General features: G+C 48.6%; 2 protein-coding genes and 1 long non-coding RNA gene across 3 annotated transcripts in view; 2 read left to right on the top strand and 1 right to left on the bottom strand.

The window, feature by feature from the left end:
- The window catches only part of LOC103101598 (oxysterol-binding protein-related protein 10-like), a 58,907-nt gene extending 1,034 nt beyond the window's left edge, over positions 1-57,873 (top strand). The window contains exons 2-8 of the mRNA XM_056800379.1: positions 5,076-5,200; positions 19,604-19,750; positions 27,757-28,327; positions 46,772-46,958; positions 53,937-54,119; positions 55,697-55,850; positions 57,479-57,873. Coding sequence (XP_056656357.1) covers positions 19,736-19,750; positions 27,757-28,327; positions 46,772-46,958; positions 53,937-54,119; positions 55,697-55,850; positions 57,479-57,523 — 1,155 coding nt within the window. The 5' untranslated portion in view covers positions 5,076-5,200; positions 19,604-19,735 and the 3' untranslated portion in view covers positions 57,524-57,873. The remainder of the gene's footprint in view (positions 1-5,075; positions 5,201-19,603; positions 19,751-27,756; positions 28,328-46,771; positions 46,959-53,936; positions 54,120-55,696; positions 55,851-57,478) is intronic.
- Positions 57,874-62,792: 4,919 nt separating this feature from the next.
- STT3B (STT3 oligosaccharyltransferase complex catalytic subunit B) lies at positions 62,793-120,755 on the bottom strand. The gene is made up of 16 exons (XM_056800378.1): positions 120,361-120,755; positions 95,086-95,194; positions 90,052-90,339; positions 84,898-84,963; positions 84,477-84,576; positions 70,909-71,007; positions 70,376-70,522; positions 68,385-68,433; positions 67,211-67,365; positions 66,366-66,577; positions 66,075-66,262; positions 65,531-65,702; positions 65,238-65,411; positions 64,841-64,954; positions 64,459-64,671; positions 62,793-64,242 (listed from the first exon to the last, which is right to left on the bottom strand). Exons 1-16 carry the CDS (start codon positions 120,606-120,608, stop codon positions 64,162-64,164), a joined length of 2,415 nt encoding a protein of 804 aa, XP_056656356.1. The 5' UTR covers positions 120,609-120,755; the 3' UTR covers positions 62,793-64,161.
- Positions 120,756-140,990: 20,235 nt separating this feature from the next.
- Positions 140,991-142,117, top strand: part of LOC130454672 (uncharacterized) — a 145,621-nt gene continuing 144,494 nt past the window's right edge. Inside the window, exon 1 of the long non-coding RNA XR_008912502.1 lies at positions 140,991-142,117. This exon is cut by the window's right edge and continues 98 nt beyond it. This is a non-coding gene — a long non-coding RNA (uncharacterized LOC130454672).

Genomic DNA, 142,117 nt, shown 5'->3' with positions numbered 1-142,117 from the left:
AACCCACCCTTGCCTAGCCCTGACCGCTCTTCTCCTTGGAACGGATACCGTATTGATTCTATAATGCAAGTAAGAGTTATTAAAAAACTTAAAAGAGAGGCACCACAATAAACAAAAACAATGATGAATATCATCAGGGAACAGTATAAGTTGGTGTATGCTAACACAATAAAAAAATCTGAGTGAGACAGATGGTTATTGACAAAAGTCCAAATTAAGAAAGCAATCATTTTAGATAATTTCAAAGGAAAAATAGGCCAGGTTTCTAGTGAATTATCACACGCACACACACACCCTAGAGGGATTCTTAGGTAAATTCTTTCATATCTTCTGGGACCCATAATCGCTTTACTATGTAGATCATGCGTAAATATAGCGCAAGATGAAATGATAGCCAATACCTTTCATGTAGCACATATGAAATGATCTAGTTTTGCAAAACCTGGCAAAGATAACATCAAATCGAAAATTCTAGATTGATTTTTTTAATTGAATGTAGATACAAGGGCCAACGGGGTGGCTCAGTGTATAGAGAGTCAGACCTTAAGATGGGACATCCTGGGTTCAAATGCAGCCTCAAACCCTTCCTAGCTCTGTGACCCTGGGCAAGTCACTTAACTTGACCCCCATTGCCTAGCCCATACTGCTCTTCTGCCTTGGAACCAATACCTAGTAATGATTCTAAGGTAGAAGGTAAGGGTTAAAGGGAAAAAAAAGAATGTAGATGCAAAAATACTAAATAAAGTCCTAGCTAATACTTGCCCATAGCAGTGCTTTAAAAACGATTGATCTTAGGTAATTGGAACTTATACCATAATTGCCTGCGTTGCACCAGCATAGAAATAACCCCCCCAAAATTGGGTCATACAGATGCAGTAAAAGCCTTTGATAAAATTCATTTTTCCTTTATGATGTTAAAAAATACTAAAAAGAATAGCAATAAAGGAGTATTTCCTCAACAAAACAAAAAAGGATCGACCTTAAAACAGGAGCCAAAATAATGTGCAATGGAGAAATCTTAGAAACAACTCCACTAAAAACTGGTGTAAAGCACGGGGCTCGCTTGTATTCAGTGCCATTTTGATGGTGTGCATTGACAAGCCGCAGCTTAGTTGGGTGGTGGAGGAAGAGGAGACATGTGGTCAAGGAGTGAGTTGGGTTCTTGCTAGGGGGCACCCAAGCCTCTGTTGTCCAGCTGATAACAGGAAGAAAGGCCGGCTGTCACCCCATCACGGATCACCGAGACATAACGGAGGACCTCCCAAGGCTCGTCTTTGACCTCTCGTATCTCCCTCCGGGGACTCGTGGAGAGGCAGAAGATATTGACAGAAGGCTCTAGAAAGCATTGACCAGAGTATCTGAGTCTTGAGCAGAAGCTTGAAGACCTCAGAGGCGTAGCTGGCCATTTGGTTCTTGTGAACCCAGGGCAGTCAAGGAAACACTCTTAAGGCTCTTAAGTTGCAGAGAGCCTCTTCCCACCTGGGAGCTCCTCATGCCAGTGAAATCGGAGCGCTTGTCCCTCTCCCCCATCTTATTTGCGAATTGGGGATGATCATGATCATGACTGGTAGTGTGACAAGGAAATCACTTTAAAAGACTGATATATATTAATTTAAGGTCACCAAGGAATTCAGCTATGTAATTCCTAAATGAAAACTCAAGTCAGCAGTCAACCTTTTATGGAGTTTAATTACAAACAGGAGGAAGAAAGGTATTAGAGAGAGAGAGAGAGAGAGAGAGAGAGAGAGAGAGAGAGAGAGCGATAGAGAGAGAGAGAGAGAAAGGGGAGAGAAGGGAATAGGGCTTAAATACCCCCTCTGTTTAGGCTGGGCCAAATGGCCCAAGCCCTTAGATAGCTGAGGCAAAGAAAAGAGATCAGTCCCTATCACTCACGTGACCAAAATGGAGAAACAGTCTCAGCGGCCTCCACCTCCAGCCTCCTTCAGAGCAAAACTTCTCAGAGCACAACCTCTCAGAGCAAAAACCTCTTGAACTCCCCTAGTCCTCAGACCCCGCTATCTTTAAGGAAACCATCCAAGTTCCCTCCCCTCAGTTCTCACATCTCAATCACTGTCCATGTCTTCCCTGTGCCAATGGTGGCTCTAGCTTAACCCAGGACCGCCCAGAGGTCTGTGGCTTTGCACATGTCTGTTGAAGGTCATATTCTCAAATAATTAAATCTTGATCCTTGCTGCAGCCCTTCCTAAATCCTTTTACTCTGAGTAGGGTGGAGATTGTAGTTTCAAGACCTGGTTCCGTCATTCCAAGTATCTCTATTGTATCAATTCTAAAATCAATCATGACTCAAAGAACTTCCTGTTCTATGCTTAAGCATAGGTCAAAGCCCTTTCCATTGTTTAGCAAAAGGTTTCTGTCCTAAAGTAGTCTTAGGTAGGGAGGAGAAGGATCCTCCCATGCCAAGGGGGTTCACATTCCAATAGAGTTCTTACTATCAGTAGGAAATTTTTTCCAGTATGAGATTTCCCAATGGGGAAATTTCCAACATTCATAAGTCTAAGAAATTTTAAGGTTTAGTAGATTTAGATCAGTGCCTCACACCACATAGATGAGTGAATCTAGTTAGGCAAGGCAGTGCATAGAGGATAGAATGCTCAACTTAGAAGCTGCGAGACCTGGGTTCAAATTCTGTCTTACACCCTTGGGAAGTCACTTAACCTTTCTAAGCCTCAGTGTCATCTGCTTAAAAAAGGTGGGTGGTAGGTGGCATTGGATTCAATGATTGCTGTCTTTTCCCATTAAAAATCTATGACCCTTCCGTTCTAGATGGCAGTCTGAACTATTTTAAAATTATGGATGAAAGTCAGTAGCTAGGTGGTTCAGTGGATTGAGAACCAGCCGTCAAGATGGGAGGACATGTGTTCAGATTTGGCCTCAGATATATATCTTAGTTATGTGTCTCTGGGCAAGTCACTTAATCCCCATTGCCTTGCCCTTACTGCTCTTTTGCTTTGGAACCAGAATTCAGTGTTGATTCCAAGACAGAAGGTAAGGATTTAAAAAAAAATGATGAATGAAAATATAATAATATATTTATCTCTATTGTGGAAGAAAGAGAGATTTTTAGCAAAAGAAATTATTAGGGAGAGGTGTATTTGGTTACATAAAAATAGAAAACATTTAAAATAAGCAATATGGTAAAAATAAACAAATACTAGATGGAGAAAATGTGTCAAATGACAGACGAGCATTTGGCAGGTAGGATATATAAGGATTGTTCAAATATTCAGAGGCACCTCCAATTCTCCAGTAAATGGCTAAAAGGTATGTATGAGCAGTTTAGAAAACAAGAAACAAAAATTATTAGTAATTGCTTTGGAAAATGTTCAACCCCACTAACAGTCTAAGAAATGCAAACAAAATAACTCTGAGGCACTTCTCGCCCCCCAAACTGGCAAAAATAACACAAAGCACTTGAACTCGGTGATGATGCTACTTTGGGGAAAAAAGGCTCATTTATCGTTGGGAAAATTGCAAAGTTAGGAGTATCTTTCTGCTAAGCATCTGTAACAGATCCAACACAAGTGACTAAAATAATCATGTTATTTGGCTGAACAATTCCATTTTGAAATATTTGCCCTGAAAGTATATTCTCACAGAAAAAAAAAAAAGATCTCTGTGCAGAAATATTTAGAGCACCATTATTTGCAATTGTGGAAAATGGCAGATATTCTAAATGACAGCAGAATGGCTAAATAAATTAGACTACATTAACATGATGCCATATTATAATGCAATTAAAATGGATCCAGGTGAGAAATAAAGGAAATCCAGAAAGGGCTTTGTTATTCCGAAATTGTGCAAAATAAAAATGGAACTCTGACTATATAAAATGAAAATTAAACAGGAATGGATGAACAGAGATGCCGGTGGCATGGACTGAGAAGTTAAGCTGTTTTATGGGTTCAAATTAATTTGTTTAAATATAGTTATAGACATTATACACAGAGGCACAATCAAATCAGCAATGCAATTATCTAGGACAATTCTGAGGGACTTAATGAGAAAGAACTGTGGGAGTGGAAACCCAGAAGAAAAACAACTGTCTGATCATATGGGTCAATGGGGATATGATTGGGGATGTAGACTTTAAAACGATCACCCTGGTGCAAATATCAATAATGTGGAAATAGGTCTTGATCAATGACACGTGTAAAACCTATGGAATTGCTTGTTGGCTACTGGGGGCGGGGGGGAAGAGGGGAGGGAAAAAACATGAATCATGTAACCATGGAAAAATATTCTTAACCAGGGAAAAATGTTGTAAATTGACTAATTAAATAAAATTTAAAAAAATATAAATTAACTAATAAAAATAAATATAGTTATAGGGCCAGTCATTGGATGCTTGAGATAAAACATAATTGAATAAAAAAGTATTCTCATTTAAAATATCAAATTCAATTTTATATTTATATCACTCTATTTATCGAGATGACACCTGTATAGAGTTCCCATTAATTACACTCCTGCATGATCTAGTGATGTGAAGCCCCAAATCTGGCCCCTAATTGGTTCCGGAGAACAGATCCTGGTTAGAAGAGTGAGGTACTTCATTGAATTTGGGATGCCTTTTCATGCCTAAACCGATTCCATAATGGCTAAAAGCTGCCAAACAATCGATTCTCCATCCAGACGGATGCCCCTGGTACCATTTACTTCTCTCACGACTCGGCGCCGAGCGAATGCAAAAAACAAGAAGGAAGTGGGACAGGGATGGACTGGGACACTTCCGTGCCACGATGATGGACAGAGATGACAAGGAAAGAACAGGGTTTTCCACCACCGCGCCCAGCCCTCCAGGACCTCGTGTTTTAGGGGGTCAACGTGTACTCAGAGAAGCCAACCCTGAATGCAGGAGTCATTTGGGGGAGTAAAGGAGGCGCTGAGGCTGTCTGGAAGGACCTTCGCTGAGGGGGGACCCTTCTGCCGAGGCTTTCTGGCCGCGCACACGTCCCCCCATGCTGACTCTCGCATCCTCTTAGCCCCGCTGCGTGCTGGTTATTAGACCTCTCCGTAGTCCCCTCCCCTTAACAGTCCTCTTCTTTGACGTTTAGGAGACTCAGCTCTTGAATCCAGAGGGGCTGGAAGGGACCTCGGAAAACAGCGACCCCGGCCCCTTCATCTTCAAGGTGAGGAAACTGACACCTTCCCAGAGGAAGTGACTTGTTCCAGATCCCAGGTAGTGAGTGTCGCGTCCGTCGTTGCCTTCTTGGCTGGGGAGGCCAGCCCTGCTCTCCCCCGAGCCGGGCACCCCCTCCTCGCCGTCCTCGAGCTGTCCCTTGGCCACGAGTCTGGATGAGGATGCGAGGTGGTCAGTGGCTGCCATTCTCTCGCCTCCTGGGGGGCCCGTTCTGGCTTTTCGATTGACTCACTTGCTCCTGCCACCTAGACGCCTCCTTCCTCATTCAGTCAGCCCTGGTCCATTGGCAGTGTCGCCCCTTCCCTTCCCTTCCCTTCCCTTCCTGGCTGGAACATAGGGAGTTAGCAGGGGTCAGGCCTCTGCCTGGCATCTTGGCTGTGATCCCAAGCATCAGTATCCTGGCGTTGCTATAGAAACGACACACGCTGAGGTCACCCTTTGCTGCTGGCTGCATCCTGTAAGCAGGTGGAAAGGTGGGCTCTGGGCGTCTTGGCAGCTGCCCTGCCTGGTCTCTCAGGACTAGTGGACGGCCTCCACGTTTCATTAGCTCTTCCCGTTTGGTGGCACTCGAGAGAAGGCTTGTTTTAAGCTGGTGCTCCCAGAGGGACCCCATCTCAAACCAGGCCATCACCTGGAAGGGTTTGACTGTCCCGGTGACGAGTGATCTAGCCCGAGGCTTGGCTAGCTCACCTGAATCTAGTGAGGATCATTGGCTCTTTTTTTAAACCCTCCCTTCCATCTTAGGATCCGTACTGCTTACAGGTTCCAAGGCAGAAGAGCAGTAAGGGCTAGGCTATGGGGGTTAAGTGACTTGCCCAGGGTCATCCAGCTGGGAAGTGGCTGAGGTCAGCTTTGAACCCAGGACCTCCTGCCTCCAATCCTGGCTCTCCATCCACTGAGCCACCCAGCTACCCCCAGTCATTGATGTTTGTGGACCATCATTCCTGGAGTTGTGAAAACATAAGCCATTGATAACAAGAAATAAAAAAATTTCCAAAACACATAAACACAAAAGAGCCTCTTAATGAAGAGGAAAAGACAAAAATTCTCTCCTTCCTTAAACTGTTGGGATGACTTTGAGTGTTTGGGTTTGTCAGAGGGTTTATTTGATCAGAATAAAACTTTAGGGGGTCCTTTCTGCAGGGACACTCTCTGAGCATCTCCCCTGCCAGGCCATGGCCCCAGGGAGGATGGTCCTCTTCCCTGAAGGGCCACCTCTGTGAGCTGAATGTGTCCCCCCTTGCTGAGGAAACCCCAGAGAAAAGTGTTTGCGCCATTGAGTGGATTGGAGAGTAAGTGTGGCTGGTTAGTAGGAAGGAGCAGGAAAGGAAGAAGGGAGGGCAGGAGCAGCTTCCAGGTGAGTCGATTGCAGATTTAGTTTGGTTTTGGAATAAACGCATCCCTAGGGTGGAGCTAACAAGGCTATTATAAATACCACCTGACATCAGACGCCTTCTCGGAATAACTAATAAGATTTCTGCGACTTGTCCGGAGGATTCTGCCGTCAGGGAATCCCCAAACCTCTCATTCTGTAGAGTCAGAATGGAGCCTTCAGGAAATTTGGCCAAGGGACTAACTCTCCCTCTAGTGATGATTGGATTGGTTTGGAGAGCAGAGATGTTTGTGAGTGGCAGAACGTTTTATAAAAAACCTTTACCTTCCATCTTAGAGTCCATACTGTGTATTGGTCCTAAGGCAGAGGAGCAGTAAGTGACTTAGTGACTTACCCAGGGTCACACAGCTAGGATGTATCTGAGGTCAAATAGGAACCCAGGACCTCCTGTCTCCAAGCCTGGCTCTCAATTTACTGAGCCACCCAGTTGGACTTTAAAAATGAATTTGATATCTGTCAGATGGATCTCCATTAAGCCCATAGCCACCCTTCCCCTGTTGAGTCAACGCCAGAGACTCCCTCTTATTCCAGGAACAAATATGAAATCCTCTTTTGACCTTTAAAGTCCTAAAGAACGTGCCCCCCCTCCTGCCTTTCCAGCCTTCTTACACTGTCCTCCCCTACGTGCTCTCCGATCCAGCGACCCTGGCCTCTCCGCTTGCTGTTCCTCACATGAGATGCTCCATCTTGGCATTTTCCCTGGCTGTCCCCCTTGCTTGGAATTCTCCTTCTCTTCTTCCTCCTCACCTCCACCCTTTAGCTATCCCCTCTTCCTTCGAGAATCCGCTGATGTCCCACCTTCTGCAAGATACCTTTTCCAGGCACCTTAACACCAGCGCCCCACCCTCACCCCGAGACCGTCTGTCTCCAGTTGAACCTGGCTCTACCTTGTTTGGCCATCATTGTTTGCATGTGGTCTCTCTGGAGCCCCTCGTGGCAGGGCCTGCCTTTTGCTTTTCTTCATCCCCACTGCCCAGATCAGAGTTAAGGCTTGTGGACTTAGTGGATTCTCATGGCAAGCAAGGCATCCGTGGGCATGGATGGCTTGTTGCCACCCTGAGATAGTCTCGATTCCTTTGTCTGCTCCCCTGTGTTTTCTTTGTTCCTTCTGAGATCCTTTCTCCACCTTCCTTTCTTTGAAAATGGGCAGCCTACAGATTTTAGTGGATTCCAGGCAGATCTGCACACATAGGAAAAAAGGATCAGTATGGATTTTTCTTGCAAAAACTCCCTGGAAGCAATGGTTTAAACACTCGTCCGTTGGATCCTGCCATCCTAATTGTGCTCCTCTTTGTCCTGGCTGATGAGACACGCATGTCTTCTTTGTTTTTTGTCTCTCTCCTCATCCCTTGTCCTCCAGTCACCTTGCGTTTGCTCTGGATCCGCTCATCTGGGCCCCAGTTTTCTTTATAGCGCTAGAATGTAAGCCCCTAGAGGGCAGGGGTTGTTTTGCTTTTCACTTTGTGTCCCCAGTGCTTAGTCTAGTGCCCAGCTCAAAGTAGGCACTGAGTAAAATGCTTGTCGATTGATTTCTTTAGAAGTGATTTCTCTTATCTTTCAGGGTGTGTTTTTATTGAAAATTCACCTTTCTGCAGGTCGAAGCTTTTACTCAGGAAGATCCCCTGGCATACCAGTCTATGAGAGCCAAGTGTGGAAAGTGTGTGTGTATGTGTGGGTAGAGCAAGAAAACCAGTCCTGTTCACGGCTGCCTGGAGAAGGAGGACGATGACAGCAGCGATATACTGAGCAACCACTTGCAAGATGGCGGCCAAGTCCGTCCTGCTGTATGGAAATGGAACTTGGATTTATCAAAAAGAGAGCCTCTGGCCCCTCTGTCAAGTCTTGTCTGCCACCATGTCTGTGTTTGATGTCCTGAGATGGGACAGTGTCACTACACTGGGGGTGGAGGGGGGCTGACATACCGGGAGCTCCATGCTCAGGACCTTCACTGTTGGGTTGGATGCATGTTGGCCCATGGGCTGCTGTGGTTGCTGTCCACTGAAGCAGTGCTGAATGAGCTGCTGAATGAGCTGAAAGGCAGCTGGGAGGACCAGCCATAGCATCCTGCACCCTGGTACCACTGTTTATTGTGGGCACACTGTGATCAGAGACGCTGTGCTTTGCTTAAGGCCAAGGCAAAAATCACCCTGCAGAAGGCCTGTGGGCATCATAAATGGCCCTTTCAGATCAGATGGCAAAAAATGTGTCTGCCTTTTATTCATGGGGATATTTTTAAAATAGCTACATAATGGAAAGCAGAAGTTCAGGTTATGGGTTCCCTCTCTAGCCCAGGATGCCCTTTGGAGATTCTGTTTATGGCCTTTTGTGTGCAGGGTCAGACCACCCTCCCCTGGCTACCTCTTCTTGGCCTTCGAGGCCATTTGGATAAAAATCTAGACACTGGATGTGGCCACGGCCAATGGGATGCCCACATAGGCCTGCTGTTAACCTAAAGATTTACTCTGAGGATTAATTATTGATAGTGGAATCCTGAAAAACAACATAAAAAAACAAGAGAAGCAAGTGGGGTGATAATGGCAAGGAGCCATTCAGCAATTCCAAATATTTGATGATGCTCCCATGACATATTACTACATCGTCAAATGTGGTCAGTCGTCATTTCCTCATGTAGGCTTCCGTCATCCTGGGTTGACTGACTTGCCTTTATCATCTCTCTTTTGTCCCTTAAATTCATTGCCTTCCCCCTCTCCCCATCACCTGTGCCTTTAGCCCCTTCGACAGCATTATTGGTTCAGATTTGGATCTGAGGTTTCATGGGTGTAGAGAGCTCTTGAGGCTGCCTTGTGTTGTCCCACCCTCGAGGCTGGCTCTGTTTCCTAGGTTACTCTGTCTCTCCTTTCATATATACCCCCAGTTTTTTTCCCAGTAAACGTCTCTCCCCATTGTTTTGTTTTTTTTTCCTTTCTCTTATCTGCGTTCTTTGGGTCTGGGCTCCCAGTAGTAAGCAAGGAAGGGAAAGTGAGAACTACACATCCCAAGCCCAGATGTCTCTGTGCTGTGGATCCATGCTTTGGACAGTATCCTGGAAACTTAGAGCTTCCTAGAAGACAAGCTTTTCTTTCTCAGCTCCTCTTCCTTGGTCCAGAAGAAGGGTAGTTTGTTCTAGTGCTATTGGCAAACCAACCTCTGCAAATAGAATCCCAGAATCTGAAGACTGAAGAGGACCTACCTCATGGGCCATCTAGTCTAGCCCATTGCCGAAAAATCAGTCCTGTGACATCTACCCAATGGATGGTCATCCTTAGCTTGTTGCATGTGTTTGGGATTGTAGAATTGAGAAGCAGGATGAGTCACAGAGGATGGTGGCCTCATCTCTGACCCGCTCTCAGCCCAGCCCTGTCACCAGAAAGCACTTTCCTCACCTGCATGCTTGCCCTTAATTGTTCTGACGGGGCCAGTCTTGTGCCTGCTGCTCTGCGTTCCTTGGAGACCCAGCCTTTGCCTAAATAACAAAGCCTTATTTTCTCCAGGACATCAGGACGGGAAGGAGGACCAGCCTCCTTTCATCAGGCCACTCAATGCTGCATCCTTTTGCCAAACCCAGACCACCTCCACATTGGCCAAAGCCAGAGTTTTCCGAAAAAGTTGCCTAGCTATAGACATGATGGCAGCCACCAGAAGAAAGCATCCTGTTTGCTCCATGGCTTTTGGGAATAGGTTTAGGCAGGAGTCCCTCATGAGGATTTTTAGAGAGGTTCCTTTCACTTCGTGGTTCTTGGTTCTGGGTCTAAAGAATGTTTCCTCCATGGAACATTTTTGAAAGAACAAACGTGGACACTTTTGAAAGCCTGTATGGGGCCACCCTGAACCCCAATATATTATGATTTGAGTAAGAAAGGTTCTTTCCATAGATCTGTCTCCCCACCTTCAACCATTTCCTTAACCCATCTGCCACATTGTCAGAAATTCCACCTTTTGAAATGAATTCTTTTGGCTTGTCCCCCTTTTAAAATAAAAATATAGCTGGCATTAGTGATCCATTAGATCCTCAGCCATTACTCCCACGGGGCTCATTCATTTATCAGGTTGTTCTCCTCGCTGATAGCTAGTGCATTCCTTGCAGGAGTGGAAGTCTTGACCAGCAGGAGGAAGGAGAGGTTATTTGGAAGCAAGAAGAAGACAGGCTCTGGGGGTTCCCCATTGGGTTAGGGCTACTCCTGACTACCAAGGGAGACATGAAAACACGATCTCTGGGGGAAGGAAGTTCGGAAGACAAATTTTATTTTTACTGACTATAAAATGCATGTGTGCATCTTGAATAAACTGATTAGAATTGGGTCTTTGCTTGTAAGTTTGAATACATATCAAAGAATTAATTTAAGTTTCCAACCACGAAATAAGAAAACTGGATTTTGGGGAGAAAACAATCACTTTCTCCAGACTACTGAGGAACATTTTGAATTTCTCAAAACTTAATAAATAATATAAACCTAATAAATAAATGAAATAGCTAGACATTATTGTAATTCTGAATATTAATATCTCTAAATGCTGACTAATAAAGACAACATGGCGTATTGGGAAAGTATGCTTAGGTTTGGAATCATAGGACCTGGATTCAAATCCACCTTGGTCACTTATTGACTGTGATCTTTGGCAAGTAAGCGTCAACAAGAAGAGATGTGAAGGTAGATCCAAGGTGACATACAGTGAGTGAGAAGACTGGGGAATGGAGCCCATGACATCTGACCCCTCATTAAAAAAACAACCATCACTCTTCATGGAGATTTTTGCTTTTAGTTTTGGTATATGTTTCACAGACCAAAGGCATTTTACTTTGCAATCATTCAAAACACAAGACACAAGACCTCTACTACCCACCCAATCCAGGTGCTAACTTGAGGTCATCTTCAAATAGATATCCTCATTAATATGGCAGCCACACAGTTGGGACTTAGAGCTTCTCCTTGAAGATTTTACTCATCGTACCAGTTGTCTGAGTTCTCTCCATCTTTTGCATCTACTTCTTATTTACTTATCTGGATGTTTGTATCCCCCAGTCAAATGTAAGCTCCTTGAGGACAGGGACTATTTAACTTTAATTTTTGGATTTTTAGCACCTAGTTAAATCAAGCATTTATGAATCACCTTCTGTTTACCAAACACCAGGCTAAGTCCCAGATGCCTAGCATAGAACCTGGCATGTAGAGGGTTAGTAAATATTGAATTGAAGCAAATTTATTTTATGCCCAATAGTTTCTGTTGCCTCAAACCATTGAATAAAACCTTCATCTAAGCAACTCTGACTGGAAAGCTGAGTGTCAGGAAGAGAAGCACTTTTCTTCATCTCTAATAATAATCCTAGGTAGCATTTATATAGTGCTTTAATGTGGCAAACATTAATCTCATTTGATCTTCCTAGCAGCTCTGAGAGCTGTAAGATTTAAATTAATGTCCAATACTTCCCAAGTATTCTATTTCATAAAGTTTATTATCTAACAAAATAGAACCACATGACTAAGTTTTTTCTACCTGCTCAGAGGTAGGCACTACTATTATCCTTATCTTATAGTTGATGAAAAGGAGGCAGGCAGAGGTTAAGTGACTTGCCCAGGGTCACTATAGCTACCATATATCCAAAGCAAGATTTGAACTCAGATCTTCTTGGCTCCAGGTCTAGCACTATCCACTGTAATGCTTCCTGCCACATCTGTAAAATGGGGGCATAATATTGTATCTCCCTCTCAGATTTGTGGGGAGGACCATTGGGAGGTTGTGTGTATTGAAAGGACTTTATAAACCTGAAGAAGATAATTTTTAGTCTTAGAAAGTTTCTTGAGGCACTGGGACATGGAGACTTACCCAGGGTCTCACACATATGTATGTATAGCCAGGGTATGTCATAGAGAAGAGGCAGCCCAGGTCTTCCACACTAAGGCTGTGAGGTGAGCCAGCCTCCCACAGGGGATGGGTTCTTGGAGATGGGACGGTGTTGGCGGAATGATGGATGACCTTTACATTCAACCTGCAGCACAGGTTTCACAGGATAAACTGTTCCACCTTGGCTGAGGCCTGGCTTTATTTTATATACCCTCATGATCACGTATCTACTTGGCACACAGTTTCATTCTCAACATGCATGTTTCCATGGAACCTAACAACAGATAGAAAGCCTAGGGAGATAGTCAATGAAACATTGTTGCTAAGTGCAGGATCAGAGGGTAGAAGAGAGAGAGAGAAAAGCATGGCATCCTGGAGTAAGGTGTGATAGTCCTGTACTAGGTTCTGATCAGGTTATAACTGGAATATTGTGTTTGGTTCTGAGTGCTACATTTTAGTGAGTCAGTCAGCAAAACATTTATTAAGCACCTACTGTGTGCCAGGCACTGTGCTAAATAAGAGCTGGGGATAGGAAGAAAGACAAAAGAGTCCCTGCCCTCAGGGAGCTTCCATCTTGTATGTCTAAGGACACCTAGAGGGCAGCCATGCTTGTGAAAAGACTTGAGGAAATGCTAGTTGAAGGCATTGCAGAGAAGATACTTCCATGGGTGGGTGCTGGGGACAGGTGAGATGTGATTGCCCTCCTCAAGTATCTGGAGAGACTTCAAAAAGAAGACAAATTCCCTTTGCTCAGCTTGGCCCCAGAGAATGGGACTGGGCATACCTGGTGGAAATTGGAGAGAGGCAAATTTAGGGTTGATGGACAGGCGGTTGACTTCTCCAGGAATGAGGGCTCTCCAAAAGCAGAGTAGGCTGGCTTGGGAGCTGGTGGGTTCCTCCTTGCTGGAGGTCTTCAAGCAGACACTGCATGATCATTTACAAAGTTCCATGTTGTCCTATGAGTAAAATCTGCAAACCAATTTGCAAAGCTTTAGGCTAACAGGTTGCCTGGTCTCAGAGTCACAGAAAAACTGCTGGCTGGACTTTTTTTTTTTCCTCTCTGGGGATGGGCTGAGCACAGGTCCATCCCAAGGGACAGCCCTTGGATGACAGGGAAGATGGATTGATTTTGCTCCTGCTGGGGATTTTCAGATGCCTGCCTTCTCTGTCAGAACCACAATCAGGGTGAATAATTATGCAAACATACTAGCATGTGGTGCTGATTCAAAGTGGGAGGAACTGGGAGATCAGTATTAACATTAACGTATTTACTTGCTGTTCTCTAGAAGACTTCTCCCTGATGGAGTCAAAGACAAATTGGGTTTAATTTTTGAATAAGCAAGAAAGTAGGAGGAAGCCAATTGCATAAACACTGGTCATGCAGAGCTTTTCCGAGAAGGGGAAAGGGGGATTCTCTCAGTCTACTACTTTCCTCAGGGAAAGGTTCATCAGAAATAAATCTGGAAAACTCGGACATCTTTGAGAAGATTGGCCTAAATCTGATGATTTATTTCCCTCTTTCTCAGGGGAAATGCTTGTACTTAAAATTGAGTAACTTTTTTATCTGGGAATTCTTTAAAAAGAAATACTCCCTTTTGTGTATTTCTTTTTTTAAGGAATGGAGTAACAGTGCTGGGGAGATATAATGCCCTTCTTCTGGGGAACAAAAATGAAGATGTATGCTTAGAAAGTTCCAGGGGCTCCCTCATGCCTCTGGGATGAAACTTAGATACTCTATTTGGCTTTGAAAGCCCTTCACAAGAAGGACTTCAGCCCACTTTTCCAGACTGATTGTTACAAATCAATGTCTATGGAATTTTTTTCTTCCCCTACTTTCTTTTAAAATTTTTAAAATTTTCTTTATTTCTATTTTTTATTCTTCCCTTCCCTCCCTTTTCCCCTCCCAACCCCTCATGAGAGAAGGTCACTATTTGACTAAGTTCTCTATGTATAACTATATAATACCTAGTTGCATATATCAGTTTTTTCTCTGGAGGTGAATAGTATCTTCCTTGAAAGGTCCTTCATAGTTAATGTGAATATTCAGAATGCTTTATTCATTCACTACCCTGATGGTACTATGTCTTGTAAAATGAGATGAAGAATAGCTCTTACTTCATAATAATACCACCTAGATGCCTGGCATATGCTAGATGTTTAATAACTGCTTATTATGTATTGGATGAACATTATGGTTACTTACCCCTGGGCTTGGAGAAATTCGCTTATAATACAGATAACCCCCCACCAATCCATTGAGTCATTCTTCAGGAAACAGTAACAGTAGCACCTGTTTTTAAAATCTTAATTGATACCTCTTTAAAAAAAACAAAAAAACCTCCCTTCATCTTAGAATTAATACTACGTATTGGTTCCAAGGCAGAAGAATGGTAAGGATCAGCAGATGGGATTAAGTGATTTGCTCAGTCACACAGCTAGGCACCTCTTAAATAATATCGTTTTCTCTAGAAACAGATAAGGAAGGAATGCATTCAGGCTTCAAGAATGTGAGAGTAGAAAAAGTGGTGGTAATGAATGTAGATGGCTTTTCTTCAGGAGTTTGGTTAAGAAAGGGAGGAGAGCTATGGGGGTGGTAGAGCCAAGGGAGGCTTCAGTTTAGACATATTTTCTTTGATCCTTCTTCGTCTTCAGATCCCTCAAATCAATAAGTAGACTGCAGATCCTTACAAAATGGATAACAATCTCTTCTTTCAAACTCTCCTAAAATGAGATCTCAGGAATAGAGATAGGATGGGAAGAGGCAAAAAGAAATTGGGGGTTAGAGGATAGGGGGTGGAAGTAAAGGTCTCATCTCAGTATTACCAATCAATTCTGGAAGAACTTTCTGGCAAGACTAACATTGTGGCAATAAAGAATGTGCTTTATCAGAGACCAAAGAGTTTCTCTAGAAACTGAACTTATTGGGATCTCCCACTTCTCTTCTTCCCTGAGCTACCCAGTGTTAAAATTCAGCATTGTGTAAGGGGTTCTATTTCCCGTCTTTCATTTTGAGATTATTTCGGTTTTGCCATATCACTGGATTGTGGTGTACTAGAAAGAATATGGGCTCTGGAATCAAAAGATACAGGTTCAAATCTCACTTCTCTTATTTACTATCCAGATGACCATGGGCAGGTTGTTTTTCTTCTATGGGATCTGGTTTCCTAATCTGTAAAAGAAATGCCCTCCCTAAGGTCTCTCACAGTTTTCGTTCCTATGATTCTATGAACCTACTAAAGGAAACTTCCTCAATTGTTTTCGAACAGAATCATAGATAGGATCCAGAGCTGGAAGGGACCTTAGAGACCGTCTAGTCCAACTCCCTCATTTTACGGAGGAGAAAACTGAGGCCCCTCAAGGTGGCACGACTTGCTCAAAGAACAGGTAAATGAGTAAACTCAAGCCCAGGGCAAGTGCTCTTTCTCCTTCCCATGGGTCTGGATGGGACAGTATGGGTGTGAGGGTCAGAAAAATGGTTGGCTGAGAGCCAGACCTTTCAGTGAGAACCAACTGTGAAGGGTTCCTCCTTTCCTCTAGGCTTCTTCCTCAGTCCTTTCATCTAAGCTCAGTTTTGCTTCCATCCCTCCTCTGTCCACTTGGCTCCAGACTTCTCTGTGGATGTGCAGGAGACTATCAACTCCCTCAAAGAGAGTGACTGGCTTTCATCTCTACATCCCCAGCTTCTAGCTTTGTGGATGTGTAATCAATCCTTGTTGAAGCCAGTTGAAACCTAGGCTGTTAAAACAGATGATTGATTATGTTCTGACCACTCTGACTAAATTGTTATAAATGATGGAAGGAAATTAAGCTTAGGAATTTCGTATGGGGGAATGGAGCTTGAATTGAGAAGGAATGGATCACCTCTCAAGCTGTCAAAGACAGGCAGGTAGGTGGCTCCATGGATTGAGATCCAGGCCCAGAGATGGGGAGGTCCTGGGTTCAAATTTGGCCTCAGACCCTTCCTAGCTGTATGACCCTGGGCAAGTCATTTAACCCCCGTTGCCTAGCCCTGACCACTCTTCTGCCTTGGAACCAGTACACAGTTTTGATTCTAAGGCAAAGTAAAGGTTCAAAAAACCCTGTATGAATCACACTTCCTAGCTGTGTGAGCCTGGACAAGTCACTTAATCCTCATTGTCTAGTCCTTACCACTTGGGACCAGTTCACCATTTTGATTCTAAGATGGAATTTAGGGTTTAAAGAAAAAAAGTCTCCTGAGGCGAGGAGCAGCTGGCTAGCACTGTGTTAGGGGTTTTCTCCTCAAGAATATAATAAGTAAGGACAGCCACAGGTATCTCGCCTAGTGTCAAAAGCATCTTTGTTGGGAAAATGCCTGCTGGTTGATGAAATGACTCCGATAAAATCTGATGTGTTGGCAGCCTCTGGGTGTTTGTAATTTATTTTGCAGAAGGACAAAACTGTCTGTCCGGTAGCCCTACGTAGACAGCGCCCAGCTGGAGAAGGCTCCCTGCGGGTCTCCCTCGGCCCACCCAGTGCCCAGCGTCTCTCGGCTCGCCTTGGCTTCTCCCAGGACCCCTTGGCCTTTGTGATCGTGATTCCTATTTTGATCATCTTCCCTCATATCCCGAGTGTCCAGTGGCTTGGTGGTGGGCTGGACACGTTGCAGCCCCTGCAACATGGCCGAGGGTGGCAGAACCACACTATGACATCTACAACCAAATCAATGAAAACAGCAGAACGTAGGGGTGTCAGCCTGAACCCCGCCAGGGATTTCGGTCCCCCTGGAGGCCGGGCACCGGGGCACAGTTCACTGTCGTGGCCACAGAACCTAGACGGCGGCTGCTTGTGACGGTACCTAATCCATGGCTGCTGAACCTTCTAACCGTCTGCCTCCACAATGGGAAATGATTAAAATGGTACCTTGGGGCAGCTCGGCGATGCAGTGGCCAGGGCGCTGAGCTCTGGGATCGGGAAGACCTGAGTTCCAATGTGGCCTCTCACACTTCCTACTTAAGTGACCCTGGGCAAGTCATTTAACCCCGTTTGTCTCAGTTTCCTCAACTGTAAAATGAGTTGGAGAAGGACATGGTAAACCACTCTAGAATCTTTGCCAAGAAAAACCCAAATGGGGTCCTAAAGAGCTGGATATGACTTGAATGGCTGAACACCAATAAAAATAGTTACTTTGCTAAGATGGCAGGGATTGATCCATCAACACACAAATAGGATACACCCAATAAGTGCCAGCCATTATGTGAGGATTTGGGATACAAAGAAAAGCAAAATAAACCCTGCTTTCTAATAGGGGAGACAATAGCACATGAAGACTTATAGAGGGGGCAGCTGGGTGGCTCAGTGGATGGAGAGCCAGATTCAGAGATGGAAGGTCCTGGGTTCAAATCTGGATTCAGGCACTTCCTAGCTTGGGCAACCCTGGGCAAGTCACTTGACCCCCATGGCCTAGCCCTTACCACTCTTCTGCCTTGGAACTAATACATAGTATTGATTCTAAGATGGAAGGGTTTTAAATAAAATTATATACGTAGTTGCTACCAAATGCATAGATTTGGAAGAGGCCATAGAGTGCGTTGATGCCAATTCCCCACATTTTATAAATAAAGGAAATAAAGAACTAGAGAAGAAAAGTGACTTGCCTAAGGTCATCCAGATAACATGACCTTGTTGGGATTTGAACCCAGGTCCTCTGATATGAAATCCAGCGCAATTTCTTACTCATCTTAGAACTTCTGAGCATCAGCATGGCATGACTTTAGCCTGAGTGTTGCTTCTGCCTGTGGGTTCACAAACATAATCCTCCCATCTTTTGAGCCCACAAAAGAGTGAAGTGTTTGGCTGGGCTCGATGAGTGAGGAGTCGAGGATTTCCCCGTTGGGGCCGTCTTGCTGTGGAGGCTCCTGGGCGCTGAGAGCTCTCTCCCCCCAGAAAAGGGTTATTAGATCTGGGGCTGATTCTGTACCCCATCCAGGATGTACAGCTTTGAGCTGGGAGTGTTTTTGAAAGGCTCCTCCCTGTGGCACGTTCTCTTAACATTCCCCGTGTTTGCCGGACCCGGATAGCCAGGCTGCCTGAAGAGCTAGGATTTATTCAGGATGGAAATGCCCTCCAGTGGCACAGATGGAAACTCCTTCGGCCCTTTCATAAGTTCTTAAGGGGGACACCCATTGTGAGTGAGGGGGGGGGAAGGCAAGGGCGGGACCTTCTTCAAAATTCTCTGGTTTTGAGCAAATATCCATTAATACCTAATTTTTAAAAATCCTTCCCTACCCTCTTGGAATCAATACTAAATATCAGTGGGGGCAGCTTAATGGCTCAGTGGATGGAGAGCCAGGCCTAGAGATGAGAAGTCCTGGGTTCAAGTCTGGCCTCAGACACTTCCTAGCTGTGTGACCCTGGGCAAGTCACTCAACCCCCATTGCGTAGTCCTTAACATTCTTCTGCCTTGGAACCAAGACATGGTATTGATTCTAAGATGGAAGGTGAGGGTTTATTTTTATGTTATTTTAAATACTAAGTATCAGTTCCAAAGCCAAAGAGCAGTAAGGACTAGACAATGGGAGTTAAATCACTTGCCCAGAGTCACACGGCTAGGAAGTGTCCAAAGCTGGATTTGAACCCAGGACCTCCCATCTCTAGGCCTCTCTATTCACTGTCTAGCTCTTAGTGCTCTTCTGCTTTGGAACTGACATATTATATTAATTCTAAGACAAAGTAAAGGTTATTAAAAATAAATTATATTACATATATAATAAAATGTTAAAGACTATAAAAATTAACTAGGTTTGTTTTCTCTGAGGAATAGTTGGGGTGGTGTGGGAAGCAATAAAAAGAAAATGAGGCTATTATGATCAGGATTTTTTTTAATGTGACATATACAGAGGATCATATATTTAGAGCTGGAAGGTTCTTTAGTGGCGATCGAGGACAAGCCCTTCTCTTTATAGAAGAAGAATCTGAGGTCCATGGAGGGGAAGTGACTTGCCAAAGGTCCCAGAAGGCTCCTCTGAATCCTGTGTTCTTTTCCCTGCATCATACTGACCAAAGAGCCTCATGCCCCATGGACAGACACCCAGCTACAGGCCCAGTCAGTGGCGGGCTTGTCTTGTCTCCCCATGGGGAATACTCTTCCATTCCACCCGCCATCTTGGTTCGGCCTGCAGGAAGGCACAGAAGGCATGTTTTCGCTCTTCTTGTCTAGATGGTAAGATCTGTTGATGTCTTTGTTCTAGGAAGCAGATTCACTAGAAGGCCTATCAGATGAGGAGACAACTGATACTGAGGATCATGGGGATGATGGGGAATCGGAATCATCTGATCACCGGAGTGTTATCCTGCACCTAATCTCCCAACTTAGATTCGGAATGGACCTCACCAAAGTACGTAGGCCCTCCCCTTCACCCCGGGGTGGGCTTCCTTTCTGGCTGTAGCCAATTGGACTATTGAGGGTGGGTTTGGGGAAAGAGGCCAGAGAATAGGACAGGCATTTCTCACCTCTTATTTATTTTAATGCAAAAATATTTTATTTTCCCAAGTACGTGTCATCATTTTCAATGTATATTTTCCCAAACTCTAAGATCTCAACTATTTCCCTTCCTTTTCTCCCTCCACTCGGAGATGGTGGGCCATACATGTATTATCATGCAAAACACGCCTGTACACGGATCGCTGTTGTAAAAGCACGCGCACACCAAAACCATCTCCAAGTACAGCTGCCAATGCGGTGATGTGGAAGGTAGTGAGTGCCCTTTGCTCTGCCTCCATCCGACTCTCTGGAGGGGGGGAGCATTCCTCATCGCAAGCCCTTCAGAGCTGTCCCAGATCGGGGCACCGCTGAGAGGAGCCAAGGGTTCCCATCAAACAATGTTCCTGTCGCTGTGTCCGGCATCAGGTCCTGCGGGCCTTTTCAGCCCTTTCTTTCAGCGTCCTGTTCGTCGCTCCTGATGGCCCAAGAGTATTCCATCCCCATCCTGGCCACACTTTGGTCAGCCGTTCCCCAGTGGATGGGCCGCCCTTCGGTTCCCAGTTCTTCGCCACCACACTAAGAGCAGCTAGAAACATGTTTGTCCAGGCAGGTCCTTTTCCTGTTTTGATTCTCTCTGGGGCAGACCCCGTCGCGGCATTCTCGGATTAGAGGGGAGGCACAGTCTTGTGGCTTCTCGCCTCATTGGGAAGGCGTTGCATTCCTCACAGGCCACTGCTCCGCAGAGCCAAGGGGGAGGCTCTGGTCAGGAGGCCCGAGCCTTCATTTTCAGATGGAATTTCTCTGTTGGAGAATTGGCTTCTCAGGGGAGAAGGGAGACTAAAACCATCCTCAGAAGCTCAGCCTGACATTGGATAAACTACTCTTTCTTCTTGGGGCTCAGTTTTCTTATCAGTTAAATGAGTGCATGTATGGGGTCATTATTAAGGCTCCTCCTTGGTCAAGCACTTGAAGTTCAGTACTTAAGTAGTTGAGATCAAGTATGTGAGTTTAAATACTTGGTTAAGAACTTGAAGTTAGGTATTTAAGGACTTGAGTATAAGTACTTGGCCTTAAATACTTAAGTGCCTCAACTTAAGTGCTTGAAATGAGATACTTAAGTATTTGAGTTTGAGTACTTGGTTAAATGTTTGATGTTAAGTACTTAAGAACTTGAACTTAAGTACTTGGTTCAGACTTCAATCATCTGTCTGCTCCAAGCCACCATGTCTTGGCTCCTGTTTCATGGAATGTCCCCCCCCCCCCCTACAAACATCCAGAGCATCGGGCCCCGCCCTCAGGCATGCGTCGGAGCCTGGCCTAGTCCATCCCTGATTGTAAGCGCCCCCTCCTCCGCCTTCTCAGGGCCCTCACGTGGCCCTCCAGCTCCCAGCCTTCCAGGGGTCCCAGGGCTTGGAAGGGGCATGCGGGGCTCCGGCAGCCTGTTGGAGGGGGAAGGGAAGGCTTCCCGGGTCAAGTCTTTCTACAAATAGTTTCTCATTGCATCCTCCCGGGGCCCTGAGAGGTCGGTGCTGTTATTATTCACGTTTTACGACGAGGGGACGAGACAATCGGAGGTGTAAGTGACTTGCCCAGGATCGAACAAGCCCATAAACCCGCGGCCAGAATCTGAACCCAAATCCTTGGGCTCCAAAGCTGATATCCCTTTAAAAACCGTGACTATCCTTGTAAGTAAGGCCTGCCTGGCGCTGGGTAAAGGAAGCCCCCAAAGGCCTTTGTGCTCTGTGGAAGGAGCGACGCGCTTCAGGTCATCTCTCTCTGCACATACCTTGGCTCTCAGAAACCGCCCGGGAGAGTGTAGGCAGGGCAGGACCTCTGTGAGCCCCTCCCACGTGATGCGCATGATCCGTGCAAGCACCCATACACGCATGCGTCTGCCTCTCCGGGAGATTCTCCCCTGGTGGGAAGAGAGATGTCACGCCTTGGCGCGTTTGGGAGGGGCGGAACTTCGGTCATGCGGCTTCCGGCCTCGAAGCCCCTGTGGGCCTCAGCCGGGCACCAGCGACTCCCTCGTGTGCATGCGTGTGCCTTCCGTCTCCTCTTGGTTTCAAGGGAAGGTGCTGCCCTTCTGTGGGCCCAAGGGGAGGGGATTCTCCGAGACACGAGGGCTCCAGAGCTGGCGGGGGAGGCGCTGGAGAACGTGCTCCGTCCAGGACGAGCTTCGCGTGCCTCAGTCTCCTGCGCGTGGCTCCGGGAGGCGCTGAAGGCCCCAATTCCTTCCCTGAGCAGCCGGGCGCCCCAGAGCCTAGGTCGCTGGGCTGAAGGCCACGTGAGCCCTGGAGGGGCGCCTGGGGACCGGCACCTCCCTCCAAAAGTGTTTCTTGAGGCCGAAGGAGAGGGCATCTGTGGAGCTCTCTAGGGGCGGAGCGCGTGTCAGTGGGGGGGAGGGGCCACCTCGAGGGTCCGGGCTTGGCCCTGCCGGAGTCCACAGGTAGTGGCATTTGTGGAACATCTCTAGGGGCGGAGCTCGTGTCAGTGGGGGGGAGGGGCCAGCCTTGGCCCTGCGGGTGTTCACAGGAGCATTTGTGGAGGTCTCTAGGGGCGGAGCTCGGATCGGTGGGGGAGGGGCCGCCTCGAGGGTCTGGGCTTGGCCCTGGGGGAGAGTCAGGGAGCAGCTCCCGGGAGAGCAGAAACTGGCCGAAGTAAGCGGTGTCCTGGACCTAGACAGGACCAGCCCCGCACACGAGGGCCCCAGAACAGTGTCCCAGGGTCGGGGCAGACGCCCACCCTGCGCCCAACACCTTCCAACCCGAGGTCCGCTCGCGGAGCTGCCAAGGTAACGCATCAGACGGTCAGGTCCTTGGACTCCTCGTGTGAAGGCGGAACAGAGACCAGTGCTGCGGGCAGATGCCTTTGGCTTTGTATAAAGAACTTTCTCCAGCGGAAGGTGGACCGAAGAGCCTTCCAGGTGAGGCCGAGCCAGCAAAGTCCCGGCTCCCTTCCACCTCGTGGCTCCTTCTCCAGGGGACGGCCAGGAGGGTGCGGCAGTGTTGTAGGAAGGTGGCTGGAGGACCTGGGGCGCTAACGCGGGGAGAAGGCCTGGAAACCCATCCGCGCCCCTCTAGAAACGTTTGCCTGGGAGTTTCTGGCTGGTCTCAACCCCTCAGCACTGAGAGTTGACGCCCGTCGCTGCTCCCGTTCCTCGTGGCCTTTCCGGATGGGCAGCTGAGGGAGGGACCCTCCTGTGGACGGAGGGAACTCACTTTCTAGTTAATTCACTGCCTGCGGGGCTCCGCCAAAGCCCCTCTTTTCATTTCCTTTTTTCATTTCCTCGGAAAAGCCGAGGCTGATTCTGGTCATAATTTTAATGGGAGAAAAGGCCCGTGTTACGGTTAGCCCAATAAATCTGAGCCGGTCGTTTGGGCTCCTCATTACTCATCTGCCAGGGCTCAGGCAGACAGTCCAATTAGTGCCCTCTCCCCGGCCATGCCCCGGTGCTCGGGCCCAGATGCCCAGGAAGCGCATGATGAAGTGGCTTAATACTTCGTAGGAACAGTAATAGTAACAATAATAATAAGGCCACAAGAAAGCCTCCGAAGGGGCCAGGAAGAGCCTTTTTACAAAAATGAAAAGGAAGAAGCCATGAGTTCCTCTTGCCCTGAGATTTTCCCTCCTGGAGGGAGATGCCCTCAAGGACTCAAAGGGCTTCCCTGTCCCACAGATGAAGGAGGAGTCTTGTTCTGCCAGAGTCCTCTTAGGCAGAAGCAGGAGGGAGATGGGAGGAAGACAATTTAGGGTCAATAAGACTAGCTAACGGTTCTAGATGGTTTAAGATCCACTTATCGGATTCCTTTGGAACAGTGACTCTGAAGTAGGTGCTGTAACCAGGGTACCCATTTTACAGATGGAGGAATTGAGTGAGAGTGGAGCCATACATACATGCTCAGTAGGTGATGGAGGAGGGACTTCATCCCAGCTGCCTCCCCCAAATTCAGAGCTCTGTCCTCCTTCCCCTATGATGCTGCTGCTTGAGGACAAGCCCATCAGAATTTTTATTTGAATCCAAACATCAGATCTCAAAGCGCTTTGTTTGTCTCATACACATTCATCATTCTCTAATACGAAAGTGGCCAAGAGGGCAAGGGTTGGGCTTAGATAGTCTAGAGCCCTGGGCCTGTACTCAGGAAACTTGGGTTCAAAATGACCCAGACATGCGTGGTCCTGGGCAAGTCATTTTATCTTCATCTGCCTCAGTTTTGTCCACCATAAAATGGGGTTGATAGTAACACCTACCTCCCAGTGTTCTTGTAGGAATCAAATGACATAATGTATACAAATTGCTTTACAAATGAGGCATTATAATTGCTATCATCATCATCATTGGTTTGTTATACATGGTAGACATTTATCTCCTTTTGTACCTAGCATTTTGTAAATAGTAGGCATTTAACTTTTTTTTTTAAGCCTTACCTTCTATTTTAGTATCAGTTCTAAGATAGAAGAGCAGCAGGTGCTAGGGAATTGGAATTAAGTGACTTTCCCAGGGTCTTACACAGCTAGGAAGTGTCTGAAGCCAGATTCGAACTCATTTTCTCCCAATTCCAGGCCTGGTGCTCTATCCACTGCGCTCCCTAGATGCCCTTTATTAACCATGATTAGTGATTAACAATATCCATGGTTGACTCTCCATGACCCCCTTTGGGGTTTTCTTGGCAAAGATCGTAGAGTGGATTGCCACTTCCTTCTCTAGCTCATTTGACAGATGAGGACCTAAGGTAGTTGTTCTCTGTCTATAGGATTTTTCTTTAAATTTGTTAAGGAGAGTTGGTTAGTCTCTTCTATACATACAGTTTTCTACCATTTAGTAGCAAATGCTTTTCTAATTGAATGTTTTGGTGATGAATGAAGAACTGCACTGGGAAAGAAAGGATGAGCCATCCACCCAATGTGTGTGTTCTAATGAGCTGGATTGAAGGTCATTGGCAGTCATGGCAAGTGGCTGAGGGCTCAAGAAGGTTGGAGAGGGCAGAGCTGCCAGTGGCCAGCGCTGGGGCTTCCTAGGTTGGGTCTTCCTTCCTCAGGGGCAGGGCAGCCTGTGGGGTGGAGCACCAGAGATGGTGTCCTAGCTTTCCCTTTTTCTGCACAGAACATCCTTCTCTGCCATATTGGTGATGGTTCATTGTTCCATTTTCATTTTCTAGGGTTTTAGAGCAGTGATTGATTTATGACATGATTTATGATAGCTAAGCTGTGGGATTTTGGAACTCAAATGCCCTCCTTGAATATTCCCTAGCTGCTACTTCTCCTTTTCTTTCTCCTATTTCTTCTTTCTCCTCTTCCCCCTTCTATTTCTTCTATTCTCCTACTATTTCTTCTTCCTCCTCTTTCATCTCTTCTTCCTCCTGCTCCTTCCCTTTTCCTCTTTCCCCTTCTATTTCTTCTTCCTCCTTTCTCCTCTTCCTCCTATTTGTTCTTTTCTCTTCTTCCTCCTCCTATTTCTCCTTCTGTTTCTTTTTTCTCCTCCTGTTTCTTCTGTTTCTACTCTTCCTCCTCAACCTCCTCCTTCTTTTTCTTCTTTCTCCTCCTCCTCTTCCTCTTTCTTTTATATTTTCTTTTCCTCTTTCTCTTTCTTCTCTTCCCCCCCCCCCCTTTCTTTCTTAGAATTGATCAGCTAGACAATGGGAGTTAAATTACTTTCCTGGGGTCACACAGCTAGGCAATATCAGAGATCATATTTGAACCCAGGACTTCCTGTTTTCAGACCTAGTTCTCTATCCATGGAACCACTTAGCTGCCCCTTCTCCAGCTTCTTAATGACCTTCAGATGTAGCACCCAGAAGCTAGCAGTATTCCAGATGTAGTCTGACCAGAGTGAAGTGTCACTGTCCTCTGACCTCCTCAGTCCTGGACATGATTCCTTTCCCAATGCAAAGAGGCAAAGGATGGAGAAAAAAGAAGAAAGGGTCTGACTCTCCCCGTGTCTGATTTGGTGGATTTATCAGGTCTAAGCACGTGGCCGTAGCCGATTCCACACAACGTCTCTCCGTAAATTGCTGAGAGCACAGGGGCTGCTCACCCCTCCACAGAGGCAGCCACAGCTCATTAGATAAGGGACCTCAAGGCTCAAGAAATGCAACATTAGCAAAAAAGAAGAACAAAGGTACCATTAGGCTTGTTCATGGCCAGAATTTCTTATTTAACTCTTAATGGTCCCGAGCCAGACTCCCAACTCAAAAGAATGTCAGAATAAATGAAGCCAGGGCAAGAAACATTTATCGAGCATTTTGTGTGTGTCACTGTGTCAAGTGGGGCTGTTGGTGGGGGGGGGGGAGAGAAAAATGACCCCAAATGGCAAAGATGTGCCTTAAAGTTGGAGTCAGTGCCATTTGGAATGTATGTCATTCCTTATACTTTGGTGTGTTGCCAAGTACACTAAAATGGTTCAGTGGGCAACTAGTAGGAGAATAGATTACATTGAGCAGGGGAGAGGGAAATGAATTTGTAATATTTTTTAATCCTTGCTTTCTGTCCTAGTAACAATTCTTAAGACACAAGGACAAAGGCTAGGCATTGGGGGTTAAATGACTTGTCCAGGGCCACAGAGCTAGGAAGTATCTCAGATCAGATTTGAACCCAGGACCTCCTGATTCCAAGCCTGGCACTCCATCCACTGAGCCACCCTGTTCCCCCTGAATGAATTTTTAAAAGTTAGGTTGATCGATCTTAACCTGAAAGTTACAGTTTCCAAAGGACTCTAAAGGAGGGGAGGAGAGAGGAGTCCATTCCCTAAATGAGGGATCCTAATTCTTGCCTTGAAACTTTGGGATTTGATAACTAAGATCACAGGGATAAAGTCTTACAGAGCCCCTGACATCCAGGATCAGTGCCCATCCATCCATTTGCTGATTCAGTTTCCATTCTTTGGGGCTGGGAGGGGAAGCATGACAGTGTCTGTCAGACTTGGACCCACATAGAGTTAGATGGGAGCAAAGACAGAGTGGGTCCAGTGTCATCCCCGTGCCTTGATTCCTTTGTATCTGGAGCCACCTGGGTCACTCTCTCAGGGGAAGGGAATCTTCTCTGGCAGGGACTATACCGTTAAGAAAAATATTCTTGAGAAACTTAGTGGTGAGCCTACCGTAGGCTGAATGGCATCAGTCAGCATCCCTGCCTCATACATTGCTCCGCCGCTCCCCAGGTGTGTCCCATATCTTGTGCTTCTCTCTGAAATCTCCTCAGTCCTTTTGGCATCAGGAAAACGTTCCCAATCCATTTGCTTGTGACTGATGTTAGGAAAGAGGTGACAACAGACTTCTCTTGGCTATTTTGGGGGGTGGATTTCTTCCCATCTATAAATAATAAAGGCTTGAGGGTGGGACAAGAGAAGCATGTATGTTCAGGGAAACAGCAGTTGGGGGAGAGAGAATCTTTTTGACAGTGAAAGGAAAGGAGTATGGGGAGAGATAATGGGGGTAGTAAGAAAATCCCTGGATAGCATCCGAGAACCTGGGTTCAGATTCTGACTTGGATACTTTTATGCCCTTGGACAAGTTAAATTGCTTCCTGGACCTGTTTCCTGACATCTGTAAAGGGAGGAGTTTGGGCTAAATTGTACTCTTGAGGTTCCTTTTAGATACAAAGCTATGGTCTAATGACTCTAGTTGTTGAGCTCCTGTCTTTTGCTTATTATTGGGAAGACCTTGGAGCAGCCTTAGTTGCCTCATCTGTAAAATGAAGAGGTTGGACTTGATAGGATTACTTCCTTGGGAGTTGAGGACAACCAGGCTTAGGAAATTGTGACACTAATTTTTGCCTCAGTTTACTTGCCTGCAAAGTGGAGATAATGATACTTGTGGAGCTGTCCTTGAGTGGCTCAGAGGTTCTAATGGAATGTTGTCTGTAAAGTGGCTTGAGATGGTGATGAGGCCATCCCAGTAATTTCCTGTCTGCTTCTGACCATAGGTTGTGTTTCCCACCTTCATCCTGGAGAAGAGGTCCCTCCTGGAAATGTTTGCTAACTTCATGGCCCATCCAGATCTGCTCTTGTCCATAGGGTCCGGGACGACTCCCGAGGACAGAGCCATCTCTTTTGTGGAGTATTACCTGACGTCTTTCCACGAGGGCCGCAAAGGCTCAGTGGCCAAGAAGCCCTACAACCCCATCATAGGGGAGACGTTTCTCTGCTCCTGGGACGTCCCCCAGGACTGCATCAGGCCCTTACAAAGAGAGAAAATCAGGGTGGAACCTGAGGCTGAGGCCAGGGCCAAGGCTGTGGTTGAGGCTGAGACCAAGGCTAAAGCTGAGGCTGAAGACTTGAGAGTAAAATCAAGTGAAAAAAGGACTTCTCCCCATAAAGACTTTCACAAGCCAAAACTGTACAAGTTGAGGTTTGTGGCTGAGCAGGTGTCCCATCATCCCCCAGTATCCTGTTTTTACTGTGAGTGCAAGGAGAAAGGATTATTTGTGAATACCCACGTATGGACCAAAAGCAAGTTCATGGGCATGTCTGTAGGGGTGTCCTTGATTGGGGAAGGTAAGAAATGGATCCAGTTGGGTTTGGGGGTGGCATTTAAAATATACAGAGAAGTTTTCATAGCCCACTGAGATTGGGGCTAAAGATTTTCCTCCCTCCCCTCCCTCCCTCCCTCCCTCCCTCCCTCCCTCTCTTCCTCCCTCCCTCCCTTCCTCCTTCCTTCTCTTCCTCCCTCCCTCCCTCCCTTCCTCCCTCCCTCCCTCCTTCCCTCCCTTCCTCCCTCCCTCCCTCCCTTTCTCCCTTCCTCCCTTCCTCCCTTTCTTCCTTCCAAAAAAAGATTTTACCTTTGTAATAGACCTTTTTCTCAAGAGAAGCCTCTAGGACTATAGTAGCGTCATTCTAGAGCTGATGGTCTTGGAGTCAAAGCCCTTCTTTTGGCAGCGGAGGAAAGGAGAGGGAAGGAAGGGACTTGACACATAGCACGCATTAGAGGAAGATCTGAGACAGGACTCTAAATTGAGAGCCACAAGGGGACCTTAGTAATCCTCTAGTGTAGCCCCCTCGCTTTACAGTTAAGGAAACGGAGGCCCGTGGCGATGAAGTCACATGCCCCAGGCTGCTTGGGTAGTGAGGAATTGCTGTATCCAATGGCTTTGCTTAATTTTGCCCCTCCGCAGCCTCTGGGCGCTCCTCACTGCCCGTCACTCTTCATCTTGGAGCTCCTCTCCATAGGTTCTGGGCTCTGCTTTCTCTTGGTTCTTCTGCCCATCGGACTGCTCCTTCCCAGCCGTTGCTGGGTCCTCCTCCCGGGCCCCCTGGCAAGCCAAGGAGCCCCCAAGCCCGAGCCTGTGCCGGCCCCTCTTCTCTGCTGTCTCGCAGAGTCAGCGACCGTCTGTGCTGCCGATTCTCAGATCCGTTTATCCGCCGAAGCATCTCGCCGGCGTCCGCACTCCAACACGGAGCCCGTCATCTGCCCCCCCCCCCCACCTCCTCGGATGCCATTTTTACCTCGTTCTCATTCCCCCTCCCCAGTGGGTACCCCTGAGGGCTGCCCCCTGCTTCCCTCCCTTTCCTCCTGACACAGCCCCGGGCTGTTCCTCAGACAAGAGGAACCCCTCCCCTCATGCCTGGGCGGCTCTCCCTGGACTCCTTGGGTCCCAGCTCCCGCCTCCCCCCTCCAGGAAGCCCCCCCGGGGGGGTCCCTCCCACTCCTTTCCTCTGGAGCCTGTCAGAGGCAGACACTCTGGTGCGTAGGAGGCGCTGGATGGGTGTGAGCTGTCCAGGGGGCCGAGGAGGGACCTCGCAGGTCCAGAGACGTCCCAGAATCTCCGGGGTTGGGGCCGAGGTCTGGCCGAGGTCCGGCCGAGGCCAGCCTCCCCGTCAGGACGACTCGGGACCTCCAGCCTCCCCGCCAGGCTCTCCGAGTGTCGGCCCTCCAGCCGCCCTCTTCACCCACGCGGGCGGGACTTGCCCTCAGAAGATGGCTGGCACCGTGCTAGGCACGAAGGGGTCGCAGGCCCGGACTGTCGCTGCTGCTCTGGGGAGCCCTGCCGCCTTGGGGCTCTGGCCAGAAGTCATGGAGACGCTCTCAGACACTTGGCTGGAAGGTGCCCCTGTGGATCCGGGGGGAGTCTGGACCCCACTGAGGCCTCCGAGGCAGGAGGCCGGGCCTGGGGGAGGCCGTGTCTGGGACCCGCACCAGGAGCGGCCTAGCAGCGGCCTCAGCCTTCCCTTTTCCCTCAGAGCATTTAGGGTGGGAGGATGGCTGGGGCTTAGCATCGCCAGCAGCCCGGCTGGGCCCCCCTCTAGGCACAGGCGCTCCCCGCAGGCTCTCCCCGGGCTGCCTCGGAAGCTGGACCTCTTGGGCAGACGCCGCCCTCGTCCAGCTGCGGAGCTCCTCGTGGGCTGACCCGAAGGATCTCTGGCTGTCAGCGCCCGAGGGGGCAGCAGAGCCTTCGGCTTCCTCCGACGGGGGGGCGGGGGGAGGACACGGGGGGCCTCAGACACTTCCCGGCCGGGTGACCCTGGGCCGGTCACTGGGCTCCGCCGCCTCGGCCTCGCCCTCGTCTGTCTCGGACCCGGCGCAGGCCTGACTCCGTGGCGGGAGAGAAGCAGGAACATGGTGGGAGCTCTTTGGGGGGGCCAATGAAGCTCCACAGCGTGCAGGCCCGTCACGAGGCGGATTTCTGGGCCCCCCGCTGGAGTCTGAGGCCTGGCAGATGAGCCTGCGGGAAGGGCGGGGCCTGGGGGGGACCTTCGCCCTCCGGGTGGGTTTTGTCTCGGGCTTCGGCCTGGGGGTCACCCGGGCTCTAAGCCGGTACCAGAGGACTCCCCGAAGCCCCCAGCTGGGCCCCGATCCGCTGATCGCCTCCATCGCGGCGCCCAGAGACACCCGAGAAGACCGTCTTCTGAAGGAGAGGCCGGCTCGGACGTCCAAGCCCTCTCCAAAGGCAGCAGCCCCCGGAGCGAGTGAGGCCTCCAGGCGAGAGGTCAGCCTCCGGCCCAGGACTCGGCCTTGCTCCGTACCGCCCGGAGGCTGAACATCGGGCACCAAACGAGCAAACCAAAGGTCTCTCCGGTCTCGGGTTCAGGGGAATCCCTATGGGTTCTGTTGGAAGAGCACCAGGACGCTCCTCCCGGCGGGTCCACGAGCGCCTGGCTCCGGTCCTAGTGTAGGAGGTCCGGCCGGCCGCTGTCCTGGGCTGTGCCAGTGCGGCTTTACCTCTCCGTCCACCTGCCGTATGCCGGGGCCAGGGCCTTCACAAACGGCCTCTCGGCTCCCTCTCCGGGGCCCCAGGCCCGCCTCCCTCCCCGTGGGGTCTCGTCTCCGGTCCGGGTGACCAGAGGGACGTCCGAGTGCTCCATGGCGGACCTGCCGGCTTCATGGCAGGCAACCAGGGAAGCGCCGGGGAAACCTGCTTTTGAGGAAGCTTCGTGCTTGCTCGAGTGACCAGGCAGCCGTGAGCAGACCCGGCGGCCTCCCATTCGGCCAGACTGGACGCTGCTCTAGCCAGTCCAGGCCGGTCCCTCTTCCAGGAGGCTCCTCTCAGCATCCTTCGAGGCTCTGCTCCCGCACTGTCTGTCTGTCTGTCTGTCTGACGTGTGTCCCTGCAAGGAGGGGCTCAGCCTTGACGTTGGGACCCCCAGCATGTGGGACAGCATTTGGTAGCCTGGAAGCGCTTGAGCATTAGATATTATTGTGCTTTATAGTATTATAGTTAATATACTTTATCATGTACAACAGAAGAGAACAGATAATGAGTTTATACAGAAGTAATTACCACAATGACTCATGGCGGAGAGCCTGGAGGAGAGAACCTTTAGCCAGAGGGGAGGGCGGCCAACAGTGTCAGAGGCTCCAGGAAAGGACGACCTTTGAATTATTCTTGGTGATTCAGAGATCTGAATATTGAGAGCCAGAAGGGACCTCAGGCGGCTTCTAAACCAACCTTCTCCTTTTACAAATGAGGAAACTGAGCTTGTGAGGGGTGACTTGTCCAAGCTCATGCAGAAAGAGAACAGGTAGAACTTGAACCCAAGTCCTGAGGCTCTAAATTCTGTGCTGCTTTTCATACCATAACCGTTTTCCTCACTGGTGGACAGAGCCATTTCACTGTACTGATGGGGGAGAAGATCAGATGGCAAAGAGTTAACAATGAGTGACCTGTAAAGGGGGGCAGGTTTGGGATTACAGAGAATTTTCCCAAAAAGTTATTGGAGGCTTAGCATCATGCCTGGCACATAGTAGGCACTTAATAAATGTTGATTAATTGATTAACTGAGTGAGATGAGAAAACTGGGCCTGTAAGAGTAGGAAAGTTCAAGGGAAGATTAAACACTTTTATTTTATTTTCTTTAAGATTAGGGAGACAGGAATATGCTTTGAAGGCACATGGGAAGGTTCAGAATGATGATATAGGAGAGAGAAGGGTGATTTTCAACACGTTTCCTCAAATTATAATTTCAGAATAATATAATTTCAGGATTGTCCCCTTCTCTACCCCCTGTCAGAGATGGTAAGCAATACGATCTGGGTTATATATTGATGTATTATCATGTAGAACATACTTGTATACAACCAAAATTTGAAAGTAAAGCTTTAAACAAATTAATGTGAAGGAGAAAATGAATTGATCTGCATTCTGGCTCCAGCAGTTCTTTCTGTGGTGGTAGGAAGCATCCTTTGCCATAAGTCCCTCAGAATTGTCCCAGATCCATGCATTGCTGAGAGGAGCCACATCTCTCACAGTTGATCATTCCAAATATTGCTGTTACTGTGGACAAAGTTCTCCTGGTTCTGCTTATTTCACTCTGCATCCGTTCACGCAAGTCCAACTTTTTCTGTAATCATTGTTTCTTATAGCACAACAGTATTCCATCATCACCATCTACCACAATTGTTCAACCATTCCCCAATGGATGGGTATCCCCTCAATTTCCAATTCTTTGCCACCACAAAAAAAGCAGCTATAAATATTTTTGTATATGTAGTCCTTCCCCCCCCCCCTTTTTTTTTAATCTCTTTGGGATATAGACCTATGTTGGATCAAAGGATAGTCATAGTTGTATTGTATAGCTCTTTGGGCATAGTTCCAAATTGCCCTCCAGAATAATTGACTCATTTTACAATTCCACCAACAATGCATTAGCACACCCCAATTTTTGCCACATTCCCCTGTAGCATTTATCACTTTCCTTTACTGTGATATTGATCAATCTGATAGGTGTGAGGTGGTACCTCAGAGTTGATTTAATTTACATTTCTTTAATTAAGAGAGATTTAGAAAATTTTAATATGATTATTGATAGGTTTGATGTCTTCATCTGAAAACTGTTAGTTCATATACTTTGACCATTTGTCAGTTGGAAGATTGCTTGTATTCTTATAAATTTGACTTTGTTCTCTATAAATCTGAGAAATCAGACCTTTTTTAGAGAAATTTGTTGTACATTTTTTCTCAGTTGTTTCTCTTTTAATCTTGGTTACATTGTTCTATTTTGTTTTTTGTTCTTTTCAATTTAATATAATCAAAATTATTTATGTTACATCTTGTAATATTCTATATCTGTTGTTTGGTCATAAATTCTTCTCTTCTCCATAGATCTGACAGCTAAACTATTCTATGTTCCCCTTATGTATTAGTCTTGATATCTAAATCATATACCCATTTTGATCTTATCTTGGTATGGAGTGTGAGAATATTGGTCTATAGTTTCTACCATACTGTTTTCCAGTTTTCCCAGCAGTTTTTTGTCAAATAGCAAGTTTTTACCCTAAAAGCTGAGGTCTTTGGGTTTATCAAACACTAGGTTGCTAAAGTCATTTTACTATGTTGCCAATCCGGTTGCACAAAAAACACTTTCTTGTTTCTCTCTGGCCTCTTTGTTGTTGATAAGAGGGTCTAGAGTATGTTTTTATGGTTTGTAAATTCTTGATTTTTTTTTGCTTTAAAAATTCCTCAGTATGGTGTAACTTTTGTTTTAATTCTTCCTTTTCCCATTCTTGCTCCCTTTGATTATCAAATAAATAAGTTGCAGTGTCCTTCAGCTCTGTAATCGAGATAGTATCATACCTTGGGAAAAAGTTTCTAAAAAATTCCTTAACTGCATATTACATCCACATAAAAATTGTCTCCTTATGTGTGCTACAGATTCTTGTGAATCCTGATTTATGCCCATGATAGACTCAATGCTTTCAGACAATCTTATCGATACATGTAGCCAGGTGTTCATCTTTTTCTTGTGTCATTTTGTCAAATTTGTTCCGTGCATTGGGCTTGGAACAAAAAGATTTGATAGCTTGCAGAAGGTCTTCTCTGCATTTCCTCAGATAAGAAAAACTTGCTGGGCTAGCAAAATCAAAGTCCTCATTCATTTGCCTTGGGCCAGTTTGTCAAATTAGCATCCTGTCTCGTCTTCTCTATGAACTGCCGGTGTTCATGGGGGCTAAATACTTCTGATAATATTATATCTGTATCATCAAAGTCAGGCTCAAAGATTTTGAAGGCCTGTTTCACTTCTTTTAGACACTTGTAGGGTTCATAGAGAAATTTTGGAAACTGACGTTTCAGAGAGTCCAAGTCCTGAGTGGAAAAAGATTTATGGACTTTTGAATGTAGTGTCCCATCCCCATCAGTGATTTTAGCTATGTCTCTTAAAGGTAGGATTTTCTGAGCATCTGTGACCTCATCAGATGTTATATTCTGTTTGTTGTTTTCCTCTGCCTTAGTATTAACTTTGTCCTTTGCCCTTGTCTCATTTGCTTTGTTTGTATCTTTCTTCATATCTTTTCCATTAGTCACTTCATCCTCTACCATTTCTTCCTTTATTTCTGTCCCTTCCTTATCGGTCCCTTTTTTCCTTGCTTGCTAGATATTCAGAACACATTCTTTGAACCATCTGTTCTAATTTGTCATCAAGTACTAATAGTTGAGCTGCTTTCTTGGGTGTAATTAGTCTCAAAACATTTCTCAGATAGGAGAGGGTCTGAATCGTGGCCATAAGAATAACATAATTTGTGTAACCACTTGCCACATCACATTTTTAGAAATTGGTATCATTATTAAAAAGGAAGTCGAGTTTGCTATGTAATTTACAGTATCAATCATAACTCCAGTCATTGCATTATAGATGAAACTATATCCAATAAATAGCCACAGCCCCTATTACAGATGCCCAAAATAGCAATTGAAGCATCATGTTGTTCTTTGTTGTTTCTTTCCCAATACACCTGTATATTCTTTTTTCAATAGCCTGGGTTGGATTCAAGTTTTCTTGGTAGGGTTGCCAAAATTGTAATAGTGGGATTGATAGAAGGGGACCTCAAAATGCTGGGAACAGGAAAACAGCTGCTGGAGGGGACTGATTTAAATGTAGCCCCACTAAGCTTAATGGAGTCTGGACCTGACCAAGAGGGAGTCAACCTCTGCCAACTTTCTTCTGTATGAACTTTGACAATCTTCTCTCCTATTACAAACTTCACAAACAGTCTTTTGTATACTAAATGGCTGATTTATTCTTGAGAAAGAAAGATTAAAAAGGGGAAAGGGTAGGACAGAGGGATTGAGGAGACCCTACCCCTATCCATTCTATAGCTATATTTGATGGGAGATCAAATTATCTTTCAAGAGAAAATTGATGATTCAGGATGATTTTCAACAACAAAGCAGAAACCCTTCAGCAACAGCCAGGTAGGAAAAGATATATGGAAAACCAACTCTGCTCCCTAGCTCTGGTCAGAGTCTCTGGTGAGAGGGAGTGAGTCAGTCAGAGAAGTGAAAAGAGTGACCAGACCTAGTTCTGGCCAACAGTTTTTATCCTTTTGAATCTTCTTTGGAATTCCATTGGATTCTTCCCCTGCTGTCTCATGTTTGTTCCATCTGCTTCTCATGGGTCCATTTTCATTACCTTTCATATTTTCCCTGCTTTTTGACCATTTCTCTTGACTACACTCTGTATATTGTGTATCTAATCTATTCCATTGATCCATCATTCTATTTTTCAGTCAGAACGAGACTGTTTTGATGATTACTTCTTTATTATACAATTTTATATCTGGTACTACTAGCCCATTTTCCTTCACATTTTTTTCATTAGTCCCCTTAATATTCTTGATCTCTTTTGATTTCATTATTATTTTTTCTAGTTCTCGAAATTATTTGGTAGTTTGATTGGTATGACACTGAGTAAGTAAACTAATTTAGTTAGAATTGTCATTTTATTTTATTTGCTCTGCTTATGTAGCCATGAGCAATAAATATTTTTCCAGTTGTTTAGGTCTGACTATTATTTGTATGAAAAGTGCTTTGTAATTGTGTTCATATATTTCTTGGGTTTATTTTAGCAAGTAGATTTTCAAGGATTTTATATTGTCTAGAGTTATTTTAAGGGGAATTTCTTTTTCTACCTCTTGTTGCTGAAATTTGTTAGTGATATATAGAAATGCTGATGATTTGTGAGTTTTTTTGTATCTGCAATTTTGTTAAAGTTATTATTTCAGCTGTTTTTAGTTGATTATTTAGGATTCTATAAATATATCATCATACCATCTACAAAGAATGACAGTTTAACCTCCTCATTGCCTATTTTGATTCCTTCAATTTCTTTTTTTTATTGTTGTCAAAGCTAGCATTTGTTAAATTTTATTGTGGTTGGACTTGAATATTTAACTTGTGGTCACCAGGGATTTAATTTCTAAATCCCAAAATGAATTATACTCAAGTAAATGGAATTATGGTAGTTTATTTTACAATAGAGGGAAGATATTAAGGAAGAGAGAAAAGGGGAGAGAGAGAGAGAAAGCTTCTGTTTCCTCTGAACCAGTTAGAAATTCTAAGGTACCAGTCAGGGGAAAGGAGTCTTAAGACAATGGGTCTTTCTCAAAGGTTCACACCTCCAGAAAGGACAAGGAACTAAGTCAGCCTTTCACTCACCACAGTGACTGTCTAAAAAGAAAGGAGTCTGAGGTCTCCTGCACGAGCTCCTCCAGGGGTCCAGTTCCACAGCCAAGTGTCTTCACTCCAAGCCTGAGTGTCTGTCTTCCAATCTCTCCTCAAGTGTCTGTCTTCCAGTCTCTCCTCAGAGTTACTCTTCTTCATTCTTGATTGACCCTTGTGTGCCTCTGTTTCCTCTATTTAAAGACATTTTTCTCTTGTGTCAAGTCCCCTAAATTTTTACATCTACCAATCACAGCAGACACTCCTCTCCACTCCATTGCCCACTCAATATATGAAATGGGTGTTCACATCTTTTGTGGTTAGCTAACACCTTTTTTGTAGTTAGTTAACACTTTTTTGTATTTAAAATGGGTAGATCTACTTTAAATACTGAGTTAATACTTTGGGGATTGAAATCTAAAAATAGAGGATTACAATTCAATCTTCCCAATAAAGGAAGAGCTAAGTACTTTCATTGTTACAATCAGGAGATAGCCAAATCCAATCTTCACACAATTCTAGTACAATATTAAATAATACTGGTGATAATAGGCATTCTTACTTTACCCCAGAGCTTTTTGGAAGGCTTCTAACATCCTTATTGCAAATGATACTTGCTTTTTGTTTTTGGTAGATACTACTTATTTTAAGGAATAACCCATTCATTCCTGTGCTTTCTAGTGCTTTTAATAGGAATAGGTGTTGTATTTTGTCAAAGGATTTTTCTGCATCTATTGAGACAATCATGACTTCTGTTAGTTTGGTTATTGGTGTGATTAAATATGCTTATAGTTTTACCAGTTTTAAACCAATCCTACATTCCTGGTATAAATCCTATTTGTCATAGTGAATGATCCTTATGATATATCTTTTGCTACTATTTTATTTTAAATTTTATTTTAAAATTTTGCAACAATATTCATTAATGAAATTGGTCTGTACATTTCTTTCTCTGTCTTTGCTCTTCCTAGCTTAAGTATCAGCACCATATTTGTGTCATAAAAATTGGTAGAATTTATTCTCTATTTTTCAGATAGCTTGTATAATATCAGAATTAATTGTTCTTTAAATATTTGATAGAATTCACATGTGAATCCTGGAATTTTTTTCTCAGTAAGTTCATTGATAGATTGTTCAATTTCTTTTTCTGGGGTGGGTTTATTTTAGTATTCTATTTCCTCTTTTGTTAATTTAGGCAATAAGTTTTTATGCCCAATTACATGGTCAATTTTTGTCTATGTACCACATGTACTGTTGAAAAGAAGGTATATTCATTTTAATTTCCATTTTTCTCCAGAGATCTACTTGTTCTAACTTTTCTAAAATTTCACTCACTTCCTTCACTTCTTTCTTGTTTATTTTTTAGTTAGTTAGTTAGATAGATAGATAGATAGATAGATAGATAGATCTGAAAAGGGGAAGTTTTCTACTGAAACTCTTTTAATTTCTCCTTAAAAATTTTGGAGGTTATACCATGTGGTGCATATATATTTAGTATTGAAATGACTTCATTGTCTATGATACCTTTTAGCAAGATGTAATTTCCTTCCTTATCTCTCTTTTTTTAAAAAACCCTTACCTTCCGTCTTGGAATCAATACTATGTAGTGGTTCCAAGGCAGAAGAGTGGTAAGGGTTAGTTAATGGGGGTCAAGTGACTTGCCTAGTCAAGTGACAGCTGGGAAGTATCTGAGACCAGATTTGAACCTAGGACCTCCCGTCTCTAGGCCTGGCTCTCAATCCACTGAGATACCCAGCTGCCCCCCTTCCTTATCTCTTTTAATTAGGCCTATTTTTGCTTTAGCTTTGTCTGAGATCATAATTGATTCTCTTGCTTTTTTTTTTCCTTCAGGTGATGCACAATAAATTCTGCTCCAACTCTTTACCATTACTCTATGTGCATGTCTTCCTGCTTCAAATGTGTTTGTTGTAAATAACATATGATAGGATTCTGGTTTTTAATCCACTCTTCTATCTGCTTCCATTTTATGGGTGAGTTTATCCCATTCACAGTTATGATTACCAACTGTATATTTCCCTTTATCTTCTCTATCCATGTAGGAATATAAACAATTTGACCTTATTGAATTCTTTAAATTTTCTTTCTTATTTACCTTTTTCAAGCTTCTCTTGAGGCTTGTCTTTGAGCATCACCATTCTGTTTAGGGCTGATCTTTTCATCAGGAATGCTTGGGAATCTTCTGTCTTATTCAATCACTTTTTCCTCCTGAAAGAATATACTCAATTTTGCTAGACAGGTAATTTTGGGTTATAAACCAACATTTTTGCCTTCAAGAATATCATATTCCACACAGTCTGATCCTTTAACGTGGAGCCTAGTAAGTCCTATGAAGTCTTGACGGGAGCTCCATGGTATTTGAATTTATTCTTTCTGGCTGCTTGCAGTATTTTCTCCTTGACTTGGGGCTCTTGAATTTAGCTATAATATTCCTGGGAGTTGTCAATTGGGGATTTATTTCTGGAGGTGATCTGTGGATTTTTTTTCAATTTCTATTTTACCCTCTTGTTCAAGAATATCAGAATAATTTTCTTTGATTGTTTCTTGTAATATGATATCCAGACTTATTTTTTTAAAATTATGGCTTTCAGGGAGTCAAATAACTTTTAAATTGTCTCTCCTGGATCTATTTTCCAGGTTATTTGTTTTTTATGAGATATTTCACATTTTCTTCAATTTTTTTCATTCTTTTAATTTTGTTTTATTATTTCTTTACATCTCATTAAATCATTAGCTTCTAGTTGCCCAATTCTACTTTTTAAGAAAGTATTTTCTTATTGGATTTTTGTGCCTCTTTTTTGTTTTGGTCATATCTGCATTTTAAGCTGTGATTTTCTTCTTGCATTGCTTTTCTCTTCTTCATTTTTCCTCTGCCTCTCTTAGCTGATTTTTAACATTCTTTTTGAGCTCTTCCAGAACCTGAGACCAATTTATGTTTTTCTTTGAAGTTTTGTATTTTTTGTTTTGTTCTCACTGTCCCCTTCTGAGCCCTTCTTTGTCGCCATTAAAATTTCTAGGATTACTTTTTTTTTACTCATTTTCACAAACTTTTTCTTGACTTTAACTTTTATCTTAAAGTTCTTAAAGGCTCTGTTTGCAGGGTACAGTGGGAATTCTTTTGGACTTCAGTTTTTTTCTTGCTGCTACCCTCAGCTCTTATTCTGGATTTCTATAAGTTCTAGGTCTTCCAAGGTGGTATGATGCTTTGTGGGCTGAGAGCTCCAAAAGCCACTTCCCACTGCTGATTCAGTCTCCCAGGGACTGCTGATGGCTTGCATGGCTCATAGCACTGTGAACTGTCCTGTGCTGAGGCTCAGGATCTAGCCTCAGGCTTGGGCAGGGGCTTTTGGAGTCTCACTCTGGGCCTGATCAGGTCTAGCATCTTGTGAACTGCCTTGCCCTGGGAGCTTGAAACATCATCTTGAGCATGGGTAGGGGCTCTGGTCCTTGCTCAGGGCTTATACAAGCCAGTAGTACCCCAGTAGGCATGGGCTGGGGCTGTATAGTGTTCTCTCCGGGTTCTGCTTATTTCATTCTGCTTCAGTTCATGTAAATCTTTCCAGACTTTTCTGAGCTCCTCCTGCTTGTCATTTCTTATACCACAGTAATACTCCCAACCATATAGTCTTACTTTATTCTCATACATTTGACTCATATTTTTTATGTATTTGAGAAATAAGACCTTTATTAGAGATATTTGTAAAAAATGTTGCACCATTTTGATTGCAGTGCATTAATCTCCATACGATTTCCTCTTGTTTAGTTTCTGACCATAACCTTCCCCAATATGCTCTGTTTTCTATCAGCCCCACCCCCTTTTTATACTCTTTCCCTCCTACTCTCTGGTAGGGTAAGATAAAGTTCTATACCCTATTGATTGTGTATGTTCTTCTCTCATTGAGCCAATTCCAATAAAAGTAAGGTTCACAGATTCCTTTCCCTACCTCCCTCATCTTCCCCTCCCCTGTAAAAGCCCTTTCATGCCTCTTTAATGAGAAATAATTTCCCCCCGTTTTCCTCTTCTTCTTGTTCCAATTCATTCCTCTTTGTCATGCCTTAATTTTATTTTTTTATATCATCCCATCATATTCTACTTACACTCTTGCCCTCTGACTACATAAGCTTCCTTCTAACTGACCTAATAAGTTCTTAGGAATATGAGAATCACCTTCCCATGTAGGTATGTAAAGAGTTTAAAGTTATTGAATGTCTTTTTATTTTCCCTTTCTGCTTACCTTTTTATTTTTTTCTTGAGTCTGGCATCTGAGAGTTAAATTATCCATTCAGAAGTGATCTTTTCATCAGGAATGTTCAAAAATCCTTTATTTCATTGAATTATTCATCTTTTCTCCTCAAGGATTATGCTCAGTTTTGCTGAGTGATTCTTTGTTGAAATCTTAGTTCCTTTGTCCTCTGGAATATCATATTTTAGGTACTCTGATCCTTTAATGTAGAAGTTGCTAAATCTTATGTTATTCTGACTGTGGCTCAAATTGTTTTTTCTTGGCTGTTTGCAATATTTTTATCCCTTACTGGGGAGTTCTGGAATTTAGCTTTAATATTCCTGGGAGTTATCCTTTTGGGATCTCATTCAGGAGGTGATTGGTGGATTCTATTTCTAGATATTCTATCATCTTTCAAGAAATTATCAAGGAAAATTTGAAAGATGATATCCAAGTTCTTTTTTTTGCTGATGGATTTCAGGCAGTCTAGTAATTCTTAGATTTTTCTATATCTTTTGGTTTTATTTTCTAGGTCAGTTGCCTTTCCCATGAGAACATTTTACATTTTCTCCCATTTTTTCATTCTTTTGACTTTGATTGTTTCTTTATATCTCCATTGTGTCATGAGCTTCCACTTGTCCAATTCTGATTTTAAGAGTTTGATTCTCTTGAGTGGGCTTTTGTACTTACTTTTTCCATTTGGCCAATTCTGCCTTTTAAAGAGTTCTTTTCTTCAGTGAATTTTTTGTACCTCTTATTCCATTTGGCTAACTGTTTTTTAAGAAGTTCTCTTCTTTGGATTTGTGTGCCTCTTTTACCAATTGGCATATTCTGTTTTTTAAGATATTAATTTCTTTAGTATTTTTTGTATCTCCTTTACCAAGCTGTGATCTTTCCCCCTCATGGATTTTCCTGTATCGCTCTCATTTCCTTTCCTATTTTTTCTACTTCTCTTATTTGATTTTTGAAAATAATTTTTAATTTCTTCCTTTCATTCTTCTTGGGCTTTTAACATTCATGTTTTTCTCTGAGGCTTTGCATGCAACAATATTGATTTTGTTGTCATCTTCTGAGTTTGTGTTTTGGTCTTCCCTATTACTAAAATAACTTTCTATGTTGTTTCATTTTTTGTTCTTTGATCATTTTCCTGCCTTTTTATTTTAATTTTAAAAATTGTTCATTGGACTCTGTAATTGTGGTGAAGGGAGCCCTGTTCCAAGTTTCAGGTATTTTTGTGCAGCTGCCTTCAGAGTTGGCTCTGGGAATCTATCTGCTTTCAGTTCTGCTAAGGTGGAATGATGTAAGGATTGGTGTGTTTGCCTGTGATTATCTGTGAGTAAACTCTAGCACTCTTTTCTGCCTTGAAACAGTGACCAGGGTCCCCCTGTTTCCATGTGGCCACAGAACTCCTTTCCCTGAAACTGTGTCCTGGGACTGCCACCTGGGTCTGTGTATGAGCAATGCAACAAGAGTCTTGCCCCCAGAGCCAGCAAAGGGGGACCTCTATAATCTGATTCTAAGCAGGTATTTAACCTTTTTTACTATCAGTGTCTGAGAGCTCCAGAAGCCTTTGTTGCTGCTTCAGATGCTCCAAAGGTCTGTTGCCCTGGTGGGGCTGCTGCTCTTTTCTCCACATCCATCCCAGGGCTACAGATCTTTTATGCTGGCTTTCTAAGTTGTTTGGGTTGGAAATTTATTTTGCCCTGTCTCTTTCTGGGTTATGCTGATCCAGAGTTTACTTTGAGGCACTATGTCATAGCTTTTGGAGAGTAATTTGGAGAGAACAGGTAGATCTGTGCACCTTCCCTGTCATCTTGGCTCAGTCCTCCCCTTCCCTTTAATATAAGAAACTAGTATTCTGGGGGCTCAGCCAGCCTTAGTTAAATTTATTGCTTGCTCTGATTTTTAAATAGGAGTCGGGTCCCTTTAAGATGGAATTTCCTAGTGTTCTAGAGAAGGTGGAAAGTTTAGGCAATTTCTAACCCACCACTGAGATGAGCGCTACTACAGGTGCCACTACCAGAGGAGTGCCTATATGTGAAAAGGGGGGGTGTTTTCCTGAAGGGTTTAGCTCCTTCGGTCTAAGGGCAACAACAAAACGGCCCACAGAAAAAGAGTCTTTGGGTGTATAGATATTCCCCATCCTAAAGTCCTGTGACTGTGACTGATTGTTTGAACATAAATACAGTTCTTTCCCTTTCATTTAGAATATGTTACGGGGTTGATGGTCTGTTTTTTTTCTTTTTTTTTATCAATGGTGTTGCTCCCTGCCATGGTGCCCATCACAATCCATCCACTCCTTATCCTCTGGGATTCTCATCCATAATTCCATAGGGATTCACCCAACATTCTTGAGGCCTTCTCACTGAGAGGAGGTACAGAGGAGAGAGCACTGGACCGAGAGTCAGAAAGATCTGAATTCAAATCCCACTGCAGTGACTTAGTTTGCTGCCTCAGTTTCTTCATCTGTAAAATGGTGAAAATAAAAGGACTTACTGGTGTTGTGAAGATGAGATCTTTGTAAAAAGCTCTGAAAACCTTAAAGTATGATGTAAATGTTACTACTATGATTAATGATTTCTCTAGGCCTTTCTGATTATTGTTGACTTTGGATCCTGAAGAGTTCATGTCCATTTAATTGCACATGCTAACATTTGTAGTATATGTTTAAATCCCATATAAAATGTTTCTATGTGAGTCGAGTGGTGCTGAGGGGCAGGATCCTCTCCTGTTTACACAGTGATGGAAAACCTATCCCTGGGGCATCGTTCTTGCCCCATGTTCTGGGCATTGCCTGAGTGTTCTTCCGTACTCCTGAGAGTCCCCCTCTGGGGATGCTCGCCCATGAAGCTGCTCCTTGAACCTCTTTGATGGCCTCGAACCTTTATTCCCATCAGGGAGGCCTCCATCCCCTTGACTGATCCGGTGGGGGGGGGGGAACAAGAGGAATAGAGTTAACCCTGCTGAAAGGAAAGGCTGGGGACACCCAAGAGGCTCAGTGAATGGAGAGCCCAGCCTAGAGATGAGAGGCTCCAATCTGGCCTCAGACACTTCCCAGCTGGGTGAGCCGGACAAGTCCCTTCACCCCCAGTGCCTAGCCCTGACTGCTCTTCCGCCTTAGAACAAGATATGGTATTGGCTCTAAGACAGAAGGGAAGCATTTATTTTAAAAATGATAATAAATAAAGGGAGAGGCCATATCCATCCTCAGCACTCTCACCGGTCCTCCCTTAGGAACCTAACGTCAGTCAGGCCCTGTGCTCGGCGGATCCAATGAAAATTCATCCCTTTCTGCTTTCGGGGAGCTTCTACATTACTTTGGGGACAGGATCCTCATGTCCCTGATGCACACACTATGTCCATTGGCGTAGCCGTATGGAAAGGAATGTTGGGGGGATCGGGAAAGGCCTGGGTGCGAGTTGTGAGAAAGGAGATTATTCCATGAGAGTCACTGCATCAAAGGGACAGAAATCGGTGTTTGTGAGGGCGGATTTCCCTCGAGTCCCAGGAGCGCTGATTGGAGCTGAGAAGCCCCTCCAAGCCCCTTGTTTAATGAAAGGGGACACAGAGGCCCGGGGAGAGGCCAGTAAGCAGCAAGGCCAGGGTTCAGAGCCATCACAGCACTGACCCGCCCCTACAAGAATGAAGCTGAGCCAGGAGAAAGTCACCGGAGATGGGGGAGGCCGTGGTCTGCCCGCCCTTCATCTACAGAGACACCCAAGGGAGGCGCAGACCCTTTGGTGGTCTTGGGTGAGAAGGAACTGGTGGTGTTTGTGAGCTCTTTGGAGGAGGCTCCACCCCACCCCCCTCCCCTTCCCTGGCAGCCCGGCTGCTCCACCAGGCTGGCTGATTGGTCTGTGAATCAAACTCTTTCCAGTGTTTCATGGCCTACACTCTGGAGGAATCCCTTGTGTGTGGCCTGAACCCCCCCTTTATGGCCTCCTCTTAGCGGACCCCAAAGGAGCGGGGAGCTGTCGCCCTAGGCCCAGGCATGTGCCACTTCTCATTCTCTCTTTCCCACCCATTTTTCCTCTTCCCAGAGTCTTCACTCTTCCTCGTTTCATCTTCCCAGTGGTTAGTAACAAAGCATAAGCTGCTGACCCAGCCTCAGTTTCCCCATCTGTAAAATGGTAGCCTGGGGTCGGGGGTGACCCAGACAGCCTTCTCCATTAGGATCTCGGGCATCATATTGTTTAATGAAACAAAATCCCACCTTCCCATTGGAGGGAGAGACAGGGCTGGTTGGGAGTCCCCCTTGGAGGATGAGAGACACCCTGTTTGCCTCCTTCCTGGGGAAGCTCCAGGCTCCAGGCTTAGCTTTTAGCATCCTCGTGTGGCTCCTCTGGACGTGTGCTCTGACCATCATGGTGAAAGGTCTGGCTGTGGCTTTCCCCTCTGTCTTCTTAAAACAAGCCTTCCTGAGTTCTGAAGGTCTCGGTGCCAGGCTGGCCACACGGCTGTCCCTCTTATGATATGGCGACTCTGAAAGACCATTTATTATGTATGTAACATAATATTTCATTTATTTATTAATGAATATTTAATATTGTTAAAACATTAATTTCACAGCGTGTTAGGCCTGGCATTAGGAAGACATGAGCCAGACTCTGTTCTTGAGCCCCTCTTAGCCTCGCTTCTCTCCTCCGCAGCGGGGGTAGAGCGACTCCCACCAAGGGGAAACTCGAGCCTCGAGCACTCTAGGAGCGGGTTCTATCTTGCTACAATGGCGGGTCCTGCCTGCAGGCTCACAAGGCCTCTGAGATCCCTGTTTGGACGCCAGTATAAGGAGAGCCGTCCATTGGTCTTTCTGAGGGTCCGAGGTTACTCCATCTAGATGTGACGATTTGGTCAGGTAACGGAGATGACAGACACTGTGTGCTCAGGCTCACGCGCATAGACGTCACACAGTCTTCTGCCATAGCATGGAGGTTCGTTTATTATATAGGCTGGTGATTACATACTTCTTTGGCACACAATCAATTTTCTACATATATGTTTCCATGGAACTTAATAACAGATGCATACCCTAAGGAGACAGTCGATGAAACATTGTTGCTATAGATGAATGACAAAGAGTGATCTAGAGGTTAGTTCACCCTGACCTAAGGACAATCACTGTTACTTTTGGTCAGTTTTCACAATCAATCACAATTACTTAGGAGATGGGTAAGAAAACATTTCATAGCTAGGTACAAGGATAGAGGGCAGTTTAATGACAGACCAGATTTGGGATTTTTCTCAATTTACAAGTTCTATTTTTCTTGTGTTACTTTAAAGCACCTGGCAGTGTTGCTTGGTTTCTGTCCATAAACAGAATTCAGTGGAGTGTGTCTTGAAGATGATTGATGTTCTTGGCTTGCCTGGCTTGTAATGGGAATGACTGTAGCTCTGTGGAGAAGGAAAGGGGGAGGGTAATGATCTTTAGGTTTTAATTCTGTGAATATAATCTTTTAGGGAAATAATCTGAGGGAATTAAAGTGGGATATATGTGTATTGAGCCTAGAAGTATTTGCTCTTATATTATTTCTCCTGTATTGGGGAGAGAATAATAATCATCACAAGTCCATTATTAGAGAAAGTTGGAGAGAGAGAAGTCACAGAAGGGGGTCAGTGGGGAGATTTTGTTCTTGGGGGGGCTGCCTGGCAGTTCCCGGCTTCCCAGACTGTGACCGTGTCAACCAGTGGGGAGTCTGTTGGCTCCTTGCAGCCCTGGGACGATGGCCTTCATCTGCGCACAATGTTCCTCTGTAGAGCGCTGAGTGGCCGCTGTGCAGTGGGTGGGGGGCCCTGGGCGCGCCCCTAACTCTTCTCGATGTTTGCACCCTGAGGCACTCTTCGGCTCACCGACTATGGGGAGGACTATGTCTTCACGCTGCCCAGTGCCTACGCCCGCTCCATTCTGACCATCCCGTGGGTGGAGCTCGGTGGCAAAGTCACCATGAACTGCGCCAAGACTGGCTACTCGGCACTCGTCATCTTCCACACGAAGCCCTTCTACGGAGGGAAGGTCCACAGGTAGGAGCCCTGGATGGGAGGAGGGAACAAGGCTCAGGAAGGAGGGTGGGGCGAGCAGGAGCCCCCCGAGGGCTGGGAGCTGCATACATGTTCTCTCGTGGGGAGGCGTCTTACATATTGCAGTAGAAGATATGGAGGCAGTTGCAGGTGAAATGCCTTGCTCAGGATCACATTGCTAGTAAATGTCAGAGGACAGATTTGAACTCAGCTCTCTTGGCTTCCAGGTCCAGGGCTTTGGCCACGGAACCTCCCAGCTCCCCAGAGTCATTTCTCTTTGGCTTGGGAAGACCCCATATAATGTCGGTGTATGGAATGGGTTGAATAGTCCAGTTTTCTTTTATTTAAATGAATAGCACACAACTCGAGCGCGTCCTGTCTGGCAGTGGGGCTGGGGGGCTCAGGCATCAAACTGCCATTAAACATGTCATCAAGCTCTAGAAGGCTAACCCTGGGGCAAACCTTAGAGACCACCTTCTCTGGGAATTCCTAACTGGGGACCCCAGACCCCCCCGAACCGTGAGATGCTTTTCAGGGGGTCCAGGAAGTTGGAGGAGAAAATGACATCTTTGCTTTCACCCGCCTTTGGTTTCCTTCATGGTCCTCTTTGTTTTATTTTGTGTCGGAAAAGCTTCCTCTGAGAAGTTGTTGAGAGGCTTCAGTGGGCTTCCAGAGGGGTCCGAAGAGCCCCAGGTCCAGGCCAACGTCCTGATTTTATCCATAAGGAAACTGAGTCTAGAGAGGAGGTGCAGCTGGCATAGGCATGATGGGCAGGACCAGCACTTGGGTTTCTGGACCTGTTCCCTTCTTGGCACACCACCCTGTGCTTCAGCACCAAAGCTCCTGGAGAGGCCCTTCTATACCAAGCCACTGACTGGGAAGTCAGGGTCCCTGCTGATGTGACCTGGGGAAAAGCACTTAAATGACCTGGGCCTCAGTTTCCTAATCTGTAAAATGATAGAAGTTGGCTGATCCTAGATCTATGATCTCACAATTCTACTTGAAAACTGTCCTTAAAGAAAGGAGAGACAAAGACAGAGGGAGACCGGGGGGGGGGGGGAGAGGGAGACAGAGAAGGAGACAGACAGACAGACAGAAAGTGAGAGAGACAGAGAGAGAGGGAGAGGAAGAGAAGAGGGGGAGGGAAGGGAGAGAGGAGAGAGAGGGAGAGGAAGAGAAAGGGGAGGGAGAGAGGGATGTAAGGAAAGAGAGGGAGAAAGAGAAAGGGAGGGAGAGAGAAAGAGGGAGAGGAAGAGAGAGGAGAGGGAGGGAGAGAAGGAAGGAAAGAGAGGAAGGAAGAGGAGGGAAAGAGAGAGAGGGAGAGGGAGAAAGAGGGAAGGAAAGATAGAGGAGAGGGGGAGGGAGGGATGCAAGTAAAGAGGGAGTGAGAGAAAGGGAGAGAGGAGAGAGAGGGAGAGAGAGGAGAGAGGAAGAAAGGGAGGGAGAGAGGAAGAGAGATGGAGGAAGAGAGATAGGAGAGAGCGAGGGAGGGAAGGAGAGGAAGAGAGAGAGGGGGAGAGGGGGAAGAGGGAGAGAGAGGGAAGGAAAGAGAGGAGAGGAAGAGAGAGGGAGAGGGAGGGATGCAAGGAAAGAGAAGGGGTGAGAGAAAAGCGAGAGGAAGAGAGGGAGGGAGAGAGATGGAGGAAGGGAGAGAGAGGGAGGGAGGCCATTCTTTATTCAAGTTGGGGACTTGGCTGTTTCCTCTATATATTGGGGGCTCCCTGAAGCTTCTGTGAAAAGAATACCTTTAAAGGCTGAGTGCTCCATTACCTGTGGAGTTGGGAGCATCTAAGGACCAGATGTGTTCTCAGGCAAACTACAACGCCAATACTCTGATTTTCACATGGTTGCTCCAGGTTGGCCAAATTGAAATTTCCTCTACAAAAAGAACCTCTTTTCTGGGGGTCTCTCCTCAAGGACTTGGTCTGGGGAGAGGAAATGATCCGGAGGGCTTTCCTCCCTAATCTCTGCCAAGTTTGAACTGAATATTGCCAGCGAAGTGGGTAGGAAGGTGTCCCCAAGTCCTACCAACATAGGACACACCGATTGGCTGGCATCATCGTTATTCACACTGATTGCGTGGTAAAGTGTTTTCATGGCCCAGATAGAATACCCGAAGGGGAATAACCATCTCAGGAAAGGAAAGGGGCTGCCTTGGCTTAATGGTGCAGACTGATGGCTACTAAGGAAAACAAGATTTTGTAGGTGGCATATATTAATGAGGGGGGCCAGTAGCTGGAAATCCTGCCCCTTAGTGGATGTCCTGGCAGGAGCCCTTAAGTCACTCTCCTACTAGTTCATAGACAGGGAGGTGGGTCAAGGTGGCTGGAGATCAGATGCTGTGTTGGGCACACTTGTTCTGGTTTTTGGAGGTCGTTAGATTTAAGGAAGCCCATTGGAAAAGCTAGGAATCTTTGCAGTAGAATGTAGGCTCTTTTTCAAATTCTTAGTATCAATGCTATGGATTGGTTCCAAGGCAGAAGAGTGGTATGGACTAGGCAATGCCGGTTAAGTGACTTGCCCAGGGTCATCCAGCTTGGAAGTGTCTGAGGCCAGATTTGAACCCAGGACCTCCTGTCTCTAGGCCTGGCTCTCCATCCACTGAGCCACTCAGCTGCCCCCTGAATGTAGGCTTCTTAAAGGCAAGTACTGGTGCATTTTTGTTCCCACTGTACCTAGCACACAGGGTTTAACCGAAGGTATTTATTTATTGACTAATAGAGAGGATGAGTCAGAGTACAACAGCTCCTGGACCTTCAAGTATGTTTGTCTGAACCATGTAGCTTCCTTGTAGGGAATCAGAGGAGCTGGCAGGTCTCTCTGAACTCTTTCTGAAGAGATCTCATAGTCTTTGTATAGAGAGAGATAGAGCTGTATATTCTCAGATTTCCGTAGGCTAAAGCAGATGTCTAAGACAGACAGACAGACAGACAGATGGATAGATGGATGGACAGATGGATGGATGGATGATAGATAGATAGATAGATAGATAGATAGATGGATAGATGGATAGATGGATAGATAGATGGATAGATGGATAGATAGATGGATGGATAGATAGATATATGGATGGATAGATATAGATAGACAGATGGCTGGATGGACAGACGGATGGACAGATAGATGGATGGACAGATGGATAGATGGATAGATAGATATATGGATGGATAGATATAGATAGACAGATGGCTGGATGGACAGACGGATGGACAGATAGATGGATGGACAGATAGATGGATGGACAGATGGATAGATGGATAGATAGATATATGGATGGATAGATATAGATAGATGGCTGGATGGACAGATGGATGGACAGATACATACATACATGCATAGGTAGATGGATGGATAGATGGACAGATGGATGGTAGATAGTTAACTGTTTAACATTCAAAGATTGCTGCATTATATTTCACTTTATATAGTATTCCCTAAAACCCAGAATGCTCACATAATGAGTCTGCTGGTGTGGGTGCTGCGTGTGTGCACAACGTCTCTCCATTCCTTTTTTGTGAGACAGAAATGTCAGAATCAGAGGCAGATTTTAAAACTTCCAAGGTAGATCACAGAGTCACAGAAACTAGGACCTGATTTCTCCTGTGTTTTTGAGATAGAGCAGGGACTGGTGGAAAGTGCATTGGAGCTGGGTTTGCATCCTGCTTTGAAAGCCTTGTGACCACACAAGCCAGTTATGGACTCATAGCCTCAGTTTACTCATCTATAAAATAGGACTGGTGGGTCCCATAGTGTGTGTCCCACTATGAGGTTGGAATGAGAGATTCTCTGTAAATGATTCTGTATAATAGAGGCTCATTAAGTTGAGCTGCATGGAATTGGATTGACCACAAAGTTGCTAGCATCCATGGGAGTTATAACAGGGTCCCAGATGGAGAACAGAGCTGGTCAGGGGCTTTGAGGCCATCTAGCCTGATGACCTCCTTATTTGACAGATGAAGAACATGAATTGCAAACAGGTGAAGTGACTGACTAAACTCTAAAGAGCTGTGAAAGGTATCTGCTTTGGTTGTCCCTGGACCTGCTCTTTTCCATCTGTAGGATTGAGGTTCTAGAGCATCCTATAATGAGAACTCCTGTTCCCAGTGAGGACCCTGGGGGATTTAGAGCTTCTCCAAGTGACCTCTAGGAGGGAGAGGGCAGGTTCTTTCCAAATCCATTCTTATATTAATGGTAGACTGTATGGAGAGGGGAGGGTATAGTGGGGATGGTCCAGGGAAATGTAATGATAAAAGGCTGGTCTTTCCTAATCCAATCCGATATTTATTAAATGCCTACTCTGTGCCAGGCACCCTGTTAAGTGCTGGGGAAACAATAAAAAAGAAAGACAGTGCCTGCTTTCCTGGAGCTTATAATCTAATGAGGGAAGAGAAATTTAAAAGAAAGTAGACTGAATTACAAAATGTCAGATAACAATTGCAAAAATAGTTTCTAGCCAGGCCTAGAGATGGATTCAAATCTGGCCTCAGATGTTTCTTAGAGGTATGACCCTGGGCAAGTCACTTAACCCCCATTGCCTGGTCCTTACCACTCTAATGTCTTGGGACTGATACTTAGTATTGATTCTAAAATAGAAGGTATGAGTTTTTAAAAATTGTTTCTACATATAATTGAATTTTTTTGAAAATTTTATTTAGTTAATTTAGAGTATTTTCCCATAGTTACAAGAATCATGTTTTTTCTATCCCCTCCTGCTACCCCCTCCCATAGCCAACACACAATTCCACTGGGTTTCACATGTGTTGTTGATCAAGATCTATTTACATATTATTGATATTTGTACCCCCAAGATTGTTGTGAGGATCAAATGAGATAATATAGGTAGAGGGCTTTGTCATCCTTAAGTGCTATACAATGATTATTACTACCATCACCTGGGGCATTTCCCCCCTGACCTTCTCCCTTGTAAAATCATACCGAGTAGTATTTTTTCCTTTGCATATTGTGTAGTGTAGACAAGAGCTAAAGTACTTAGCACAGTGCCTGGCATTTGGCTAATATTTATTGCTCCGTAAATATTAGCCATCAGTATGACCATTATTGTTCCTATTATTGTTAAGTGGTAAGCTCCTGGAAGAAAGGGCCTATCTTCTGCCTCTTTTTATATCCCCAGAGCTCAGCTCAATGCCCAGTTTGCAGCTGGCACATAATAAATATGGATTGATTTGTTGATTTGGCATCACCTTTTTCCTAAATCTGTATCCTTAGTCAGTCATTTCTCCTGTGTGGGACTTGGTTCCCTCAGATAAAGGATCAGACCGGATGGCACTGAAGGCCCTGACCAGTCCTCCATCTGTCACCCTTTTATAGTTCACATGGATGTGTGTGACCTCATGGTCAATTCAGTTAGACCCAACTCGGTTTAATGAGCTTCTCTTACGGGCCTCCTGTGTCTTGGGTGAGCCAGTGACCAAATGAACCCATTCCAGCCCTCAAAGAAATGAGTTTCTACTGAAGAAAGAAACAATGGATTTACAAATTAAGTAAGTTTAGAATGGGTACCAAATGAATATGCAGGATTATTTCAGGGTGAGCCACTTGTCCCAGCTTGTGAGTGCTTATCAATAGGCATTTAGTCTGTTCCAGGCACTGAGCATACAAAGACAAACGTGAAATAATTCAAGCCTCCGATGAGTTTACATTCTATTAAGGAAGCCCAGCGAGACCTCTTGGTCAATAATCTTGTTTGCCAGATGGCGACAGCATTTGTGATGGAAACTGCTTCAGAAAAGAGGAATGGTTGGTGTTTTGTTGCTGAAGATTCATGGGGAGCAAGGAGGGTGGAGACACAGTGTGGGAGATCATTTCTGAGTACCAGGAAGCTGGAGGTTCGATAAAGAGCATGGTAAGGGGATTGCTCATGGGCACATCGTCCAACGCCTTTCCCTTGCTTTTATTAGGACCATGAGTATAAAAAATGAGTAAATAAAAGTTACAGGGAGGGGAAGGAACAAAAGCTGCCCTCTCTCTTTGATCCAGTTATAAAAAGCAAATCTATTTTTATGTACAAGCTTCCTTTTCTGTTCTTTGGATCAGACAGGTTTTTATTCAGTTTATATGGAGTGAAAACGAACGTGACTGTGCAGAACCGAAAGCCAGTTAAGGCTCACATTGTGTTCCCAGAAAACTCAGTGGGGGGATTTATGTCCTGAATCAGGGGTCAGCCCATCTTGGGGACTGGGGAGAAGGGCTTGGGGGTGGTCTTGGAGCTCAGAAAGAGAGGGCCAAACAGGTTGGAAAGCCACCGATGGAATCTCCTGCCCCCCTCTTCCATGGGGCCACTTTGGAATGGCCTCGATCCAAAGGAGAACCAAGTCACAAGGAGGGATCTTTGGGAACGGGCTAATTTTAAATCAGAGACGGGGAACTTAAGGTTTCCTCCAGATGATGGGAAACAGGCAAAAGCAGTGAAGGGTCAGAAATGTCCATAAGAGTCTTTTTAAAGAGGTTTAAGGTCCCACCCAGAGCGGCTGCTGGGACAGAAGAGGCTTTGATTTATGGTTCTGCCATGAGGCCCAAGTCTCCGAGAAGTCTTACAGTGGACAATCCTGTCATCTAACCCATCCTCCCCCTCATTTTACAGAGAGGGAAACTGAGGCACCAATTGGTCATAAGATCAGAGCCGTAGAGCTGTAAGGGATGGCAGGCCAAGAGAAATGGATTTGCCATAGGTCACACAGTTGATGATCACGACAGCTCGCGTCTGACCCACACGGCGCAGGAAAGGGTCGCACTCTTCTCTCACCATTTTTGTTGTTATCATTCTTGGTTTGCAAAATAAGGTCGTAGAACCAGGTTCTCCTCCAAGTAGGTACAGATGGTGACCTAATGCTTCTGGGGCATCTCCCCAAGATGGCGGAGCCTCCTCCAGCCCGCTTCACTGTAACTCCTAGCGGGTGAGCCTCGCCTTTCTTCCTGGTCGTGGGAGGAGGCGCCCTGACTCTGGTGTCTGCTCAAATCTAGAGTCACAGCAGAGGTGAAGCACGATCCCACCAACACCGTCGTGTGCAAGGCCCAGGGCGAGTGGAACGGCATCTTGGAGTTTACGTACAGCAGCGGACAAACCAAAGTGGTCAACACGGCCACGCTGCCCGTCTACCCAAAGAAGATCCGGCCCATTGATAAGCAAGGACCCATGGAATCCAGGTGGGGGGATGAATGTGTGTGTGCGTGTGTGTGTGAGTGTGAGAGTGTATGTGTAAGTGTGCATGTGTATATGAGTGTGCGTGCATGTGTGTATGTGTGTGTGCATGTGTATATGAGTGTGTGCATGTGTGTGTATGAGTGTGCGTGTGTGTATGAGTGTGCGTGTGAGTGTGAGTGTATGTGTGTGTGAGTGTGTAAGAGGCACAGATAGCTTTGTGGTTGGCCGGGGGGGGGGGGGGGGGCTCCTTCTCAACCACAAAGAGGGAGAAGCTCATGACACCCCCTCAGTTGGTCCTTGGGGTTGTTGTCCTAGAATGGTGACGAGGACTGAATAGCTCCTTAGACACCCCCCCCCCCCAGTGACCCACAGCCATCCTTCGAGCCTTGTTCCCATCTCCGCTTTACAGATGAGGACACAGCCTTGGGGGGCTCAGGGATGTGCCGGGGGACAGCACAAGCTAGGACGTGTCCGAGGCAGGACTCGCACCCGCCTCTCCCCAGCCCAGGTCCGGCTCTCCCGTCTGCACTGCCTCTCGTTCATGTGGGGTTTCACTCAGGATCTTGGATCTTGATCCGGTCAGGACCTCCGAGGCCACTGAGTCTAGAGGAAACTTGAGGCCCACATAGTAGTCACAAGAGTAGCCACCAGTCCTGCCTCTGCCCCCATGCTGGCTATGTGCGTGGACAAATCGCTTAAATTCTCAAAGCCGGTAGCGTGCGGAGAAGCGGGTGGCCTGCCTTGATGGCGGCAGCTTTGCCGCGGGGAGTTCTGTACCCCAGGGATCCCGAGCCCCGTCCTCATCTCCCTCCCTGGTCAAGGAAGGCAGCGTTTGTATGGAGCTTTGGCTCCATCTCCTCCATCTTCCCGACTGCTGTGCGGCACATGCTGGGCACCGGCCTTATTCCCATTTTACAGATGGACTCTCAGGAGCTCCAGCGAAGGGACTTGCCTTAAATCATAAAACTGGCTGGTTTCTAGGTAGAACTTGAACTCAAGCCTTGCTGCCTCCACATCCAGTCCCTCCTCACTTGCTCCCAGAGGGCCTTCGGGATCATCTAGTCAGAGGCCATTCCGTTGAAAGGGCAACTATTAGGTCTCTCCTTTGCCCCAGCCATGGCCCGGGTGCTTTGGGGAAATCTGGAGATGTCCAAAAGTCCTCCATGAGACAAGCCCTTGATGGCAATTGGTGTGTGTGCTTCGGGGGGGGGGGGGTCTAATGCACTTGTGTTAAAGAGGAGGTAAACTGAGTCCTGGAGCTGGGGAGCTACAGAGCGTCACAGACAAGGGGGCCCCCCCCCCCTCTGTGAGGGCCCGAAGGGGACCTGGGTGGGTCCCTGCCTGCAGGGAGGAGGGGGGATGCTCCACAGAGCTGCCGTTCTAGGCTGGAAGAGGGGAGCATCCCCGGCAGCCCCCCCCACTCTGGGAGCTGCTTCCAGGTCTCTCCACACAGGTAGGGCTTGCACTGGCCAGACATCCTTGCCTGCCCACAGGGAGCTCATCCTGTGAGGTGGGAAGCTGAGACATGACAGCAGAGAGGCAGAGAGTGCCGTGAGGCTGACCTGCTGTGCCCCCGCAGGAACCTCTGGAGAAATGTCACGAGCTGCATGAGTGAGGGCGACATGAACCTGGCCACCGAGTTCAAGAGGCACCTGGAGGACAAGCAGCGCAAGGACGAGCAGAACCGGGCAGAGCTCAAAGTGGAGTGGCAGCCAAAGTATTTTAGGAAGGAGGTAACGTGGGCGCCCCGTCCTGCCCCCCCCCCCCAGGACCTAGCAAGGGGTGCCCAGGGAAGGAGGCACTGTTGCTCTCACTGAGGCTCAGAGGGCCACTGCTGCAGAGGGACATATTCAGAAACCTGGAGGAGGATCCTGGGATCTTTTGAGGTGATCCAGTCTCTTTCCCCTCCCAGATTAGAAAAGGAGGCCCACTGAGGTGAATGACTTGCCCAAGGTTTCCTGTCTAGTAAGTGGCTGTTGGGATTTGAACCCAGGTCCCAGTCAGCATCCCATTCCTATTGAGGCAAAGGGTCTAGCACCCTCAGCCTCTTGGGATGAAGGGGTGGGAGGAGGGATGGCAGGCTGGGAGGGGGGTGACTTTAATGGATCTAGAGGGGGCCTGAGAGTCGGGGTGGGGCATTTCTCCTTTGGGGATGGGGTCCTCGATCAGGGCCCAAAGGGTGAAGGCAGGAGCCTCAGGAGCAGGCCGAGCGAGCCCTTGGAGGGCAGGGGCCCAGGCCAGGAGCCTCAGGAGCCGCCACAGCCAGCGTGCCTGGGCCCTCCCCTCCTAGGGCAGAGGTGGCATCTCAGGCTGCTCGTGCTCGGCACACCCACCTCTCTGGCCAGGAAAGCTGCTCAGAAATCCCACAGACGAGTCTCTCGGGGTTTCCTCTAACACCCATTCCCCATTGACAAGCTTTTCGCACCGAGGATTCAGGTGCCCCAAAGGAAGCCATTCCTGTTCTCAGAAAGACGATGCCGGGCAGTAGTGAGCTCCAAGGAGTGCCGGGGATGCCACCAAAGGGATCCTGGCTTGGCTCAGGTTGCTTCAGATGCCCTCCTATGTCAGGGATTCGGGGGTTCACAAGGTTTTGGGGTCCACCCGGGAGTCCCAAACAAAGCAGTTGGTTCTCCTCTGGGACCCAGACCCGGTGTCAGGATGAACTGGAGAAGCCCCCGAGGGTGCCAACCCCTGCTCCTGTGGGGGAGGGGGCCCTCTGTGAGCCCCAAGGGTATAGATTTTCTATCAGCTTCTGCAGGAATGTCAGCTCGAAGGCAGGGCTGCAGCCTTGTCATCTCTGTCCTCTCGGGGCCCTCATGCAGGGGTAGTTCATGCTTGTCTGTTGGCCAACAGCCACATGCTAGAGGGCAGAGCCCAGAAGCCTGCCGAGGACGCATTTATAGAGCTCCTCCTGTGCGCCCCTCTCGGGAGAACAGACGACAGACTTGCGCTCCAGGGGAAGTGATGGCGCTTCTCTCCAAGTCCTTGAAATGAATGGAAACAGCCATTGGCAGAGAGCCCCGCTCGGTGCTAAAGTAGGCCTGGATGGGGACTCTGAAGAAGAGGGTTCAGATTCCGGCTCGGCAGGCACCTGTGACCTTGGGCAAGTCAGTTCATTTCCTGGAGCCTCCGTTTCCTGATCTGTGAAATGGGTGGAAGGCCTGGCAAAGGTGTCTCCAAGGCCCTCTGAGCTCAGTCCAGGACCCTCCCAGCCTCCCAGGCCTCCAGTTTTGATCCTGTGACACCTCCGTCCCTCCGTCTCCACTAGGAGGCGCCATCTTGTCCCCCCCATGCCCATTGCTTCTGCCAAGTTCTCCTCCAGCAGAATGCCCCGAGTAACGTGTCCCTCGTTCCCTTCCAGGGTAATGGCTGGGTCTTTACGAAGCGTCTGTGGACATCCCAATGACGAGGATAAACGCAGTGTTCTCCGAGATGGAGCTGCCTTTACAGGCATTAAAATGGTGCCGCATAGGAGGTTCGGGGTATTGGCCACGTCCTGTTGGGAAGTTCAAATGTTCTTTGGATTTTTGGGTTTGATTTTTTTTAAAGGACAGAAAAGTCATGTACTAGGAGTGACGCCCTCCGAAGCCTAGCTGGATCCTCAAGTCACGCGTGTAAAGATATGTGAGTGCGTGTTCGGTGTGGATGGGTGTGTAAGCAGTGTCTGCTTTACACACACACCCCCGCACCCTACACATGTGGAGACCAGGCACGATTATTACCCTTATAAAAATGAACTGCCGATGATCCCGAGAACTTTTGTATGACTGACGGTCAACTTTTTGTTTTTCACTTTGCTCAAAGTTTTTCGCCCTTAAAACGGGATTCCTTCCCGGCGTGTCCCGCTGGCCACGCCACGTCCCTGTGGTTGGTGGAGCATCTCATTCTTTTGGGTGGGATGGGAGCTCGGCTTCTCCCTGCGTCCAGATGGAATAGTCAGCCAGGCCTTTGGCCCTGAGCCTCCTCTGGCTGTCGAGCTCCTGCAGGGGGCACCTTCCAAAGGCTTTCCATGATGGCAGCCCCTGGGTGGAGGGGCCTCCCAGAAAGAACCTTCCGCTTGCCAGCAGAGCGCCCGGTGCTTGCTTCCAGGCGGCCGGTCAAGCAGGGTTTGGCTCGAGCCCCTTTTCCTCCATCCTCGTTGGAGGGTGGATTTCCCCACTTCCCGTCTGATTTAGATTTTTCCCATTTTTCTCCCGATAGAAACCAAGTCTGACCCTTTTGAGATGCCATTTTGCTTTGGAAACAAATCCTTTTGTGATTTGAAAAAAAGGGCTTTAGAAGACATCCTTGGGGCCACGATTTTTTAAGGATTTGGGTGGGGGGTGAGGGAGGGAGGGGGAAGGTATTTTTTTTAATGCTTATTTCTAGTTTAAGCGGAATCCTGTAAGGAAAACCCTCTGTGATTACAAATAAATGATACCTGGAAACACACCAACATCTGGCTTGAATTATGTTTCAGTCCTTTCTCCCAGGAGGCAGATGTGTAAAATAAATAAAAACAGGGAGTGTATAACCAATGATTGTTTCAGACTTTATTCATTTACTTATTTGTTTTTTAAACTCTTCTATCTTAGAGCCAATGCTATGTATTGGCACAGGAATGGTAAGGGCTTAGGCGGCTGGGACGGTGACTTACCCAAGGTCACCCAGCTAGGAAGCATCGGAGGCCACACTGGAACCCAGGCCTGGCTCTATCCACTGAGGCATCCAGCTGCCTACAGGTTAATTTATTTTTTACTGGACTTCCCAGAGGACGGGGATGATTCTTGGACAGGGGGACCACCCGCCTTCGCCCAGAGCTCACTTCAGGCTTTCTTAATGCCAACTGCCCTAGTCTGTAACTAGGACAATAGATTTGGATCTTCTCTCTCCGTTTACTTCATCTCCTGCCCTTTGAATGAGCCAGCAGTCCCCTGGGCATGCACACCACCATTCTCCGAGCCACGACCTGTTAACCCGGCATGGTTGGAGCCTTCCTGTGGCACCTTCTTTCATACCAAGCACAGGCACGGAGAGTGGGAAAGCCACGCATTCAAATCTGGCCCATAACCTGTCCTGGCCAGTCACACCATCTGCGTCCTGTCAGAGGATCAGAACAGCCCCTCCCTCCCTCCCTCCCTCCCTCCCAGGGTCCCTCTGAGTTTCCAATGAGAGTGGTAAAGCAGTCAGCACAGAGCCCGGCAGCAGTCGGTGTCTAATACATGCTTATTCTCCCCCGGACACACCGGGATGGCAGCTGAAGTTCACTCGGTCGGCTGGGGCGGTGCCTTGCCTGCGGAGCTTTCCTAAAAGGCTTCCTGGCCACCAAGAACCTCTTCGCTTGGTTGGTTGGTTCTGGTCCATGGATACAGCCAGGGCTGTGCTGGAGACTCCTCCAGACTGCTGGGAGCCCATAGTCCGCTCGCAGTCCCTCCGGTTATTGCCCTGTGGACTGTCTGGCCTTCATAACGGGATGGAGAGAAGGATGCGGAGGGAGTCCTTGGAGAGCTGCTTGTCACACCCTCCCCAGCAGCCCGGCTTTCCGCCCTCTCCCCCGCGGCTGGCTTGTCTCCATTTGGCGCCTCATGGATTGTTTTCAGCCACGTGGTGCTGTCTGTGCTGTTCCCGCCGGCTCCCATCCCCCCTTCTCAGCACCGTCCTGGGGTGGCCACTGATGTACCGTCCTGGCTCCCGGAAGGGAGCTCTTCCGGGACAGACCAATCTCCTCCTCGTCCTTGTAGCCTCCAGGTTAGGAAAGGGGAGGTTTTGTGAATGGCAATGGCGTCGGGGATGGAGGGCTAGCCTGGGCGCCGATCCTGCTCCAGGCACTTATTAGCCAGGACAGCCTGGCCCTGTTTAATCACCTGTAAAATGGGTCTATCATTCCTCTTACCTGGAGGTGTTCCGAAGTCCAGAGGAGAATGTAAGTTGTCAAGCCAACCCGGAAGCACGCGGTAAACGTGAGCTCGGGGTTAGGAAATGGACCGGGCTAGTCTTTAGCTCTTAGGAGCCCTGTGTTCGGGAACACCCAGCACTGACTAGACGAGGGCCAAGGTGGCGCCAGTGGAGATGGCAGCCCTGAAGCTCAGCACAAGTCATCAGTCAGCTGAGAAAGCTCATGTTGTCATCCTGTGATGTCCCCTCGGCCTAGGAGCCGCCATCTTCTACCTGAGAGAGACCACCTTGTAATTAACTTATCTCCTGATGGCTTCCTTCCTTGTAATTAACTACTTCCTGTTAGCTTCCTTCCTCGTGACTAACTACTTCCGGTTGGCTTCCTGTGACCTGCCTCTGCCGCGCATGTGCATCTCTGTCCTTTGCTTTCTTCCTCAGGGGAAGAGGGTGGGTGGCAGATCGCCTTGGAAAGAGGAAGTCGGGTCTGGTCTTGCTCTCCATCAGACCTGCTTTGTTTCCACCCTCAGTGGGTTTCTACGTCCACTGCTTGCCTGAGAAGTCAGTTGAACCGAAGCCCCCGGGGAAGCCTGAGAAGCATCTCAAAGGGAGCCCGGATAGCTTTTGGTGTCTAGAGGCCCCTCCTGGTTCGCTTTTGCCTCACAATGGGAGCCAGAGAGCTGGCCTTTGTATGGCATGGCCGGAGGGCTTGAGACGCCTCTGGCTCTCACCATGGAGCAATGGCCACAGACACCATCTGTGGATCTGGGAGTAGAGAGAGGGCTTTGGATGGCAAAGTCCTGGGTTCCAGTCTTCTTGTCTCTGACAATAACCACTCTCCAGGGAAGACGTCTGCCCCATTCTGAGACTCAGGCCCATCATTTGTACAAGGGACATACCGTTTAGTGTTCTAGGAAGGTCAGGAACTCCCCTGAGCCATGGTCTCTGGGGCGTTTGTCATCTCATTCCCTGCAGGATTCAGGAAGACCTGAATTTAAATCTGGCCTGCCTCAGCCACATCCCAGCCACCTGACCCTGGGCAAGTCACTTAATTGCATTGAACCTCAGTTTCCTTATCTGTAAAATGAACTGGAAAAGGAAATGGCAAATGATTCCAGTTATCTTTGCCAAGAAAACTCCAAATGAGATAGCAAGGGGTCATGAGGGAACAACAGGGCCAGCCAAGTGGTTCCTGTAATGCCAAGCCAAGGCTGCTTGACCCCTGGCCCCCAGTGCAGTGTGAGAGGACTTGCTCTCATCTGCTTGGTACGAGGGTGGCTCTTCTCTGTCCTTCCCTGTGGAGCAAGGATCACAGCCTGGTGAGATCAGGAACAGCTCAGGCTTTCCGTGCTTGGGACAAGCCCGATGAGGTGGTCTGGGCTTCCCGGACGAGGGCAGGTCCCGAAGGACACCAGTTGGCATTTAACCTCTCTCAAGGAAGGGCAGCGCATTTCTTGAAGTAGGGGGCAAACGAGTTTCTTTGTGTATTTTTGCCCTTTGCACAGTGGAAGGGAATGTTCTTCCGTTGGTCTCCTCATCCCTCTTCTGGCTGCTAATAAAACCTGCTAAGAGGCCACCAGCCTCACTTACCGGCATGGCCTTGTGTGGCCAGCTCCTGACCTGGCACTGCCTGAGCCGTGTAAAAACAGGAGTTGTGATTTCTGGTTGTCCTGTCTCTTACCTCACCCACGTTTCCATTTTCTTTATTTCTTCTGGTCCTTATTGAGAGAAGCCAAAACCTGGGCCCAGGCCTGGAGGAAACATTTTACCTCGAGGCAGGGAACTGGGGTCAAGTTCTCAGTCTGTGGAAGCCTCAGCACCTCCCCCAACTTTGGGATTCCACGGGAGCCGCCTACATTGGACTTCGAGTTCCTTCTTGGTGGTGGCTCCCATGGCAGGGCAATGCGGCTGATGCTTGAGGATGCCAGACACAAAAGGAGGAAATGCTGCCCTCTCCCTCCCGCCATCATGGATCCTGATCGACAACTGCTTCATGCAGGGGCTACGGCCAGTTTCAGGTCCTGCTCCCCGTGAAGGTGGCCTCATTTCCCCAACCCAGAAGCACTACGGTTATTGCTAGGGCGCCTGCCTTTGTTCCAGGGCTATTTCTCTCCATCTGCAACAAAAAGCCCTGATTTTGTTTCAGTACTCACTGAAAAAAGAAACACTTCCTCGAAGAAGAGAACTGGCCAAATGAAAATGAAAGACTCCATAAAAGAGCAGGAAACAAATTCGAAAGAATGGAAAAGAAACCCAAAAAACAGCCGAAATATCTCACTGGAAAAACAACTGACCAGGAAAACAGATCGTGAGAATTTATTATTGTAGTCTCTCTAACCGAGGATGATGATTGTGTGTTTTTGTGCACAAAGACACTTGTGCATGAAGATTTAAGTGGAAAAGTCGATGCACAGACAGTCCCACTCTCTCGGCGTTGGAAGCCTGGGTCCAGTGGCACGAAAAGTCGTTACACCTGGAGACTTCCTCAGCTGCATCCCTGAAAGCCACAATAAAATAAGGCCAGACCAATGACTGGCTCACAAACAGAACCTCAAATCTCAGAACCACGTCTTGGACACGAGGAGTTGGCAATGGCAGAAGGAGAGACCAGAACAAGAGCCTCGGGGCCGGAGGAGAGACCCGCACTGAGTAACTGAGAGGGCTCTTGGGAGCTGACACAGGGAGGTGGGAAGGCTGATGAAGGAGATGCACAATGATTTCAGAACTGGCAAGCTAAATGTCTGCTGAGTTGTACTTTCTCTTCCTCTTCCAATACATTTTTAAGGAGGCACAGAAGAACACACTTAAAACAAAACTCAAATTAACTTTATTTCCCCTCATCCACAATGTTTGCATGGCGCTTCCAAGTAGCCAAATAAAAGCAAATCCCCAAATGGCAAATAAGGTATCAGAAATCCAGATCTATTAATGTTTTTATTTGTGAAAATGTTACAGCCATTTTTATTGGTCTGTAAAAGAACCATCATCAGGGTCAAAAATGAGTTTTTATAAATCAGAAACAAAAGCCAAACATTCTACACTTTTGGGGGAAGGAAAATCAGCAGTAACATTCTCACCGAACGTTGTAAATTACATTTTCTTCATAAAAGGTACATACTATTATTCTGCACATTCCACCAAAAGCAGTGGTGCAAGTTATAATTTTTAATATAGATATGTATAAAACCCCGATTGGGACTGCTTGCAGGAGGAAGAGCTCCCCCCCTCCAAGCACTTTCCCCCAAGGGCTGCAGAGAATTCCAGGTCTTTCTCCTCAAGCTGCTGGAGCAGGAAGGGGCACGAGGCCCGCCCCCACTCGGTGGGAGCGCGAGTGCGTGTGTGTGTGTCACCGGACAGACCTGCCACGACTGCCGAGCGAAAGGAGGAGCACCGCGCCAAGTCAGAATGTTTCACCAAATGCCGGCACGCCGCCCCGGGCCAGCGGTGGGGGGAGGGGTGGGACACTTAAAATGGGCCCCCCGAAGCGGTCTCATTCAATCAGGGGACTGAGCGCGTCCCGCCAAAGGACACCAACGTAGCCCTTGAAGGAGCCGGGCGTGCAGGAGCGGCCGGGGGCTCGCACGGACGCCGCTGCCGTCCTGGATGGAGCAAACCGGGACAGAACTACAAAATGTGCATTTGATGAAACATTCTTGACCTCAGAAACACGGAAATAAATAGCATTCGGGGAGGCGTCCCCGTTTCTAGCGGCTCTTCGCAGAGCGGCAACATTTCCTGGTGGTTCAAAAGCGCGTCGCCACTTACAAGTTGCGTTTCCCGTATTGCTGCTCAGGCATTTCGGAGGAAGTGCAGGTCTCGTACAGGAGTCAAAAAAGGAAGGAAGGAGAACCAAAACCAGACAAATTTGTGTGGCCGGGGCCAGATTCGAGGGTTCTTTGGTGCAGTCAAGTCCAAATTCTCGGCGCGGAAAGACAGTATGTACCCAGGAAAGACGGCAGGGGCCGCGGCGGCGGGGTAGCCGCGCCCGGCCCGCTCCCGTCCCAGACCCAAGACGGCTGTTCTCGAGGAGCCGCCGTGTCGCCGCCCGAAGGTTGTGTGCGTGAATGCGGAGCCGCGATGGTTCGGAACCTCACGTTGTTGTGAAACACGACTGAGCTCAAGGCAAGGACGGCTTCTGCAGCTCGACTGCTCGGCGCCGGCCCTCGGACAGTCCTACGCAGTCTTCTTGCTGGGCCGCCGGCCTTTCTTTAGGAGCAGCTTGTTCTTGATGTAGCCGCGCTTCCTCTTGGTGGTCTGGAAGGGAGGCAGCGCGTCAGCCGGCGCTCGTCCCACGAGGCTCTGGGCCTGCCGGCCCGGGATGGGCTCCCCAGGGGAGAGGGGGACCCCGATCCTTCCTGGCCGCAGGCCCTCCTCCGAAAGGCACCCCAAGCGCCGCCGCGAGAACGCCAGCGTCGAGGGCCGGAGCCTGGCGCCCTCCCGCCTCCTCCCCCGGGGCGCCCCTGCACCCACCTTCTTTGACAAATACTTCTGTTTGGAGATGATGTTGGTGACCCGCGGCCGGCGGCCCAGCGCCTCCCTGTTCTCGAGTGGCTTCACCTTGTAGATGCGCACGAGCCAGTGCTCCGACGTGAAGGCCTCCTCCAGGTGCTTGAACTTGATGTCCTTGTTGCCGATCTCGGCGTTCCGCGTCCGGTCGAAGCCGGGGGGCGTCCGGAAGTCCAGCTGCAAGAGACGGCGTGCGGGCCAGTCAGCGTGGCGGCGGGAGGGGGAGGCAGGGAAGCAGCCGCGCCCCCCATCTAGTACACGAGCCCCCGGGAAGAGCGGCGCCCCGCTGAGGCCGGGAGAACCCCGACTCCAGGCCCCCCCAGCTCCCCCCGGCCACCCCGCTGACCTGCATTTCCCCGAATCTGTAGTAGGACATCTTGTACATGAGGCAGTTCAGCAAGGTGGGCGAGCCGGCCTTGTCCACCCGGAACTCGCCCTGAGGGGTGAAGTAGTCGCTCTCCTGGAAGGAAGCCCAGACGGGGCGGGTGAGCCGAGGATCTCCTCCGGCCCCCTCAGCGGAAGTGACTCGCCCAAGGTCACGCGGCGCCGACCCAGGTCCAGCCTCCTGGCTCCGGGTCCGGCGCTCATTCGGGTCACCGACGGGCACCCCGGGGCCTCCCCAGGAAGGACGCTTGGCCCCTGCCCCGCATGACCGACGCGAAGGCCGAGGCCAGGGATGCCCCCGTGACGGCCCCACCCCGAGGGGGCCTCCTTTCCCAGCGGCCCCGGGGGGCGGGTCTTACCCGGATGTCCTTGGGGTGCTCCCCCTCGGCGATGCGGACCATCCACAGGAACTTGTTGATGTCGTCCCCCGAGTAGCCGATGACGCCCCCGAAGATGATGAGGACGTAGTCGACGTCGAGGCTGCGCATGATCTGGTAGGCGGCCGTCTCGTTGGAGGACATGGCCTTCCCGACCTGCGCGCCGAGGGGGAGGGGGAGGGGGAGAGAGCTTGAGCCCCGGAAGTGCCCCCAGAGCCGGCCCCGGGGCGGCTCGCCGCACACGTGACTCCCAGGCCGCCCCCGGCCAGCCTTACCAGGGCGATATGGCTGTTATTCCACGTGTTGTTGTCAACCAGCGTCGTCCGGTTGGCCATCCCGGCGATCTGGTAGCCGTAATCCCACCAGGACATGACGCGTGCGTGCTCGTCGGTGTTCTGCCGCAGCCAGTAGTAGGCCTCTCGGAAGTCGTCCAGGATGTTCCTGGTGCTGGAACGAGAGGCAGGCCGGCCCGTCAGAGGGCGTTCGGACTGTGCCCCCACACCGAGGTCCCCTCCCCCCCAGTCTCCCCAAAGGTCCCCTCCTCCAGGAGTCCCCCCGGATGCCTAACCCCCTCCCCCCGAGCCCCCCCCGACTCCTAGAGGCCCCCCCAGCCCTCTCCCCCTCCCCCTGAGGTCCCCCAGCCCCCTCCCCCTGAGCCCCCCCAGACTCCTAGAGGCCCCCCCAGACCCCAGAGGCCCCCCCAGCCCCCTCCCCCCGAGCCCCCCCAGACTCCTAGAGGCCCCCCCAGATTCCAGAGGCCCCCCCAGCCCTCTCCCGCCGAGCCCCCCCCAGACTCCAGAGGCCCCCCAGCCCCCTCACCCGTCGTGGTTGTAGGAGGCCAGGACGATGCTGGGGCTGGAGTAGGCGTTGCTGGTGACCCAGGTGCAGTGCACGGCGAACATCATGAGCAGCATGAGCATGAGCATGGTGACGATGCTCTTGATGTTGGGCCCGAGCCCCTCCTCCGTCTTCTCCTGCTCCGACACGTGCTTCCGCACCTTCCCCGCCTGAGGACACGCACACGCCCCTGAGACCCGGCCCGGAGGCCCCCCCCTCCCGGGCACCCTTGGGGGCGGGGCGGGGCGGCCCGAGGCCCGGCGCGGCCCCCACCTTGTCGTACAGGTTTCCGGGGTTCCTCTTGTCGTCCTCGTCGCTGCTGTCCTCCACGGGCGGGTTCTCCCTCTTCAGGTCGTCGCCCAGGTAGTGCTCGAAGACGTTGGAGAAGGCGATGGCCGACAGCATGCACACGACGGGCGTCAGCGTCAGCATGAGGCGCACCATCACGCCCGCGAAGTAGACGGCGCTGATGGCGTAGAGGGCCACTGCGGGGAGACAGCGGGGCTGGGGTGGGGGAGGGGCCCGGCTGTCCCGGAAGGCTCCCATCCCACCCGCCGAGGCCAAGGGGGGAGGACGTCTCCCAGCTTCAGAGCCCCAGGTGCCCCCCCCCGGAGATCCCAGCAGGGGTCGCCACAGGCCCGTCTGCCCCAGAGCACGACTCGTCCCCCGCATGGAGCCAGGAGGGCCCCCGGGCGCCTCGGCCTCTCCTGCCACAAGAGCCGCCAAGGCCGAAGGAGGGTTTGGAAACGGCCCAACGTTCTCTGCCCCACGAGACGAGGCCGAGCAGCCCCGTTTCACAACAAAACACGCCGCCGAGAATGCTGGGAAAAGGGTCGTGCTGGCGGGCCTCAAACTCGTTTCACTTGTCCACGGAGCCCGAGCGCGCCGGCCACTGCCCGCTCCCAGCCCTCAACGGGAGGCCCGAGCGGCGTGCTCAAACCCCCCTCACGGACTTCCTGCTCTTGGGAGGGCCGAGCAGGGCCGAGTTCTCGTGCCACGACGCAGGGAGGCTGCAGAAGATCTGGGGTTCTGCCCGAGCGCATCAGGCAGGATTTGTAGCGAGCTTCAAGCAGAGACCAGCCGGTGACCAAATCGAAGCAGCCCCGAAAGCTTCTTACCGAACACTCTTTCGTCGTTGATGTTCTTGATACAGAACCAGAGGCCGGCCGGGAAGGTACACACGAGAATGTGGAGATCGAAGAAGAAGGACACCCACGTGGTGGGCTGATGCTCCGACACGGAGGCGATGATCGGGATGTGGATCTTCGCGTACCTGGTTTAATCGAAAGGGAAGAAGAGGCATGACTTGGAGGGGCCCCGACGGCGTTCCTTCCCGACGACAGAACTCCTTCTCCACCCCGAAGCCATGCTGGGACGGAGCCAGGAGCCGGCCTCAGAGGCCCCGGCCTGAGGCACGCGCCAGCTCGGGACGCCGATTGTGCCCAGAATCCCTGCCCGCCGGGGGTCACTGCTCGTCGACACGCATCTTGGTGGCGCCTCTTCACGGAAGGCCCACTCGGTTACAGACAGAAGGGGAAGCGCTGCCTCGCAGACTGGACTCGTCTGCTCGTTCCCGAAAGGAGCAGCTAAGAGGAAAGGCCGGGCCGGCCCCTGCCTCGGGCCTTCCGTTTCCTCCTGCGTAGAACAGGGTTCGCTGCGAAGTCCCTGACACCAAGAGCCTCTGTGGGTGACCGAACACACAGCAACAGTGCCGTGACCAGGCCTGTGCCTGGGCTGCCCCACGGGCCCACCTGGTCCTCCTCCCCCAGGATGAAGGCGGACGCCGTTGCCTCCTGCCACTGAGCCTCACTCAGTACACGGTGCCGGGAAGGAGGACGAGACCCACAAAGGGGTCATGGCGAGCCGGCCACGACGCTCACTGGCCTGACAGAACTGACTCGGTGGTGACAAGGCCGTGGGGAAGAAGAAGCGGGAAACGTTGAGGAACGATCGCGCCTACAGGAAGAGCAGCGACATCGCAAGCAGCCCGAGGCGCTCCACGCCGCCCCTTCCTGGCCACCCACAAGAGCCGTGACTCAGGGGCGGACGGTGGCACCTTTGAAGGGGACCCTGCGGACTCCACTCTCGCTGGACGCTTAAGGGGCCTCTTTCAGGGCGCGAGAAGGCCAGAGGAGCTCTCCAGCCGGATGGCCGTGCTGGCCAGGAGGAAGGGGCAGCCCAGGCACAATGCAAGGCTTCCGGCTTCTCACGAGACCAATGACTCCTGCCATTTCCTGGTAAAGCCGCCAGCCAGCACGACCCTCCCTCCCCCACTCCCCTCCTCGTACTCACCCGGTGTCCCACAGGGAGTAGAACCGGCCGCTCCACGGGGCGATGTAGCCTGGAACAAGGAAAAGACAGTCAGGGCGCAGCGTGAAGCGGGGCTTCCAAAGAGCGGATAAGGAGGCCTCGGCGCCGCCTCTCTGTGCTCCGGGCAGATGAGCCTGCGACCCCGAGGAGAGAACGTGGTCTGGGGCGTCCCCACAGACAGGACGGAGGGGGGAGGGGTGGCGGCCCTTAAAGCAGAGGCTGGAGATGAGGAGACGAGCCGCTGGGCACCGGCCGGTGAGGGGCGCCCCAGAGGGCAGAAGAGACCCAGGACGCAGCAGCTGCTGCAGAGGAGGGATCCTGACGAAGGTCTCAGGACGCGGCAGACTCGGGCGTGTCTGTGGCCAGAGGCAAGCGAGCCAGTAGAGGAGAGAGGAGAGAGCAGAGCTCCCCAAGGAGGGGACCATCTTCTCTGGTTCTGAAAACAGGAGAGAGAATCCTCAACAGCCCCAAGTTCTTGTCTGTCGGGAGCCTCCACAGCACGCCTGCATCTGTCCATCCTCCTTTAGCTCCCAGACACTTCACAGGGACGCTCCTGGAGGGCTGCCTGGAGTCCGCGCTAGACATGGACTCAGTCCCTCCCCTGGGGGAGGGGGGTCCTTCTTGCCTTTCTCTTGAGGTTCAGGTCTCGACAGCTCTTGTCCTCTGCTCTCCCGAGGCTGCTCCTTCCCGTGAAGGGACTCCCTCGGCCAGCCGCACGCCCGACATTCTGCTCACTTTCGCTGGGCTTGCTTTCTGTCTCTCTCTCTGTCTCTCTGTCTCTCTCTCCCTCCCCCTCCCTCCCTCCCTTCCGTCCTTCCCTTCCTTCCCTCCTCTTCTTCCCTTCTTTCCTTCCTTCCCTCCTTCCTTCCCTTCCTTCCCTTCTTCCCTTCCTTCCTTCCCTCCTTCCCTCCTTCCTTCCTTCCTTCCTTCCTTCCTTCCTTCCCTCCTTCCTTCCCTCCTTCCTTCCTTCCTTCCTTCCTTCCTTCCTTCCTTCCTTCCTTCCTTCCTTCCCTCCTTCCTTCCCTCCTTCCTTCCTTCCTTCCTTCCTTCCTTCCTTCCTTCCTTCCTTCCTTCCTTCCTTCCTTCCTTCCTCCCTCCCTCCCTCCCTCCCTTTCTCTGCTAGGCAGACGATGCTGCGATCAGGGCCGGGGCCTGGAGGTGGCCAGCCCCCAAGGGAAAGGGGTGGGACTCAGAACCCCTGGCCTGGGGCGCAGGGACAGGAAGGAAGTGCTGGGCTTCATGTGCGCCATCTTCTTTGCATACGGAGATGCTTGTTTGGAAAACAATACAAAACTTGGAAAAAAGTGAAGGCTGAAGGAGGAGGTTCTTGTTGCAGGCCAGGAAAGGGCCGAGCAGGGCAGAGATGGCCAGAGGGTCGGACAAGCCGGAGCCCAGACTGGTCCCCGCACCGAGCACGGGATGCTTCCGGCTCTTTTGGCCGTTAGCCTGGCCTCGGTTGGTCCTCGCGTTTTCACTGCCTCCAAACCATCGGCGCAGGGCAGAAAGCCGGCTTGGGCCCCCGGCCACCGAGGACACGCGCCACCGAAGAGTCGCCTGCCGGGGTCCAAGGAGGCCGTTCCCTTTTCCCCGGCGTCCCGGCCCAACCCCGCAGGGAGGGCAGCTCCCGGCTGAGGCCTGGCCTTCCCCTCTCCCCCAGGAGGCTGCCAAGGGGAGAGAGGAGGGGGATGGGGGCGTTTGTGGCAACCTTTGGTGAGGCGGGGAAGTCATGCAGGAGAGAAGGGGTTCAAGGCTGGAGGAAGGAGGCCGGGGTCCAAGGACACAGGCCCCTGCCGGCAGAGCACGTAGAGCAGCCTCCCCTGTGCTGCAGTCTGCCAAACGCGCCCCTGGAAGCTTCTCGGAACACGCAGGAAGGGCCTGCTGGGATTCTTTCTTTCGCTCGGAGGACACGCCTGCAGCCCATGCTGAGGGAGCAGAGCATGCTGGGGGTGGGGGTGGGGGAGGGGCGCACTCACCGGTGTAGGTTAGGTAGATGACGCTCATGAAGACGGCGCCGGCCGCCAGCGACACGCCCAGGAAGAAAAGCGTCTGAAACTCCTGCTTGGTGAGCCTGTCCCGGAGGTACTGCAGGAAGGCGTACGCCTGGATCAGCGCGAAGACCCCTGACGGAAAGCAGAACGGGCTGGTGAGCGGCTTCCGTCCCAACGAGCTTCCCAAGAGCTCTTGCGCGTCCTCTTACGCGAGGAAGAGGCCTGCTCTCGGGGGCCGCTCGGCCCTGCGCCCAGAAAACCTCCCGAGCCGCCCCTCGAGCTCCCCCCGTTCCGCGCACTGTCTTAGGACGGACGGTCAAGAGGACTCACTGCACAGTCCCTGCGCACCGACAAGTGCGCCCAAAGCCCAGGAATAAGGGCGGGCGTCAGGCCCGTTGTGAGCTTTTCCTCTACAAGCGCACCAGGACCAGGAAAGGCCGGCGTCGGGCAGCTTCCCCCGGACCGTTTCTATCCACGACGTCCCCCCACTTAAACTTCGCGGAAGCTCCTTTGCGTACCTGCAGCGGCCATGTGTTCGCTGGTCCGGATGGGCTGGAACCCCACAAAGGGAATCTGCATGGACAGGATGAGGCCCACGATGTAGAAGGTGCTGTAGGCTACGGAGACAAAAGGGGAAGAAGCCCGCCATGAAGTCCTACCCAGAAGCGCCGCAGCCTCCTCCGGAGACCACAGCTCCCGCCCGGCCTGAATCGGGCCGCCGAGGCCACGTGGCCACACACGTATCCAACGCCACGGCGAGTTTCCTCATCAAGGGGAGTTACAGGCTGGCGAGAAAGAAAACTCCTCCGCAAGCCCTGGACACGCGGTCGCAGCCTAGAAAACTGCCTCTTCCCGAAGCCTGAATTTTTAGGCTATGGCTCAGGACTCGGAGAGGTCCGCTGGCCCAGGCTCTGGCTCAGCGAGGAGACGTGACCGCCCCCAGCCGGACATTCTGCAGGGCTGGCTCGGGAAGAGAAGGGTATGTGCACGCGTGGAAGGTTACACCGCAGAGGCCAGTCTTCTCGTCCTGCAGCAGTTCAGAATGACGGCACCGAACCCTGAACAGGAACGTTTTACATCCGCTTCTCGCCAACAGCAGCAGGAAGAGGAAGAGCTACTCAGAAAACCATACAATTGTGAACAAGCAGTCACTGGGGCAGCAAGTCTCTAAGGGGAGGAATATCAAAGAAATGGCCACCATTTTAAAAACAGAACTCATGCCAAGGCACTGCCCAACGTGTGCCAGTCAGTCCTTAACTTCTGCACTCTGGCACTAAGGACGAGCTCACAAAACAAGCTGTGTTGGGGATACGAATCCCTATTGTCAAAGGGTTCTTGGGTTGAACAAGTGAACTGCTTGTACCCAATGATTAACTACGCACCGAAAAGCTGTTATTACGGTAGTTAGAAGATTCCACCAATTGAAGGTTAATCTGAAAGGAAGACGAAGCATCTCTGAAATCATGCCAGGAAAGGGAAAACGGATTCCACTGCGTTGATCCACCAGACACGGTATTTTAGAGGACGTTGCGTATGTTACGCCAGGTAGACTAATACCATCCGTGCAAAGCAAATAGTAACGTAAGTTCAATACTTAAAATATGGAATGAATCATCTTGAATAGCATCAGAAGAATGAAGATAGGAAAAAATGTTTCTTTAAGTAAAAAGAAAACCTCCGCAGTAGATCTGGACTATGAACTCCGAAGTCTGGGTCAAGAAATGATTAAAGCGTGCTAGAGAAAACAACTGACAATTCACTGGTCTGTGCCTTAATTTCCCCATCTGAAAAATAAGGGTTTTAGATGGCACGATCTTTCATGCTCCTTCTGGCTCTAACTGTATCTAGGAGCCTGCCAGAAAGGTGGGAAGGAATAGTCTAGGATATACATTTGTAAAAATTCACTATGGAAGGGATTAGCTACTGGCAGGAAGCCATTCCATAAATAATACATTCTAGAATGTTGTCTCAAAGCAGATGAGATTAAAGGACCTCTCTGTGTGTACTCCAACATTGATTGGCTACCTCCCTACAACATGAGACTGGATGAATTGTGGAACATCAAGAAAAAGAACACCAATCTCACTCCAGGGGGAAGACAGGACATAACTCCATAAGTATCAACAGCATGAGGCTAAATAAGGGAAATAAAGAAAAGCCCACATTTGTAATTATTCTTGAAAGTTTACAAAGCACTTTCTTCAAAACCTTTTGAGAAAGCATAATTAAGATCGCCTTCTTTTTAAAATGGGGAAAACAAGGGCCAATTTAGAGAAAGGTAAAAAAAGAAATGAATGATGCAAAAAAACAAAAAAGGTGATAGCTTGGTAAAGCACCAAAAAACAACAAAAGAAAAGCCAAGAGGTACAAAAATCCACTAAAGAAGAATTCCTTTCAAAAGAGTTACTGGCCACATAGGAAAATATGTATGAAAATTCACTGAGGAAAAGAACTCCTTGGAAAGTAGAATTGGGTATATGGAAAAGGCAGCACAAAAGTTCACTGAAGAAAATAATGCCTTAGAAACTAGAATTGGCCAAGGGTAAGCTAATGACTCCATGAGACACCAAGAAACAGTAAAACAAAATTAAGGAAAAGGGTAGAAAATGTGAAATGTCTTATTGGAAAAGCAACTAACCTGGAAAACAGATCTGAAGAGATAATTTTAAGAATTATAGGACTACATGAAGGCCATGACCAAAAATAGAGATTAGATATCATTTTTGAAGAAATCATCAAGGAGAACTGCCTGATATTCTACAGTCAGAGGGTAAAACAGAAATGGAAAGAATCCATCAATTACTTCCTGAAATAGATCCCAAAATGAAAACTTCCAAGATTATAGATAGATTTCAGAGATCCTAGGACAAGGAGGAAATACATCAAGAAGCTAGAAAGAAGTGATTCAAATAGCATGGAACTATAGTCAGAATAACACAAGACTTAAGTTGCTTTCATATTAAAGGAGCAGAGGGCTTGGGATATGATATTTTGGATCTTGTAATTCCTGGGAACCTTAGGGCAAGAAGAGAAGTGAATTCAATATGATGGGATGATACCTAAAAAATAAAATTATGGAATGACAAGAAGAATGCAATGGGAGAAAGGGAAAATGAGTAGAAAGGGGTAAATTGTTTCATTAAAAAAAACATGAAAAGAGCTGTTGCAGTGGAGGGAAAGATAGAAAATGTGGGGGAATTTGGCAACAACACATAGTCAATTGGCTAAAGAAATCGATCTGACCCTATATTGTAAACCTTAAAATTTCTTAGACTTATAAATGTTGGAAATTTCACCATTGGGAAATTTCATATTTGAAAAATTTCCTATTGATAGTGGGTCTTGGCTATTGGAATGTGAACCCCATTGGCATGGGAGGATCCTTCTCCTCCCTTCTTAAGATTACTTTAGGACAGAAACCTTTTGCTGAACAATGGAAAGGACTTTGACCTATGCTTAAGCATAGAACAGGAATTTCTTTGAGTCATGATTGATTTTAGAATTGATACAATGGAGATACTTGGAATGACAGAACCAAGTCTTGGAAATTGCAATCTCCACCCTACTCAGTCCTAACAGGATTTAGGAAGGGCTGCAGCATAGATCAAAATTTAATTATTCCAATCTCTACCCTACTCAGGGTAACAGGATTTAGGAAGGGCTGTAGCAAAAGATCAAGATTTAATTATTTGAGAATATGACCTCCAACAGACATGTGCAAAGCCACAGACCTCTGGGCGGTCCTGGGTTAAGCTAGAGCCACCATTGGCACAGGGAAAATGATGGACAGTGATTGGTAGATGTGAGAACTGAGGGGAGGGAACTTGGATGGTTTCCTTAAAGATAGAGGGGTCTGAGGACTGAAGGGGTGGTTGGAGAGTTTTGGCTCTGAGTGGTTGGAGAGGTTCTCTGAGAAGCTTGCTCTGAAGGAAGCTGGAGGTGGGGGCCTCTGAGACTGTTTCTCCATTTTGGTCACGTGAGTAATAGGGACTGATCTCCTTTCTTTGCCCCAGCTATTGAACATTTATTGTAACTGTACACATTTATGCCAAAAGGGACTGCCCCTAATTTGGCTTTCTGTCAATGCGCCTAGCAAACATTGGTTTTGCTTTCTTTTCTTTTCTATTTCCTCTCTCACTATTCTAATTTCTCTTAGAAAAATTGAATATTGTGTATATCTTTAGTTAGAAGTGAATTTAGAACTACAAAATGATTATGTTAAATGATCAATGGGGAGACTAGTCTCCCAATGATCATCAGGGGGGATTGTAAACCTTAAAATTTCTTATTTCCAACATTTATAAGTCTAAGAAATTTTAAGGTTTACAATAGGAAAGTGAGAGGCAAAGGGGATAAGAGAATGGGGAGGGGGATTTGCTGTTAGAAGGGAGAAAAAATTGGAGAAGTAATCAGAAGCAAAACAGTTGACAATGAAAGTCTGAGACTGTAGGAGAAAAATAGGTCAGAGGAAACTACACAGCAATCCTAACTATGAAAATACTTTTACAGCAGGTTTTTCTGATAAGGGTGATAGAGAAGTAAACCAAAGAGATAAGAATACCAGTCATTCTCCCAACTGAAAAATAATCAAAAAGATATGAATAGGCATTTTCTAAACCAAGTAATCAAAACTATCTACGGTCAAAAGAAAACATTCTCTAAATCACTACTGAGGAGAGAAATGTCCATTAAAACAACTCTAAGGAATCACCAGCCCACCCTTAATGGACTCGTTAAAAAGCCAGAAAAATAAAGTGACAAATGTTGGATTGAGTTTGGAAAACGAGACACGAACGCACTACTGGTGGTTATAGCCAAATTCAACCCTTCTGGAGAATGATTTGGAACTCTGCCGCAAGGCCCGCAACACTGGGAATACCCCGTTTACCCAGCAATACGCCCAAGAGAAAAAACAGACCTCCAGGAACGCAGCCGACCCCCGTGAGCAAACCTAGGAGGACGCCATACACAGCAAGAGCAATCATGGATGAAGAACACCCGTGAATGAACGCGCTCTCAGTCCTGAAGGACGTGGGATGGAGCTCCCGTCCGCCTCCAGAGAAAGATCTGACGACGCCTGAATGCACAGGGAGGCGCTTTACACAACGTGACCGATACGGCACCGTTTGCGCGGCTGCACGTGCAAGCTTCATCCACTCTCTTGCTGGTCTCAGGGTGGAGGGAGAGAACACGGAGCTCCACATTCTTTTCACAAGTAATCGGGAAGCCATGAACTGTGAACTCAAACGTGAAGTGAGGTGTCGCCTCGTACGAGCTGGGGAGCACAAGGCAGGGTGCCTCCGGGGTGGACGGCACCCCCGGCGCTGAGGCACTCACTCACATTCTTTCCGGCTCTGAACTCTGTAGAGAAGTATCCGTCTCCTCTTGGACCCGCCAAGCCCTGGACAATCTCCATTTCCTCGGGGGCCAGAGCAGATCTGTGGGTGTCCCTTAGGGCTTGTTCCAGGGCCCTCTTCTCTTCTCCTTCGGCGAGCTCATCAGTTCCTGTGGATCTTGTCAGCCTTTCTAAGTGGGTGACTCAAACCTGCCTCTGCTGCCCAAATTGCCCCGCTGACCTCCATTCTTGCAGGGGCAGCAGGATGGCCAGAACAGGACTTTGCAGCTTTCCCCCGGAGGCGTTCTGGACTCTGCTCTCCCCCCCTTGGCCGCACCAACCACTCACTCCCCACAACCTTCCAGTGAACGAATTCCCTTCGTGTGCCCACTCTCTCCCGGGCATCCCCCGTGTCTGCTCTTGGCCTTCACCGTCACCTGGGGGGCTCCCTGCCCCCCGGCCCCTACATTGCCGATCCTGCCGGGCCCAGCTTCAGGCCTGGATGGGTCCCACCATTCTCTAGTTCTCGATCCTGCTCGTGAGCTCAAGCCAGGCCGGAGAAAACCTCAAGGGCGCCGCCCGGCTCTGCTGCCTATCTGTTACGGGTCACCACGCGGGCCCTCCCTCCGGAAAGACGACCCTTTCCTATCCCCCGGAGGCTGCTTCTACAAAGTGGGCAGAGAATGCCGCGGCCGATTCCCGGGAGAGGCTCCCCCATCACTCACGTCGCTCGCGGTCTCCGTGGCCCAAGCGGCCCCCTCCGTGCCCGCGGGGTCCCATTCGCTCCTCCACGGTCCCCCGTGGGCCTCTCCGTCACGCCGCCTTCCTTCCTCTGAGGCGCCTCCGCCTCCCGTCTCTACCCTGTTGGACCTCGTTCTCCACCCGAACCTAACAGCGGCCAAGCCCGGCGGCCATTTCTGAGCTGCTCGCAGCAGGTGCCCCGGGATCCGGGCGTCTCCTCTCCAGAGGGCTCTCCGTGGCCGCCCCAACTCTCTCCTGACGTCCCCAGTGGCCAGAGCGGAACTCCTGCTCCGATCCTCCCCCGGTTCCTCTTGGGGACCTCCGGGCCTGGGTGAGGCCTGCTGCATCGCTCCTCCCCGGCATCCTCCGTCTCATGGGCCTCGCCTCCAGCCCGAACCCTGCAGCGCGGAGCTGCCCGGCGGCCGAGCGAGCCTCCTAAAGGGTGCCAAGCTGGCCCTTCCTCCGCTCCGGTGCTGTCTAGCTAACCGCTGCCTCCTCCCGGCTCTCCCATCGGGCCGCGCTCCCAGGACGCCCCCTTCCTCTCTACGGCCCCGGCAGCAGGTTCGCACTGCGCTCCGGGCAAACGACGAAGGGGGCGTCCTGACCAGGCAGCCAGCACTGCCATCCTGCGGCGCTCCGGGCACTGGCATTCATCCCGGGCTCTCGGGGGGGCATTCCTGACTGTGCTGCGCAGGGCTGAGCCAGCTGCGGCGTGTCCGCTTCTTCCACACCATTTCTCTGATGAAGGACAACTTAAGGGGTTGCTGCGATGACTGACAAACACAAACGACCCCCCCCCCGGCCCTTTGTTCCTCCCCAGGGGCTCCCCTCGCTGCAAACAGGGAGCTGGAGGGGAGGGACGAGAGCTCAGCAGCCGCCAGCCCCAGCCCAATGCCGGACTCTCGGGAGCAGAGGAGACGAAAGGCCAGAACGTTTGAGCGCTCGCTCCTGGGGTGGCAGAGCCGGGGCCTTCCCAGCCTCGGGGCCAGCTCCCCCCATCCCCAGGGCTTCCAGGAACACTGTCTCTTTTCACTGGTACATTTCCATCGCGGGCGAATCAATTATCCGGTAAAATAAAGAGATTAACTTCTAAAGCAAAATAGGCTCATTAAAAATATTTGGGTGCACCCCGTCCGAGGCCCGTCGTCCTGCAGCAGGGAGGAAGGTCGGGGGCCCCCAGGTCCCCGGGATGGGCAGTTCCATAGCGAGCGCCGAGATCCCAACACATGGGGCAAAAACGCCAACAGTGCAAGCACGTCCAGGCACCCCGGCAGGCTGCCCAGAGGAAGTAGCAATGAGGCGGGCAGGAAGGGGACGATTCATACCGAAGGCACAGCGTGAACCAAAGCGCAGTGCACAGGGCCTATCTGGGCCACAACAGCAGCCCAATTCAACCCAAGTGGAGGCTTCCCCTCGGGGGGTAATCGAGAAGGTGAGGCCAGTGCAGCAGGGATCACATAGCAGCCTGCGCAGCCTGAATTTGAGCCTGTGAGAGAAGGGAAGACACACAGTAACATGATGCGAGCAGCGCTCTAAGCAGATCCATCTGCCGGTGGCCCGCAGGCTGAGGAAGGAGGAGGACAGAGCTAGAGTGGGACACGGTGGCGCATGCCCAGGAACAGCCCTCCCCCTCGAGGCCTGACTATTATTTGTATCTGCAACATCGGACAAAGGGTCTGGAAGGCAGCAAATGCCAAACAAACACCTTTCCATGCCATCATCATTAGAAAAGGAGTCGAAGAAGACCGCTATAAACTTTGGGGTCACGTTTCTGGGCTGGCGGCACCCACAAGGGGCTCCTGGCATCAGTGACTCCAGAAACACCCCACGCGACTCATCTCAATGCTAGCCCGGGTGAAGAAACTGTAAGCAAAAAGCTCTGCTAAATGATCCAAGCAGTGGAAAAAAATACAGAAGGCTTCACCGCCACGTAAAATGAAAAATAGTATGAGATGAAAGTAGGAAAAGTTGTGACAGAATGCCGTGAAGGAGTCACGTTCTCCTTCTCAGTCAACAAGCCAGTCTGAGACAAACCTTCTCACATCCACTTCTCAAACCCAACCTTCCAAGTTCCAGCCCAAGAATAGCCTCAAATCCTGATTTTTTCAGAGTCCTTCTGAAGGAAAACAGACGACATCTCTTCATTTCCATGAAAACTCATGCCTTTTTTAAATCTACGAACATCCCAGAGGCTTTGGGTTCAGTTGTCTTGATGTGACTCTTACACCAGAGGATATAAAGAGGCCCCTCACAAAGGAAGTAAGAGTGGTGGAATCCTACAATTTGACTCAGTAAATGTCATTAAAACAATAATCGCTACAAAATCAAAGAATGAACCGTTGCTTTCACTATAGTTTGCTCTGTGGCATTTTTTCCATGGCAAAAAATCCCTCATACAGAAGTTCCTTGAGTCTGAGAGGCCAAACAGCAGACTTTCATGTCTTGGTCCTTCTTGAAAATCCTGGAGTAAGGAGTGAAGGTTGTGGCAAGAACACCAGAGAGAGCCAGGGGAAAACAGAGGAGTTTGTGTTAAGCTTTGCAGGCAGCCTTGAGTCTCTCATTCTGTCCTTCCCTCTCTACACAAAGGAAGAAGCCAACTTTAAGGGTTTGGTGCCCAGTAAAGAGGTGAAGAGTATATAGGGTGAAAGGAGAGTCAAAGAATAGGCCTTGATCTCACTTGGGAAAACACAGAATTTTGGCAATCCACAGAAACAATTCTAAGAAAGAAGTGACTGAAATTCTCTAAAAAAGGAATGTTTCTGTTTCAGCAACTGTCAAGTGATGGCTGGGGGGCTGGAAATCAAGAACTGAGTTCGAACACTTACTCAGACATGTGTAGGAGGCACTACCTGAATGCCAGCCCTGACCGTCACGGAGATTCCAGCCCATGGCTGAACAGAGCTCTTTGCCAATGGGAAGGAAGCTCCCCCCCTGCCCTGACTCTGCTTCTCTTTCAGAAGAAGATGGTGGCTTAGAAGCAGCTATTCTGCCCAATTTTTAGGAGGTACCTTAGAAGGATGAGTGAGGGGGCTCTCCCACTGAACACAGAGTGAAAGCGAGGCAGAGACCGGATTTTCACAGGATAAGGAGGAACTAGAAGCAAAACTGCACAGAGGAGCACTGGCCGACCACCCCCCACCTGCCACACCAGACTCAGAATCTGAGCATAGGCCAACTTTGGGATCCTGAGATAGCAGACTACACCAACAAAAGAGCACCTCAGACCCAACCCTTGAGGTCCCAGGCCCTGGCACCTGTGTGCAATGAGGTCTGGGTCCTTTAAAGTCTCTGTGGTAGCAGTGAAGACTCAGCCCCAGGGCAAAACCCTATAAGCCAGCAGAGAAGACAGAACTGGCAAGCGGCTTTTAGAATCCCTAGTCCACAGGCAAAAAAAGGCTGGGAAAATGAGCAAACGGGGAAAAACAAAATAAAACACCTTAACCATCGAAAACTTCTAAAGGGAAAAAAGAGCAAAGAACAGAACCAAGAAGAGATAGTGAGATCTAAGCAATCACATGAAAAACTTAAAAAAAAAAGGGGGGGGGGGGGAATCGATTGCAAACTGAAAGAACTCAAAAAGGAATTTAAAAATGGGAAAAACAATTGAAAGTTAATTCAAAAAGAAAATAACAGCTTAAGAAGCATAATTGGTCAACTGAAAAGGGACACAAAAATCTAATGAAGAAAAAAGTGCCATGAAAAGTAGAATGGACCAAAAGGAGGACCAAACGGTTATAGAAGAAATTGTTTTAAAATTAGAACTAGGCAAATCAAAGCCAATGATTTCATGAGATATCAAGAAACAATAAAACAAAATCAAACAAATTAAAAAATTGAAGAAAATGTGAACTATGTCACTGAAAAAATAGCTGACCTGAAAAATAGATCCAGGAGAAAAAATTTAAGAATCATTGAACTACTTGAAAGTCACAATCAAAACAAAAAAAGGGAAGACATCACATTATAAGAAATTATCCAAGAAAACTGCCCTGATATTCTTGAACAAGAGACTAAAATAGATGAAAGAATCCACAGATTACCTCCTGCACAAAATCCCCAAATGATAATTCCCAGGAACATTATAGCCAAGTTCAAGAACTCTCAGGTCAAGGAGAAAATACTGCAAGCAGCCAGAAAGAAACAATTCAGATATCACGGAGCCCTAGTCAGGATTACATAGGATCTGGCATCTTCCATATTGAAGAACCAGTAAGCTGATAATATAATATTCTGGAAGGCAAGAGCACTGGATTTACAACCAGGAGTAACCTATCCATCCAAACTGACTATATTCTTTTGGGGTAAAGTATGGGCATTTAGTAAAACAAATGTCCAAGCATTCCTAAAGAAAAGACCAGGCCTAAATAGAAAATCTGATGTCCAAATAGGAAATTCAAGAGAAGCATGAAGAGGTAAATAAGAAAGAGAAAAAATTTAAGGGCTTCAATAAGACTAAGTTGTTCATATTCCTATATGAAAAGATGATATCTGTAACTCTTAAAAAAATTATTATGATCCTAGTACTAGGAAGTATACAGAGGATGTGGCAGTAAGCTATTTAGGATATGTTTAAAAAGAAACAGGCTGAAAAAGAAGATTATGCTAAGAGATATAAGATTTAAATTAATTTTCAACATTCCAAGAATTATATTTCATGACGTTTATTAGTCATCACTTGAAGCAAATGAATAAAAAAGAAAATAGAGGTAAAAAACCTAATCATTTTAACAAAATTAAGATCATGTGACTAAGTTCTCCTTGCCTGTTTAAAAAGCCTGCCCCACCAAAGCCAAAACAGGAAGAGAAGAGAGGTGGGCCCACATCAAATTTATATATCCTCCCTATGTCAACACTTAACGTGAGTAGAGTGGGGTACTGGGAATTGTAGTTCTTAGGGTAACAGATTCTAATTACTGATTAATGGGGTCATCATATAAAGAAGCATGTGTGTGTGTGACCACTAGAAGATAAGGGGAAGTGGGACTGGCCTTCCTGTGGATCCTGGGCCCAATTGGCCAATGTGCCCTTTCCTGAGGAGACTGAGGGGAGCCGCAGGCAGGTGATGCCGGGTCTGCCCCTGCAGAGGACTGTGTGAGGCTAAAGACTCCAATGCCGTGTGACTCAGCCAAGGGGAAAGGATTAAAATAACAAAAGCGCCAGAGCTTTTCCCATCTTTCCACCCTGGTCCTGGGCTGCCATGGTGATGTGTGCTAATTCCATTTCTGCAGAAAGAATGGGAATCGTTGGTCCAAAGTTTAGGTGTCCAATGCATTGCCCAATCTGCAAAGTCTTATTAAGGCCTTCCCAAGCAGAGGCTGCCTGTAGCGGCCCATGCGGGAACCCCAGAGGTGCTCTCTACGGTTTGTCAAGCAGGTCACATGACCCTATGCTGGAAGATGGTGTGGTCTTCACTCTTCATTTTAGATTGAAATTTTAGATGAAACTCCTCCGGTGTGCAGCTATAAAAAAATCTAAAAGGCTTTAAAACCCGGAGTCCAACCCTGCTTGCCTCTTCAGAAGGGAGGACGTTCTGTCAAAGCTCCTTCAACACTCCTCACCCCACTTCTATCAGTTAGGACAGCTGCGGAGGCTCCGAGGGAATCCAGACTGTGGCCGCCGTCAGCCCAATCGGGTCAGCGCAGGTCTCGGATCTCCCCGCAGACAATGGCACACATCAGTACGAAAAGAATCCTGTCCTGACCTTTCTGACGGCTCTGACACGAGGGGGGGCTTGCTGCAAGTACAGACTGCATTTACACGGACATCCATCCCCCAAAGCGACGTCAAACGAGCTGCAGCAAAGCTCCTCCTCCAGAAGGCAGCGTTCCAGCCACGTGAAAGGAAGCTCCCAATCCCTAAAAATGGGACAAATGCTGCCAATGCCAACGTGGGAGGGCGGCAGGCAGGCGGGCACCGGGCGCTCTCCTCCCCCCTGGGCCCAGATTCCAGTCGTGGGTCCTCAGCAAGAGAACCTCCTCCCCCACACCAGCCTATGTGCAGCTGCCCTCTGTGTGAGAGGAAGCCTCAGAAGCAGAGCAGAGGCCCGTGATGGCGAACCACGGCGGCACGCGGAGGATGGTGGCAAACGAAGGCCAGGAGGAGCGAGTGCCGAGATCAAACAGACGAGGGCGAAGGCCGAGGAGACGGGACCAGCGAGAGAGATCCCGGGCAGCAAGTGCAGGCTTGAACCGAGAGATTCGGAAAAAACATGCCCACCCCCGCCCGGGCACCAGGGCGAGGTCTGGAAGGGGGCACAGGGTCAACCTTTTCCATACAGTGATCAGGGAGGCCAGTTTTTTCTCTGGGAGCAGGAAGGAAACGACAGTGATTTAGAAACAGAAGGTGCTTCAACCCCCCCCCCACCCATCCCCCCCCCTTCATATTCAACTTCGCTCTTGGCCAAACCCGGCCCACTACGATGCCGGGGAGCCCCGGGCAGGGGAGCGTCTGGCTCCTCTCTGGCCTCTCACTGGGCCGTGACGTGCCTCAGAAGACCAGACACGTTCCCTGGAGCCCCAGCTCTCGGGTGCTGGTCAGCATCGCACTCCAACAGGCTTCCTCGGCCACGGGGACTGACCGGACGTCCCTCTCCGCTCGCCAAAGGCCGCTTTTCTACGCCATCTTTCCCGATAAACGTCCTCCCGAAGCGCTGGCACGGCCTGAAGGGCCGCCACGCTCCCTTTGTTCTCTACAAGGACGGTCCCCGGGAGGGACGACGACAAGCACCGACCGTGTGCATGTTATTTCACTTGACCTTCCCAATTACGCTGGGGGCGAAGTGTTTTATCCCCATTTTACAGAGGAGGAAACGGAGGCAGAAGTGAAGGGACTTGCCCAAGGTCTCACGGCCGGTTTTCAGGCTGCACTGGAACAAGTTTCCCAATTGCAGGCCGCGGGCCCTGCACGGGGCCTCGCTGACCCACTGGCAGCGTCACTCGAGGTGACAGATGGGATTTCTACCCTCGGGACCTCGTGATGGAACACAAGGGATTTCTGGTCTAGTTTTCACAATCGGCAGCATGCGCGAGCGGAGTCGAGACCATCCCACAAGGAGGACCTTCACGGCGCTGGAAAACATCTTGAAGCAAGAAGGCACAAACGGGACGTTTCAGGAGGCTGCAGGCCGGCCCGGAGTCGGCAGAGCAGGCGCGGGGAGGCCACGCCGGGAAGAGGAGGAGCTGTCCTGGGTGCCTTCTGGGACCGCGCAGGGAGACCAGAGGCTGGAAGAGCCTCAGGAGGGCCAGCCAGGGGAGGCGGAGAGGCCACGAGCCCGACACGAGTCCTCGCCGGAACAGGCGGGTCCAAAGAAAAGGCGGGCGAGGCCAGAGCAGCGAGAGCCAGGGGGAGGCGGAGGGAATGCCGGGGCGCTGACAGAGCGAGGGCCCCGCTGTCAGCCAGCCAGTCTAGGCTTTCCCCATCTGGAAAACAAGGCGCCCGTCGGGCCGGCGTTCCGTCTCCTCCCCAGGGACGACAGAAGGGGCCGAGCTCTGGCTCGCCGGCCCGAGCACCCCCTGCCCGAGCGGCCTCCCCCGCGGCCTGCGGGCTTCTCGGCAGTCCTGCCTCGGTTGGGGCCCGACCTCGCAGGCCACTGGACAAGCCAGGAAATTCGGAGCCGGACGCGCCGATGGCGGCTTCGCTCTCCCGCTCTCTGCACGAGGAAGCCCGGCCTCGGGGACAAGAAGGGCCCGCGAAGGGGCGCCCCGGCGGCAGCGGGGGACGCGCCGGGCTCTGCGTCCGGTGCTCCGCGGGGCCCGCCAGCAGCGCCTGAGGACGGGCCCGACGTCGGGAAACGGGAGCACGAACAGGCGCCCGGCGGAAGAAAGCAGGGCCGGCGAAGGCCCACGTCAGCCCCGGCGCGCCGGCGGAGGAGACGCGAGCGGCTCGGCGAGGGAGAGCGCCTGTGGGAGCGCGCCGGCCTCCCTGGCGAAGAGGGACCAGGAAGGGCGGCCCGGCCCGGCCCCGGAGCCTCGGGGGGAGGGGGAGGCGCTCAGGGCAGCCCGCGAGACTCACCGATGTACACCCTCTTGCTGTATCTCTGCATCAGCAGCAGGACGAACACGTGCAGCGGGATGAGGTTGATGATGAACACGTAGCCGCCCCACGCGGACACCTGCGGGGAGACACGGGGCGGTGAGAGGGCGGCCCGGCCTCCGCGGGGACGGCGTGCGGGGAGCTGCCCCCGCCGCGGGCACACACGGCTCGGTGCCACGACAGCTGCCGCGGGCGCCCGGGGGGAGGGGGAAGGGGAGGGACTCTGCTTCCTGCATTACGGGCTGTCAGAGGGAAGCTTCCGCCCCCACGGCCCAAGGGCAGGTGCGCCCCGAGTCGAGGCTTGGCCCTATTGGCTGCTCTGAAGGCCGGTCTCCGATGGGGAGCGAGGCGCCCCCCCCCCTTTCTGGGGTAGCCCCGGCCCCGCCCCAGGGCGGCTTACCATGTAGAAGTAGGCCAGGCAGCAGCAGATGGTCCAGGACACGGAGCCCGTCTTGACCGACTTCACCTGCAACAAACAGAGCACAGTTAACGCGGGCGAGGCGGGCGGCCCCGGAGGCCCCCCCGACAGCGAGCCCCGAGCCGCCAGGCAGAGCTCGGAGGAGGCCGACCTCAGACCCAGCCTCAGACACTTCCAAGCTGGTGACCCTCCTCGGCTGGAGAAGCCTGTGCGGGGAGGCCCGAGGCCACTCGTGGGGAGGGTCCCGTCTGTCAGGAGCTGGCCAGGGGCCGGGCCTGCCTCGGCGTCTCCCGTCTGGCGTGTGCCAGGCACAGCGCGGGGAAGGCCACACAAGAGACGTTTTCAGACCTTAAAATGCTATGAAAGGGCCAGCTGGGTGGCTCCGTGGATGAGGCACCAGCCCTACAGTTGGGAGGTCCTGGGTTCAAATCCGCTCTCAGACCCTTCTGGCTGTGGCTCTTTGGACAGCCTTCTGCCTCAGTGTTTTCACCCGAGAAATGGGGATGACGACAGCACGTGCCTCCCAGAGCTGATGTTGAGGACCAAACGAGATGCTCTTCGTAAAGGGCGTCGTGCAGGGCCTGGTACACAGCAGGTGTTCAATAAATGCACACTTCCTCCTTCCCCGGGGGTCCAGTGGCCCATCTCTCCGTGGTTCCCCCTCCCTGAAGAGGGGCTGCCCGGCCTGCAGGGAATGCCCTTCTGTTGGGCTCTGCGTGTCTGCTGCAAGCTGTGCGTCCTCTTCCCAGAGTGCTCGGCGCTGCTCACAGCCCTCCCTCTGTGGCCGAGCTCCCTCTAAGGGCAGTCCGCCCTGGCAGGGCTGCACGGCACTCACGGAGGCCGCGCAGCGTCCACGAACTCCATTTCGACAAGTAACAGGCGGTGAGGAATAACAAGGGAACCAAGTGGTTTGAGCAGAGCGTCACATGACAGGAAGAGGGAGGGGCTTTGTTTAAACAGGAAGAACTCTGGAGGCTGCCGTGAAGGCCCTGTGCACGAGTGACGACCCACAGACACGCAGGACTAGGCACGGACAGGGCGGAAGGGCCTCTGCAGCCGCTTCGGCAAGCAGCCTTTCAGGAGGAACATTCAGGAACGACTCCTCGGGAGGCCGTCTGGGCCTCGGCCGGCCCCGGCGCATCTGGGCTTGAGAACGTTTTTGGGTGCGAAGTTCTAAGGCCTCAAACCCAGGACATTATAGAATAAAATAGGCTGAAAGCCCGTCAAGTATTGACTATATTCAACTTGGCTTTCCGACGACAGCAAATGATTGTGTCTGGCCAGTCGCCACTCCAGAAGTCTGAATAACGCCGCGTTAGCCCTGTTTTGTGGACTAGGACAAACGTATCTGAGGCAGTCACTGTTTCTCTGAGACTTAGTCGAAGGTCCCAGTTTTTACCGAGAGCTGAATCAATGGGGAACTTCTGGAAAACGAAAACGAGTACAGCAAAGAGGAAAAGCTCAAGAGCAGCGGATTTGACAAAGACGTCGTTGTCCTGCGTTTGAAGTTAAGATGATTGAATTAGCGGCTTAGACAGATGACACGCCAATAAGCATCCCTCCGAGTTTAAATACGATATTATGACTGAGTTTAGTGCCCACGGATTTTCTGAGGAAGCTTCAATTCAGATTTAACTGGAGTTCCGAGGAAAGTGATACAACTTTCTAATTTCTAGCAGACACACAAAACTGAAGCTGGCAGTAGAGGCAGCCACTCCACTTCAGACTCTATTCCTCATGCGCTCATCTTCCATCTTGGCTTGATCATGCCAACTCCCACGTGTCAAATATTTAGTGTTCGACTGTCAAAGTGGCGTTTCATGTGTCTGGATGATGACCACTTGAAGAAGGGGAAACTCCTAACGGAAGACTCGGATTCCTTCCACGGGGCTCGTCCCCGGGCCAATTAGTGGCTACTCTGCCGTCTAGGATGCTTGAAGAGGCCTCATCGAGGCCCATCTTAGAGAGATCTTTCTTTTGCTCGGAAGAACGCCGCTGAAGATGCTGCCATCCAGGTTCAAAGGCCAGAACGCCTTCAGGAGCAACCCAAAGAGGCGCACATCTGCCCGGCTGGCGCCCCACAGAAAGGCCCGAGGAGGAAGGGATCGCACGTACGCCTGGGCCATGAACAGAAGCTGCTGCACGTGCACGCTGCCCTCCCGGCGCCACTCTTCCACCACATCACGGGGCCCGTCTCCAAGTACAATTTAATTTGTCCGTGCGAAGCAGACAAAGCGTTTCAATGACCAAGAACACTATTAGAGGGTGTTCAGAACCGCGAACGACGATAACCAGAAAAAAAGATGTCAAGTAGAGACACTGGTAAAGACCAGATGACTTTTCCTTGAGACTCCCTGATGGCAGGTTCTGGAAATCGCAGGGCCTCAGCCCAGAAAGGGCCCCGAACGAGCGCTAATCAGCTAGCCTGACCTACAGTCCACCTCAAGACTCCCGAGCAAACCAGGGCACTTCCGATTTGGCCTCAGCTCTTGACAAGACGTGTGACCTCGGGCAAGTCATCAAACCTTGTTTGCTTCAACCTTAAAATGAGCGGGAGAAGAAAATGGCCCCCCACCCAGCGTCTTGTCAAAGAACCCCAAATGGGGTCAACGAAGAGTTGGATATGACCGATGCAACTGAACAACAACTAGAAAAAACCCCATTCGTTAAGATGAACACGTTTCGTAGGCGCTCACTGGCCATCTTACAGAAATGCTTTCTTTACAAAAGTAAAAAAAAAGATGACATTTAGGGCCTGATCTGAGACGACCAAGGACGTATCTCACTAAACTCCATTCTGAAACAACAAGAGGTCTTTGGTCTCCAGAGAAATGAGGAGAAACACCCTAAAGGCTGCGCCACCTTTGAAATGATTTGGTGGTGATAAAAACACACAGGAGAGCGGAGCAGTGGATGGATCTTTGGAGACAAATGGTCACAGCAGCGGTCAGTCCTGTGTCCGGCCATCTTATGCTGGCCAGATGACCACGAGTAGTAGTGAATGAAGGATGTGGTGCCGGCATGGCTCTCACCCCGAGGAAGCTCACAAAAAAGGTGTAGCCTCTAAAAAGTACATTTCAGTGACTTGAAGATATCGCAGTGACGGCACCTATGAGGGGCAGCCGAGGGTTTCCAGAATCACTCAGAGGCCCTCAATGACAAAGGATCCGCCCAACTTGGGCTTGACACAGGACTAAAACAAGGAACAAGGTGGACAGATGCCTAGAGTGAAACCGCCTTATCTGGGCCTCAGAAAACCCCCCATTTGGAGGGGCGCTGACGGAAGCTTCGGGGGCGTTTGTCACCTTGATGAGCTGAAGGAGAATGGATACATCCAGTTAAAAATAAGCTACTGAAGGATCCGATGAAGAAACAATTCTGGTCACGGGCAAGATGATAGGAAGAGCACGAAGCGGCAGCCAGGGAGGTCCGGGACGCAGCTGGAGGGCTGAACTCGACCAGCCGCCATGCAGAGCGCCACTAGACTAAGGACTGCCTCATAAATCAACACAGCTTTCCGCCGAATCCAAGCCCTCCCCGGCTCCGAGCACGTCAAACCTCCGTCTTGTCTTCCTCGGCTCTCGGGCACGGACAGGCTACGGCAGGGCCACAGACGGCTGCCGACCAGCTGCGCAATCCGTTCCAACGGCCTGTTCAGTGTTGGTGCCGCCATCACCGACTGCGGGGAGGACCCAGAAGTCACCGACTAGAACCCAACCGTTTACGTAGAGCCGAGGAAGCGGGAATCGGACCCCGAAACGTCACTGAGCAGCCGAGATCACGTCAGCTAAACAAAGGCCTGAGCCATAGGCTGGGAAGCACCAGACACCGAGCCGCAGGTGGAGCCGCTTCCCCAGAGCACGCTGAACAAGTAAAACCAAGCAGTGCCTGCAGAGGCCCGCTCGACGCTGGGCGTGGTGACTCGGGCACTGACTCGGCGGCGCGCTGGATTCTTGCTCCAACAGAGGAAGCGAGCTTCCCCTCGGGGCGGCCTCTGCCATCGAAGCAGTCGGGCTGCACGACGGCCCAACGTGGCTTCCCCTTCCGGGCCTACCCTGGGCCGCTTCTGGGAAGGCTGAGTCAGGCGGGCTGCGGAGGTCAGGGCTTCTGGGCCTCGAAGACGATGGCCAATTGGCCGTCCAGAGCGGGAGGCCGCCAGGCTGCCCTGGAAGGGAAGAAGCTTCTGGGCTCTCCGTGCCTATCCAGGGGAGGAGCCATCCCGGCAAAGGAAGGACTCGGGGTTCCCATCTGCTCCACCCGGGAGGCTCTCGGAGAACATCCGGGCGTGTTTCCGGCGATCCCTCCCCCGGCCTGGGGACCAAACTGGCCCGGCGAGATGGGCCAAGCATGGATGGTGAAGAAAGACAAGCCAGTGGCCGTGCGGGTGTCCTGACCCCGCCAGGACGCTCCTCGCCACCAGAGACCCACAGACGAGTTCATGCACGGCCCCTGCCTACGCTTCCAGGCCTGGCAGCGCCCTCTCATCCCCAGGGCCCTGGGATCGAGGTCTGCACCCGAGGCCAGACGACGTGGGGGATTTGGAGGGATCCAGGAACACGGCCCGGAAGAACGCCCTCCCTCGAGATAAACTAGACTAAGAGCTCTGAGAAAGTCCCTCAAAGACCCTCCAGTCTTTGGAACGGACCCGTTCCAGGGTTCACCCAGAGCCTCGGGCCACGGGCCGCCCCCCAAGGACAAGCGGTCGCAGAGGAAGGGCCGAGGTTTGCGGAGGTCGCGGCCTGGCCCTGGCCTTGTGCCTTCTCTGTAAAGCCGACACCGCAGACCTGAGAGCCGCCGTCCTCGTCCTCCCCTCCCTGAATCCTCTCAGCCAGGAGGCCGGCGGATAGCGAGGAGCCCATCTCGAGCCCCTCACTCTGGGCAAAGCAGCAGGAGCCAAAGGGAAGCGGCCGGAGGAGGGGAGGAGGAGGGAGCCAGAGCCCTGGGGGTGGGGGTGGGGGGGCACCTGTCGGGGTCTCTCCTCACCCGACTCTGCTGAACTTCTCTCTGAGTTGTGTCTGTCTACGGTATTGAAAGCAAAACCCAGACTCCAACATGACAAGCCTTTTACCAGCACCGCGCGGGGATCCCGGCCTGGGTCAGCGCGAGACGCCCGGCGAGGCCCCCCCGGAGCCTTACCCACAGGTAGTAGGTGAACTGCAGGGCGAAGATGGCGATGCCCTCGTTGTCGAAGGAGCCGGCCACCGAGCGGGAGATGTAGCCCGGCACGATGGCGATGAAGCAGGCGGCCAAGAGGCCCGCCCCCTGGTTCCACAGTTCTCTGGTGAGCAGGAAAGTCGAGATGGACGTGAGGCCGCTAAAGATGGGGGCCAGGAACACGCACACGTCTCGGATGTGCACGGTGATGTTGAGCATGTTTAAAATCCAATGGATGAGGCCAGCCGTCACCATCAACCCTGGGTAGACCTAGGAGAGAGGGCAGAAGACCAAAGAAGCAATGTTTAAGGCACTAAAACTGCGAAAAAAGAAAAAAAACACCCCAAACTACATACAAAAATAAGCTCTTTCCCTATTAACGTGTTTTTTTTTTTATTGTTTTGAACTTTAAAAAGTATTTCCACAGAGAGCTGAACACAGGACCACCTATGAAATCATGACTCTCTGCTCTGCCCAGTCTGATCTTTTAATAGCGGACGTTTCTACAACTCTTTATGGTTTATAAAACACTTTACCACTGTTATCTCATTTTATCGTCATGGCGTTCCAGGAGGCCGATGCTGTTATTATCGCCACTTTACACCCAAGGAAATGGAGGCTGACAGGTTTCGGAGAAATTGTGCAGGGTCAGACAACTAGGAAGTGTCTGAAACTGGATTTGAACTCAGGTCTTTCCGATTCCAGGTCCAGCATGTGCTGCCCAGATGCCTCAGGGTTTGGGTTAAATATTTTTTAAAATGATGTCAGATTTCACAAATTACTTTTTAAAACTCGTCACTCTTGTCTAAACTTCTTTCTGAAATTCTTCTGGGTATTAAAAAAATGTTTCAACAATCCTTTCTCAGGGGTCGGGGGAGAAGAGACACCCCTCTTATTGATCTTCCCATTTCTCCCTCTCCAAAAGAAATACACTTGTGAAGAAGCAGGAGACACCAGCAGTCCCTGAAGCTTCCTCCGGGAGGCAGGCCTGCTGCTGTTCTTTACACAGGGCCCATTGGGGCCTAACCTCCCGGGAGTCTCCTCTTTGCTCACATCTCATGGCCTGTCCCCAGGTGTCTGAGACATTCCCTCTGACCATCCTCTGTCCCCCTCCACCTCCTCCGACCATCCTTTGCCCCCCTCCATCCCCTTTCACCAGCCCTAGAGGATCAGAAGGTTTTTTTCTGCTCTTCCTTCTCCGCTATGGCCCACTCTGGCCCCTCTTACTTCCCTGTCAAGTTCTGAGTGTTCCCCCCCCACATCATGGACTTTCCCCATCTCTAGTCACCCTCTTTCCTCATGGTCGTACAGTGCCTGCCACTGGCCCCCCAACAATGGCCACTTCCTCCTCCATTTGTGCTGGATGCCCTTCCTGTGGCCTCCCTGTCCTGCTCCTCAGACAGACGTGACCTGGGTCCCAGAGAGCTCCTCTTCCTCATTCATCTCCTCACGATCCTGAGCAGACACAAAGGTCCAGACGAAGCTCTTCTTCTCAGTCCATTAAATCGCTGGTTCTACCATCAACTCCTGCACCCCCTTCCCAATGGGCCTTCCTCAGCTCAGCGTCCTCTTCCAATCTGAGCTCTCTCTCAAGCCTAGAGAAGCTGTCGGGTCTGTTATCCTCCCTGTGGCTCCTTGGTCATGAACAGCTTCCTTCTGGGCCTTCTATAGGATTTTTTCTTTCACAGAGAAGCTCTGGGTTTTGGTTATTTCTAGGACTTTCTTTTGTGGGGCTTCCTTTAGAATGCAATTAAAGGATTTTTCTATCCTCATTTTGCCCAATAGTTTTGATTTGTGTTTTCTTGAAATAGAGCTCAGTTGTTTTTTTTTTAAATCAAGGTTTTCACAGAGTCTGCAAACTTTAAAATTTTTTTCTTTTTCAACTTTCCAGATTCCCCCCTTTTTTGAAAATTTTATTTAATTAGTTGATTTAGAATGTTTTCCCATGGTTATAAGATTCATGTTCTTTTCCTCCCCTTCCCCAACCTCCTCCCATAGCTTACACACTATTCCCCTGGATTTTACATGTGCCGTTGATCAAGACCCATTTCCATACCACTGATCTATGCACTAGAGTGATTGCTTAGAATCTACAGCCCCATCATATCCCCTCGACCCATGTGATCAAGCAGTTGTTTTTCTTCTGCGTTTCCGCTCCCACAGTTCTTCCTCTGAATGTGGAAAGCATCTTTCTCATAAGTCCCTCAGAATTATCCTGGATCATTGCATTGCTGCTAGTAGAGAAGTCCATTACACAGTCTAGCAGTCTCTGTGTTCAATGTTCTCCTGGTTCTGCTCTTTTCATTCTGCATCAATTCCTGGAAGTCTTTCCAGTTCCCATGGAATTCCTCCAGTTCATCATTCCTTTGAGCACAATAGTATTCCATCACCAACATATACCACAATTTGCTCAGCCATTCCCCAACTGAAGGGCATCTCCTCATTTTCCATTTTTTTGCCACCACAAAGAGTGCAGCTAATGAATATTTTTGTACATGTCTTTTTTCTTATTATGTCTTTGGGGTACAAACCCAGCAGTGCTATGGCTGGATCAAAGGGCAGACAGTCTTTTATCGCCCTTTGGGCATAGTTCCAAACTGCCCTCCAGAATGGTTGGATCAATTTACAACTCCACCAGCAACGCATTAATGTCCCGACTTTGCCACATCCAGATCCCTTTTAATGAGCTATTTTACTTTTTCAATCTTATAATTTTGTTCAAGATTTCTTCCCGTCTTATGGAGTTACTGATTTGTTTGGTCTATGCTAATTATCGGGGCTTAATACTTTCTTCTCTAAGCTATACCATACCATTCTTTCTTCCAGAGTTTTTATTTCATTTTTTTTATCTCTTGCTTTTTTTTTTCCTAGTCCTTGTGGAAGGTCCATTTTTTCCTTTGAGTTGCCGCTTGGAGAGTACCACAGAGAGTGGTCCCTGGGGAAATCATTCGCTTCCAATGGTGAAATAATTAGCAGTGTGGAAGAGCTCCCATCCTCACCATGACCACTGCTGAGTTTATAGCGAAGGTCAAGGGCTGCAGAGGCACGGCTTTTGAGGGGTGCTCAGAGCTACAATGCCTAACATCCAGAGCAAGAACCCTGGAAGATGCTGATTCTTATTTCTGAAAGGGTCTATTAATACAGTCTGCCCTTCAAACTAGATCAGAAAAAAAAAACCTGCTGATCACCACCCTCAAAACAAGTCCCAAATGTACTTTCTCTAAAGAGATTTAAAAATCGTTCACAGGGCTAAACAAGAGGGAAAACGAATGCTAAGGAATTAGAGAAAATAAAGAAAACAGAATCAGTCTTTATAGAATTTTAGGTAGAATTAAAATACATCCACATCCATACCCTACATTCAAACATCTCATGTGAGCATAGCCCCTTTGTCTACACAAGCCACTTTCCTTTTGATTCTTCACTGATGATCTGCTCCTACTGAAAGAGTAACTCCTGTCTATCTCCTCCCATTGCTGGCCACAAACGGAAGGAAACAAGTGGCTAGGTGGAAGTGGGTTGTTGGGAAAAGACTTCAAATGCTTGCCATGATTTCGTTTTTGCCCAAACTGGCACAAGGAATAGAGATGATGAACACTTGACGAGACAATTTGGAGAGCCCTCCTAGGAATGAAGTAGAAAGAAGTTGGATCTGTCCATCGAGAACGTCATCTGGGCCGGCCAGTGTATGTCAGAAGCAGCAGCAACGCTCACTCAAAGGGTTCGACTCCTCCCCAGGTCCCTCACTCCTTCTCACTGACCGCTCGGAAGCCCAGTTTCCTCCTCTGGGCAATGAGGGTGGGACATGGCTCTCATCGATGGCTCTCGGACCTCCACCCCATTGACAAGAAGAGTAACCTGCAGTCTAAAAGCACCAGGCTTCCAAATCTGAACATCTATTCAGCTCTAGAAATGGCCACCTTCTTTGCTAATGTTTTAGAGCAAGCTCTTTCCTTGTTAAACTGCTTTCTGAACCAGAGCAAGGACTTCCCAAAGAATGTAGGGAGCAAATGCAGCCTCTGCTTTTGGAAGTCCTTCTTAACAACAGCCCCACCACCTGCCCTGAGCTCGTGAGCCCTGCTTCTCTTCTGAGCTTAGACTCCGGAATCGGGCTCTCTGCAGGGGGATTTGTGCCCCAAAATGGACCGTGTAGAGAAAGAAGCAGCGATTCCCAATGAGCTTCCATTCACACGCTTTGGCTCTGCTCTTCTGCTGAAGCCCTTGTTGGTCAGGGAAGGATCATGGCCTTGAACAACAACACACACACGGAGAGCCCTTTCCTGGCACGCAGTCCCCGGCTCTGCCAGGAGCACCGAGAGCACGCTTACAGGGTTGTGGATTAAAGCTGGAGGGGCAGTCCAAGCTCTCCTGCGTGCAGATCAAGAAAGCGATGCTAGATCCCATGTGCGGAGCCTGGCCTGCTGCCTCCCAACACACTGCCCGAAGAGGAATCTGACCCCATCCTCCCCAACCTCAGTGAACTGGCCTTGCTCTAACCGGCCATCTCCCAGATGGGCAGACCCGGGCGTGTCTGTGTTCCTTTAGCTCCCCCTTTCCCCAGCAGCCCCATCCACACGAGCCCCTCCAAGGCAGCTCCCTGGGCCAAGGCCTGCTCCTGTTTCTCCTGGAGGTGTTCTTAGGTGCCCACCCTGGGGGTCTCCTACTGCCCCCTCCCCAGTCCGCCCCACTCTCATTGCTCTGTGGCTTCCCCCCCAAGAAGAACAAACGACACTATGCTAAATGCTCTGCTAAAATCTGGGTATGCTGCAATTCTTTGACTTCTGATCTTGAGTGAGGTCGATTCTAGAAATACTAAGAAACAAGAGAAGGACACGAAGACATAAGAATTGAGGGTCAATACAATCAAAAAACCTTGCCATCGCTGAAAAAAGAAAATCCATATTTATGATGCAAACAGTCCTCAAGTACCACATCTTCCAAAAAGACAAATTTAATAAAACAATTGATTGCTCACTAATTTATAAAATTAATAAAGATTTTATCTTAGATACTTACCGTCCCACCTACTATTCTTCCTAGAGGATACCATGCTCTTTCATCGAACCAATTTAGAAATTCATAGAACCCGTGGGATGCAAGATGATGTGTTGATCTATAGTTAAACCTGGAGAAAGAAGGGGAAAAGGCACATTATTTTCTTTTCATCAAAATATCAAAAAAGCTAATAACCACAGTAGCACCAATAAAAAGGGAAAATAAATCCATCTAATCAGGAGTTCTTAACCAGGGGTCTATGAATTTGGGTTGTTTTTGAAGTGTTTTTGATAATTATTTCACAAAAAATTGGTTTGCTTCATAATCCTTTTTTAATTTTATGTGTTTTGCCAGACTGGCTGCCATAGGATCCTGGACATAAAAAAAGGTCAAGAACCCTTTATCTAAATGTACCTGACCAAATAGCTAAACTATCTCTGTGTAGCCTTCACAGGAGCCATTTATTTGTTAGTCCCTAATGCTAGGGGAAGGGGGAAGGATGGAACAGTGGACCTATTAATCTGTCAGTTTATTAACAGGGAAATCCCATAAGAACTAGCTAATAATTTTCCCCTTCTATAAGTTGTATAGTTCTAAGACTATATTAAATTGTCCATTTAAAGAGGGCTCTGGAAAGAAATAGATAGCCATCACACACAATAATTTTATTAAAACCCTCCAATAAGTGTTTTCCTCTAAAAAGGTTACATAACAGGTGGCAGAGTCAAGATGGCAGAGGAAAGGCAGGGTTTCTCCTCAGATCTCACAACTTCTCACAAACTTTGACCCCCAAATGAATTCTGGAGCAGCAGAACTCACAGAAGATGGAGGCTAAACAAATGTCCAGAACAATGTCAGGAAAGGCCCGTGGCAACAGGGTGTGAGCCAGGTGCAGCCCAGGTCAGAGTCAGTGGCACCACCTTCCGTTCTTGGCCACAGTGGCTTTATGGTGAGGGGGCTGAGCAATGGGTCGGGAGGCACTTACAGAGAGCAGGACTCTGTGCCATTGCCCATCTGCAGGCTGTAGTCCCAGGGAAAAGAAGAGTGCCAACAGCTCCAGGATGGAAAAGGGCCTGTGGAGAGGAGTAAACACGCCTCTCCTTAAATCATAATAACCAAAAAACTTGTGGACCACCAGAACGAGCCCCAAAAGCAGCAGCATAAAACCCTGACGCTTGGAACAATGTCCCCTTCCCCACAAGAATGAAGCCCAGTTAAAAGTCAAGAAATAGGTTGGGAAAAAATGAGCAAACCTGACCACTCAAAGTTCCTCTGATGACAGGGAAGATCAAAATACAAACTCAGAAGAAAATAGAGTCAAAACTCAAATCAAAAGTCTCAAAGAAAATGTAAATTGGTCTCAGGTCCAAAAACAATTCTGGGAAGGACACAAGAAGAATTTTAAAATGAAGAGACATATAGAAAAAATTTGGGAAAAAATGAGAATGATTCAAGAAAATCATGACCAAAAAAGCCTCAAATTTGATAAAAGAAGGAAAAACTAAAAAAATCCTAAATACTGATTTTAATAATACTAAAAAAAATTAGACACCTTAAAAAACAGAATGGGTCAAATGGTAAAAGAGGCACAAATATCTACCTGAGAGAAGTCCTTAAGAAGTATTGGGGAAAGAAGTCAGTAATAGTATTGGCCACATGGGATATCCAAAAATTCATGGAGAACAACTCCCTCCTCAAAAAGTAGAATTGACTAAATGGAAAAGGAAGTATAAAAGCTCACTGAAGAAAATAATTTCTTAAAAATCAGAACTGGGCAAGTGGAAGCTAATGACTCTGTGAGACATCAATAAATAAAATAACATGAAAAGAAAAAAGAAACATCTGAGACATCTCATTGGAAAAACAACTGACCTGGAAAATAGATCCAGGAGAGCTAATTTAAGCATCCTTAGAGACTACCTAAAATCTTTTAATAAATTATCAAGAAAAACTGCCCCAATATTCTTGAATAAGAGGGTAAAAAAGAAATGGAAATAATCTACTGATCACCTCCTAAAAGAGATCCCAAAATGTAAATTCCCAAGAAGTTTAGAGCCAAATTCCTAAGCTCCCAGCCAGGTCAAGGAACAGATACCACAAGCAGTCATAAAGAAACAATCCCAATATAGTGGAGCTATAGTCTGGATTACACAAGATCTAGCTGTTTCTACATTAAAGTGGCAGGGAGCTTAGAATAAGATCCTCTAGAGGGAAAGAAGCTAGGATCACACCCCAAAATCACCTATCTAGCAAAAGGTAGTATAATCTTCAGGGGAGGACACTGAATAAAATAGAGGATTTCCAAGTATTCCTGACTGTCAAATATAAAACTCAAGAGAAGCATTATTTGTCATTACTTCAAAGGACAAGAGTCCCTCTTGGTCCTCTACCCACTGCTTGGTTCTGCCTCCAGGGTCATGCAGACTAGGTCTAGTAGCCTCCCCTCCACCTTCCAGCCTCTTTCTGGTCCTCAAACAACACTATCTTGGGCTCTTCTCTGCCTCTCCCCCCTCACTCCTCACAGAAGTTCTATAAATGGAATATTATCAATAGAAGGAATAGCTCACATAATATTACAGACCAGAGGAGACAATGTCCAAGTCCATTTCTTTTTTTATTGTTGTTGGGTTTTTTTCCCTTTTAAAAAAAATCCTTACCATACATCTTAGCATCAATGCTGTGTATTGGTACCAAGGCAAAAGAGCAGTAAGGGCTAGGCAAGGGGGGTGATGTGACTTGTCCAGGGTCATGTAGCTAGGACATGTCTGAGGCTATATTTGAACCCAGGACTTCCTGTCTCTAAGTCTGGCTCTCAATCCACTGAGCCACCCAGCTGCCCGACTGGGGTTCTTTTCTAACTCTAAGGTTCTATAATTCTCAAAAAAGAAAGGAAAAAGGCACTCTATCAAATTTAAACAATAAAAAAAAAACCTGCCTGTCAACCAAACTCGCCCACAGAATTGTGGGGGGAAAGCAACAATGATCACATCTTAAAATGCAAAGAAATTAGTCAGAATAGGGGGAGAGGGGACAGAAAACAAAATGTAAGATCCAGAGAACGTTAAGGGGCGTGAAGGGCCTAGAAGCCCAGCTGCCCCTGGTTCAGCCAAGGCAGCTCCTTGTCTCCCGCCCAGCCCTCCGAGGGCAGGCTTCCGTGACTACGCCATTCCTTGGCCTGGCCCAGCCTCTTTCTGGGCCCTGTTGTCTCGGATTAGATTGTAAGTTCTGGAGGGCAGGGAATGGCCTTTTAGCCTTAGCAGGTCCCTGGCACATAGCATGCTCCTACCAATAAGGATCAGCAAACAAGCCTGGCTTCTCTCGCAGTCGATCAATGATCCCCACTTATGGCCATGGCTAGGTCTATGGCCCCGTGAGTCACCCACAGAGACACGGAGCCAGTTGAGCCAGCCCAGAGGCCGAGGTTCAAGGGAGTTGGTGACGGGGATGCCTGGGAATTCTCGGCCCCCCTTTCAGGGAAGTTTTGGTGGAGTCAGCGATGGAAGCCGGCTGCCCCATGGACACCCCCCTTGGGGTGTGCTCCGGCCCCGCAGCGTCTCCCCAATCACGCGGCCCGACCCCGCCCTCGTCCCTCGCACCCCGACAGCGGCGGCTGGTCAACTGGGGCAGAATCTCTTCTCTCCAGCCACTGAAGTGATTTCCCCAAAGCCCACCCTGTCCCTGCCCTCCCTCCGAGAATCAGCCTTTCCTGACCCCCAGAGCCAAGTCTTGGGTCAGGGATGCCCCTGCGTGGCCCAGGGCCTGGCACTCAGGGAGCCCGTCATCTAGGTTTATGGAGTGAAAACAAGCTGCAGAGTCCGAGCGACACTGAGCAGGGTCTAGGAAGAGGCTGGGAGGAGGCCCCTTCCGCCTCCAGGGGCAGTGCGGGCGTCGGGGCCCAGCCCGTCACGGAGCCCAGACGGCACGGACTGAGCAGCAGAAAGGCCCGAGGAGGGGCAGGAAAGGCCCTTTCTCGGCTCCTGCAGATTCCCGAGGGCAGCGCAGGGCAGGGACGGAAAGAGCACGGTGACAGGAAGCCGCCAAGTGCAGGCGATGCAGCTCCTCCGCCAGCCGAGCCCAGGCTCTGGGCCGCCAGCTTTCTGTCCTGGGAATCCGGGCCCCGTCCATGACATGACACTCGGTGCAAAGACGGGAGGAGGGCGAGAGCCTGGGCTTCCTGCCCCGGGACTTGGGTTTGAATCCTGCTCGCCAGCCCCTCAGCCATCCATCTTCCCGGCTGCTCCAAATCCCCGAGGGCTGTGAGCAGAGGACGCACGGGCACGCGCACAAGCCTCTGGTGACGGGACAAGAGTCCAAAACGTCCGAGCGTCCATCAAAGGCCCCGGAGCCTGCTGGGCCAAACGTCGTCGACGGACTCGCCTGTGGGCTCCGGGCTGGGGACGCAGGCCCGAGCCGCCTCTCACGGACTCGGAGGCCCACCTCGAGCCATTCCTCACTGCAGGAGAGCCGCGGGCCATGGAAGGGGGGAGCAGAGTCCTGGGGTCCCGTCCCAGAAGGCCGCCTCCTCGAGGAGTCTCCCCTGAAAGCCTTCCCCAAAGCCGGCAGGGCGGTTCCGGGAACGGGCTGGGGCCCGTTCCTGCCCCCTCAAAGAAGAAGCCAGAAGGACGCGCCATCCCGAAGGAAAACCCCGGGCTCGGGGAACTGGGGCCTTCCGGAGGCCCAGGACGCCGCTTGAAGGCGGTTCTTTGGATTTCCTGAGGACTATTTTTGGAGAAAATGATCCTGGCCGGATCAGGCCACCTTCTACGTCTCTAGGAAAGAGGCGGGTGCTGGGGTTCGGGAGCTCCCGGCCTGGGCGGAGCCTCGCTCTAGACCAGCTCGAGCTGGTCCTCCTTCTGATGGGTAAGCTGGGGGCCGGGCTCCCCCAATGATTCGCTCCCCAAAGCCTTCGGGGGCCAAGGTTTCAAGGTATTCTCGCTGTGCTTAGCCACAGGACCCCCAAAGGAAGAGGGTGCTTAGTAAAGTGCTGACAGGAGGCCACGCAGGCCCCTCTCGCGGTGCATGGCGCGGCCTCCCTTTGAGGGCTGCTTCTCAGGGAGGCCCAGAGCCTGAGGGCCGCCGTCGATGGCCCCAAAGAGACCCGGCGAGCGCTGCGAGGGGCTGCAGGGCCCAGCACCCCGTTCGAACCTCGGACATCTCCGCAGTCCGCGCTGGGCAGGGGCAGCATTCGCGTCTGCACGGCGCGCCCTTGGCGTCGCTCTGGACGAGGCAGATTTCCAGAGGCTCAGAGGCGGCCTCTTCCGGGGCGGAGTCCCCGCCTGGCATCGAGGATGCATTTCTAGATACCTCTGAAAGCAGCCTGAGCAGGAGCGGGAAACTGCGGCGCCGAGGCCCCGCGGAGCTCGTCCGCTGTCCCCCAGCCCCCCTTCTGGGGCTCGGTGCCGAGTCACCGCGCCCCAGCGAAGCGCGGGACACAAATAAAAGGGGAAAACCTCTCCCGACAGCAAGAGCCGGCGTTCCAACAAGGACGAGAAGACAGAGCGGAAGCCACAGGACTTATTTTTGATCTCTGCGGCGTCATTTCACCATCTGGGCTCTGAACGAGACGCTGGGCCAGTCCCGCGGCCTCTGGACTCACCCCTCCAGGCCTCCCCCAAAGAAGTCCTTTCCCGGCGGCCCAGACAGGAGAGCGAGAGCCCGGCCTCCCTTAGGAGGCCCTTCGGCCCCAGACCCTTGCCCGGCCGCCCTTCGGAGGGGTGGCGACCCCTGGAGGGAGACACGAAGAGCTCTGATGTGGGCTCGCCGGGGAGCGAAGAGGGCAAGCTGAGGCGGGCGCTGGAGTCGCAGCCTGCGTGGCCAGGAAGAGGGCCGCGTGATCTGACCGTAATGGGGGGAGTGAAACAAAACGCAAAGCCTAAAGTCCCCCGTGGGACTCAGCTACACGGGTAGGCTTGTGATCTCATTTCTGTCCGCTTTTCTGCGTACAGGGACTTGCTTGTTTTGTTGAAGAGCTTCCGGGCCTCTCGGAGACTGAAGAAGCCCGGAATGGGCGGGGAGGTGCCGGCACCGGGTGGCCCGCCTGGCGCAGAGCCTCCCGGAGGAGCTGACTGACGCCCAGGCTGGCCACAGGGATTCAAGGGGGCACTTCGGGGCTCCAAGTCCGGGTAGATGTGGTGGGCAGGCGCGAGCACACCCCAATGTTTTCTCAGAGACCCTCAAAATGTGCCTGGAGTGGCCGGGACGTGTACCCCGCCGCGGGAGGCTGCGCACAGCCCCTCCCACCCGCCTGACTTGACAGTCTGACACCGGCCGGCCCTTTGCCAACCCTTGTCCGTGAAGAGTGTTATTAAAGAAATGAAAGAATGTCAGAATATCCCATTTTTGAAAATTTAAGATAAAAATATCAGAAAAGACGTCCCGTCCCAACATAAACATGCGTCTGGATTGTGGATCTTCCCAAAGCCGGTGGTGGTGACGCTCACATGGGGAGGATGGCCCAGACTAACCACATTAAGTGGGCGCTCTGAAGGAGAGCCTTCGTTGTAAAAGCTGAGAACAGCAATGAACTAGAAGGCATTTTGTCACAATAGAATCAAAAATGCGGTCCAAAAGCCAACCTGGAACCAGGCGTCATCCAGAAAGCAAACGACCTCGTTAAAACAGGTCATCGTTGAATGCGAACGGCGCTTCTGTTGGTAGAGATTAAGCCGTTTTCCCTTAAACTACAAGCTTATAAAAACTGATCATACAGGACGATCAGGTGTCTTTTATAGCAGGAAAGCACAAATGGTTCAATATTAGAAAAACCATCCATATAATTGACCATGTCTATAATTAGACCAACAGAAACCACGTGATTATTTCAATAGCTGCAGAAAAAGCGTGACAAAATAGAACCGTCGTTCCTTAAGAAAACAGGAGAAGAAACAGAACTTCCCTTAAGGGGTACCTGCCGATAGCCATGAGCCAGCTTTGCGGTGATGGGGCTACACTAAAGCCTTCCTAACAAGGTCAGGGATAAGGCAAGGAGGCCCCTCAGCACACTACGATTTAATACTGTACTGGAAATGCCCACTTAGAGTAACGAGAGCAGAACAAGAAAGGGAAGGAATCCGAACAGGCGATGCCGAAACAGTTAGCGCTCTTTACAGATAACATGAGAGTCTACCGAGAGAATCGACCAAAACGCAAGTAGAAATAATAACGTCAACAAAGTCGCAGGAAACAAAACAAACCCCCACAAATCACCAGGGTTTCTATTTACCACCACCAAAAGGTAGAAAAGGAAATTCCATTCAAAATAACTCCAGACAACCTGCTAAAACAAACCCAAACATTCTTCACACAAAGTCTGACCTAAACAATTGGAAAAACATCAGTTGCTCATGGATAGGCTGAGCTACTTTAGTGAAAATGACGACCCCCCCCCCAAATGAGTGCCATACCAATCAAACCACCCCAAAATGATGTGAAAGAACCAACGGCCGAGAGGATCAGGGGAATCGATGAAAAAACAGGAAAGGAGGAAACCTGGCTGAACCAGACCCCAAACTATCTCCCATAAAGCAGTAACCATCAAAACAATGTGGCACTGGCTAAGCAATAGCATGGTGGACCAATGGAACACACTAGGTCTTAATGGCCACAGCAACTTAGTGTTCCTTCACCATCTGAAAAAACTTCTGGGAAAAGTGGAAAGCAGTCTGGCAGAGGTGAGGCCTGGGCCAGCGTCTCACTGCAGGCACTAGGTGTCACCCTTTATTGATCTAGGCATAAAGGGTGACACCAGGAACAAATCAGGAGAACATGGGAAAGTTGACCTGTCAAACAGACGAGGGAAGACTTATGACCACACAAGACACAGAGCGCATTACAAAAGATGAAGTGATTTTAATGAAATCCAAAGATTTTGTGCAAATAAAACCAATGCAACCAAGATTAGGTGGGAAACAACAAATTGGGAGAAAAAAATGTCACTGCAAGTGTTTGACAAAAGTCTCCATTCTCCAAGTACACAGAACTGAGCCAAATTTATAAGAGTACTAACTAAGCATTCCCCAATTGAAAAACGGTCAAAGTATACGTATAGACAATTCTTAAAGGAAGACATTAAAACTATAGTCGTATGGGGAAATGCTCCAAATCTCTGTTGGAGAAACACAACTCAAAACAACTCTGAGCTACCCCCCTGTGCCATCAGACTGGCTAATGTGACAAAAAAGAAAATAAAAAATGGTGGCGGGGATGTGGGAAAAGTGGGACGCTCATGCACTGCTGGTGGAACTGAGAACTGACCCCAGCATGCTGGAGAGCAGTAGGGAAGCAGGCTCGGAGGGCAGTTCCACCACGGAGTCTGCGGGAGAGAAGGAAAAGGACCCGGCAGCATACCAGGATTTTTAGCAGCTCTTTGTAACAACACAGAATTGCCAACGGAGGGGTTGCCAGTCCATCGCTCAGGGAATGGCTGAGCCAGCTGGGTTTGGGGCCAGGAGGGAAGGGGATTGCCCCAGAACAAATGAGGAATGGGAGGAGTTCGGGGAAAGCTGGGAAGAGCAGTGAGGCCTGGAGCGGAGCCAGGAGACCTGTGTAGACGGGAACAGAACTCCCGCACGGCCATCAGGGCTGAGCAGCAAAGCCGGGTCTCCTCACGAGGGGCTCAGGATGGGGCGGCCAGAGAACGGAGGATGGCTGGAGTCTGAGGCACGTCCAAGCGCGCCGCCTTCCACTAGACTTCATGAGATTTCTCGTGTGTGGGACAGGCGTCTTCTAGCGCGGCGCGATGCACACGGCAGGCACCGCACGGGTCTAGGCCCTCTCCGACGATTGGCGGGGAGAGGAGGGGGACAAAACCTGAATCTGAGATGCTAAAAACAATCGTCAAAGTGTTTCTACAGATAACTGTAAAAAGAAACAAAAAGACTGGACGTGAGCATTGCTGAAGCGAGGGAATGGAGCCACCTATGGGAATCCCTCTATAAAAGCCAAACTGGATCTGTAACTCAGGTCACGGCTAGAACGTGTTCTGCTTTTTCTTCCCCGCCAGAATCCGTTCCAGAGGTGTCCCCTTCCCGCGGGAGGAATCCACACCTTCAGCGCGTCTCCCGAGGGCGCGGCAGGCTTCATCCACGTGGCTGAGGGTCACGTGGTCTTCCTCCCGGCCCAGCCTCTGCCCGAAGGGGGCAGCACTGCGCCAGTGACTCCGTGTTCTCGGATCCCTTCCCAGTCAGCAGCCCTTCTGTGGCCCTCCAGGGCTCGGAGAGGCAGGGCGTCCGCTCTCCGCAGCGCTCGCACACAGCAGACGGCCACAAACGCTCCGAGGCCGGCTCACATCTGGAAACCCCTCCAGGAAGCCGTGACGCCGCCCGCTCCCAGCGCCCGGACAAGGCGCTGTTTGGCATGCGTGCCCCCACCAGGCTGCCTCCTCCAGGAAGCCTTTCCTGGCATCCTGCTCCATGAGGACCGATACTTGAAGCTTTTGAAAGCGAAGCAGGGGGCAGCCGGGTGGCGCAATGGATGGAGCCAGAGCTGGGGGTCCTGGGTTCAAATCTTGCCGCAGACACTTCCTTGAGTGCTGATTAAGATGGAAGCAGGCAGAAGCGTGGCCCGGCCCGTGCGAGGATGCCGGCAGCCTGAAAGGAGACGCACACAAGCCGTGAAATAAGGCATCAGGGTGCGAACACCCTTCCACACGACCACGAGTGGCGACGACGGGACTGACGGCGGTGGTTCGGTTCTTCGGGTCACAGGAGGAGCCGCCACCCCCCTCTCGGGCTCACTCCACAGGAGGCTGCCCAGGGTCCCCCAGTGAGCGAGGTCTGCGGCTGGCCCTGAACCCCCACACGCAGCCTTCCTTCAAGCCGGGGCCGTGTCTTCCTCACGTGCACTCAAACCCCGCAGCCTGCCGAGCTGTGAACACAGGGATGCCGGCAGAAGGCCGGGCGCGGGGAGCCCTCGACGAGGCCACGCCTGGCTCCGGGCCGCAGGATCGGCCTCTCCGAGCACGGCGCGACGGCGCTCTTGGGGAACCCTCTAAATGTAGCCGCAGACCTCCTTCAGTCTCCAGATGGCGTGAGGCCGGCCAGCACGGGAAAGACCCCAAAGAGCCCCCTCCTCGGCCCTCCCCCCGTCTTGTCCGTCCAGATGACGCGTTTCATTTCTTTTCTGGAACATTCGGGCCTTTCTTGTAGGAGGCAGGAAGAGATCCAACTGGAGACAAGAGCCGAAGGAGCTCTGGGGGCCACCGCGGTCTCTGGGCTCGGCTGGACGTGCACCCTGCGCTCACGGGAGCTCCAGGGGCGACCTCTGGGCGAGGCCTCGGCCAGAGTCTGCCCCGCAGGGGAGGCCCTGGCAGACGGGGGGCTCTGCCGGGGAGCGGGCCGTGACGAGGTCCTGCTGGAAGGCGACCGCTCGGCAGGGATCATGGGTGCGAGCGTCGTCACAGAGAGCTGGCAGGGGACGCCCCCCCCCCCGTGGCTCCCCGAGCGAGGCTTCACTTCCGGGCAGCCCCCCCAGGCGGCCTCTGCCGCCCCCTGGCCAGCCCCCACGTGCGCATCGATCAAGAACTCTCCGTCATAGCAGCGAGCAGTCGCGCGGCCCCCTAACCGATGGAAGAAAGAGGGACCCAACTCCCAGGGGATGGGCCCGGGGCCCGGGAACAGCGCTCAGGGCTCCTAAGGGAGCTGCACCGATCCTCGGCACCTCAACAACTCCGTGACTAAACAAGCGGAAAAGTCTGATGGCCAAAAGGGGCCCCCAAACACGCCCAAAGTCAAGCTCTCGGGGAGCTCCTGGAGAAAAGGGGACCCCCGAGGAGAGGCTGCCTGGCCCTGCCGCGCAGGCTCTGCACCCCCCCCCCAGATCTAAGGGCGCGGCACGTGGCAGCATTACCCGCATCCCAGCTCGCCACTGGCCCATGGAATGGAAGGCGGCCAATCCCAGCGCAGCGTTCTGCATCCTGGGCGCTGATTGGCTCCGTGGCGGTAGGTCAGCAGGAGGAGGTGGGAAGGATGGAGGCCTTAGAATAGATGGCGGGTGTCTGGGTGTCCGGGATGGACGGCTGCGCTTCCCCAATGCCCCAAGGGCAGAGGAACGAAGGGCCAGGCTACGGGGACGCGGGACGGTGCAGCAGACGGCACTGAGCCGGAAGTCCAGAAGGCCCGAATTCGAGTCCAGCCTCCGACATCAGTTATGGAGCCAAGGCAAAGTCCCGCGTTCTGTGTCTGCCTCAGTTCCCTCAGCTACAAAGTGGGGATAACACTATCGCTCGTTCCTGGCACACCCGAGATGCTAGATGTTTGCTGCTCATTTGGTTCAGGCGTGGCTAATTCTTCATGACCCCACAGGGGAAGGGGGGGCGGGGACACAGATGGGGGGAGGAGGGGGCTTCTTGGCAAAGACTCGACTGGTTTTCCTTCTCCTGCTCATTTTACAGATGAGGAAATCCCGAGGGTCACTGGGCCCCCAGGAGGCGCGGCCCTGAGGGTCGCTGGGCCCCCAGGAGGCGCAGTCCCGGGGGTCGCTGGGCCCCCAGGAGGCGCGGCCCTGAGGGTCGCTGGGCCCCCAGGAGGCGCAGTCCCGGGGGTCGCTGGGCCCCGACTGCTTCCACAAGACAAGAAGCCCCAAGGAATGAGGAGTGGAGAGGGCCGCTCCACCGAGCCTGGTGGGCCCTCGGGGTTCAACCTCAGCTGACAGGCTGCCCTGACAGGAAGGAAAAACCCGAGGAGCTCCCTTTGGCCTGTGCGGGAATTCCGAAGGGGCTTTAGAGGCTCACCTCCAACTTTACAATAACAGAAGTCAAACCAGCCCAGCCAGAGACCGGCAGACATGGTGGAGTCAGGCCTAAAGCAGGGGGGACTCGAATCCAGCTGGGCTAGTCCTGTGCCACCAACAGTTGCTTGAACAGAAGCGAAAGTCACAGGAAAATAGGGGGGGGGGGGGGGGGGGGGGAGAAAAGTACCAAACATTTCAATAAGAAAAAAATGCAATTACATTGGAAACATAAGACAATAAATCAAATTTTATATATATAATATATATAAATACAAAAATAATTTTATTATTATTATTTATTAAATAAATAAAATTATAAGCAAAAAGAACACCAAGTCATACAAGAGATTTGAAGCCTCTCCAAACAGAGTAAAGAGATGGAAGCAGCCCAAAACCCTGGCAATTCCCTGGAGAACTCAGAGCCCCCTTTTTGGGGTGGTCTTAAAGGGCTCAAGCAGAAATCTGAATCTTGAGAGAAATTTAGGCAGGATTTGTGGCCTGCACAGCAGAAATAATGAGCAAAATAGAAAAACTCAAATCCACAGTAATGAGCCTCTCCAAAGAGGAAGACAAGCGTAGAGTGGGAATACCAACAGACTGAAGTGGAGGGCAATGTGGAAGAGAAGCAAGAAGAAACAGATGATCTCAAAGTGTATTTTAATTTTAAATTCTAAGAAATTTGATTTTTTGTTTGAGATTGAACTTTTATGAAAATCCAAGAATTTTGATTTTGTTCGAGAAAATATCTTCAAGAAAGAAGCTTGAAACTTCTATATCCAGAGAATGAATTGTTGCAGAAAGATGCCAGAAAATCCACACTACATCAAGAAGATCAAGAATGAACTTTGGATATGATTGATTGAACTGAACTTTGACTGAACATTTATTGTAAATGTACACATTTATGCCAAAGGGACTGCCCCTAATTTGGCTTTCTATCAATGCGCCCAGAAAAACATTGGTTTTGCTTTCTTTTCTTTTCTATTTCCTCCCTCACTATTCTAATTTCTCTTAGAAAATTGAATATTGTGTATATCTATAATTAGAAATGCATTTAGAACTACAAATTATGTTAAATGATCAATGGAGAGACTAGTTTCCCAATGATCATCAGGGGGGATTGTAAATCTTGAAATTTCTCAGACTTGTGAATGTTAAAAATTTTCCCATTGGGGAATTCTTCATTGGAACAATTCCCTACTGGGAACATTCCCCATTTGGACAGTGAGAACTCTACTTGGATCAGAAATGGGAGGACCTCTACTCCACCCATACTTAAGACTGCTTTAGGGGAGAAAATTCCCTGCTAAATAATGAAAAATACTTACACCCATACTTATAATAAGGCAAAAAGGGTGCTAAGTACATATAAAGGTCAAGCAACTTGTGAATTTACAAGGAACAAAGAGCTGGAAAACTTACTCAGAGCTTTCCTGATGTGAATTACTCAGAAGTTTTAGTCTACCCAGAAAAGGTGAGAGCAAGATGTGAATTAAGAAGGTGATAACAAAATGTGAATTCAGAATGGGCTATCCTTTGGAAAACGTCTACTGTGACTGGTAGATGGAAGAACTTAGGGAAGGTAACATAGGAGAAAACCCGCTATATAAGAAAAAGAACAGACTGTTGAAAAAAGCTCTTGAGATATACAGGCTCTTGAGAGACAATCTCTAAGAAGGTCTTTCAAAGGAGGCTGACTCTGGCTGGAACTCCCTCTGGGGAGACTCTGTCACTAGAATCCTTGCTTGGACAGATCTTGTGGTGAGTGATAAAAGACTGACTGACTGATTGATCTCTCTCTCTTAAAGACTCAGGTCTAGGCCATATTGGCTTAAGGCCCTTCAAACTTATTCCTTTCTTACTCTCTCTCTCTTTCTTTGATTCTTCATTGTATTATTAATTAAAATTCTCTATAAAACCCAGTTTGACTTGGGTATATTCATAATTGGGAATATTTCCCTGGCGACCACCTTATATTTGATAAAAAAAACAAGACACTGTAGTGAAAACATATTTCCTGCAGTCACAATTTACTCACCCACTCTTATATCTACTACAATTTATATCTTCCACTATTTTACTCACTACAGTTTACAACCTCAACCATTTTAACTCTTACAGTTTAAGGCTCCCACTCTTTTAAATGTTACAAAAGGCAGGATGCAGAAGGGACACACCAGCCTTTCCAGAAACACAAGGCAAGGTTAAAAAAAAAATCTGAACATCATTCTATAAGAAACTAAAAACAAAACAAAAAAACCTGCCCGAATTTCTGCATAAAGAAGGCAAAGCAAAGACGACCCCCCCAAATTAAAAAGCCCAGACCCCCAGCACAAAATGCGCTACACTTCAAACTCTAACCCAACACAGTGGGATTGAATAATTCTGATGATAAACAAATATCTGCTGGATAGGAAGTTGGGGTAACAGAAAATCATCCCCCCAAAGTCACATAAAAGAATGGAATGTTACAAAAAGTAAAGGACTTCCAGATGCTACTCAAAATTATATCTCCTGCAAACTAGAGCCTAACCTTCAATTAAAAAAGACAGATGGCACTGAATGAGAAAGTATTCACTGAAGCATACTGTTGGCCATGGCCAATGTCTAGATCGGGCTGTGTCTATGTTACAAATGTTTGTTTTTTCTGTTCCAATGGGAGGGGGAGGGGAAGGGGAAGGTGGAAGGTGGAAGAAACACAAAATAAATGCTTGTTAAATGAGAAAATAAAATAAGGAAAAAAAAGGCATGTGAAGCATTCTGGTGGAAAGAAGAAAAATGGAAATTGATATTTGCACTGCAAATAAATAAAAACAAAAAGCAAGTAATGAATAAGTTATCCCATCTCTAGACACTATTAAAAAGAAAAAAACCAAGACCACATCTATTGGCTTCAAATCCATAGAGGAGCGCCTATCAAGAGGTGTTATTCTGAATTTTTGCAATGAGGGAAAGAAAATTAGGAGAGGTGAGGGTGAAAGAACACCCCAAAACAACATGCATCACCTCCACAAATGAATCAATGTGTTTTATATGATGAAAGTGAACAGAAGCAGGAAACAGAACAAAACAGAAACAGGAACAGAAGAAAAAAAGGGAAGAGGGAGGAGAGGAGAGTTGGAGTGTAGCCTAACCACCTCCACAGGTCTCCCTGAAAGAAAAGGGGCCACAGAAGAAAGAAAGAGATGGCAAAGGGTACAAAGAAAGCGGGATGGAAAGGATACCACGGGGGAAGCGCTAAGGATCTTAAGAGGTCTAAGGGAGATGGGGGTCTCTTTGGATCAACCTGTGTCCAGCTGAGAGGGCAGGGGCCTAAGGAGGAGATCCTGGAGAGGGAAAATGGGACAACTAGGCCACACAAAACTGGTCCCACTAAGACTCCTTTCCTCCTTGCTGAATGATTTCCCTGATGAATGACGTGATGAAAGTGTGATAAAAAGCAAAGAAGGAAGCAAGATTTGCAAGGCAATATGAGAAATGAATCGGATTAGGGAATTCAAACATAGAACTTTTAGAACCTTTAATTTCACGAGGAAAAAAGAGAGAAACCACACATCAAAGACTATAAGGTCAGGACAGTCAGAATGGGGAGGGAATCTGTGAAATTGCTTGTCATCTCTCTAGGAGGGAGGAAGAGGCAACAAGAATAATGTAACTGTAGGGGAAAAAATTAAAAGAAAGTGATATAAAGAAGTCCTTTTTTGAAAAGATGCAGAAATAATTAAAAGAAATTGGAAGGGGGGGATATTTTAAACTTAATTCCTTAAATGAGAGGATGAAAAAGGATTGAATAAGTGGTGAAAGAAAAAAAAAACCTTCAAAGTTTGGTGGGGAAAGGATTATCTTAAATTAGATTAAGCCAAACTGATAATGATATATAGAAAGTACTGCCTTAAATTAGAAAGGGACACAAAAAACTAATTCAGAAAAAATACTATAGACACAAATGGAAGAACACAAAAATATTTGTAACTCCAATCCAATCAAAGGAAGTAACAAACAACAAAAAAGCAAAATACAACTAGTTACTTATGAAATACTTCTAAAAAGAATAAAAATGAGAGGTTGCAACTATGCATCGATTGAATCTGGAAAAGCAGAAAGTCTAATCATGCTTATTAGCAAAGGAAAAACAAGAATTGATAATGTCAACAAAGATTAAAAACAATCACACTAAGCTGAAATGGGCTATAAAAAACCAAAGCAATATTGATTTTTAAAAAACCTAATATATCCTCAATTGCATAGTATCCAAATCTGCAAAGGAAAAATTAACTAAAATGCAAAAAAGTATTAATGACACAGTATGAGACTTCAATATGCCTTTCTCAGAACTGGACAAATCAAACAGATAAAATCAAAGGGAAAATGCAGAATGGAACAAATGGCTGGAGTAAATAGAGCTATAAGATCTATGGCATTTTCTGAGATGGACCAAAGCAGTCTTTCTCAGCCCAACTGGAAAAAGTGACCATAAATTAGGACAAAGAGAAAAACTCAGGTCCTTGTTCTCAATCCTCCTTCCCCCTCCCTCCACAAACCTATCCAAACATCTCTCCCACCCAACACACTTCCCTTGGCCAATCTCCCTTCAATGCGGTAACCCCCTGCTCAACCCCCTTCAGCAGCTGGCTTTCTGCCCAACTTTTCTGATTATTCAATAAGAGGCCTTTGACAAAGGTCCAAAAGGTTGCCTGAGAAGAGGCTGACCACCTGGCTCTCTTGTGCCCAAGCCTGGAATTGACACAAGATCTAAACTGCAGATGACAGACACGTGACTAACACTGTGTAAGGGGTTCTGCACCCAGAGACCCCATGAACCACCAAGGGCTCTGGGAGAAGCCCACACGGTCAGAGCAGCCCAGGGGAAGGGCCCCTCTCAGGATGGAGAAGTGGCAGCGGGACAGCTTCAAGGCCCCAGCCTGAGAGGCCTTGGAGTGAGAGGGGCCAGTGCCTGGGCCCAACGCAGAGGGAGTGAAGAGGCTCTAGGAGAGGCCTAGTTCTGGGACGGAGCCCCAAACTGGAGCGCTGAGTGAGGACAAGAAAAAGTTGCAAATCTACAGAAAGGAAAAAAGGGGCAATCTGTAACAAAGGATGTTCCAGCAAAGACTAGAAAGACCAAGAAGGAAAATAAAATAGCTACTCTGGAGGGAAGAGGAGGAAAGCGGCAAACCTTCCAAGCCCCAAGAATAAATCAAATAGAAATCAATGATTTCATGAGCACAAAATCAAAAGATGGGAAAGAAGAGAATGAAATGGAAGCTGTCTGGGACTCAAAATCAATGGCCTGGAAACAGGCCGGGGGAGATCCCTGGAGAGTCCATGGACTTCACGAACTGCCTGCTCTGCTGATCCAGGGCCCCAGACAGTCCAGAGAGAAGCGGCTGGTGGGAAGCCAGGGACAGAGAGAGGGGAGGGGACAGCGTGCTAGGTGGAGGCCAACGGAGATGCCAAGGCATGGGACGCAGAAGGTCTTGTTGGAGAAGGGTGCTGCCACCCTGGAGAGGAAGGGTGCCCTGTTTATTGGGGGGAGGGCTGTGCTAGAACTGTGCTTTACGAAGTCACAGCTAGCAGGAAAAGCACTTTGTTGGCAGATTTGTTGGAGGGAAGGAGGAGTAACAGGGAGGAGTTTAGGATTCCATGGAGATGGGGAGGCAGCGGGGATGCCCTCAACAGAAGTCTAGAAATGACGTGATGGGTCAGCACCAGATGGTAGGTGTGACAGTCACATGGGACTCTCCTGAAGGAGAGGCTCAGCCACGTAGGAGAATCACCGAGAAAGAATTCCAGAGTCAAAGGCTGTGGAGAAGGCAGAAACCAGACTGTGAGGAGTTAAGAAAGATTGACAGAATCCTCCAATTACTTTCTGAAAGAAAACCCCCAAAAGAAAATTCCTCAAAATGTCACAGCCAAAACTCAAGAGCTCCTACCTCACAGAAAAAAATACAGAAAAAAGCAGTTCAAGTGCCACAAAACCAGTTTGGATGATACTCACAAGATGTGGCAGCTTCTACCATAATGGAGAGGAGATCTTGGAATACAAAAAGCAAGAGAAAGAGGCTTAAACTCAAGAATAAAAACTACAAATCTGGGGGAATAGGACCTTTAATGAAAGAGAACATTCAAGCATTTCTTGATTAAAAAAAAAATAGAATAGAATTAAGTAGGAAACACTGTGGAAGTTAAATAAGAAAGATTGGACCTGGAGGTAGACTGGTTCTGTTCTGAGTATATGAGAAGATAGGTAAAAGGAAAAGACTCACGTAGAAAGAAAGAACTAGGGGTAGAAATGGCTACTTCTCATATTTAGTGTGAGAGGAGCATACATATGTGAAGGGGTGGAGGATCAGTATCCGTAGAGACTCACTCTTATGAGAAACAAATTGGGGTGAGGCTACATGGGAGAAGAAGGCGAAAAAGACTAGGACAGGAATCAAAATAAACTTTCTGGTCCTTTAGGGGGAATTGAAAAAAGAAAATTAAAGGAAGCAAACAATTGGCATCTACGGTTCCTTCTTAGCCAGTGGTGAAATAGTTGCACATATCGTGGGGTTGCGACAGTAATGGATTAGTTTTGTGCCACATGGAATAAGGCATTTCTGAAAATCCTGCTTCATGTGAACTGAGGCAGTGAGTAAGCTAAACCAGGAACACAATCTACACAAGGACAAAAAAAAAGAAAAACATTTTAAAAACCAACTCAAACAGACTTAAGTCTTTATGGCACAAAGATCAACCATGTCTCCAGAGCCAGAAAGAGACAAAAGGCATTTTGGGGAAGGCCCATGTGTGGATCCATTTTGCTGAACGATGCTTATGGGACTTTTCTCTTTCTTTCTCTAAGTTAACTGAGGTGAGTGAGGGAGAGTTTATCAAGAAAAAGAGCCATTGGAACTTTTCAAAAAATATACAGAAATACTAAACATGACTAATTAGCATGAAATGAAGATTTGTAGTTTCATGGATAATTCTAATTGTGTTCTACTACATATACAGAAATGCTATTTTGGGGGTGTTAAAAGTTCAAAATTTTAAAAATATTTTTTCAATTAAAGATTAATTTAATTCTAAAGAATTTGTGATAAAAAAACAAAATTTCATCAAAGAAAATAACATAAACAACATAGCACAACTCAAGGGAAAAGCTATATCTCTGAATGCTTATCAATAAAGAAAAAGCCAATGAATTGGAAATGCAACTAAAAAGCTGGGAAAGAAACCAATAAGAACTAAGGGAAAGCTAAATAACAAGATAGAGATTCTAGAGATTAACAAAATTGAAAAAAAAAGTTGAAATAAGCTAGGGTTTTTTTTTTTTAAACAGTTAAGTAGTCTGACTAAAAGGAAATCCAAATTATTTCTCTCAAAAATGAACCAAGGAGAATTCACAAATGGAAATGAAACAAAGGAAACAATTAGGAACTAATTTGCTCAATTATATCCCAATAGAACTGCTAAGTTAACTTAATGGATTAAATTAGACAGGACTACTGTTCTAATATCTATCTCCTACACCCCCCCCCCAAAATAAACAGAAAAAGTAGACTATTTAAGTAACCTAATTTTAGAAAAAGAAATTGAATAGGGCAGGCACTTCTCCCCAAAACAATGTGCATTTACAAGTTCATCATACCCAACATTCAAAGAAAAAAATTATTCCAGCATTATGTAAATTGTTTTCTAAACTAGGAAATGAAGGAAGACTTCCAAATTCTTTCAATAATAAAAATATTGTATTGACACTCACATAGAGGTTAACAAAAGGGTTACATCAACATACTAAAAGTATACAAATAGAATTTATGCTAGGAATGCAGAATCTGAATGTTTCTGATTTTCTGGCCTTGAAAATCACACCATGTGGGATCTTTATCCCGTATCATCCCCACTTCTGCTGCTTTTCATGAGCTATTTCCCCCATTAGAATATAAGCTCCTTGATGTCAGGAACAATTTTCCTTTTTGCTTGTATCTATACTCCCAGCACTTAATATATTGTCAGGCACTTAATGTAATAAACGTGTGTGTATTTGTAAAGTCAATTTAAAACTTAATTAAAACAAAAACTTCAGTCATGCTGAAGAATATAAAACCCACATAAATCATCAGCATGTCTATGTATTACCAACAAAATCCAACAGGAAAAGCTAAAAAAAAAATTCCATTCAAAATAAAGAATATACAAAAAGCATTTGGGAGTTTCTGTACCAAGATACACACAAGAACTACAAAATACTCCAGAAATAAAGGCAGATCCAGATCATTAGAGAAATATGTATTGTTCAGTTAGGTCATACCAATAAATGATAATATTCCCCAAATTAATCTACTTATCCATTGCCATACAAATCAAATTACCAAAAGATTAGTTAAGAAAATTAGAAGAAATAAAAATAAAATTCATTTCGAAGAACAAAAGGCCAAGAATCTCAAAGGAAATAAATAATGGAAGGGGAGGGTGGCCAAGACGTAGTACCAGATCTCCAACTATATTATACTATAGAAAAAGCAGGAATCATACAAGTTATTTGGTACTAGCTAGCAAAAATTAATTAGTAGAGTAGATTAGGGATACAGCACCAAGAAGCAAATAGAGCAGCACAGGGTTTGATAATCTCAGTGTCCCTACTAGTGGGAAAAGGGTCACACTATTTGACAGAGGTTGCTCAGAAATTGGACACAGACCAACAACTCACAACATATACTAAGTGTTGTCTCTCTTGCCCTCCACTTCCCCCCACTTTGGAGAGATAAAAGTCTCAAAGAAATGATGTAAGATCATTTGATGTAAGGTCAGATCTTGAAAAAATTAAACAAATACTTCATATATTTTATGAATAGAAGAATCTATGATCAAACAAAGGAGAGGATCCATTGAATATAAAATAATTTTATTATGTAAAATTTAAAAGTTTTAAATGAAATGCAGGAAAAATTACAAAGGAAATGGGAGAGAAAAATCTTTCCAAGTTTCTCTGATAAGTTTCAGATCTAAGGAAGTGATTCAAATTTATATGAGCTGTTCCCCAATGGATAAGCAGTTAAAGAATATTTATGGGCAAGTTTTTTTCCAAAGGAAGAAATCCTTATATTAACTATGTGATAAAATGTAACAAATCTCTAGTAATTAGAGAAATGCAAATAAAGGCAACTTTGAGGTTCCATCTTACACCCCTCAAATTGAATTTGTTAACAAAAAGGAAAATGATAAATGTTAGAGGGGCCATGAGAAAAAAAGACACTAATGCAATGTTGGTAAAGCTGTGAATTGGTCTAGCCATTCTGGAAAATAATTTGGAACTATATCCAAGTTACTTTACTGTACATACCCCTTGACTCAGAGATTCTACTACAAGAACTCAGCCTCAAAGACATTCAAAAAGAAGAAAAAGGAAAAGGACTCTTAATAGCAAGAAATATTTATAGCCATTCTTTTTGCTAGCAAATACCTAAAAATCAAGAGGGTGTCCATCAACTGTTGAATAGCAGAACAAATAATGGTGTGAATGTAATGGAATGCTCTTCTGGTGTAAGAAATGAAGGGACAGCTTCAGGGAAAACCAGGAGACTTGCATAGGCTGATAAGGCATAAAGTGAGCAAAACTAGTTTGTAGGATAGCAACATTATAAATTTAAAAAGCCCTGAAATGCTCAATTCCTCTCAAGCCTATGACCAATTGGATCCAGAGGATCAATAAGGAAGTTGACAGACTCAAGATGAGGAATATTACATTTTCAAATACAACCAAGTCAGAATTGGTCTCATATTTGTTACAGCTCTGGGCTTTTCTTTTAGTTTTTTCCTATTAGGCAGAGGAGAGGAATGGGGGACAAAAGTGTGGCTGGGGGTGCGAGGAGTAGAGAAAGGGTAGCTGAATTGTAAAAGAAATGAAAGAATTTTAAAATGTACAGTCAGGCCACCAGGTGGTACAATAGATAGAGCACTGGACCTGGAGTCAGGACTCACCTTCCAGAGTTCAAATACTGCCTCAGGCATTCGTGGCAGTGTGACTGGACAAGTCACTTCACTTTGTTTGCCTCAGTTCCTCATGTGCAACATGAGCTGGAGAATGAAATGGCAACCCCCTCCTAAGATTCCCAGTTTCATTTGGAAACAAGCATTTATTTGTTAAATTTGGAATCCAAAGGCATTTTAAAAATAGAATTGACATCGAGAAAAGCAAGTCTAGGGGCAGCTGGGTGGCTCAGTGGATTGAGAGTCAGGTCCAGAGATGGGAGGTCCTGGGTTCAAATGTGGCCTCAGACACTTCCCAGCTGTCACTCTTCTGCTTTGGAACCAATACCCTGTATTGATTTCAAGACAAAGGTAAGGGTTTTAATTATTAAAAAAAAAAAAAGTCGAGAGAACAGAAAGGGTCTCACAATCCTTCTAAAAACAAGAATAAAATAATCCTGGAGAGGAGGTGTGATCGAAGTGGGGGAAGAACAAAATCCTACTCCTAGGATCCTGAACATGTCAAGACTTTGTGGACATGGTATAAGGCTGAATTTCAATCTGTATCAGGAAATGATGTTTCCAGACCAGAGATCTGTGAAGTGAAGTGAAAAGCCCAGACCAAAAAAATAAAATCATTCCTTGTTTTTGTTCCTCTAGTTGGATCAATAGAAGAGACCACTAAGTGAGCTGTACCCATCTGGGCACAGTGCTGTTAAGAACATATATTTTATAGGGGCAGCTAAGTGGCTCAGGGCATTGGGAGGTCCTGGGTTCAAATCTCCCCTCAGATACTTCCTAGCTGTGTGTCCCTGGGCAAGGTACTTAACCCCCATTGCCTAGCCTTTTCTCGGTTCTTAGAAGTTGTTACTAAGGCAGAAAGGGTTTAAAAAAAATGTGTATCTGTGTATTCATCCATGCTTTTTTAAACCAGCCCCACCCCCCTCACCTGGCCCCTTCCTGCCATCTTAGACTCTCACCCAACACAATTCTGACTGTCTCCCAGCCTTGACATTCCTGGGCCTTCTCTCCTGACAAGGGCTGCTTCTCCCCCGGCACGAGGAGGCCTTTGGCAGTTAGGGCCTCCTCCCTCAGCACCCTGCCAGCCACACACCCATCTAGTCCAGGCTTGTCCTGCCCCCCCCCCCCATTAGAAAACTCCCTGAGGGCAGGGAGTGTTTCTGCTAGTTGACCAACAACAGAAAACTCTCCCTTCGTGCAATTGCCTGAAAGCTAAGGTCCCACCCTAGGTCTGTCCAACCTGGCCCTAGTAACAGGTCAATGCAGCGCCGCCCCCCCCCCGGGGGGGGGGGGGGCTGAAATGGGCCAGGTGTGGCTCCATCAGGAACAGGCTGATACAGTTCGCTGCTGCAGAGCTGAGCATTTCCACACTTAATAGTCATAATTATATATCAGGAATGTTTGCAGATTCACAAAGTGGTTGACTTTCTCTGTCTCGATCCCGAGCCGCACCTCTCGAACTTTCTGGGTTCGAGCGCTTTTGGCACAGGCAGCTCTTGGGGGACCCCAAAGGCTGTCCTTCTATCAAACCCTACACTGACCGCTGAGCACCCCTTGGCCAAGCCTGGGCTCTCGATTAACGAAAGCTTCTCGGCTGGCTCCTCTCGCCAGGGCAGCCTCGGAGCAAGCCCCGCCTCTGTGGGAGGATCCTCGGGCACTTGTCGGTTACACGCCGGCCCCAGTCTGTTTCAGCCTTGCACACAGTAGGCGCTGCCGGCTCACAGATCAGAACGCAGAGAAACGAGCAGAAGCGAGAACTTCACTCTTTCTCCCAGGTCTGCCTAACGTGCATCCGCCCTCAGCGGGCAGGCAGCTCCTGAAGTAGCATTTCTTTCCCATCTGCGGGTGAGTCCAGAGAACTGCAGCACCGTCAAAGCTCCTGGATCCAAAAGCCAATCGAGAGCAGCTTCCGGGACCCCCGAAAACCGGGCCGCTGCCCCCCCCCCAGAATACCAAAATACACGCAGGATGCAAAAAGCAGCCGACACAGAGCTGTCCAGAAGTAAACACCACCAACAGGAAGCATGCTCCCGACTACCCTGTCCCACCAAGCTCCCGGATAGTCTGGCACTTTCCCAGCATCCTCTGGGCAGCCCCTGGGCCCGGGGCACTAGGCAAGCCCCTCCTGGCACTGTTCCCCAAATAGATAAGAAGGGGTCCAAGCCAAAGGCCCTCGTTCCAGCAGTGTTCTCAGAGCCAGTGACTGGAGTTCCAGTTCTTGCTTTGACTCTGGGGCCGCCTGGAGAACCCTCAAGGAAGTCGGATCCTGGCCCCCAGGGTTAGCAGCGGGGTGGGGAGGAGAGGTCCTCGATCCATTGGCGAACCGCAGTGGTCAGTGACTCAGAGGAACATTGTGAAGCACTACCAACTTCCCAAGGGAGATGGGGCACAACATGTCACAGTGGATTTGGAGTACTGAAGCCCTGGGTTCAAATCCTGCCCCAAGCACTAGCTGCTTGGGACAAACAGTGACAGCAGAGGCTTCACTGAAATGAGCCGCAGGAAAAGCCTCAACAAACGCTAGAAGTATTCTTTAAATCGACAGTCATTTCAAAATAGATCAGAACGCAGGCACGGGGGTGGGCTGACCCGGCGGTTGCCCTGAATGTTTGCCAAGTGCTGGGACACTTTCTCCGGGAGCTACTTCTCTGACACTACAGAAGCTCGAAAGCCAGGAAGGGGAGCCCCTACACTGCATCCAAGTCCGCCCCACGCAACTCGGTCTGCGCTGGGAGAACCAGGAGCCTAATCGTGCGGCGACGCCCGATACCTCGGTCTAACACGCGGAACAAAGTGTACAAAACACGAGGGGACAAAGGGAGCCCTCCGCAGCAGCACCGACCCCCGCGCCTAACTTCTCTTGGGGAGCAGGGGGTCGGGGATGCACACCGAGCCGGCTGAGATGTTTTCGCGCTGAGCCCTGCCCGGCCGGCCCTCCTAGGCAGAGCGCGGCCCCAACTTCCCTGCAGCGGCCCCTCCTCTGCTCTGGGACCCCCGGGCTCCCTCTCGCCCGCGGCCAACAGGTGCGTCCCCGGCCTCAGCACGGCAGGTCGTCCCCCGGGAGGCTGCCCTTGGTCCAGGCAACTAGGGAAGGAGGGTGCCGGGGGGAGGGGGTCGCCTCTTCCCGGTTACGGAGCTCAAACAAACGAGTCCGGGGTGCAATCCTGGGGGAAGAGCAGGTGCGGACCGCCGAAGGATCACGGTCCATGCCCACGCCCGGCGCGCTCAGTACCCCCCACCCTAGGAGGCTGGTCACTTTCAGGGTCGTCACTTTCCCCTCCGCCCGCTTGTCCGCAGGGGCCCGGGCTCACAGCTAGCTGTTCCCCTGCCCCTCCCCCTCCTCCCCCCGGAGTGGGGGGCTGGACACTTTCTGGGTCGTCACTTTCCCCAGGCCTCCAGCAAGCTACCCTCTGCCCTTCCCCCTCCTCCTCCCCGGGTGGAGGTGAAGGCAAAGTTGGGGCTGGGGGAGGGGGGAGGGGCCGAGTCCGCGGCTCACGGGGACTTCTCGGAGCCTCGGGGTCGTCCTCTCTGCGGCAGGCCCCGGGGGAAGGGGGGGTCCGCCCCCACGCACGTCCGCGACCCCCGCGCGCTCACCAGGGGTCGAACTCATGGATGATGCTCTCGAAGCGGATGACGGCGAAGAGGCGCGAGCTGAAGCCGGCCAGCCAGGCCAGGAAGAGGATGGTGAAGGAAAGCAGGGACTGCCAGCCGGCCGGCTGCGACAGCCCTCCCGCCAGCGGCGCGGGGCCCGGCCCCGGCCCGCCCGCCCTGGAGCCGGCCCGTCCGCTGCCGCCTGCCGCCGCCGCCTTGGACTTGCTCTCCAGCGCCGAGGGCTCCGCCATGTTGTCGCCCGGCGGCGGGTCTCGCTCGCAGCCGCCGCCGCCGGAGCCGCCGCCGCCACCGCCGCCTGGTGTGTGGGGCGCTCGTTGGGCGGGGCCGCCCGGGAGGAAGGGGAAGGCCGGCAGCGAGGCCGAGGGGGCGGGGCTCCGGCGCGGGGGCGCGCGCGCGGTCCGAGGCTCCGGCCCGCCGAGCCGAGATGGAGTCGGAGCCGGAGCGAGCGCTGCCTCGCCGCCAGCTCTGGGACGTGGAGGTGGAGGCGCGCTCCCAGCGGCAAGGACAACCCCCCCTCCTTACACACCTCCACACGCACGCGCCAACTCCCTCCCTCCGAGGCGGGGGCGGAGCCGAGCGCTTCAAGCCCCGCCCTGCGCCCCTACAGGAACTCGCCCCTCCGCCTGTCAGAGAGCGACAGGTCCGTCACGGGGCAGGCGCTAGCCCGCCACCGCATCCAATGGGGAAAGGGATCCCGCCAGGGAGGCGGGGGGCGGAGCTGCAGTGCGCTCCCGCCGCCTCCGTCGACCCGGGCGGCGCGGTTACGCTCTCATTGTCACTGGAACGCATCTCCGCACGTGGGTCCGCAGGGAAAAGCGGAAGCGTGCTCGGTCGCCTCTCTGCGGCCACTGCCGTAGCCGGGAGCGAATGCCCGGGGGCATGGGGCCTCCTCCCCTGGAAGGCCGTGGGGGAGGGCCAAGCGTGCCGGCGAACGACGTGACTTTTAACCGTTTGCGCTGCCCGCTTTTGGTTCCACGCGACGACGCCGGGGTTTGGGGTTTGGGGTTTGGGGCGAGTGGGGGGGTTGTGAAGGCAGGAGGGTCAGCTGCGCAAGCGCGAAGCGCTCGCCGGTAGGGAGCGCGTGGGTCCTGCTAACGGCGGCTTCCCCGGCCCACGTGCCTAGGGGGAGGGGGCGGGGCGGGGCGGCTCCGGGCGGCGCGCGCAACCCTCCCCTCCCCCTCCCTTCCCCGAGCGCGCACTGTTTCGGACGGTTGTGGGCCCTGAGCCCCAGCCTCCTTCTGCGCTCTCGCGCCCCTCCAGGGGAACGGGGGCCTTGCAGTAGCCACTCTCCCCCACCCACATGCCTCCGTCTTCCTCGTGTGTGTAATGGATTTTGTCGAGGCGCCAGTAGGCGCAGGCTCCAGGCCTGCGCCCGCGGTGAGGATAGGGCACTATAATAAGTATTTATTTAGCATTTAATGTTTGCAAACACTTGGCACGTGTTATCTACCTTGCCCCCTACCCATTTTACAGAGGAGGGACGGGGTCGGGAAGGGGCTTCCACTGTATGGAGCTCAGCCCCACTCTTCCGAAGTCGTCCCGCTTTCAGCTACTACAGCCTCTGGTTTTACAGAGGCGACCAGAGTCAGAGCTGTAAGGAACCCTCTCACCATCCAGCAGAGGTAAATTTAGCTTCTTAGGTGGGAGAGCATACTGTAGTGGGCGCAGGAGAGGGAGCAGCAGGTGTAGACCCTGCCCTGATGGCCCTGGACTCCCAGTGCCTTGCCCCATTCCGAGCTTCAACCTCCTTTCCATACATCCAGGCCCAAATAAACTCCACAGGCCGAAGGGTCTGTGGCCACTGGATTTGCACTCGGCTCCTCCGACCTCTTCCCCTTCTGGCTGCCTTTCATTTCTTGGTCAGCCCCCAGCTGGAGGGCTGGGGCCCCCTCCACTTTCCCCAGGTCTCCAGCTGCAAAGGACCAGCCCCCTCATTTTGCGGATCTTAGACTGCAGACTTCAAGCCAGACCCCTCATTTGTACAAATGACAGGACTGAGCCCCAGAAAGGGGCCAGGACTCATCCATGGTCACAAAGTCTATTCTCTGTTCCAGCTAGGGCTGCCTTGTCTTTGTAATCTGGTCAAAACACCCAGTACTGGCTGGCAGAATTGTAGGAGCTTAATGAGGGTTGTTTTTGAATTGTGGCTAACCCTTCACACTGGACTAACGGAGGTTTGGGGAGTTTTAACCCCCTGGGGCCTATACCTGCTGCTGCCTTATCCCGGGAGAGCAAAATCTGGTTTCTTTCCTCAAATGAGCTGGGATTTTTAAATTGATTTCATCTTTGCTGTTTTTTGTCTGACTTCTTAAAATGGATCTTTATTTTTGCAAACCTTTTGGTGCCTTCTCCCTAGACCTGATGGTGTGTTTTATACCCTTAGTAAGACTATGCTCTGAAACCCAGCACTCCATGTGCCTATAGAGGAGACCATCAGGAGATAAGAAGACCTCACTGCCCCCTCCTATTTCACTTAGGCTTCTCTGAAATAACCTCCAATTTGACCGGCTCCTTCCTAGCTGCAGAACTTTAAGCAAGCATTTATTTACCCTTTAAGAGCTTCATTTTCTCCATCTGCAAAATGGAAGCAACAAATGTGGTATATGAGACCTTGAATTGTCAGTACTTCCTTTGGATTGAAACCCAAATTAGGTCGTTAATAATTGATATTTGGTCTTTTATTCATTCAATAAACATGGAAGTTTCTAGCAAAATCTGAATCCAGCAGATCTGAGATCTCTTCTATGGATTCTTCCACTGTCTCTGCATCATTTCTGGAATGCTACATTATCTGGTCCTCTTGGGGCTGCTCTCCCTGCTCCCTGGCCCCTTTGCCCTCCCCTCCACTGCAGGTTATACCTGGACCCTCCTCTCACTCCATCCCTCTGCCCTGACCATCATCCCTGCTAAGCTCCATTCCAGCATTTCCAGCTGCAGAATTCTGCCTTTTTGTGCCTGGCCATCCCCATAGCACCTCAGTTTCAACACCAAACCTGCTCTTGTAACATTTATAAAAATGTTAGGCTCCCAGTGCGTCACCTCCAACTTTTCCTTTGCCCTCCCTCCTCGCACAATCACCCATTCCTCCCCATTAGACCTCTTGTGCACCGATCTGTCCATCCCTGTGTCTGTCCGTTCCTTCCTCTTTCAAGTCTCAGTGCTTCCTTACGAGGTCTTTTCTCGAGGCTTCACACGTCTGTCAGACTGATCTACCAAGGTCTGTTTAGATTACTCTCAGCTCAGAACCCAACCCAAGTTCAGGCTCATTTGCCTCCCAAGAGTACTTTACTCTTTTTCCAACCCTATATTCCACTTCCCTGCAACTGGGTGACTTGGGACAGAGAACCAGGCTTAGAGACAGGAGGTCCTGGGTTCAAATTCGGCCTCAGACACTTCCTACCTGTCACTTCCTGGGCAAGTCACCCAACCCCATTGCCTGGCCTTTCCCTTTCTTCTACCTCAGAACCAGGACACAGAAGGTGTTCTTTTAACACATGAGGTAACCCCAAGCGCCCCCCCCCCCCCCCAAGCCTTGTGGCTTGCCAGTCAGTCAAGGGCTCCTCGGAGCTCCCCAGAGCTCTGCTTGCCTGCCTGTGTCTTCTGGAGCTCTTGTTAGAGGATAAACTGAAGGCAGGAAGCATTTCTCCTCCCCATTTTGTATTTCCCCTGTCCAGGGCCATGGACAAAAGGGACTCCATGAAGGCTTCTTCCTTGGACTTCCCTTGACCTGCTCCAACGGGCATTTCAGAATCATTTCCAAGAAGGGCCGGTTCTAGCAGGCCACTTTGTCTGCCTCCAGTAGAGTCCGAGTATGGCTCCTGGCTATCCCCGGATTTTTAAAGATTTCTGTACGTAGGAAGTCAGGAAAATTACTTAACAAGATGACTTCACTCCTTGCAGGCAGGGCTGTAGAAGAGTTCTGCTTCCATCAGGTGCTGAGATCCATGACAACAGAGGGACAGCATCATGACTGTGTGATGCTTCCCCAGCCTCAGACACCCAAAGGCATTTCTCATTGGCCACGGGAGCCTGCCCTTCTCAGAGACGGCGAGAAGTCTGGGCTAGGGTGGTCCCTATCTTCGCCATATCCCCATCATTCATCTTGGCCTTCTATTGCAGCTGCAGCAAGGGCCAAGCCATCGGGTTGAAGGGACTTGCCCAGGCTCACCCAGTGACCAGATTTGAACCAATGTCTTCATCATTTATTGTTCCAGGCTCTGGCTGGGGGCCCCATCTCTGCTGTCTATAGAAATCCCTCAGGGCTCTCTTCTGGGACCTCTTGCCTATATTCTCACTTGATGGGTTCCTATGAGCTGGGTCACCTCCATACGTTTTGTTATTCAGTCTTTCCTTTTGTGTCTAAGTCATGGTGACTCCACTTGGGATTATCTTAGCAAAGATACTGGAGTGGTTGGTCATTTCCTTCTCTAGCTCATTTTGCAGATGAGGAAACAGGCCAATAGGGTCAAGTGGGGTCATGCAACTAGTGAATATCTGAGGCCTCCATCTATAGAACTCCCAGATCTCTCCCTCCCACCTTGATCTCTTTCCTCAATTCTAGTCCTACTTCATCAGTTGCCCAGAGGCCCATCACCCAGCCTCTTCCTCTGGCTATCCCAGTTTAACATCTTCAGACAGACCCTCCCCCCACCCCCTATCCCTCTTTCACACACTGCTATTACTTTTGAGGGTTCCACCATCGAGGCCACCCAGGGTTCCAACCCAGGCACCCTTCGCTTCATCCTTCACCCCCTAAATTTGATCATTTACCAAATCTTGTCAAGGTAGCCACATCCATCCTCTCCCTTCCCTGGTTCAGACCCTCATCATCCCTCCCTTGCTAAAAATCTCCCATCTGGTATCCCTCCTTCTAATTTCTCTTTCCCAGGCGTCCTCCACAGAATTAATATTCCTAACACACGTTTCACCACCTCACTTTCTCTATCAAAATAGTCAATGGTTCTCTATTCCCTCTAGAATAAATGTAAACTTCTCAGCCTGGTATTTAGAGCCCTTCACATCCTGGCTCCCACTCACTTATCTAGACATTTCATAATATTCCCCTTCATCCTTCTATATTCCAATTTACCTTGTATGTTCAGCTTTTCCTTGAATTCAGCATTCCCCGTCCCCTCCCCAGGCCTTCGTTTGGCCACCTTCCATTCCTAGAATGCGTTGTTGCCCTACCTTTGCCTCTTCTGATCCCCAACTTCCCACCTCAGGTGCTGTGTCCCATGTAAAGCCTTTCCTCACCACCATTCCCCCCTCCAACTCCCCAGATATTAGTACTTGGAATTAGTTTATGTTACTTAGTTGTCTACCAATTGTGTCTCCCAGAAGAACACAAACTTCTTGAGTAGAGCCTTTTTGAGTTGGCATCCCCACTGCCTCAGTGCCTAGGGACAGAGATTTAATAAACTTTATTGAGCTGAATCCTGGGTCAAGGCTGTCTCTCTACACCCTCCGCTGACCTTCCAGTTAAAAACCCTCATCATCATCGACATCATCTCTGACATATAGTATGATGTCATAGATGTCTTGGCTTTGGAATTGGGAAAACTGGATTTGAATCTTGATGCCTTCCTCATCTCTAATTCCTGGGGAAGTCAATTAGCCTCTTTTGCTCATCTACAAAATAGAAATGACAATATCTTCCCTGTTTACCTGACAGGTCAGTTGTGAAGAAAGCATTTGTAGAACTCTGAAATATTCTATTGTGTCTTCTTGTCATCCTTAGAACACTTCAGGGTTACAGAGAATTTGCACACATTATCCCATTTGATCATAGTAACCCAGAGCCGGAAGGGGTCTTCCAAGATCCTTGGTCCAATGCTCTCCTTACTCAGAGCAGCAACTTTGGGCCAGAGAGATCAAGTGAATTATTGCCCAAGTTTGTTAGTTAAGACTGTTGGGACTGTATTAAGAATAAGTGTATTTCCTTTGAAAGTGAACAAATAGCCGATAATTTACAGTGTGAAATCAGGACATTCATTTTTTGAGATACTGAATTCCATATTATTCTAAGATAATTATTCTATATTAAACTTGTAACTAATGTGCCACAAGCAGCTGACATTTGCTTCTACAGCACATGTTTTACTATAATCCTAACTACCACAAACACATTCTTGGGGGTACAAAGATATGTTCTGTATGCTGCCACCTTAGGGTTCTTTCAAGGAATTTTTAAATACCTCAATGCTGATGGGTTTTTAGAGATGTGAGAAGTTTAAAGCTTTTGAGTAAGGTTTTAAGGTTTAGTTTATAAATTCAGGTATTTCTATTCACTTATATTTTTTTAGAATAGATATCATTTCTGCATGATATTTTATAAAATGAATTTCTATAGTAAATCTTCTTTTCCCTTTTGACTTTAGAGATTTATTCCCTTAACAAAAATGTTCCCACTAAGTTGAATTAAAAGCTTTGGGAGAAAGAAGGGGTGCATAGGTTTTATTTGATATTGTTTTTTCCCCTTATCCTGGGCTCTAGTCTAAATATGACTCTCCTAAAACATACTGTTACCACCAAAACTATCTTATGGCTTGGCATTGTTAGGATTGTAGGATTCTAGGACTTTGTTCTTCTAACAACAGAATTGGGATCAGAGTGAATGCATGCTTGTTCACTCTTCCAATTGATTCTGCAGACCCCTGTTTTAAAAATTCATTTAGTAAGATTCTTTTATTTCTTAGAAGTATCAAAGGACCACTGACTCATCCTGCCTGTTTCAAGACCTGCCATTTATTTTCTTTCAAGAATTTAAGCATTATTGGCATTTTTGAGGGTGGAACTTGACATAAATGGGACATATTGACTGGATATATAGATTTCTTTGGTATATATGAAATGCCCAGGTGAGGGAACTGGGAGAGCTTCATACTAATGCCTCCCTCTGTGAATGTCTCCAAGCTCCCCAGTCCATAGCCTGTGTGTCTTTGGTTCTTTGTCATTAGAATGTGAGCTCCCAGAGAACAGGGACTGTTGTTGACCTTCCTCTGTATCTCCAGCACTTGACCCAATGCCTGGCGCATGGTAGGCGCTTGATAAATGTTTGTTGACTTGACTTACATGACTTGCCAGGGTCACAGGACTATTATGTTCTGGTTCTGCTAGTTGGAGGCTGGCTCTTTGACCACAACACTCAGCTGCCTCCTGTGGAATGTGATGAAGAAGTTTTGTTGGACTAGTAGGACTTCCCCATCCTTTGCTGACCATGTTCAGACCTGATTGTCCTGACTCCTTTTCAGCCATGGCCTGGAGCACAAACAGGAACTTGGTTACCATGCCATTGTTCTGAGGTGTCTGTATTTGGGGAGACGTTTTCTCTACCAGCTCTCTCCTTTGGATTTCCCTTTGAGCATTGAAAGCCAGTATGTCCAGCAACAAGAGAATTGGGGATACCCTGTGTAGCCTCTTAAACCTGGTTTAGAATGGAGTCTTTCGATAAATAGGAAATATATTTTGTTTTGTTACTTACCTTTAAATTAGGCCATATTAATTGTGAAGAAGAATAATGCAGATGTAGTGGGATTTTTTTCAATCTTTTTTTTCTGTTAAATATGGTATGTTGTCTATAGCTCATGTAAGATCAGGTTAAAAATGTCATGGGAATTAATCAATTGGTGTTGGGTTGGGTTGGGTTGGGTTGACTCTTTTTTTAATGTATTAACTAAAGTAGGAGGAAAACATTTAAAGATAAAATGTACTTGTTTAAAAAGAATTTATACAATAAAAGCTTTTTTCCCCCCATTTCCCTTGCTTCTATAATTTTGTACTCTTTAGATTTGTTGTCCAAATATCTGTTTCTTGTTGGAAGTTTTGGAGAGAGACCTGAAAATCGGCTTCTTTACCAGATTTGAGAAAATGATCTGTTTCTGAAGAATCAGTGATCATTAACACTACTCCAAGCAATCATTATATTAATAACTATATCATATTTGCAAAAGAATTCCTTAGATTTATTTTATTATTTGTGAAAGACAGGAAAGTGCAGTAAAGAACAGAGGAGAAGTTTTGAAAAGTGGTGTGATTTTGGGCATCACTAAATATGGAAACTTTTGAAATGGAAACTTAAAAAAAAAGTCTTTTTAAAATTCAAAAGGGATTCTGATTCATAATTGGAGGTTTTACTTTTTGGATAATATCTTTTTTTAGTATTGTAAATTGTTGGCACCAGAAATGCCTAATTTAAAAAATTAGGTACAATAAATATTATTCTGAAGAAATGAATCACATTTAGTAATTATACAGAACAAATGCATTATCCAAGGAATTAGTAAGTAGTTTTGTTTATTAAATTAGCTATGGTATGAAGAATGGAGGCTACATTAGAGGTAGGAATGAAATGCAAAGCTATCCTAAATACTATAAAGTCAATAAATGCAAAACATAAAGATAAGATTGCAGGATGTCTTATTTTGCCACTAACATTGTTATGCCATTAAAATTTAATGGTCAAACTCATACACTTATGTTTTGGCCATTTAGTTCATTGTCAGTTATCTTTTATATTGGTATAAATAACTTAATTATAGTAATTTTTTAAAAATCAAGAACATTGTTAAGATGCTTTGACTTTGAGAGGAAAGAGAGGACAAACACTGCAGAATGAGTATAAGTGCCTGAAATGCAATTCACATTTGGGGCTCTATTAGATTTTACTTTCCTACAGGAAGTGTACTTAGGATTTCATTGGTACAAAACACTCCCAGGTAAGGAAACTCCCTTTACAAAAGGCATCCTTTCAATAACTTGCTGATTCTAGAGGGTATTTGAGCAGTGGAGACTTGCTGGGAATCAGGGGCAGGACTTGACCCCCAACTGGATCTTCTTGGTTCCTAGGCTGGCTTTCTCCATTCTCCCCTGCTGGAGATTCACTTATCATCCAAATCCATTTGTAAACTTGATTCTCAAAGGAAGGAATGTTCTGAGAATCCCCCCCCCCAATTAATGCTGTTTATGAGTATTTACTCTTTATTATACAAATGAAAATGTGATTTGCTGATAACCTTCCCCAAATGTCAGATTATAGTATAGGAATGAAATGGAATATTCTTTTTTTTTTTTAATATATTTTATTTGATCATTTCCAAGCATTATTCATTAAAGACATAGATCATTTTCTTTTCCTCCCCCCACCCCCCATAGCCGATGCATAAATCCACTGGGCATTACATGTTTTCTTGATTTGAACCCATTGCTTTGTTGATAATATTTGCATTAGAGTGTTCATTTAGAGTCTCTCCTCTGTCATGTCCCCTCAACCGCTGTATTCAGGCAGTTGCTTTTCCTCGGTGTTTCCACTCCCATAGTTTATCCTTTGCTTATGAATAGTGTTTTTTTCTCCTAGATCCCTGCAAATTGTTCAGGGACATTACACCGCCACTAATGGAGAAGTGAAATGGAATATTCTTTTAGTCGAAGAAGCAAGAAGTATAGAGAATTCAGAGGGACATAGGAAGACATGAATTGATACAGTGAATTAAGGAGATTCAGGAAAAATATAATAATACCTATTGTAATTTAAATGAAAAGATAATGTGAAACCAAATACTTTCTAATATAAGAACTAATCTTGCCCCCAGAAAAGTGGCAAAAAATTGAACTCCCCTCCTTTTCTCCGAGAGAGGTGGTAGAGAATGAGGTAAGTCAAGAAATAACTGGAATGTCAAAACAAAAAGCATCAAGCACATTTTTTTCAATAAGAAAGTTAGGCTGAAGTGCCATTATCCTATACAATGCAAATCTACATAGAACCTATCCAATCAATATCCATAGGGAAGGAAAATCATTTTACCAGTGTTGATACTTTCACACCAATTTTTTCAATTGCCTTTCAGAGTGAAGTTTTTGATACCTCTTATTAATACAGAACAGTTTAAACACGCTGTGATTTAAGGATCAACTCAATTAGACCATTTATTCCCATATGTAGTTTTTAACTATAGGCAGTGTAACATTTGGGTAACAAAAACAAAATCTGAATTTATATGCAGTGGAGACAATTTGAAATGTATGTGGGACAATGTAATGACGTCCCCAGAAATATGCCATGCAAAAAGCCAACGTGAATATAAGTATAAGGTGTGATTTTGTGAATGTGAGACTAAGGTGTGATTTTGAAAGTAACACAATTTACTCCACCAGTCACATGAGAACATCAGTCGTGTTACTTTACAATCTCACTTTGTATGTCATGTATACAATTGTCTACAGATTGCATGTTCACGAATCCTAAAAATTAAACCATGATGCCAATTTTTTCACTTAACCCTATAGTTATTGTGGGAGAAAGAAGGATCTTTTCTTTATCCAAGGCTACCCAGGCCTGACAGTGTTCTGAAGTAGCTTCAGCTTCTTCCTCCTCTTTTTCCTCTGCCGGTTGAGAGGGATGGCACCATCATCTGCCACCCTGACTTTTGTCTTGCCACTGGATTATGGTGACCCTGGAAGAAAGAGGGAGGCTGATGGCTTTGTGCAGCTCTGCCAAGACATCATCCCCATGATCTCATTGGTCCTCTTCAAAAAAGGTTGAACAGCATTCTCTCCCAGACAAAATCTCTAGGATGCACTGTTTTTCTGTAGTCCCTCATAGGATTAATGAACAGTATTAGCCATAATTGTACCCCAAGGTTGAAAATCACTCTACCTTGGCATACTCCTACCTCCTAGCAACCACCAAATGTTCCATACCTCCCTTGCAAATTCAAATAGTGACTGCTATTACCTGGTACATCTGAGACCCAACCAAAAAGAGGGGATCATAATTCCAATGATTAATGTTGTTAACCTTGTCATTTTTTCTTTAAAACCAAGTTGAGATTTTTGTATTAGGTAAATGTCAAACAGGCCAAAAGGACATGTCTTAAATATTACAGTATTATCCAAAAACGACACTTGGGCTGAACTTGTCCTAAAATCATAACATGGGAAAATTCAAAAGGGATCAAAGCTCTATAATACCCTCTAGTATATATAAATAAAAAATTTATGTGTCTATACCTTTCCTTTCCTTCCACCACCTAGATAACAATCTTTGGTTAGAAAAATAACATTGTTGGGGAGAGGGAGGACGATGCTGGGAAACACATCTGTCTGTGGGGCTTTTCTCCATCTTCATCTTTCTTGATCTTTATGGAGCTCTTGACACTATTGATCACTTTCTTTTTAGATACTCTGGATTTTCCTGATGCCCCTGTTGGTTCTCCTGCCTGTCAGATCACTCCAACCAGTTGCCTTTGGTGGATCATCATCTGTGTCTACACTGTCCCCTCCCTGCAAGTGTACATCTGGGCTGAGTTCTCTCTCTCTACACATTCCCTCTGGGTGACCTTAGCTCCCATGAATCCAATCATCTCTAGGCAAATGACTCGCAAGCCTATATGTTCAATTCTTGTCCTCCTAAGTTCCAGTCTCGCATCACCACCTGCCTATTGGACATTGGATTTCCTGGAGGCCCGGAAACATCATCCCACCTTTCTCTGAGGCTACCCCTCTGCTCGTCGCAGGTTCGGAAACTCGGCGGTAGCTTCGATTCTTTCGTCGGGGTCCCCCTCCACGTCCCGTTAGTTGCCATCTTGTCATTTTACCTCCTCTACTTCCGTTATACCCATCCCCTTCTCTCCACTACAGTGCCACGGCTCCAATTCAGGCTCTCATCCCCCTTTGTCTGGATACTGCCGCAGTTCCTAATGAATCTCTTCACTTCCCGTCTCTGCCCTCTCTAATCCACCCTTCGCAGAGTCAGCTGCCAAAGAGATTTCCCTAGCGTGCAAATCTGACCCATTGCACTTCATTGCCTAAGAAATTCCAGTGGCTCTCCATTGCCTTTAGGTTCAAACACAAACGCTTCCCTTTGGCATCTCAAGCCCTTCAAACATAGCTCCACCTTTTTAGCCCTGATTATCAGACTTTACCCTTTTCGTGCACTTTACAATCCAGGCAAATGGACCTTCTTGCTGTTCCTTGGACACCCCCCCCTTCTGTCTCTGCAGATGTGCATGTGTTCCCCATGTCTGCTCCATAGGCCCAGTTCATCCTCGCTTTGAACCCCAAGTTTTCTTCTGAGCAGGGTCCGTCGCCTTTGTGCAGCTGCTCCTGTTCCCCTCGCTACCATTGCCTTGTCCCCTAAATCATTTTAGTCACTTTTCCAAAATGTCTGTTTACGTGTCTTTCAATACGTTGCCTCCCCTGACACGTGAGGGCCCTGATGGCAGGGATTATTTTATTTTTGTCTCTATGCCTAGTCGAGTGCCTGGCCCATAGTAGGCAATTGATGAATGTATGCCAGTTGTTTGATTGGTATGCCAGGTAAGTGATGGCTTCTGTCCCCTTGTGTCTTGGTGAGGCCTTCAGAAATAGAGCTGAGAATCAAAGGCAGGTAGTGCTCCTGGGTCTGCAAGAGCCAGGGAATGCCATTGCAAGAGACTGTGCCTTGCCCAGGACATCCAGAACTTTGCCCAACAGAGTGCCCTGTCTGGGAACCAACGGCTGTTCCATAATCATAGTTCCTATCACATGAATTCTTTTTTAAAAACGAGCCAACAAGACAGGAAATACAAAGGCCGTTGGACTGCGAGTTGAGACTAACCTCTAGTCTTGATGATGCCACTAGATAGCTTGGAAACCTTCAGCCAAAGCTTTGCAAGGTGTGATTCCTTCTGTAAAAATAGCAGATCACCAGTAATTCGGGAGAACTGAAACCTGTTGAATAAGGAGGAAGCTGGCAAGGTTTGTTGGCCCGTCTTCTCCATTAACTACTTCACAATGTACTTAATACTATATACCATCTTTTCTGGCTGAACTTTTGTTGAAGGTAGAAGAGTAAAATGAAAATAACCTGGATAAGATTCTTTTTCAAAATAAATGTCCTAAACTTAACTGAGCTAAAAGCAGACCTATTGTCAGAAATAATAGAGCCTGGCATCCCAAGTGGCCAACTATCCAATGATAACGACAATGTGGGTTATTACTGTTATTGCCAGCAACAATGACAATAATAAGTGATGGTGCAGAGAGTTGGGATTATTGCACGGAGGGTTAAGGAATGGCAGTAGAAAATAGCTAGAGCCATTTTGAGAAGAAATCAGCTATATAACCAATGCTGCATAATCTCTGGAGAACTTGGACCTTTTTAGGCAACTTCCCACAGGAAAATGGATGCCTTTGTTGGTTGGGTTCTACTGAGTCTCTTAGCAGCTGCTTCTGACTTTTGAAATATTTTCAATGTTGAAATAAGTTTCAGAATGCTAGATAGAACTTCTAACTGTGCTTTCTGGGAGGAGACTCCCATGTGATGTGTGTTGTTGACTAAGATAATGAGGCAACCACCTCTTGCATTTATTACTTAATTTCCCAGGCACAGGTTAGGTAGAAGGATGAAATAAAGATGAGCCACACAGATAGTCTTCAGGTTTTAATCCTGAGAAACTAGGAAAATGTTGGTGCCATTGCTGAGGGGAAAGGACTAGGCCTATGATTTCACTAGTACAAGGGACTCCATGAGGAGCAAATTACCTCTCCTGGTGCAGATCTCTACTTGCTCTCTTGTTGATTATATAGAACTAAAGAGTTGCTTAGAGCACTTAAAAGTTAACCAACTTGTCCAAGGTCATACAACGTATATATACCAGAGATGGATTCCAACCGAGGTCTTCTTGACTATGAAACAGTCTGTTGACAGAAGTTTGAAAAATCAGGAAGGGTCAGTAGGTTGCCTTTGGAAGGAAAATTCTTTCCCAGCAAGACACCAATAACCGAGAATATGATCTGTTTCTCCAAGCTTCCTCTTGCTCTTCTCCTTAGAATGGAAAGATAACCAGCATGTCTCTTTCTCAGTCCATTCTTCATTATGCTATGCCTTTGAAATCTGTGCCCTGCTAGTCTAAGTAAGTGGAATTTGCTCAGGTTATTTAGAACCTGCCTTCTTGAATTTGATGACAATTATTAAGAGGTTTGTCAGTTTTTGTGTTTTTTGCTAAAAAAAAAAATCTATGTGCTAAATTTCTCAGATCTTCCTGGTCAGAGGCTATGATTCATGTTGAGCAACTGTCTTTTGATATTATTTTGCTATTCTGAAAAAAAATTAATGTTAAAATACTTGGATTATTCACCCAACGATCACTTTTTCCTCAATTATGCCTTTTATAAACATTAAAAGTATGTCTGGGAATTAGCAGCTTAATGGATTATTTTCCTGTTGATCTGAGAATCCTGCAATAATAGTCTCAATTTAAAAGGTTCCAAACAATTGGTCAGCAGTACTGCTTTTTAAAAAAAGCAACTTTGCTAATAGTCTCAATTTACTTATTAACCTATTCCCTTGGCATTTTTCTTTCTTTTTTTCCCTGTGTCTTTTAAGTAGAGGATGCAAATTGAAAAGCTAGGTAGTGTTTTCTTCAATTTTGCTTGCCTCATTACATACTGAAGATATGATTTTCATTTGAATAATTTATTCTCCTCCTCCTCCTTCTAGTTCTTCTTGTTCTTGTTCTTCCTCCTCCTCTCCTTCTCCTTCTCCTTTTCCTCCTCCTTCTCCTTCTTCTCCTCCTCCTCCTCCTCCTCCTCCTCCTCTTCCTCCTCCTCCTCCTCCTCTTCCTCCTTCTCCTCCTCCTTCTCCTTCTCCTTCTCCTCCTTCTCCTTCTTGTTTTCCTCCTCCTCCTCCTTATCCTCCTCCTCTTCCTCCTTCTCCTCCTTCTCCTCCTCCTCTTCCTCCTCCTCCTCCTCCTCTTCCTCCTCTTCCTCCTCCTTCATTTTCCTCCTCCTTGTAATTTATCTAAACAGACAAATCATATATAATAGGGATGTTTCCAGATTTCCCAAAAAAAGAAGAATGTGGATTCCAGAAACCACATCCTGGAGAATTTAACACTGATCCCTGACAAAATTCCTCTATAGATTATTAAACAAGTTGTTTTTGAGCACTCAGAAAGGGACAGAATGATTGCTAGAAGCCATCCTGGACTCATTAAGAATGGTGCTGGATTAAGCTCATTTCCTTTTTAACAGGTTCATTAAATCAGCAGAATAGTACTAGACATAATATATTTGGATTTCGGTGAGACACTTGATAACATCCCCAATAACATGAATATGGGCAGGGTGGAGGGATGGGAGCTGTGTGATGGAGCAATTAGGTGGATTTAGAATGAATTCAACTACCACACCCAAAGTGGGATTACTGGGTTGATGCCAACCTTTAGGAAAGTCTCTAAAGGTGTTCTTTAGAGCTCTGACCTTTGCCTTATGGTCACGATGGGAAACTCCAAACATTTTATGTGTCAACAAGCATTTATTAAGCTTCTACTGTGTGCCAAGTACAAAGCTAAAAGCGGAGACGAGAATGACAAAAATGAAACAATTTCTTTCCTCACAAAGACAGACAGGAGGAGCTAGATAATTGTACCAGAAGGTTGTTGTGGGCTTCCTGTGTCACTTCTGCAAATAGAGAGCTTTCTTAGGAGTGAGACTAGGCCTTGGGTAGTTCTCTGATGATCACATCAGGTGCAAGTCTGCCCAGACTCAACCTTTTGTCAGTCACCACCAGTCTGTCGATCAGCACCAGGATGCCTGCTCTGTGCCTTGGTACAGTGGAAAGAACAGGGGGATTTTTAGCCTGGAAAAGAGAAAACGAGGGGAGGGGAGAACAGGATAGCTCTCTTGCAGTATTTGAAAAGCCGTCCTGTCCTTTGGAAGAGGATTAGACTTCTATTTGGTACCATGGGGCAGAACCAGGAAGAAGTGGGGAAATGGCAAAGAAGCGGATTTGGGCTTGGTGTCAGCAATGGGAGCTGTCTCCAAGTCAGTGGAGTAGCCTTAGGAGACGATGAATTCTTCCTCACGGAAGGCCTTCAAGTAAAGGCTGAAAGATCACTTGCTGTGTATTTCGCTACTGGGAGTTCTTCTGTGGGGTGACTTAGCACCACGTAGCCACTGAGGTCGCGTCCCACTCTTACGTTGTCTGCTCTATACAGCCCCTTCCCATTCTTTAATTCCGTTAGTGTCCCAAGCTGTGGAATTGGGGTTTTTGAATTTAGACACATACCAGGTTACAGCATGGTGGCAGAGAAAGGAGTGGCCCGTTTTTCTTGTTGTAGAGAGTTCATTTCAAGCAAGGGCTATTGTTTTAGTCCAGGTTTCTCTTTTATTTTTTTTAAGACTCGGAGCTAAAACTCCGCTCCCCAAACTCGGACATTCAGAATTTCCTCAAGCTACAACCAAGAAAAAAGGTGAGAAAAGGCCCCGGGTATCCCCTGTCTAATAGAACCACCCATCATGGTAGCCATGAATACCTGGGCCTGAAGATAAGGAAACACGGACACCTTTTCTTGATTAATTTTATTAGTATAAAGAGCTGTGCTAGGAAAGACCAGCCAGCCTCTCCAGAGCGTTCTAAGGGCTTGCTGTCAGCATGATACAGTTAGGCCTGGGGCACCGTGGAGACTCCTGAAAGTCCTGCCATCCAAGGGCAGCTCTTAGAAGTGGCCAGGCTTGCGGAGCAGGACGATCCTAATTCATGACTACAGGCTCTCTTCTCTACTTCTCTCTGCCCCAAATGAAAGGGATTCAGGGCCCCCACATCCGCTGGAGGATGATAAATGGGAGTTCCTTGGCGACCGTGGTGCCTCGTGACCAACATTAGGTGACACGGCGGCTCCTGATGAGGAAGCACCTGTCTACTCGGCTCCCCTGAAGTGGATGCCAGGACTCCTCCGAAAGGGCATCCAAGTGACACGCGTGTGCGTGTGTGTGTGCGTGTGTGTGCACGTGCGTGTGTGCGTGTGTGCATGTGCATGTGTGCGTGTGCATGCATGTGTGCGTATGTGTGTGTGCGTGTGCGCGTGTGCGTGTGTGTGTGTGTGCGTGTGCATGTGTGTGCGTGTGTGTGCGTGCGTGTGCGTGTGTGTGGCAGGGGAGCGGGTCCTGCCTCTCAGGAATCGGGGCTTTTCTCGAGAGTCGGCGACTAGACCTGGACAGTACGGGTCCTGATTCTGGCCTGCCTCTTTGTTCCCCAGTGTCTAATGGCACAGAGCACCCGGGCTTGGGAAGAAGAACTCGGGCTGTCACAGATTTATCCCAGACCCACTCGATGCCACCCAGGCAAATCTCGTCTGCAAGTCACCCAAACAGCCTGCGACGCTGTGAAAAACCGAGGTGGCTCCCGATGTCTGGTGCCACGAACGTAGCAAGAAGGATGGCGTTGAGGGAATGCCGCCTCAGAGGGGCTAAAAATGAAGCACAGGAGTGAGAGGAGCTTAGGACGCAGAGGAGACGATGCTCTAAATAGCCCTCCGTGGCGGTGCGGCTGCAGGCGATCCTGGGACCGTCTCCGCTCCATTTCCCCGTCCGATAGGAGGGCAAAAGCTCAGAATGGGGAGTCCGAAGAGCCCAGTCCAAGCTCGGCCTTTCGTCTTGCTCCCCGTGTGGCCCGAGACCAGTCGTTGGGTCCTTGTGGACTTCCCTTTCCTCCTCTGCAAAGGGAGGGAGGTGGGCGACACCAGCTCTGAGGCTCTTCTCAGCTCTCATTTTGTCATTTGTCAAGTGGGGATGATGGCACAGGCACGACCCAGCTCACAGGATTGTTGGGGGGCATTCAGTGAGCTAATGGAAAGACAACGCTTGGCCAGCGTTGTTTAATTCATACAGTGGGATTGGACCTGCGATTTCATTGAAGGCGACAACTTCTGGGGAGAACCTTCCCTCTTAGTACAGACAGGCACCTCTCAGAGGTGAAGTGACTTGTCCAGGGTGTGCCGAACCGTAATCGTACCCAGATTATTCTGAATGATGGTTCCTCTCATTTAAAAAAATACTTAAAATGAATTTAATTAATAGCTATCCATATGATAATAATAATAATGGTGAAATAGATGAATAAATACCTTTTCTGTTGCCTGCGGTATCACCTGTCTTCCTGCCTGTTGAGTTCTAACCCTTGCAATGCCACCTCCTCCTTGAAGCCTTTTCTATCTCCTTCCCCCAACTGGAAGTGATTCCTTCCACATCTGATGTCTCAGAAACTCGTTCTCATCTTCTCCATGCACCATATTTTAATTTATATGACCTTCTCTTATCACCAATAGTTGTGTGGGCACAGGCCAATCATGCACCTCTCTGTGCCTAGATAACTCTCTGAAAGAATAGGTATGGCATGGGGGATAGAGTACTCGATTTGGTAGTCAGAGAACCTGGGTTCAAATGTCACCTGAGGGGGTAGCTAGGTAGCTCAGTACATTGTGAGCCAGACCTAAAGACTAGAAAACCTGAGTTAAAATCTGACCTCAGACACTTTCTAGCTGCGTGACCCTGGGCAAGTCACTTAACCCTCATTGCTCAATCCCTGCCACTTTCCTGCCTTGGAAGCCTTGATTCCAAGATAGAAGGCAAGGGTTTAAAAACAGCTCACCTTTGAGTCCCTTCTCATTCAAGATGGCACAAGGGCAAGGCAGGGTGTTGACCACGTCCTTCTTTAAACTCGAAGATGGTACAGACTCATTCTCTTGGAATTTTTTACTTTCTTCCTTGTCGTTTCTTACATATGTGAGGCTCAGAAACCTATTTCACATTTAGAAGATTATAGAACCTTCACAGCACTGAATCAGGAATCAGGCAGGTAATGAAGGTCCAACATATATTTTTTCAATAATAATGGCAAAGTCTGCTCTTTGTTTGCTGTCATCAAGACAAAAACCAATAGAATATGTTTGAATTAAAAAAAAAAGGCAAAGCCAAATATTGAGGGCATTTAAAAACTTCCCCCAAAGGTGACATTCGACTTTTTCCTCCCTCAAGGTAAGAGCAGACAGCTCAACTTAGTCATCCTTGGATAGTTAAAAAATGGAATGCCATATTCAGATGAGGACTGTGAGTGTGTGATAAGTGCATACAGTCATGTTCGGCGCAAACTGAATTTCCTCAGAAGTATCTGAACTATTTTTCAAATTTATCTCTGGACGCAAAGAATCAAGATGGAAATGATGGCAACGGCGGAGTGTCACTCCGTTAGTCGACACCCTGATCTTGCCCAGAAGCCATCACACCTGTGCATTTCAGTGAAATCGTTTAGAACGTGGTAGACTCTTTTGGACACAGAACGAAACCAAATATAGCTCATATAGTTCAGTGGGAAGAAGTAGATTGAAATTGAGATTTTGGATTCTGCTTCAATCTGGCATCAGTGTGATTTAAAAATATAGAACCAAAAACACTTTAGGGCTTGCTTGATTCTGGTGATTCAAATGAATATTTGATGAAAACATATGCATATATTTATATACTAGCAGAATGGATAGAATACTGGGCGTGGAAGTAGGGAGGTGGGTTCAAATTGTAAAAAATTAAATTAGTTTCTCTACTAAAAGTATTATATTTTAAAGGTTTGTTAAAGATTTTTAGAAATCAAGGAAAAGAAAATATAAAATAAGAAAAGCACGTGTCTAGGAGGGCTGAATAGCCCATTCAATTTCACTTACTACATACATCTTGAGCGGTGCGTGTGCTTAGAAGCGGAAGCAGAGAGAGACGAAGTAGGCAGAGAGTCAGTTTAAATACAAATTGTGTCCTCAGCCCAGGTGAGGACTCAGGTGAGATTTTAGGGCATTCTGGGAACTACCAAGGACTTCTGTGGATTGAAGTCTGGGGTTCAAATCTCCATTTTTACAAAATCTCACCTTTGGTGTTCGCTAGCCACGGGACATATAACTGGTTCTTTCCACCCCAGATAACTCTCTAGGACTGCTCTGTCATGGAAGGAAGGGTTGAGACTATGGATGGAGGGAGTTCCTACTCCTAGAGGAATATATAGAAAAGATTCCTCTCACCTGCCTATGTAGCTGTATCAGAGAGTGCTGTGGCTCTATGGAGGGATGCTTTGGGGACATTTGAGGTCCTTAACATTTATGCCCTTTGGCTCAGTGGATGGAGAGTCAGGTCTAGAGATGGGAGGTCCCGGCTTCAAACCTGGCCTCAGACATTGCCTAGCTGTGTGACCCTGGGCAAGTCACTTAACCTCCATTGCCTAGCCTTTATTACACTCTTTTGCCTTGGAACCAATACTTAGTATCGATTGAAAGAAAGAATGCAAGGGTTAACAATAAACCATTTATGCCCTTTGAATTCTAGAGCTAAAAGGGATCTTGATGGTCATCCAGTTCAGGACCTGGAATACACACACACACACACACACACACACACACACACTGTTTATTGACTATTAATTACAGATGAGAAAATATTCGAGACTCAGAGAAATGGACCTGGCCTCAGGTCACAAAGTTGTGAGTCAGACCCAGGGTTTGAACCCAGGTCCCCTGATGATAACAATAAGTAACATTTATGTAGCCCCTGCTATGTGCCAGACACTTGATGATAAGCTCACAAGAACTCTGAGAAGTAGGCATGATTTTTATTCCCATTTTATGGTTAAGAAAACAGTCAGAGGCAGATGAGGTGATCTGCCTAGGATCACACAAGTGGTAAGTGTCTGAGGCTGGATTTGAACTCAGGTCTTGCTGATGCTACCCACTGCACCATGGAGCTGCCCCTGTTTGCAAGGGCCCTGCTCTGTAACAAACAGCCTTCCTGTAGCTAGCTGCCTGCTTCAGAAGCATACAGAAGCAAAGAATTCTAGTCACGATGAAGTCCTTGCCAGTGGGCTAATATCTGACCCAACGTTCTCCGGAAGAAGAGGATGGGCGATTCTCGAGGCTGGACAGCTGCTCTCCTCCCAACTCCATTTTCCAGGGCTCAGGCAGGCATCCATCACTGGGCAGAGATCTAAGTTCCACATCTCGGTTCAGCCCCAGGCACCTCCCACCTCACTCCGCGCAGCGGAGCCATCTGTTCCAGTCCTGCAACTTTGGGGGCTCCTTGGGTGATGCTTGGATGGATCTTTTGGCTTTGACTTCTTCTAACCGCCTCTCCAATGGCGCCTCTCGATTGTGCCCAAGTTGGGGTGAAAAGCAGCCCAAGAGCAGGACTAAGCTGCCACCCTGCCTGGTGGAAATTCAGATTTCATCCTTCGGCGTCCCTCTTGCCCGTCATCGTCGCCCTAGAAGAGGCATCTTTCCGGGAGGGCCAGGCCAGGGCGCCGAACGGGAGCCGCGAATCTGTTCAGAACAAGCGACTCCTGCTCACGCTGAAGATGGTTGTACTAACCTAACCCTCTGTCTCCAATTAAGAGGTAATAGAGAAAAATCAGCGCAAGACACTCCTGGTTCTCCAACTCTCGGCTCTTGGCATTGCTGGTTCCCATGGAAGCAGCATAGAATAGCAGACAGAGGAGGAGCCTCGACGCCACCTGCGGCAAGCGATGAGGGTGGGAGATGGCCCGGAGGAGCCAACAGACACCGCTGCCTCGCGCACTCAAGAGGAGGTGCCCCCTCTCTAGGGCTATCAGAGAGCGCCGGAGGTGGGCAGCCCCAAGCCGCGGCTCTGACTATTGAAGAAGAGGACCATCATGGAGAGAAATGGCGCAGAGAGAAAGCCCTGGGGATGTTCCCAGGGCTTTCCCTTTTCATTTCCTCTGTGTAAACCAAAGGTTCCTTCGGCAGTCCTGGAACAGCGTGCTTGCGAGGGGGGGCTTGAAGTCAGAAGACCCGGTTCCAGCGGCACCTCGGCCTCTTCCCAGCTGTCCAGTCGCCTCCCGGGCCTCCGTCCCCGCTCAGTGAGATGGAGGTGTTGGACAGAATGCCCTTTGAAGCACCCCTCTCCGTCGTCCAGCCTCCAGCCTCTGCGTGTG

This window comes from Monodelphis domestica, chromosome 5 (assembly GCF_027887165.1).
Source record: "Monodelphis domestica isolate mMonDom1 chromosome 5, mMonDom1.pri, whole genome shotgun sequence".
NCBI classification, from domain to species: Eukaryota; Metazoa; Chordata; class Mammalia; order Didelphimorphia; family Didelphidae; genus Monodelphis; species Monodelphis domestica.
This window is presented reverse-complemented; position numbering and strand designations above follow the sequence as displayed.

What these genes read in the sequence shown, in the direction of transcription:
- STT3B (XM_056800378.1), bottom strand. Translation starts at nt 120,608, where the DNA reads ATGGCGGAGCCCTCGGCGCTGGAGAGCAAGTCCAAGGCGGCGGCGGCA. An exon ending in AGCACCCCAAGGACATCCGG is followed by an intron (nt 64,955 to 65,237) that starts GTAAGACCCGCC and finishes GCTTCCTTCCAG; the next exon opens with GAGAGCGACTACTTCACCCC. An exon ending in AGAAGTATTTGTCAAAGAAG is followed by an intron (nt 64,243 to 64,458) that starts GTGGGTGCAGGG and finishes CCTCCCTTCCAG; the next exon opens with ACCACCAAGAGGAAGCGCGG.